This window comes from Uranotaenia lowii, chromosome 2, assembly GCF_029784155.1.
Source record: "Uranotaenia lowii strain MFRU-FL chromosome 2, ASM2978415v1, whole genome shotgun sequence".
Classification (NCBI taxonomy): domain Eukaryota; kingdom Metazoa; phylum Arthropoda; class Insecta; order Diptera; family Culicidae; genus Uranotaenia; species Uranotaenia lowii.
Window position 1 is genome coordinate 14,712,509 of NC_073692.1, and position 144,179 is coordinate 14,856,687.

A 144,179-nucleotide genomic window follows, 5' to 3' on the forward strand; every position below is an offset into this window, starting at 1 on the left:
TATATTCCGAAATTTCATCTTCAAATCACTATTACTCAAAGATTTAATAGACCTGAGCATACATTTCATATTCACTTCAGGCTCACTTAGAATTCACTTCGTCACTCACTTGAAATTCACTTGACCAGTCACTTAAGTGAATATCACTTGACGGTCACTTAAAATTCACATGAATTCACAAATGGCGCAAATTCACTCCAGAGGTCACTTACATTTTAAGTGAAAATTATTTTCGGTGTAGCTGTTCTTCTAAACTTTACTTCGCCAACGATAACAAACGAAATATGAACGTTCATGTGAAAACGTGCTATGGTATCTGGAAAGGTGAAAGAATGATATGAACGATTTCCTAGAATTTTTCATTAATCTTAAAACTGAACTCGGACCGTTGAACAAACCGTTCATCCTTCTGTCATACTCGCACGTCAAAATCAACGAAACGCCCGATCAGAGATGCCAGTTGGTTTTGTACAAAATAAGTGCACATTTATGAAAATAATTTAATATTTTTACTATTAGAAGTTAAGCTCATGATTTAGACCGATGACATAGTGCACGCGATGCGATGCGAATTAATGCGGCGAACCACATTTGATGGAAATGTATGTGAATCGTTTAAACCTGACATTCAATGCGACGAAGGAGATGCCAATTTGTTCCACCGCTTGAGTTCGCATTGATCACGTTCGCCAATTCGCTCTCACTATGTCATCGGCTTTACAAGATGCTTTCAAGAACGCTCATTATGTAAGATTATTATAAAAGTTTTTTTTACGAATTCATTGACTTAAGCGGGCCATAGACTACACAAATGGCGTAGGCAAATTCGATGATTCCACGACGATTGTTTGATCTATGTTCGCCCACACACGATACAAACAAATTTCACGCAAACACAGAACGATGGCTGGCGAAAACAGCAAAAACAACAACAAAAAAACACCTCCACCCGGCTGGGGCTGAGTAAATGGATTGGATTTTGTACAAGCAGCATCAAACTCCATGCCACAGAGGGGGGTATGTACAAAATATTTCGATCCCTACCGATTGTATTCAAACCATTTGCGCGGTCACTCAAGCAGTGCCATAAACGATGCAAATCGTGTTCACAACGACAAAATATCATCGAATTTCATCGCATTTGTAGAAATGCTGTGTAGTCTGTGGCCCGCTTTAATTACAATTTTAGTTCATTTGTCATTGAAAATAATGCATGTTATAAAAAAACAACCAACAATTACAAATTTGGAGTGTAGCATGAATGCAAAAGGCCGACTTTAAAACATAAAAGTTAGAATTTTTTTTAAAATTTCACATTTTAATTTCATATCGGTACAATTTTTAAAAATCGGTCTAGTCGGCACCACTGTAGACAACTGGAAAATAAACACACAAAAAAACAACAACAATTTTCGCTCCGCCGAAATCGCGGGATTCTATACTGGCTGCCCGCATAGTAAAATATGATAGACCGAATCTTCAGTATTATTCCTTTCTGATTATACTAATCTTATCGTTTCACCTTGCGTCTTGGCTCAATGTGCTTTTGCTAAAACGGATAAAATCATTCTTGAAAGATACGATCAATACTTCGTAAATCAAACTGATTATTTTTGCAACGCGATTTAATGATACAAAATTATATCTGAAAGATCAGACTAATCGTCTCAGAAACAGATTGAGCATTTTTGCAACACGCCTCTTATTTTCTGCTGTCATGTCAACACACGTTATTTTTACAAAAATTCCTTTTTTTTTGTTAAAAGTTATTTTTGGATCCAGAATCGGGAGAAAGTTACATAACAATCTCTCCAAAACTACGCGGAAGCTTCGAGGGATGACGACAACGCATGTGATGAAGGTAAGTGAAAACCTCATTGTATAGGGGGAATGTTAAATTTTTAATGTCATTATAGGGCACCAATAGCTTCGAAGAAAGAATTCGACTCGGGGTGGTGTTCCGGAAAGCTGCTAAGTCAAGAACCAGGGCAAGCACAGCAGGAAACAACATCCAGAAAGTGCAAGGCTTCAACATGAACAACCGGAATGTGCTTCATGCAACATCCGGATGGTCCAATTGGTGCATCCAGATCGAAGGCGAAGCATGTCGCTCATCCGGACGAACTCAGGAAGCTGCGAGTCCGCCAAACAACCGAGTGAAAAAGGTAAAAAATACATAATCTGCATTCGTGAAAAGAAAAACGGAAACGATAGAAGTGTTTTTCGGAACACCCGGAAGGTGTTTCCGGAACATTCCTATAAGGTCCGAAATACATGATGAATTACAAATGAAATTGTATGTATTTACTGTAAAAAGTTTCGAATAAAATGAATTTGATTAATAAAACATTTGTTTCTAGTTTCCGGGAATTTAATTTGAATAATATAAAATAATCAAAACCCCAGTACGGGTTGGAATCTTTCTATTGTTGGTTGAAGATAAGCTGTATCGTCTTTTTTGGATGATTGGATCATTAGATAAAGATAACATGTATGATCCAACTTGCTTGGAGTGAGTAGAAAAAAGCAAAAAAATTGAATGGTTACTCTACTTAACGACCCGTTCCCTGTATCGTAAAGTGCGTCCAAACGATTCCATTTCACGAAAAAATGATAAGCCTTATCTTACATTAATAATCCAAAACTATAGAAGTAATCTTTTGTGTGTCTCGGGAAGAAGATAATGGGAATAGTCATTGTATAATACTGATTCATGCGGGTGGTTCGTTCTGCGGAAGCTACCGGAAATAATTACAGTAAGTATATTAACGTAATAAATTCTTTATATATAAAAAAAGAGTAATGATCCATACATTAATTTCAGCTTCCTCGTCCGTTCATCACCCGGGTGACGATGGCTTCCCAGCATTCCGTAGCGCTGGAGCTACGAGAATCCATATGCTATGCCCATGGCCGGGTAGGATCTTTCTGCAAGAATCATCAAACTATGCGGTATCAACAGGTTTTGAATTTTCACCATTTGTAAGTAAACCAAGTGTAATAAAGATAAAGATTATGTGAAAAAAGTTGAATTGATATCAAACATCCGAAAATTTCCAAAACATTTCCATCTATGTGTGTGTAAGACCGGTATTGACGTACGGTTCTGGATAACGTTGGAGAAAACCTTATTTTGAATCGTTTGATAATTATTACTGTTACTGTTTTGATAAAAGATTACTCTTCAAAAAACTGTAATATTAACAGTTTGGTTGTCTGATTACGTTTTCCAATAGCGTTTTCTGGACGTTATTTAAACTGTTTGTAGTACAGTTCCTCCATATAAAGGTTTTAACAGTTTTAAACAGTAACATAACTTAACGCCATATTCAACAGACCGTCGTTTTGGAATTCAAGATAAGTGCAATGTTTTTTATGGTATCAGGTATCATTTTCTAAAAGTTTTTTTACGCTGTTTCTTATCGTTTTATAACGACTACAGGAACTGTTGTGTTACAATATTTTCGTATTCGGGTTTCCAGACTGCCTGATTTCGTTGGCGTTTTTGGGGTCTTGATGAATGCCCGAATAGAATTGTATGATGAAAAAACCATGAATTCCATATTCACAAACCATTAATTTCATGGTCTACACAATGCTTATTATCGTCCACGATACCGTGAATGCACATAGGAATTCATAGTTTCCGACCATACATTTCACTGTTTTGGCGAAAATAACCATGAAAAAGGGGTATTGTTATGCAGCGTGACCATGAAAAAAATGGCGATTTCCCATACATTCGGAAGCTCAAAAATATGAAATTCATGGTGATAACAGCTTCCACTTTTTCATAGTAAAACCATGGAAATCCGTTTATTTACATTGTTTTAACTAAGATGAAAATCAAGGTTTTTCTATGGTCTGTAAGCATTGTTTAACCGTGAAATTTCATGGTTTTCTTAAGTAAGATTATTTCTTTTTAATATTTTTTACACTTAAAAAATCAACTTGTTTTACTTTTATGGCACATTTTTTTTATTAATTTAAGGAAGTTTCGAAAAAGTTTTAAATAACTCGTCACTTTCCTCGTCACGGGAAGCACCCGCACTACAATAGCAGCAACTCGGCGAGCCCATCTGTCCATCAACCCATTTCCTAGGACACGGCTAGATTCCTGTCAGCACCAGATCCCGCAAATACCAAAACATCCGTTACGGGTTATTCCTTGGACCATCATTTTGTCCATTGTCATTTTGTGCGGCTCTCACTTGAAACAGGAGTAGGGGAATTATGCATATTCCGGTAGCTGCTGGAAAAAAGTGAGAATTCTTAATCAGTTTATTTGTCAGCAAATCAACCAATATGTACAATAAAAGTACTCACCATCATCCCAAAAGTTCGCCTTTCGCCTTCCAATCCGCATCTGGCCAGTTTAATAGCGAATTTTGTCAGGATTCACGGATTTTTAACGTGAAAACTGAAGCAAAATATTTATCCCGGAGAAAATGGCGCGCGCGTTGACACGAAAAATTTTCGCTACACGAAAAATTTCAAATGTGTAAAAAGAGCAAAAATTTACCAATTAGTTTTTTGGTTTGGATTTACATTTAACCATGAAGTACACTGTAACAATAATAATCACAAGAAAATTATTGTGATACCGTACTTCTGTCATTTTCGGCAACTATGAAATATTTTGAATTTACGATATACTTCACGGTGACTTTGAAAATTATGGTGATTTCATAATATAATGCGGTTGAAAGATATTTAGAAACTACGATGAAATTGATTGTTAAATTGAAAATCATTGTTCAGTTATCTTAATACCATGGTCTTTGCTATTCGGGTGGCCAGTTGACCTCCAGGAATGGACTCATTCTCGCTAGCAACTGCAGCAGCAGAAACTTCTGATTCTCCAGAAGAACTCTTTCCTAAACAGTTATGTAAATATTCCTTAAAAGACTTAATGTAATTTTTTATAAACTACCTGTCGCAACGACTCATCTGAACTGTTCGAAGTTTCATTTTGTTCCGTGGGATAGTATGTGACATCATGATCAGAGCCTGTCGAAAACTCTGAATCCTCTAAGCTTTCATCTGAGAGATTTTTCTTAGATATATTTCCCAAAAAAAATATTGTTAAGTGCGTTTTGTGTTTGCCTTTTATCCCTATTAGCATTAGCTAAATTTGCCATGAAAAAATATTTTAGAATTTTTTGTATACATAACAATGAGATTTTTTCATGCCGACGAAGTTACACCTGAATCTATTTTCATCACTTCTCTATCTGGGGACTTTGGATTATCCTAGTCAGAACTAGTAGAAAATCCTAGTCGGAGCTAGATGATGTTGTTTTCAACTGACAAAAATGTATACGTTCTAATGAAATCAGCCTAAAAGTATAATCCTTTGGTGTCAGAAGGGTGCAAGTGCTCTTGCACCCTTCTGACACCAAACGAAACAGGATTTTCATTGACACGTTTTTTTATAAATAGCTTTAAAATATTGAAATAATTTTTCTTTTGACCTGTGTCTTCTACAGAATGTTAATCTATACTTTAACTATCCAAAAAACAGTTTATCTCAGTTTTGATAAAAAATCACTTGCACCCCTCTGATCCTAAGTGCCTCAATTCTGTTATAATAACATTAAATAACATCAAATCTTGGCATTTAACTCTGCCTAATTGTTTGGATGAACCTCGAAGCGTAAAATTTTAATGTTTCTAATTTTTTTTTTAATTTTTTTGCCCTATATGTATAAAAAAATTTCAACGTGTAGCGCCTTTCTGAAGGGAGTTCCAATGTCAACATTGGATGCACCTTGTTCGAAACCCGATGTACCTTGCCCCTGAAAGTCACGAAAATCGACTCGCGCCGGCATCTTGTCATCGTTTCGATTTTTCTCGGGCCCGTGCTGGACGCATTTTTTTCTCGTCGTGCGGTCGTGTGTTAAAATTGTGCAAAACTCGTCGAAAAAAGCCCTTTTCCCCGGCGAGATTGTCCGCGATGGATGCCTGCTGCCGCCTTTGCCTGCGGAGTGATGAATTTCGCAGGTTTCCACTGTACGCCGTGGCGGAAGTTAGCCAGGAAGTGATTGCCAACATGATCACTAGCTGCTCGGATTCTCAGGTAAATAGACAGAGTATACTGCGACTATTGTCGACGGTCGATAAAGAATGGATGAAGTCACGAAGGGAAAGGTTCCGAAATTAGGACAGTCTCATTCGAATCAAATTGTCACTGATTTGATATTTGAATCACCTAGAACATTGAAAAGGATCGGTACTCGGCCGGATTCATCTAATTCTATAGCAGATTCTTTTCCACCTCTGAATTTATTTGTGGAGAATTCAAGGGATCGTCCACAGAAAGTACCACTTCATTTTTTTATATTGCTAACATTATTGGATGGATGAGCAAATGAATAACATGAATAAAGTCCTTTAAATGTTTAACCACTTGTGAAAAAATAAAATATAAATTTTACAGTTTTCGTAATTTTTGGACGATCCTGAAATACCAAAATGGAGACCAGATTTTTGTTTGTGGTTTATCACTTTTTTTTTTATCCTATAATCGCATCCACTAAAATAATGTCATGTCGTAAGCATTTGATGGTTAATAATAATGTCGCAACTAATGGAGACAGTTGCTAGTTGGTTTTCCAGTTTGAGTTATGTTTTTGAACGTGTGTCGATAAAAAGCCATAACTGGAAATTGTTTAGCTTCCTGAACATTAAAATATGAAAAGAATAAAATTTATAAACTTTCATTCAGGTCAAATTATAATGCAGTAATATTAAAAAAATATAAGTACTTTATGGCAGTAACTGAATCACTTTTTATTTATTGAATTTATTATTTATTTATTGAATTACGCTAGCCTTATAATTACATATAACTGTGCCCTGTTGCACAAGGACGAGGAAGTATAGTCACATCTTTACTGTTCAAATTTATTTTCATTCGTTTAGATTGTTCTTTATAGGGAAGCATACCTTAAAAAGAATAGTAGATATTCCCGGAAAAAAGTTGTTCAATAGTAATAGTTGTTTATCAGAACCAGTTAGAGCCAAAGATAAACATTGGACAATTACAAGTAAATTAGTTATTGATTATGATGTTTAATTATGCGAAACGACCAAAGAAAAAGCATAATTGTATGTAAAAAAAAATTTTGTTTATTCAATATAGTTCGTTACTCAATCTTGAAGAACTTCATAATACCATTACTCAGGCGAAATATAATTGGAGGATTATTTATGGATTTGAAAAGCACTTAATATGATACGATTCCGATAATTTATCATTTAAGTTACAGGCATACAGACCTTAGTATATAAACTTTGGTAGTGCTGGTAGATAGTTAAATGTATGATTTTTATAATAAAACTCTGAATGGGAACAAAATTGGTACGCTTCTTCAAATTTCCTGAGAAGGATTAAGAAATGTACCACTAAATGGAATGATCGGAATTAGGTTTTGAAGTATATTTTATCTATAAGTAGAGCAATTTAATATGGGTGCACGGATTCACCGCCATTTATCCAAAATCAATTTTTTTGCATGCTAAAGGTAAAGAATAAAGACTTTTATAGATTCAAATGAAAACTGTGTTATATACATGGGTTTTCACTATGGGTGCACGGATTCACCGAGTTTTAATGAAATATTGAACTTTTTGTAAATTTTTAAAAAGCATTTTTACAAATCTTAACTAAACCAAAGTCAAAACCATGTCTTTCATGTTGAGATATAATCATTTAAATAACGATTTTTATTTCAAGTTCCCTTTTTTTCATTCCTGGAAAAGAAATATTTCAAAAATATCTTGAAAAAACAAATTTATTTATTTATTACTAAAAAAAAGGTTTTTGCCATCGTATATTTATCTGATAGGATCTGATCAACATAAAGAATCAACATTGTCAAATGTACACGTTGAAAAGTTTTTCGATTGATCAATATTGCATTTTAAATACCTATTATATCTAACTCAAACATATTTTGTGTTCTAAAGCAAGTTGAAAACAGTTTATTTCTATATAATTTTCAACGGCGAATTTACAGCCATTCTGTGCACCCATGTTGAAATATCTCAGCGCCGTTGTGGTGTATCAGATAGGCTTGCGCGAGCCTGGTCTAGGTATGTACTGGGTTCGATTCCCGGTATCGGCAAGAAAACTCTTGGGTTCAAACCCCATAAGTTGCCGACAGATAAGATGTGTTACCTCTTATAATAAAAATGTTCAATCAGTTGTCAGCTGGCCAGGTAAATACACGGGTGCCGGAATACCTGTAAGTAAACTTGCACTGGAAATTTGTCGAATCTAATAATCTAAGAATGCATGTGAATACATACTCGGGCAGAAACTGCGGTGAATCCGTGCACCCATGGTGGATTACCAACATATAAAAAATATTCCGTGCACTCATGTTGAAATATCATTTAAATTATTCAGTTTAATAGCTATTGTCTTAAAATTTGAATAAATGAGCACACAATTCATAATTATTTTACTCATTCTGGTTTAGTATAAAACATATTTATCACCTAAAATTACTCGATTACTCGATTGGACATGGATTAAATCTAACATAACTTTTACAAATCTTGATGAAACTTCGCCATATTTTGACAGAAAGTTCGATTAAAGTTGGGCAACAAAACAGACCAAAAAAAATTGGGAGTCGAGTGCTTGAAGCGCCACACAGCGGCCAATCCGAGAACTTTTTCTACAAATTATCATGACTTTGCATCGAAAATCAATAATTTCAATACGAATGACACACTTCTGCCCACCATCCGTACCCTGGGTTCCCATGGGTCACGGCGGCGGTGTGCATGCTTGTGATAATGATGGTTTACTATCATTGTCCTGAGAGGGTCGTTGCACACATCTTGTCAAGCATGGATCATAATATGACTCAAATTAGAAGGCGTGCTGGACACCTTTATTTAAATTAAATTAGCGGTAGGCTCAATCACGCAGAAAAATAAATTGTAGAAGCAATAATACTTGGGCCAAAAATAATAAAAATTTCGGTTGGGAAAATGCACAAATATATTTTTGGTAACCCTGACAAAAAATATCGATTCCATTTAAAATTATCGTTTCATTCGAAATAAAATACACCCTTTTTCAAAGTGATCCATGGTTTTGACCAAAATAATAAAATTTTTTTGGGTAAAAAATAACTGAATGCTGATGGTTTCAATTTGACAAAACTTCTGTGGTTTCAAATAACGAATTATGAATTTCAAGCCAATTGGTACAGAATTTTAAAATGCAATCACAAACACTTGATTTTAAATTATTTTTTTTTTATTTATCAAATAGAATTAACAAACATAATTAAATCATGAATTTCATTATAAAGCAGTATTTCTAGCAGCTAGAACCTGGAACTGGACCACCACCATAACCTAGCACAAAAATAGTTCTGAATGGCCGCGAGTAGCCGGGATCATGACTTATACGGGCCTTCGATGTATACTTGATCAAGTTCCCGGTTTCCTCCGGATGGGTGGGACCCAGACGAGTAGTGCCTCTCGCTGTCGATACATTTGAAATATTTCCCTGGTGGAATATAGAAATAGGTTCAATAAAGAATAAAATATAAGATTGAAATTAACTTACCATCAAATTCGCTGGAATTCGGAAACAGATAGTATTAATTTTTCCCGCGTATTTACCTTTTTTTCTTTTTCTTTTTTCTTTTTCCAACATATCGTTTTATAATCACACGTTAATGAAAATAGACTGATTTTCGGATTGAAAACGAATCAATTTCGATTCTCACTAATAAAAAATGAGTGTGTAAAAATAACAATATTTTGTAGTTATTTTCAATCGATTTTTTCATGAAAATTAAAGAAAAATAGGCATTGAAAAGACAAAATAAAATAACAAAACGTTTTTTTGAACCAACCCCCCGTCTTTTTTCTGCGTGATGGTGTCCCAAATTTTCATGATCCATGCTGATAAGATGAATGGGAGTTGAAACACTTGCCCTCCCTTCCGTTGAACAATGGGAAAATTTTGTAGTGAAAATATCACATTTTATCGACATAAAGTGATACTTTTCAATAGGGCATAATCTGTTTGGTAAGGTAGTTAGCTAGTTTAGTTTCATAGAATTAGGATGTTTCAAGTATTGCTAGGTTAGGTATAGGTAATGGTATTCGTCTCCCCAATGCTCTAGAAAGTGTGCATTTGCGGTTTATGAATTTCGTTGGCTTATTCTTAAATCAAGCATTTTACAAGAACTAGGGGCTCATTGGACGGGAATGCTGTTTTGACAAATATGATATTTCAGTTTGTAATACACTTTCGACATTTGTTTTTATTTATTTATTTAGTTTTGGTAGATTTATACATTTTTCGGTTAGGATTGAAATTCATAAATCGAAGTTTAAAATAGAAAATATGATTTCGATAAGCAAGTATGAGTAGATAGTTCAGATCATTTATTTCGGGCATTTAAAAACAGGCACACGGTTTATTTGAATTGAACCCCTATCGTGTAGATTGAGTATTAAAGTTTGTTTGAGAAGTTGACCACAATTAGTGATAAGGTTTTAAAGAACAGCACTGTTATTTTCCTGTTCCGTTGATAAGTTGATGATATTAATAAATCTATTGCTATTTAACCTTATAGTTCATTGTTGATGAGTTTAAGAGACACCTTTTCTAGATTCTGTTTTTATGATATCCTAATTGAGTTATCGAATAACCATGTAGTCGCGTAGAATCAATCACTTGAATATATTTTTTACTTAACAAATCTATGATTATTTCTAAATCAAACTAGGAAGAATCCAAATTTATGGAAACGAGTAAGGTAGATGACAGGTAGGGAAAATTCAACTACGGTAAGATAGTGAACCCTTCTGACAATGATATCGAGGCGTTAGCATATGATATCATATTATTTGATACCATACTGCTATTGCTCGGTTGAATTGAAGGTTGGGTTAACTCGAAGTTCATATGGGGCCCACCAACCGTCCTAGTCCGTCGAGCACTATCTTAACGCTTCCCCTAAACTGGTGCTTCAGAACCCTCGGGCTCTGTTGCCGCTATCCTTTTCTAAACTATACTACTCTCATTTAAAATTTTCCTCTTCTGTCCCCCGTTCTGTTTTTCCTTTCCGGGTCAGCCAGGCGCTCATAAACCCATAAATAAAAAAAAAAAAAAAAAAAAAGAATGACACACTTCTGCCCACCATTAATCAACTAGGGCTCATTGTCTCGAATGTAGATTGCAAATGAAACCAAAAGCAAGCGAAAAATTTTCATCTAGTTTGAGTTATAGGGTTGTGAATTTTACCAGTCATTTTGACTGGTCACGGTCCGAGTGTCCATGGCGAAACTTATCTCGCTTATTAAAAGAGCTAGTGAATAAAAAAATACACAGTGTTGTGTAGAGATTCAAAATTCATGAAAAGTCATATTTTTTACGAATTTTTAAAGCGAAGTATTTAAAAGATATTCAACAAACAAAGTGTCCAACCAGTCATTTTGACTGGTGCGGTCTTTCTAGTGTTAACAGGGAACTCCACGATTCATTCCTCCCTTGTTCCCGTATCTTTTGCATTTTTTAATCATGTTTTATGTATCAGATACTATGTTGAAAAGAAAAATGCGGAACGCAAGTTTTTCATTTTCCAGTATGCATACAAGTTTTGGCCAGAAGAAGAAGAAGAAGAAAATGTAACCATGTTACGGACATCTATGATTAGTGTACCTATCAATTTTATTTTTCCTTTCCTTCAGGTTTCTACCGAAGATGGCCTACCCCAGCAGATATGTCCTGATTGCTTGATAACGCTCTGCCTTGCAAATTCATTCCGAAAAATGTGTCGTCGTTCGGAGGCCAAATTCAGAGAGTGTTACGATGGTCGTTCCCAATATCCATCGGCAGAACTAGGGCACAGCTCTCAGCAGCAATCGCACAGTGGCCACCAGCAGTCACACGCACAGCCATTTGCCCATCGATCATCGCAATCTCATTCCCAGGAAGATGCAAGTTTCGAAACCACCATTCCAACAATTAAGGAAGAAGTCGAATTCTTCGATTATGACTGCGATGTTTCGCAACAGCAACCGCAAGAGCAAGATCAGTGGGTCATACAGAACCCAAGAACCATCCGAGGAGACACGACTCCATCAATGTCACATGCTTCCTACTACGAGACCCACGGACTAGCCGATGCTGCCGGTGATTCTATGGGCAAAGGTTTACATGTAGAGTACTCCGAATCCGGGATTCCTCCGATGGTGGCAATCGGCGAAGCTATGGACCCATCCGAGGGACCGTCCAGCAAAAAATTTGCCAGTGATAGTGCGTCGCAGAGTTGGAAGAAAAAACCTCCCACCCCAGAACGGTTCAGCAAAAGGATTCGGCGATATGTAAGTACCCATGTCTTTAGTTTTTTTTTTGAAGGGATGAATCTGCCGAACTGAAAACTTTTGAAATACAGTGACAGCAATATCGGGATTCCTAAAAAAACGAACGAAACCATTTCAAAAACCATATAAGAACCGATTTATTCTATATGACGTGCAGACACGAATGCCATATATTTTTTTTTTTTAAATCATAGGTTTGTTTATTAAGGAATGCCATACGAAAGATGGTAAAATATCTTTAGTAAAAATAATAATAATAATAATAATCTATATTAAGTACCATAAGTTCTGAGCAAGGTCGCAGCTCGATCTGCTCATGTGTCTGCCAATACATGGAATAGAACTGTAAATTCCAACACAATTGTACCTACAATGAAAGGTTGCAGCTTGAACCAAGCATTGGTGATTTATTATCTATCTATGTATATTTTGAGAATGTGATCGGACTTAAAATATTTTGAGCATTTGTAGTAATTTACACGTGCTATAATGATCGAATCATAATACCTAGTTCTATTTCAAAGCATTTTGAGGGATTGATGACTGCACCAGATAACAAATGCCGCATTAAAATATGTTAATTTCTGAGCATCTGGCATCTGGACTATATAAATTTGATAAACGAAATCTTCTCATATTAAAATTAATAACGTTTTGGGCTATTTCAATAATGAGTTGCTTACAGTACCGTAGGAACATGAACGATAAATCTTCTGTCTACATATGAAAACCACCGTTCTAAAAAGAATATCTATCAAGTTTTAACATTAATTAATCCAACAATGTTTGCTGGTACCGAAAAGTTAAATTGATTTGAAATCAAAAAAAAAAAGTCAACCAAAACAGTCGTATATATTATTTCGCGATATTTCCAAAGGACCCTGTAAACGACTTCGAGAACCAATCGTGTGCTTATTTCTCTTTGTTTTCTTGCCAGAGTGAAGAGTTTGTTGATGGTGGTGGTGATGATGAAAGATCCGCTGCCGGAGGCGAACCCGCCAAACTTGAAGTCCTCAAAACTTCAAGGGGTAAGGATTTAATTGCGGTTGGTGGGTATGTGTTCTACCGGAACTCGCAGGTAATTATAGACAAAAAATTCACTCGTAATCAGATAATTTTCACACTCCGCAGCCTAACAACTAGTGTTGAAATTTCTTTTTATAATTTTAGAAAGGAAGTCGTTGCTACTGGGAATGTAAGAGTAAAATAAGGAGGTCCGATGGAACTTTGGCTCCAAAATGCCCAGCCAGAGTAACCACCGATTTCTTCGACAACAAGCATGAATTGGTTGCGTACAAATCTATCCACACACATGCTCCAGATCCCCTACGAGTGGAAGGTATCAAGCAGAGGCAAATGCTGAAGGACATTGCGGTGCTTGATAAGAGCAAACCATCGGAAATAATGCGACATGCCAACGAAGCTCTCATAAGTAAAGCAGCGATTCGGAAAATTATCAAACGTGCCCGTATGGAGGAAGCCCCAACTCCAGATCAACAACCGTTGGATAGTTTCGATGTTCCTTTCGAATTCATCAGAACCTTGGATGGTGTGCAATTTTTCCAAGGTCTCGTGAAGGTAGAAAACCAGTCGGCATTCATGTTTGCAAATGAATCTGGTTTGCGCCATTTAATTGGTGCGAATTTTTGGATGGCTGCATCTACCTTCTCTTCGAGAACCGGATTCCAGCGCCAACTGTTTACAATTCACGCTAGCTTAGCCCCCTACCATCAACAAACTTCTCCAGTGGTTTTCATCATACTATCCGCATCTTCAGAAGTGCTTTATCGAGCAGTGTTCGCAAAATTGAAAGAATTGGCTCATGGTTTAGACAGTAAGCTCAACCCCCAACTGGTATTGATAGACTTCGAGAAGCCACTATCGACGGCTTTGGAAGCGGAATTCCCCCATGCCCGCCAATCAGTTTGTCAATTCCATCTGGTACACACCCTTCATCGGGCTGTAGACAAACAAGGACTAACGATTGCATTCGAGAAAAATCATTGGTTGCTACAAAATTACAAACGCCTAAAGGCTCTCGCTTATCTGCCACCAGAACATATACCAGATGCGTTTTATGTTCTCAAATCGAATGCCCCGCTCGAGTTTCACCGCTTCTTGGACGAATTTGCCGAACAGTTCATAGTGGGAAAACCGATTTCTGCTGACGGGAGCGTGCCTCTTCGTAATCGACCAAGTTTTCCTCCCACCTTTTGGTCGTTACATCCAAACATCGTGCAAGGCATTCCTAATACCTATGGGCGATCCAAAGAGTGGCACTACAGAATGACTCGACTGCTGACAGCTTACCACGGTGATCCGCATGCTGTCTTTCGAGCCTTTCAACACGAACAACAGGAAGCGCAAACACGAGAGGAAGCGTTCCAAATGGGGGCAGGGCCATCCCGAACTACGGCTAACCCCGAGGAGGAGCAAAAGAACAACGCAATCCGGCACATATCAGCCAACTTCACTAGCTATTCGACGCTACAGTTTCTGGATGCTGTATCAGATAACCTGTAGAAATACTACGCTAATCGTATTTAACGCCAAAACTAAAATGTATTAAAAAAGCTGCAAGTGTATTCAATTGTTGATTAATGTTCGAAAGTCATTGCACAATTTAAATCTATAAATATTGAATATATTCGGTCTTGGTAAATTAAAGCAATGAAAAACGTAGGAATTAAAAAATTGATTCTGATATTAATGAATTAACTCTTACAGCATTCTACTTGACTAACAGAGGGCACAAAATAAATGTAATTCTATATTTCAATTATCTGAACTAGTTTAACATTCAGATACATCAGAACTATTGATTTTACTATCGAGCAAGATTTTGAGTCAGTTATGGGTTTGAATCGTTGCTTTATCTTCATCTATCGAGAACTCTCAAAATTACGTGGCAACGTAAAGCTCCTGATCAGCCAACTACTTTTGACCTTGATGTAAGTCACGTCGGCCTTGATAACGATAAAGCAAACAGAGATTTACAAACTTTTACCAAACCTTCCGATTGTTCAATTGATTTGGCCTTCAATGCATGTATCAATGTTTTGCGTGTAGCTTGTAGTTTGTTTTGAGCTCTACTACAGCATAACATTCGTTCATCGACTTCCAATTGCAGGATCGGCCAACAACATACAAACTGTGGTCCCGGGAAGACATGGATAGTGCCGTTAATGTCGTGATGACTAAAAGTTTGTCTATCGAAAAGGCGGCACGTTTGTTTTCGATACCGAAAAGTACTCTTGCTTATTGGATACGGCAACTGAAGCGGAGCGCCGAGAACAGCACTGGATAGAAATAGAAAACAACTGAGGCCGACGAAAATTAGAAATTTTAATTTTATGTAGCAAGAACCTACAATTTTTCGTTTTTAACATTAAAATTTGGTTTTACAATTTTGTTTAAATACTTAATATTGCCAAATTGAATACTTAATATTCAACGAAAAAAGAGGAGTTAAAGTGTCAAGATTATAAGTTATTTTTCCTTTTATAAAAACTAACATTGTTGTATTTTTGAAAACTTCTAATACTAAATATCATATTCTGGTTTGCATCGGCTTCCGAATAAAATCAAATAGATAATGTGACCAAAGGATTTTAGGGTGAAGCTAACGCGTTGCTTCTAGTTTCCGAAATTTCGACATAATATTTTCGGATTATAGCAGATCGAGTGATTTCGTGGAAGTTTCGTAACAATGACGCGTTGAAAATCTTAATGAATGCCGTCCAGTTGCTCGAAGTATCTTAATTGGCACATATTTATACTTTCAAAGAATATTATGGCACAACGAATTTTGAACGATTCGTAGGTGCAAAAATATTTGGAGTCGAATAACTCTAATTGATTGTGTTGATGGATAATAATCAAAAACATCCTCACCACAAGCTTGACTCGGGACATTTTTATGCAGCATTTTTTTTTTTTAATTTATTTGATCTTTAGAATTTTAACATCTGGATGTCGTTCATCCCTAAATGTATGCAGCAGAAATTCTTGACCACCAAGCGTCACACACACTCGTAGGTAGTTTTCTTCTTTTCTTATTTTTTTGTTGACACAATTCTTAATCACAAATCAAACTCCGATAGGAAATTTGACAGATGAAAAATTTCGCCGTGCACATATTTACGGCGCGTTCGTAAATTGATTTTTTTGGGTGATGCATCAGTCGATTGATTTGTTTGGTAGATGTCAAATCACTTTCCATATGCTTTTGCATACGTTTGTTTGGAATTTACGAACGCCAGCATCGATAAAAAAAATCACTTCGATAGAAAAAATCAATTTACGAACACGCCGTTAGTAGGGTGCCGATTTAGTCTGGCTACGAATTTTAGTTGGCTGATTAATCGGGTTACGCTTGCATATGAAATAGGTGCCATATTAAATCGGTTGATGACGTATGATTTGGTAGCACAATCGACTTGATCGGGAGAGATTGTTAAACTTAGTAGGTTTTCGTAGGACTTTAGACTTTTTTTTAGTTGGCAAACTTTAAGCCTATTGATTATTAAATGGTTCATAACAGAATTAGTTTTTGACATCTGTTATTTGATGGAGCTCATCGAAGGGAAAGCTTGGCCCACGATAGCACGGAAGGCCGCGTTGGTGCTCATCAGCGGTTCGTTGTAGTGGCGAGCGCGTTTCTATCGGTTCCGCCTTGACGACGTTCAACCTGAACAAGTGCCGGGACGTTTGCCGGGCATGCCTGAAGCCGTTAATCGAGGGTGTTTATGATTCCGATGGAGGCATCGCTAACAAATTCCACGCCCTCACCGTGGGCCAGTTTCAGGATGAAATAACTTTACCAGTGCCGGAGGTGAGTTGATGGACCAAATTTGTTCTGGAAATTAGTTTGATTGTGTTCTTCTTATTTCAATAGAAAAATATTCAGCTTCCGATATCCGTTTGTACCGGTCCACGGTTTTCACATCAGCGGTATAGTGTTTGGCGCTTTGGCAGTATGCTTTTTTGCAGTTTACCAAATTAAAGAGAGAGAGTGTGTGTGGAGTTTTTAATGAAGAGTTTATGGGGTACCGAAAGAAAGAGGTGCTACCGAGGCAGCGAATAAAATCGAGTTAGCCTAGACTTGTGAGTTGCTAGAGGAAACAAATGAAAATTTACTTGTTAGTTGGCCCTCTCTTTGAATAAACGCTTTTTCTAATTTGTCCAACACGTGGTTTTACATTAATAGACCAAATTCTGAAGACGAATCAACGGAGAAAATGAGTCGTCGCAACGGAAATCCGGTCAAAGTCGGAGATTTTCTTGAAGAGGAAGGAGATGCTCCTGCAGCTTCGATGGCAGAGGTTATGCGTCAGATGGCGAACCAGAACAGTCGTTTGATGGCCCTTCTGGAACAATTCACCGGAGGAGCAAACCAAGCAGCACAGCGTGGCGCACCGGAAAGCAGCACAGCTGGCAGTCAACCGGCAGTGTGAGGAATTCGAGCTACAAAGACTCACCGCTAACCAGTTCAAGAGCCTCGTATTCATCTGCAGTCTCAAGTCGGCAAAGGACGCCGATATCCGGACCCGTCTCCTATCCAAACTCGAGTCCGAAGCAGCTGAACTGAAATCAACATCGATGGTTTGGTGACCGAATGCCAGCGCCTGTCAAACCTCAAGCAAGACGTGGCGATGGTGGAGAAGAAACATCCATCTTCGATGGTCCAGGCGGTTCGGCAGTTCAAAAAGCAATCGAGCCATCAATCAAAACAACCCCCACCAGGATACGATAAAATTCCATCATCTCCGTGCTGGCAATGTGGCGCGATGCATTTCGTCAAGGATTGCCATTTTGCCAAGCACTCCTGCAAGCAATGCAGAAAAATTGGGCACCGTGAAGGTTATTGCAGTTGCTCGTCAAAATTTTCTGCATCACCGTCCGCAGGCGACAAGAGGGGCAAACCGAAGAACAGAACATTGAGAATGAAAACGATCCAGTTGAACTAAATCCGAAGTCGTAGGCGATACCTGACTGTTGATTTCAACGGTGTCCTAGTAAAGCTTCAGCTCGATTGCGGTTCTGACATCTCAGTTGTCTCTCAAGATGTCTGGAAGAAGATTGGTGGACCTACAATCAACGCTACCCAAATGCAAGCAACAACCGCATCTGGGGGACCTTTGGAACTGCTAGGATAGTTTACTTCATCTGTCACCATCAGCAACGTCACGCGAGAGGAGCAATGTTATGTCACTTCGGTCAACAATCTGAACGTCATTGGACTGGACTGGATGGACGCATTTGATCTCTGGTCGAAGCAGCTCGCTGTACAATGCAATCAGGTGAATCTTTCCAAATTTCTTAACAACGATCAGCACTTCCTCACTCGCTTCCCCGAAGTTTTTCACCCATCGATTTCTCCGACTGGGCAGCTCCGATCGTTGTTGTCAAGAAGCCTGGCGGCAAAGTACGCATCTGCGCCGATTACTCCACTGGTCCCAATGCGGCACTCGAAACAAACAACTACCCTCTTCCAACACCCGAAGACATCTTCACCAAACTGGCTGGTAAGCGTGTCTTTGGCATCATCGATCTTTCCGATGCATACCTGCAAGTGGAAGTGGACGACGAATCGAAGAAGGGTGTGGCTTGTTTCCATTTAATCGTTTGGCACCTGGGGTGAAATCCGCTCCCGGGGCGTTCCAGCAGCTGATGGCGAAAATGATAGCAGGCCTGAAGGGAGTTGATGCATTTCTTGACGACATTATCATCCACAGCGAAGACGACGAGAAACATTATGCATCACTAACAGCTCTTTTCACACGACTCCGAGACTATGGTTTCCACCTGCGCTTGGAAAAGTGCCGTTTCAACCTGAAGGAAATTAAATACCTCAGACACATAGTCGATCCAAATGGAATCCAATGGCCAAGCGGAACGGTTTGTGGACACTCTGAAACGATCTTTGAAGAAAATCATCGGGGGAGGAGTGACATCAACTGCAACAGCACTTCAAACGTTCCTGCACATCTATCGTTCCACACCGTTCGCAGTGCTAGGTGGGAAATCTCCCGACAATATGATGCTAGGACGTTCCATGCGCACAACTTTGGATCTTCTGCGCCCAACGTGTCCACCTGTCAGACAGCAACTGAAGCGCAACCGAAGGTTCGAAGTTGGGTCTCCTGTTTACGCCAAGGTGTATTCAACAAACGGTGAATGGAAGTGGATGCCAGTGGATGCCTGTATCATCAAGTTGGAGTACGTAAGGTTCTTCGATCCCATCTAGACCAGATGAAGATTCGCTCCAGCGATGGACCTTCAGCAGCAGAGGCTCCAATTCCATTGGATGGAAGAGTTTAATCTTCAGCAACCAACGATTCCTGTACCGTTCGATGGCAGAAATGGGTCTGCCACAGTCGTTCAACAACCAACCGACACCGTACCAGAAGATGAACAACTGTTCATTCTAAAATATTTAATAAATTGATTGCTATTCAATTAATATTTTATAATAATAACTAAATGAAGTCACCAGTAACTTAAAGTTGATAAGAAATAAAACACCTAAAATATGCCTCCACTTCCACTAGTGGCTAAGAATCGAATGACCCATTTATTCTTTCGAATAGATAGAGCGATCAACGCTCTCTCTAATATTGCATATAATCTTCGGATACAATTCAGTTCGCATAATTCGTTTTATATAAAAATAGGATACTACAGTTCTTCACCTTTTAAGAAAATTCGTACATGAATTGATGTTACAATATCTAATCGTGAATGTAAAACATGCTATTACTGTAAACTTCATTCGAGGGCATAAAATGCCTTTTGGTAGCACGACGCGCTTCCACATGTTAGTCCAAAAGTCTACGTTTTCGAGATCGAGTAAGAATCGGACTTCTCCCGCTAATCATTTGTTTATCCAACGACGCAGCATCGAGTCCCACTGATCCGTCTGGAAACCCAAGGAACTCCTCCTCGTTATCTACAGAGTCTCTCCTACGTTTGCTTGTGCTATTCCGAGACACGAACACTTTGGAACGACCCACAGGAAGATGCGCCATTTTGAGTTGATGTTTGTGGGCCGTGAGAACGTGACTTCCAATGGATATCTGAAAGACATTTTTCGAAAATCTTTTAAGAAATTTAGCATCAAGCCATTTAGGGATGTCATGCTGGTTATTATTTTTATAATAAAGTCTATCCCCTACCACTAGCTTGTCAAAATGATCTGGGGAATCCACCTTCTCATAATTGTTGTTATAAGATTTTTCAGAACTATACTTCAAATGTTGTTTGTAAGTTTTAGTTGGATTAATCAAATCCAAAAGCATTTTCGGTTTGAAAGAGAGAACTTTATCTGAAGGAAACAATCCTTCAGTTCCCGTACAACTATTTCTATAGTTGATTAAAAATAAATTCAAACGATCGTCAATATCTAAAACTTTTGTTTCATTGTCAAGTAAAAACTTTCTTAAAACATCCTTAATAACCCTAACCAAACGCTCTGCCTGACCATTACTACTCGGGTTATAAGGTGGACTTTTGAGGACTTTTATTCCTTGCCTTTCAAGAAATTGAATAAACTCCCGAGAGTTGAAAGGTGGCCCACCATCCGTAACTATAACATCAGGCAACCCAAAACGAGCAAACATACTGGTAAATTTTTTTATAACATTTTTAGCAGTCGTACTGGTACGCATAAGCTCAACCTCAAGCCATTTTGTATGACTATCAACCATAATAAGAAAAATGCTGCTATTAAAGTGGAAAAAGTCCGCGTGTACCCTGCTAAAAGGACGTGTGGTTGGCACCCAACCATTTTTTTCTTTAGGTTTTGGCACAATCTGCATTTTAGCACAAATTTCACAACGTTTTACGTATTCTTCAATGTCAGAGCTCATCCTGGACCAATAAACAGTTCTCCTAGCCAGTTGCTTCATTCTTACAATACCGCAATGATTTATGTGCAGCATTTTCATAACTTGCTTTTGAGAAGATTCGGGAATCAAAACTCTTTCGTTCAATAATAGAACACCATCCATAATCTCCAATTTATCTTTTTGAGCAAACAAATCTTTGAATCTTGAATCTACCTTTCCCGGCCATCCATTGATTACGTATTGACAAACTTTTCCCAGGAAATGGTCGATTTTCGTTTCCTTCGAAATGGTCGTAAAATCCAGAGGAAATTCATTTGAAAAGTTCAGGCTGTTGATTTTATCACCATCCAAATGGCTGGGAACAGTTTGCTGCAAAGGGAAACGGCTACAGAAATCCGCATTAGCCAGGTCTGTATTCAATAACGAAATCATAAATAGAGAGCTCCATTACATATCTCTGGAGTCTTGTCACACAAATGGTATTTTTTCCCTCTTTCCCAAATATGCCTAAAAGTGGTTTGTGATCTGTAAAAACTTTGAAAGTTTGTCCAAACAGGAACTTATGAAATTTTTTTATAGTACATACAAGGGCTAAAGCCTCTAAATGCAGTATGGGATATTTTTTTTGAGCGGCATTCAGAGAAAAGGATGTGAAACAAATTGGTTTTTCGATACCTTGCTCAATTTGTACCAGAACACCACCAAGTCCATATGATGAAGCATCTGTAACTACAACCAAAGGCTTCTTAGGGTCATAGTAAGTTAAAATATTTGCTTTAAGTAAATTGTTTTTGCTTTGTTTAAAGGCCGAATCACATTCAGAGGACCATTTGAAATGAACATTTTTTTTAAGAGTTCGTATAGAGGTCTGAGGTTAACCGACATCCTTGGAACGAACTTGTTGTAATAATTGATAAGCCCAAGAAAAGCCTTCAATTCTGTAACATTTTCAGGAATTTTTGCTTCTGCAATAGTTGAAAGCTTCTCAGGGGATGGTAAAAGACCTTCACTTGTGATCAAATGACCCAAATACTGTAAAGAAGAAACAAAAAATTTACATTTCTTAAAATTAACCCGTACATTTACTTTCTCGAGCCTTTCCAAAACTTGAATAAGTTTATTTCGGCATTCGTCAAAATTTGCACCTGCTATAAGCAGATCGTCTAGATAGCAACATACATGATCAAGACCTTTTAAAATTTGGTCCATCGTTTGTTGGAATAAAGCTGCCGAACTGGAAGCCCCCTGTGGCAACCGGTTGTAAGTATAAAGTCCTTTCAAAGTATTTATAACTACAAATTTCTTTGAACGATTAGTAAGTTCAAGTTGCGTGTAAGCTCCTGCCAAATCCAAACAACAAAAAACCTTACAACCAGCCAGAGACGCAAAGATGTCTTGAGCAAGTGGAAGAGGATAGGTATTAGGAATTAGTATTTTGTTCAAGGATACCTTGCAGTCTATTACCATTCTTATATCATTGTCCTTCTTGAGAACCGCTATTACCGGAGAAGCCCACTCGCTTGCCTTAACTGGTGATATTACGCCTTGGCTCTCCAATATGTCCAAATGGGTTATGAACTGGTCTCTTATTTTGAAAGGAACCTCATACGCCCGTTTGAAAATTGGATGGTCACTTTTGAATGTAAGATCCGCTTTATACCCTGTAATAGGTTCAGAAAAGTTCTGCGTAAAAACTTTAGCAAATCTAGTTTTTATATTACTTATAGTGTTTTCCAAATTGCTGTCCGCTTTCAAAGCCATGATCGTTTTGCAAGGGATAAAATTAGCTCTCCAATCAGGAAAGAATAGCTCCAACCAGTCTCGTCCAAGTAAGGGAGTCAAGTCGATGTCACTTTCCAAAATTATAAGCTTTAACTTGTATACTAAATTATTCAATCTAGCATCAACAAAAATTTCGCCAAATATCGATAGTTTAGCACCGTTGACTACTACAAGTTTCTTTAATGATTTAGTAACCGACAAGTATTTCAATTTTTTTAAATATACAGCCATGCTTATAACTGAAGCCGCCGAACCTGTATCCACTTCCATCAATAATTTTTTTCCTTCAACGATCACCTCAACCATACAAGGCGCATTATTATTTTTTCTCGAAATCATCATACAACCAATATCAGATTCGTCAGAAGACTGTTCCAACCTCATCCTGTTGAACTTGTCGAAAGGCACAGAATCCGTCGTTTTGTCTTCCTCAACGAATTTGACCGATTTTGTTTTATTTAAAAGATAACAATTTTTTCTAATATGCCCTCTACGCTTGCAATAGTTGCATTTGGCATTGTTATGGTTATTCCATTCCGGTTTATCGCGATTGAAATCATAATTATTCCGTTCCCTGTTATTGTCACGGTCCCGACTCCTGCTCCGAGTCCTTGAACGATACCCGGAATTATGCTCACGACCCTCAACACGACGATCAAAATCATCACGCCGGCCCAAACGATGCCTTATGGACAGAATATTTGCAGATGCTAAACCGCTATTCTCGCTTATTAATTTAGCTCGCTGATCAGCAAGCTCGCTATTAACAATCATACGTTCAACTGTTTCCAAGCTTATATCATCCTCCATCAATATTTTGTACTGCAGTTCTTTTTCACGCATACCAAAAACCAACCTGTCGCGAATAGCTTCGTCCTTAAATTCCTTGAAATTACAATTTTCAGCCAAGAGCTTTACTGCCAAAATAAAGTTTTCTCCCAACTCATCGACTCCTTGATCTCTTTTACTAAATTTGTACCTATTCATCAATGCAGGTTCTGTCTTATCGAAACGCGCTTTTAATTTCTTAATGATTTCATCATAAGCCAAAGTTTCTACTTCTTGTTTCGGAAAGAGCAGTTTAATTTCGTCAAAGACTTCATCGCCACTTAGCGAAATAAACCAGGATTGCTTAGTCTCAGCAGAAACTTTGTTAAGCTTACACAAAATTTCGAATCGCTCAACGTAATTTGAAAATGGTCTTCCGGGATGATAATGATCAAGTGACCCAATCATGCCTGGTACAGACATGGTTATAATGTCAGTTTCTATGAAACAAAATCAAAAGAAGGAAAATAAAATAATAAAGATTCTACTCACTGTTAACCAGCACAAACCTTTCCGCCCACAGCAGAACAAGCAGCAACAGCAAGAATCAGTAGCAGTCAGCCACCAACAGCAGCAATCAGCATCAACAACCAGCACCCAGCAGTAGCAACTAGCACTCAGCACCAGCAACTAGCATCCAGCAGTAGCAACCAGCAAGAGCAACCTGCATAAGAATCAATCAGCAACAGCAGTAACACAACTTTCCAGCGCCACAGCAAAACAACCTCCAGTACCGGGATCTGCTTCCAGAAATATTTCTGCCCAATCTGATGATATTTGTCCTAATTTAATATTGCAGCCAAACGTTTTAAAATGCAAATTGAACCAATTGCAAACTGCGCCAACAAAATTGACTGGTTGATGATCTTTTCGCCAAAACTTGGAACGAACGATGCTTGTCCTCACTACTCGCTAACGGATGGAAAAATGTGCTCACTTCGAACGACAGCGATGAGTAGCTCACCGATCAGTGTGCGTCTCTATAGTAATAATGGAACGTATTCAAACGAATAGAACCTTTAGAAATGCTTCCGTTTGAGCACTTACTTTTCCTCGTCGCCACTAAAATATTTAATAAATTGATTGCTATTCAATTAATATTTTATAATAATAACTAAATGAAGTCACCAGTAACTTAAAGTTGATAAGAAATAAAACACCTAAAATATGCCTCCACTTCCACTAGTGGCTAAGAATCGAATGACCCATTTATTCTTTCGAATAGATAGAGCGATCAACGCTCTCTCTAATATTGCATATAATTTTCGGATACAATTCAGTTCGCATAATTCGTTTTATATAAAAATAGGATACTACACATTCCTGACGATCTTCCTGAACACGACGAGGTCCCGCAAATAGACGACAGTTATCCTGATCTTGAAGGAACACTTCGGCCCGACTTCAAGGAACCTGGTCCATCTTCGTGTTCAACTCCATTACAACAACGTCCCCGGCGATCCGTGCGTCTTCCAAGGAAGCTAGATGACTACATCTGCTATTAGCTAAAAGAGGAGATGCTACCCGAGGCAGCGAATAAAATCGAGTTAGCCTAGACTTGTGAGTTGCTAGGGGAAACAAATGAAAATTTACTTGTTAGTTGGCCCTCTCTTTGCATTAGAGCAAGTTCACTGGTGTTGGGAAAAAGTGGTAGAAATTTTGACATTTTGAAAATTTTACCATGCAAAAATGTTTTCAAGATCTTGGGGCGTTGTATTTTTTACAACATTGTTTCTATTTCAGCCGTATGTGATAGAAATATTGCTATTTTTGCATCGCAGCATGCGTAAATACAACACGTGTTGTAAAAAAAACTAGAAGGCCACAGATCTTGAAAATGTTTTTACATGGCAAAATTTTCAAAATGTGCCGTAAGTGTCAAAATTTCTACCACTTTTTCCCATCACCAGTGAACTTGCTCTTAAAGCTTTTTCTAATTCGTCCAACACGTGCTTTTACATTAATAGACCAAAGTTGGAACATAACAAGAGGCAAATCAGTTTAAAGATGAATTTCGAGAATGATGGACCGGGTTTGAGGCTTGTGTGAAAAAATGTGATGTCTGGATAAAGGAAAATGGCTGAGTTTCTGAAAAGGTGTACGGCCTCTTTGAATGCGAATGGAAAGGAGTGAGAAAAGGTAAAAGTGACACAAACCTGGGGCAACACTCGGATAAAAAAATACGGTATAAATTTACTCATTTACTTTTAATTAAAATGTGCAAACCTGACACACTAAGCGCTTTAGCAAGCATGGAAATACTGATGCCGATATGAATTTTGTTTTCTCTCTCGTTTTGAACCAGTCATTTTGGATTTTAAACACAGTGCTGATGAATCAAATAATATATTTGACCGGTGAGGGAATTTTCATGAAATATCCACAAAAGAAGCGAGAAATTTTGCCTTTTGTAATTTGGACATTCTCGCAATCCGGATCATGATCTCAATGGCTCTCAAAAGAAAGGAGACGATCCCAAGCATTAGCAGATATAGAAAAGCGGTAATTTTTAGCGAAATTCAACGCGACAGTACTTCATATATCAATGCTTTGCTTCCTAATTGGAACGCAGTAATTAAAGCAACGCTTTGTCGCCCCAGATAACATCAATCTAAGCCACGCCCCGTGCAGACTCTGATGCCTGAATCGATAGCAAACCGAAACCAAAATGAGCTATCAATGCAAAACAGATAGCATATTTTAATGTTGTATTTGATTCGATGACTAAAAAACAATTTTCATCAAGGTATCAATATTATGAACAGAAAAAAAAGTAATAGCAAACCTTAGGTGGTGCTTTGATAGCAAATGATAGCACATTTTGGTTTCACTTCTTTCAAGACGGAAACGACAAGTCCGAACAACTAGTAATTTTTAATGATTAGACAAAGCGCTAGAGTTATTCCACCCATTTCGAACGTTTCTGCCATCCCGATTGTAACGCCAGCATTTTGTTTTTCTCTCTCTCCTCATTTGTTTTGTTTCAGGCCGATCGGGATGATCTAGAAGCGTTATCGTGTTGGGGTCACTTTCCGAAACGTATAGATCCCACGCCGTTGAGAAAACATCCAACGCGAGCTTGCAAAGTATGCACGAAACATAAGATCAGGAGCGAAAGCACGTGGGAATGTAAGAAGTGTCGCGTCGCGCTACACGTGGCTCATTGTTTCGAGCGATACCATACAGTTGAGGACTACTGATTTGCGTTGAATCAGCTAGGTTAATATGGCTGTTAACATCGTGATATAGGTAGTTTGAAATAAATTTTATCTCTTTAACTGGTCAAATGATTGTGATCACATCCTTGAAATTTCAAAATGAACTTTTTTGGGAATCTGAAATAATACTTATGTATGGTTTCAAAATATGTATGTATTGGGATACGGAAAAATGTATGAAATGATGAATGGGAAAGCGCGTGTAGTCTTGCTTCACAAACACGGACATCTATTTCGAATAGTTTTTAAACGATTTGGCATTAAGTTGTAAAAGATAGGTAATGTAACATGCCAAGTTATTGATTATGAATTGTTTATTGTTTCGAAGCAACACCGGCATCGTTCTGCTTTACTGTCAATTTTTTATACATAAAGATTTGCTCAAAAAATTTCAACATCCTTCTCATTCTTATCACATTCTCGTTTGAATTGCATATAGGTATCTTTAACCATGCAGTGATGCTTAAAAGACCTTTGTGTTACTCTTTCATCCATGCAGGAATCACTGGCTCAGGACGCTTCCAATGTGTCGCTGGACAATTCACTCCTCGAGGCAACTTCTTCCAGCTGGATAAGCACCAGTTTGCAGGTGGCCGATGAAGACCTTCCCAAAGGCGGCCGACAGCTGGTGGTGACTACCAATTCGGCCCAGCGTCGTTGTGAATATTGCCAAAAGAAGATGAAAAAGCCCTACAAACATCGGAATGGAAAGTGTGTGGACCCAAAAGTTAGGACCCCCGGTCGGCCCAGATGTCCATACTGCAACGCAATCTTCTCTCAAAAAAGTAGCATTCCTGTCCATCTGCGCAACAGCTGTCGTGTCTATCAGCAGCTGTGTGAGAACAGTCGGATGAACATTGCCGATAAAATTCATGACCCATCTCCTCCCGGTTCTACATCCGGAACGTCAACGCCAAGCCACAGTCAGATGCCTCCGTCGCTGAAGGTTGTGCCTCTGGCCAGCCTCATCGAACAAAAGCCCGTCATCAAGAAGAACAAAAGCCGCTCCCGGTTGTTTTCGAGATCCGTCAAGTGCCCCCAGTGTCGGCATCTTTTTGCCAATCAACAGAGTTTGAAAGTGCATCTAAGATATCGTTGTCCAGAAGCAAAAAGGCAAAAAATCGAACCAAGTCCCATCGGTCAATCCACACCGGTTCAAGTTGCCGCCAAAGTGGAACGCAAGCCCGTGGTGGACAGCAAAAATGCCATCGTGAAGACCCCGGTAGCGGCGAGTAGCGACCGGGAAAATGTGCCGACAGAAGTGCAACGAGTCAAGTGCATTTATTGTAATCAGAAGATCGAGAACGAAAATATGCGCTATCTGCATCACAACGGGCGCTGTGTGCTGGGCAGGACGGCGACAGAACATGCCTGTCCCCACTGTCCGCTCGCATTCTGCACCAAGGAAATTTTGCTCAGGCACCAGCAGGAACAGTGCGAACAATATCGAAAGGTAAGTTGTGGTGCCTACAATCCGATTCCTTTAAAATTCACATGGCATTCAACAAAGTAGGCTCACTACAAACATTGGAGTTACTCACATGGCATGTGTTTGGTTGAGCACGTGTTAATATGAAGAAAACAAAATCTTCCCTATGCTTATCCTCTTTCCGCTAACAACGCCATCTCTGTGTCGAGTTTAGAACTAATACAATTTAACGTTCTGCGAATTCAGCCTAAATGCCATGTGAATTTTGAAACAGCCTGAACTTCTCAGCAAGCAGCTTGTTTGGATAAAAGCGTAAATATGAGGATTTAATTTGATTTTTTTTTCAGATGTATGGACCCTTCGATAATGTTCCACCCGATGCTGATAAATCTGCCAAAAGTACGACAGTAGCGAAAATCAAACCCACACCTGCCAACGCCGTTCGAAGGACTTCTGTTGCTCAGAAGGTGCCGAAATTATGCCAACATTGTAGCAAAGAAATCCGACCCGGCGAAAACTTCCGACACAAGCAAAAACTCTGCCTATCAAAGGATACGGCAAAAGATTCGCCCAGGATTCAGCACGCGGTTCTCGCTCCTCGAAAAGCCAGCCTACCAAGCAGTCAACCGGTCCAGCACATGTGTGGCTACTGCCATAAAGAATTCATCAATCGGGACGAGTTGACCCAGCATCGGGGTGTGTGTAAGGTACGAAAAATGCACAAACAAGTCAAATGCCAATTTTGCGGAACGACAATTTCCAACAGAAACAATCTGAAAAAGCATCAGCAGGTTTATTGCAAGGTAATTTATATTAGACCAAATTTCCTTTTTTATTTTAATTATTCGATTACCCTTTCCCAGGGAATAAAAACAGACGGACAGTCCAAAAGCCCGGAAAAAGAAGCTAAAAAAGCTGTTTCAACCAAAGCTAGCTCTACTGATGCTAAGAAACCGGTACAGGAAAAATCTCCGGAAACGAAGCAATCCCAGACGGTGTTCAAGACATCGGGTGAGACGAACACAAAACAGTCCGGTGTAAAGCCAAAAATCAAAAAACCTATTGAACGTTTGACTTCCAAACCACTGAAGAGTACAAAGAAGGTGGTCAACAAAAAGTTGTCGCACCCCACCAGTAGCAGTGGAAAAGATAGCCAAAGCAAAGAGGTCGATCCGCTGCGAGGTATCGACGAAACGGTGAATGCATCTCCGGCCGAAACGCTGGGCAACAAAATTGCTATCAAAAAGAAACGCCGAACGAAAGCCAAGACACCGTGCGAGTACTGCGGCCGTATGTACAAAACGAAGCAGGAAGTGCAAAACCACTGGCGCAAGTGTCACGTCCGGCGACAGTTGATCAACAAGTACGAATGTTCGTGGTGTTCGGAAAAGTTCGCCCAGAAGAAATATCTGGCCTATCACAAGAGGGATCGCTGCAAAGGAAAGCCAAATGACGAGGTAAGTTTTGGTTGTTTTTTTCAACATTGTAAATAGTCTTGATGCAATGATGCACTTATCTTTTTACTTTTTAGATTACACTAGACAAGATCAAAGCTCAGCTGAGAGAGCTTACCGAGTCGTCAGCCGCAGAAAAAACGCTAGATGATTTGGAAAGCACCAACATTTACCGGGACCTGCCGGACCAGTCGGATACGGAAGCGGACGAAACTAGGAAAGAAGAAGGAGACACTCTGATGAATGCAACAAACGATGAGTCAGCCAAAGAGAACGACGATAGTCCAGAACCACAAGCCACGATGGATGATGATGATGATGATAAGTCGGAGGATGATAGAAAGGACACAGCGATAGACGAAGACAGTAGTAAAATGGATATCCCTAATGATAAAAGTTCATCGCAGCTTCCAGTTCATGATACAGCTAGAGTAAATGTAAACCAAGAAGATTCTAAATCAGAACAACAGACGATCGAGGGTCAACATTTAAAAGAAGATCAATCGGAATTCAGAGTCGGTATAAGGGCAGATACTTCAGAAGCAACTGAAACCGTACAACCAGACACGCATGACCAGTCGGCACAATTGGCTAAGATGGACGTTGCAACTGAGCCGGAATCAAAAGATATTGAAGAGGAGCAGAAAAAGACTGTCGGAGAAGACCATCCTAATGTGATAAATCAGAAAGTCCCTGAAGACTACGACATGGTGCCACAAAAGAAGGAACAAGTAGAAGTGAAACAAATCATCCCTGAAAACCTCACAATAGAGAAGGAATTGAATGTTCTTCATGAAAAAACAAACCAAGTCATGACTGATGCACTGTCAGCAACGAGTGTTGCTATGGAAATTGATACGGAAAAGCCCCAAGAAGGCAACAGTCAAGAACATCCCTCAGTTACCACGTAAACGTACAGCATTGATCCTAGCAAAGTAATGCATTCGAGAACAGGAATGAACTGTTCGTGTGAGCTTGCACCACATTGTGAATACTATCTAGCATATAGCATAATTTCTATAGGAAGATAGGTTTTAATAATTGTAAATGTAATTTACAAAGTCCTGACCAGTCGGGATCGAACGTACCAAGTATTCGTGACCCAACCCCGAACGAGGAGAATTATGTCCTTGATGATTTAGATTTAGCATATAAGTTGTTGTTGATTTCCGGGAACAAAAATCAGTCGCAAGGTAATAAGGGTTCCCTAATTTAATAGAAACACGGGGAAAAACCCTGTGAGTAAATTTAACACTTGGATTTCTTTCAGATGACAAACCCCTTGACAAGTGTGTGTTTATAATATAAGTTTTAATCTGAAATTTTTTCAATCTTTCCTTATTTACAAAAATAATATCGATAAACTTACAATTGATTGTGTTGATTGCATGTAAAAGTTCGATGACGATCGTCAATAAACTTTTCTCACAAACTTATTTTGAAAAACTATCAAAATTTTCAATGGGTAATCATCTGATACAATAATATCGAAATTTCTAACAGTTACAACCTTATCGACATAGAATGGGATTAACAATAGCTAAACAAAAGTCTATGAATTTATATCGTAGCAATAGCTGTTATCTGACTGAGGTAAAAAAAACTGCTAGGGGATTTAGGGAAACAAACACAAATGTAAAAAATAAGTCGTTCCACGAACAGTCGATATCTGACTCACCCCATTCACCGAGATTTGTTCAACGAACGCAATCAATCCGAATCGGAATCGGACTGTTCGTCTTCGCTGTCCTCGAGTTCCGGCATCGGGAAGCGAAGGATAGCAGCTACTCCGGTCAGTTGAGCTAGTTCTGTAAAGAGAAAAGAAAAAAAATACCCAGTGGATTTTTTTTTAAAACGATCTTTTTTAAACGGTTTTGTTTCAAACGATTTTTTTCTCGAAATAAAAACGATTTACGAACATGTTCATGACATTCTTGACAGACGTACCGGAACTAGTTTCGGAACGTAGCAGAAAACAAAATCCAAAACAAATCTTTGAGCTTCCCGATTTTTTTTCTAATTACTTCAGACTGGTCAACAACCTGTTTGCAAATGATGAATTTAGTACAAGTTTACCACGTTTCTCAAATTGAACGACGTTTTTTCCACGATTGTTTAAACTTTTTTAAACCATTTTTCTCTCAACGTACACAACAATGGAAATTGTGTTTTCCTCCAAAATTTGTTTTGTTCTAAAGAAGACTTTTTAATCCAATGATTGTACTCAACTTCAATTGAACGTTTAAAGGAAGCTGAATACATTATTCAATGCGATGGCATCGCGGATGAGTTTGGGAGATGGTTTTGCATTGGCACAAGTGTGGCACAGATAAAATTTCACCCAATTTTTTACAGATCTTTTCTAAGGAGGGAAAAATCTAGATTGTCGCTTCCATCTCAAGTTCATATTGGAAATAAGATGACAAATATATGCATATCTTTGCACATCTTTGCACTTCTTTGCGTAGCCCTTATGCGAAGATTATTTTGAGTGTACATCAAGGTTTGTTACACACGGTTTTTGCAATTAGTACGTTATCTGATAAAAAATAATCTTCTTTTCGTCTCACTTTTGACTTCACATGTCTCCCTACTCACTTTTCACGTCTTACTTGTCATTTTTCACGTCTTACGTCGCACCTCTTACGTTCTACTTCATGTCTCTCGTCTCTTTTTTCTTGTCTTACTGCTCATTTCTTACGTCCTACTTCTGACTTCTATCGTCTTCCTCCCTAACTTTAACTTTCTACGTCTCATTTCACACGCCCACGTCTCACATCTCATTTCTCGCATCTCAATTCGCGCGTCTCATTGCTAACTTCTCACGTCTTTCGCTCCACTTTTCATTTTTCACGTCTCCCTCTTCGATTTTCACGTCCTAATTCTAACGTCTGATGTCCCACGTTTCACATACCACTTCTTACTTCTCACGTCTTATTAGCAGGTTTGAAACCTCAGATCTTAAAGTGTTGAATAAAGGAAATTAGAGACAATTAGGTGTTTATAAATGTAAAATGCGATATGGGCTATCCTATTTTTCGAACATTGCTTTAACTACATAATCTTGTGAGAATGTACCTACTCTCTAAACAAATAGGTCTATGAAGAATTTTTATTTCTTCTTCTTCTTCTTCTTTTACCAACATAGCCAAAACGTGTAAGCATCCTGGAAAATGAAAAGACTTCAACCTTCATTTTTCTTTTCAACGTTATCTCTGTTACATAAAACATGCATTGCAGAGATAACTACGGCCAGGCCAACCATGTGGTAAAACCACCACAAAAGATTCTGGAGCAAGGGGAGGAATAAAGCGTGGAGTTCCCTACCAAACGCTTCATATGGATTACTTAAATACCACAGCATAATTTGAAAATAGCTACACTAATCTAATGACAATGTGTATTAGGAAAATAACGTTTAATATAATGAAAGAGGTTTGATCTCACCAAATAAGTCTCGGAAGTTTTCGACTAGAAAACTTTTCCTCTAGTCCGGAACAACTGACTTTAAAATTCCTTCCGAACTGTCCCAACCAGGATTCAGTATGCCGGAACAAAGTGCGAACCACTCCGGGAACAACCACCAGTCACTTAATCTATCATTTTCCACTGTTTAATTTTAAAATTTCTAGTTTTATTGTAATTGATTAAAAAAATTAAGGACGAAAACAAAAACACGTGCGATACCCAAAGTCATGGCTTACTCCTTCATGAAGAATTTTTATTTCTTATTTCTAAAACTACTCATAAATGCTACTTACGTTCACCGGAAACGTGCATACTGGAGAAGATTTTCACTTCACCGCCGGAATCGCGCACGGAATCCACCAGCTGTACGTACTCTTTCCGTGTGGCGACATCTTGGCAGCTGTGGGAGAGATGAGCAGAAAAAAGAAAAACGAAAACAACAATCAGATTCATGCACTCATCCGAAAAGGAAACATTAAATTCACCTGGATTTTCACGTAGGCCCTCGCTACGTGAATTTTTGCTTGGTTTACGTGAAGCACCTAGAAGCTAATATGAAATCACATAATCCCTACGTGAAATTCCTGTAGTTGTCATGCTTTCAAAACAAAGACACGTTCGATTTACGTGAAAATCCAGTGAACCGCCGATCACAAACGGGTTTGTTGAATTTTATGTTATGTTCACGTAGCTCTGAACGGCTCGATTACGTGAAATCATTGGGAAAGAAAAAAGGTAACCAATATGGCGCGCCTGAATCCAAGATCTATCGGCTGCCAAAAGAGAAGTTTTTTTTGTGACGGAGAAGCTGTAACTTCGTAAGTTTAGTAAAAATATCACTGTTTGACTGTTATTTACATAATTTGCCATTTCAACAGGATGCGGAATTGGAGCAGCTGGGACGATCAGCCAACCGCTATATGGAGCCAAATTGAATACAATTTTTCGAAGACGTTGTGAAGTGAATAGTGAAATATATAATAAGTGCAGTAAAATTGTAAATAGTTAAGTGTAACAAAATAAATATTGTGATGTGTTATTAATTCAGCTGAATAAAATCTTTTCTCTGAATTAATTATTTTTTATTGCATTGGTGTGAAATACAAAACAATACGTTCATATTTTAATAAAATCTACGTGAAAAGTATGCAGTGGATCGAATCCTTATTCACTTCCGATCTACATTATTTTCACGTACGCTTCACCTACAACTCATATGAAAATTACGTGAATATTGCTTGCTGTTCGACTTCTGTTTGCTACCTGAAATTCACGTAGGTTTCACGTGATTTTCATGGTGGCAAAAATCTATGTACATTTTCACGTAGCGTTCATGTGAAAAGTTTTTTCGGTGTGTGTACCTATGTACAAAGATTTGGCGTCTACCACAATTTGAGTCACATCTGAGGAGAAGAGAGTTTGGAAAAAAACGGTTCGAATTAAAACGACTTTCCCCATTTGCACCATTCGGCCAAAAGTCGCTCCCAATCCATCATTTTGGCAAATGTTTACGGTTCGGGTTGACCCAATAAGTAAGGCAAATATAAGAGCTTTCAGAAAAATCAAGCGTGGATACGTTCATACTTACTTTATGAAAAAGTTGTAATTATTCAAAAGAGTGTTTTTTTTAACTTGATTTTACATCAACAATAAACTGCTTAATTGACAAATTTATGAAATTTTTTTTTAGAAGAACCCTATAGAAACAGATCATTGTGAAAAACAGGGAATCACGTTTTACGCCGTTGTGGCGTGCACGAGAATCCTCCTCTATTAATAGCTCGTCTTGGGCATGTTTACGCCGATGCTGCGTGTTTTGGTGACCGACAAAACAAAATAGCATACGGAGGCCTACCTATTTACGACTATTGCTTCTGAACCACAAATCGTAGACACAGCGTTACAGTGTTGTTGATTATTTATGAATTTCGTTTTTATGAGTTGATTTTCGATGATACGAACTCTAATTCGGCCGTCAGTGAAAAAATTGTGAAATTTGCGTTCGTGTAAAACATTTCGGGTTCCACTTCTTATCCCTAGGGAACTTCCCATTGATTGGTCGAAACACAAATACAAGAAATCTGACATTCCACAGAAAGCATCGTAGCGTACTTAAACGATCATCGGTGTGAAAAATAAAATGACAAAATAAATACCAATTAGTTGATGAACAATACGATTTTTTTTACTTCATATTACAATCACTCACTGATCATCATACACATCACACTCCAAAACAAACTGCGGCGGCCTGTCATTTTCAGCAAATTGGACTTAACGATTCGTGTCGTTATCGATCACACGATCGACTAACTAAAGTTTGAGAACCGAACCTCCCACCCAATTTATGAAGCGTGGATAATTTTCTTTTCCATATAATGTTTTTTTTTGCAATAATTTGGCGTCTCGAGCGTAGCAATGTTTGTCCGTGCCATATCCATAACGAGGAAGCAATTGAAGGCGGCCAAAAATTGCTCGGAATAGTTTAGTCAACCTAGTAAAGAATAAGCCGATCATACCCGAGTGATGGTAATAAATGTTGGACAAAACAAAAAAAATCCCCACGCGCAATTTGGCACTTTTGCGCACCATTAATTTGGCAACACGACGTCGTTGGTGGAGCACAGATGCGCAACGATTCTGCTGATTGCGAGTGAGCAATCGATTTGTCGTTATCAGATCAAATTTTGAGGGGCGGGAACGCTTTTGTTAAGTCATTATTCATTTGATGAGCTCTTAGATACGCTTCTTGTCAACGGACTCCTCAAATTTACAAAAGGTTCTCCAATTAATCTTCATCAGACGACTCCTGTGAACCTTTTTTGCCGAAATTCTTGTCGGCCTCAGTTTGGCCTAGAACTGTGACCAACGCTGTGATCGAAAATAGACCAGAAAAGACGCTCAACTCGGGGAGTCATCACACAGATGCAAATGCAACATCAAACTCGAGAAGGAGCATAAAAATAGCATTCGGTTCAGCCAACAGAAGTCGAAAGCATATGCTAGCAGCGCCGATCGTAAAAGGGTTTGGAGTCGGTTCCGTTTTGTACGCTCGAACCATCGTACAGCATGGTTCACATTTGCCAATCTTCCATCGCGCCCTATTCAAGAAAATGGCAGAAAGAAAACGACTGTTTAAAAAACAATTAGGCCATTAGCATAACGCTAAGTCGCGTGCACAAACATACCTGCTACCGAGTTAACTCAACAATTGTTTCCACTTTAATTAACATGATCATATCAACAGCCCGATCTCTATCTCAAAAGCTTTATCGTTCTTGTATTTGAAAAAAAAAGTTGTATTTTGCAACATTTGGCGTTTCTAAATCCGAATAATAGGATAGGTCAGTATCTTCAAATTATTGCATAAAAATTTAGAAAAAAAAACTTTTATCATAAAGAATTTAAAAAAATAACATGAAAGCTGAAAAGCGGTTTTCTATTTACACATATCTTTTCCAATAAATGTCCTTTGAAGCAATTTTAATCTAGTACTTTATATTTTGATGTTTTATCTCGGTAGGCTATGCTCATGAGCGATATAGGCGAAAATTTATTCTTTCTCTTCTTAAGAAAAACCCGTAAGATCTGTCAAAACTTACTTACTTACTTAATGATCCCGCGCCGATCCTCCGGTGCATAGGGCCGTGGTAAAAGACCTCCATTTCATCTTTTCGCAGCGTGTGTCCATTGCGGATGATATTCCGCAGGTAGCGGTTTACAAATACTTGCAGTTTTCGCGTCGTCACCGCATATGTGCACCGAGTTTCGCACCCGTACAGCAATACGGATTTGACGTTTGAGTTAAAGATTCGCAAACGCAAATCGGGCCTTTCTGATCCGGGTTTCGATGTCTTTTCTGGTACCACCATCAGGCGTTATCTGGCTACCAAGATACTGGAAGCACTCCACTCTCTCAACCTGTTGCCCAGCAACCATGAAACTGGAGGGATTTCCTTTGTTGATCTCCATCGACTTGGTCTTTGCTCTGCATATCCGGTTGTGTTTGGGCGAGCAAAACAATATCGTCAGCCAAGTCAAGGTCGTTCAGCTGCTCCATTGTTGAAGGATTCCACGGCAATCCTCGGTTCGGTGCACAGTCGATCGATCCAGTCAGAATCTCATCCATTACGATTGGAAAAAGTAGCGGTGACAAAATACATCCCTGTCTCACTTCAGCAGTCACCGGGATTGGTTCGGACATGACACCGTCGTGCAAGACCTTGCACGGAAATGCCTCGTATTGTGCTTCGATGAGATGGACTAGTTTCTCTGGGACCCCTCGTCGCCTTAGAGCCGCCCAGATGTTTTCATAGTTAAGTTGGTCGAATGTTTTTTCGAAATCAACGAACACCAGCAGAAGAGAGTGCTTTGTTGATTTGTTCCAGTATGATTCGTAGCGTTGTGATGTGGTCCACACATGATCGTCCGGATCGGAATCCAGCTTGTTGTCGTCGGAGTGTAGCGTCGATTTTCTCCTGGATCCTGTTCAGGATCACTTTGCAGAGTACTTTGAGGGTTGTACAGATCAATGTTATGCCTCCATCCAGTCGGCCGAGAAAGTTGCAGTATCTCAAATGCCAGCAAAGACGGTGTAACATTTGTGCTAACAAGGCAGGATCGGCTTTCAGCATTTCAGCAGGGTTGCAATCGATTTCAGGTACTTTGTTGGATTTCACGTCTTTGATTTTTTTCTATTTCAGCCAGGCCATCGCTATTCGTGACTCGGAAGAGTTGTTCGAAGTGCTCAGTCCATCGTTTGAGCTGGTCTGTTCGATCGGTCAATAACTGACCAGCTCGGTCTTTTAGCGGCATTGTAGCATTGCACTGCCGCTCATAGCAAGTCCGTCCCATTTGCGTTTTTGTTGAGTTGAGAAAACAGCAATTGAATTTTGTTACTTGTGTTGAGAATTTTCGTATTTTTCCGTGGTTTTGATGGCGGCAATCAACAGCATTTGTTACTTACGTGACAAACAATTACTTTTGCATCATTGCTCGTTCAAAAATACCAAAATTTAGTTTGTTTGGGATGAAAATTATGCTCTGGGACGCATATGCGATTATTTCCATGGTAGGTATCTAGCAAAAATGATAGCAAGTCAGTCCCATTCCATAGCCAACTGCTAACGCTGATGAAAAAATAAGGCTAGAAGAGAGCTTGCCCCCGTCTAACGGAACCTATTTCTTGAACAACCTTCGGTAAGCATTCCAGATTGCCCAATTTTAACCAGGCTTCCGGATCTATAAGGAATAAATGGGAAATTCCCGGTCTGATCCGATTGCCCGGATATCGAGGAAACAAAATCCGTTTTTTCTGAATTTTTTTCACAATTTTTGCAAAATGCAAACCAAAAACCAAAAACAATTAAATTCATGAAATGTATCGTTTTTTGGACAAATTACTTCAAATAAAAAATAAAATAGCTTCGCATACATTTTTGGAATAGTAAAATAAGATTTAAATGCCCGCCGTTGATGTGTCTTGGTAAAAAAATCTGTTTTTATGTGTTTATTATTTACCTTTTCTCTTGCCTTTTATAGGAAAATACCTGGATTTTGACCAGATTTGGCCGGTTATGGCCCGGTTTTTGAGTTTTAAATTTATAAATCTATTGCCCAGGAGATTGCCATATTTTTGGGTGAAAATTATCAAGTTTTCCCGGTCGAATACATACAGAATAAGCTTAGAAAGTTTAATGATAGGTATGAAGAGAACTGTAAGTAAAGACCTTTTTTGCGTTATTATTTTATACAATGAAAATTTTATGTAGAATGTGCGGAAAAATAGCAAAAATATTTCACTTTTTTTTTATAACATGCGAGAAATTGCTGTTACAACCGGGTTGTTCTGTATCATATCCAATATAACTGCTGGCTGCACAACTCTTACAGTAGCAACGTTATATTTCAAAGCACACTACATGGTCGTCTATCACCATATAATTATTGACTTTGGGACCGACTTGTGATGATTTTTTCGATGGGACCGACTTGCGATCATTTTCACGATGGGACAAATTTACTTGAGGTTTTTTTCAATGTTCATCAGAACAAAGTACTCAAAAAAAATTTTTCTCCTAAAACTACCGATAATTTGAAGGTGATTCCACGGATAAACGCAAAAATGATGAAAATGCAAATGGGACGGACTTGCTATGAGCGGCAGTGCACCACTAAGGAGGCGAGAAATTTCATAAAGTAATCGGATATCTCCAAGCTCGTTTAACTGTCTTTTCCAGCTCCGCATATCGTAAGCGGGCAGCTGCGTTGGTTAACCTGATACATGCCTTCTCAATTATGACTTTAGCCTTTCTCGGATCATCGACCATACTCCAAGTTTCATCCAACATTCATTCACTTCTTTTCTACAAACTTTACCGAGAGTACCAAGGCTCGTCGTGATAAAGGCATTCTTGATTCCACACCACTGTTCTTTGACTGTTCCGTCTATCGGCAGCTCCGAGGCTCGGGATTCAAGCTGTTCAACGTATGCCCTTTTCACCTCTGGATTCTCCAACCGGCGGACGTCGTATCGACACCTGACTTTCTCCTTGCGCCGTTGGACACGCGCAACTCCTAGTCGTATCTCGCCAAGGACGAAGTGATGGTCAAAAGCAATGTCTGCACTACGTTTGTTGCGGACATCAAGAAGGCTCCTTCTCCATTTTCGGCTGCTGCAGATGTGGTCAATTTGATTATCTGTTCGGCCAACTAGGGATACCCAGTGACCTTATGTGCTGGTCGATGGGGGAAGAGCGATCCACCGACCACCATGTTGTTGTTGCCACAAAATTCTACAAACAGCTCTCCAGTTTCGCCCACCTGTCCTAGGCCATGGTGCCCCATGATCCGCTCAAGGTCCTGATTGTCGGAGCTAATCTTTGCGTTAAAGCCGCCCAAATGGATTTGAATGTCACTCGCATCCCAGCCGGCACCACGGGGAGGTTGAGATAGGAGCTGTGAATAAGAGGTGATATGAACACTATAGGGCCTCGTGTTGCACATTATCCACCATTTGCCAGCCTTTGTTACTAAAGATTTTTATTTAAAAAAATCGTTCATGTCATTACAAATGTTATGCTGCCCAGCAAACATTTATGAAGGTATAACGCAGGAACAACAGAATTATTCAAACAAATATACCAGATGAAAAGATTGTATTAAACTTACCAAAATAGCATATATCTACAAAAGTGGAGGCGATATATCTACAATCACAAAATTCCAACGATTCGATTTTCCCACAAAAAGCAAAATAAAAGAAAAAAAAAATATCCCTGACCGAGACTTGAACTCCAGTCCTCCGAGTTCGCTGCCCGATATCCTACCACGATGCCAACTCATCAGTAGATATTATACACGCTATAGCCTGTTACATTTGAATTTTGATCAATTTTGAGCAATGATATGAGAGAGCAATTTAGGCAACAAGTTTGATTCAATAACCCACCCGTTGCAAACTGAGGATCGATGAGGAAATGTGCAAGGTAAAAAACCTATTTTGGAGGAAACTACGTTAAGCGTGCAAATGAGCGGTAAACGTCACTGCAGTTTCCGCAAAATAGTCAAGCGTGGTGCTCGAAATCGGACGCTCCAGAACAGTGCTCGTCGTGCCAAAAGCCTGTTATAGGTGAAAACGTACCGGATAGTGCGGAGAACGGATATTCTCAGGCTCAGGCCACAAAGGCACGGACAACAAATCCGAGGCACGTGCCAAGATCCCAAACAAGACCGGACCAGCGCCAGCAACATCAGGTCTGAAGAAACGAAGCCACGAGGAAAGTCAACTCGAAAAGGGTCGCCAAAGCGGCCTTTTTGGTTCCGGCATATTTTGCTCCACATCTTGGCGCGTGTTCATGGTGCTGCGTGAACGCATTGGTGTCGGCTCCAACCTTTTTCTTTCCGGCACAAACGAGCCTCAAACTCTTCCGAAACTGCACGGCACAGGCAGCGCCATCTGTGTTTTCAAACACACACTAGACGTCAAAAGTTTGACTTCATTTCGTCCACGGTCCGGGTCGCAGCATTGTCCATCGACACACCGGATCAAATTGCCGCCCATCCTCTGTCGAATGAGCCATTCGTGGCTTGGATCACACGCTAGGGTCGAGATTTTTGGCCGCGGTCAAATGAAGGCATTGAGGAGAACGATTGTTGCGACGTTTGAACAGCATTGGACTGCCACCCACCGTCTGCATCCGTGGAAGGAGAAGTCGGGATTTTTGCTCCGCATCCACATGGACAGCAGGCGCTGCACACCCGATGTACCAGCTGTTCCACTGAAAAGCCAACAGAAGCGGCGATCGTGGCACAGATGGCCACTCCATCATCGCCGGCTTCGGAGCCAGCAGCAGAACAACAACAACATCCGGCACGACAATTCGGTGCATCGCAATCGGTGCCAGCAGCTGTTGGACGCGAGCCGTAAGTTAATAAGTTTTGATGCTACTACACTCCAACAAAATGACCGGAGTAATCGGGCGATGGGTGGGAGATAATAAAATGTTGCCAATATATAAAATTAACATAATCAAATCAATCATTTGTTTTGTGGCGATGACCATACAAACTTTCAGTTACAAGCCCTATAGGTGAGATTTTCTTTTTACGAACCGGTCGAAGGAAGAGACAGGAGAGAGTGTCAATTGAAGAACCGCCCATTTATCGTAAATCAGTTCACTCAAATCGTTAATGTCGAATTAGCATATTCTCAACTTTTTGAAGACATATTTACGAATTGACTAAACTGTTATCCGATTCAACTATTTTTGAGCAAAGCTTGTCGTAAATGAATGATGGAAATTCACTCAATACCAACTTGTTTACGACAGTTATCGAGAATGTGTTACTAATCGATTTGGATTATCATTTCTATTACGATTTCATGTTAGCTGGGTGATATGACATATTCTTCAAGAATCAAATTTTAACCTAATTTTTTCCATGTTCTTCTCAACACTCAACCACGCTTAACATCACATATACATAAAAAGGTTTTGATTAATTACCCAAAGGCCACAAAATTTACATTTTCCCGAGGTCCAATGAATTTAAAAAGTAACTTTCACTCATATGAGTGCCCTTAATCTAAATATGCAAACTTTCGGTTTTTGTTATTGAAATAACTTTTGAAAATAGGTAAAGAATATTTAAGAAGGTTCTTCACTTTTTTGACAAAACTTCAAAACAAAAATATAACATGTTAATTTTTTCCTCATGTAACGAATTTTTAAAGAAGTCTTATGAATGTTTTTGTTAAATCTGTGTTTTGGGAATATTTATTTCAAATTTGTGGCTACCGGAGCAAAATCTTGGATATGAAGTTCGTCAAACAGTTCAGGTTTAATTATCCAATAATCTGAAACACTAGCTACTGTAAGAAAGACCCATTAAGGCCAGGGGCTTTAGGTCCGAATCTGAATTTGAATGACTGATCGTTCTACATTAGTCAGATTTGATCCCTGAATCTTCGAGAACACTGACCTTTTGGGAAACACTGTTCTTCACGTGTTGAATGAATCGTCGTGTCTTTCTATATTTGCTCTCTAGCTGGAGAGTGATGTGCAGCAAACAAAAAGTGAGCATGAACGAGTCGTCTGGCCTTTGCTGAATTTGACTAGAAGTGCGGGCGTTCCTAAAAAGTATTAGAAATGCCATTCAATTTGTTAAAGGAAGTAAATTTTGAAAACAATAAATCATAAAAAGGAATCTTATTGCACACGATAAGACTGCCTCATATATAAAGGACAATTCTAATTGAATTCAATAATCCGTTTCTTGTTCTAGTTTTACTGGTAAAATACAACCGGATGAAGTGAGTGGAGAGCTAGTTTGCTGTTTTCTCTCTCACTACTCTATCCCAAAAAGCCGGTTTAGCTCAGATTGGTTGGCACGAGGCTTGAGGCGTTCGCGTATGGTTTGTTTCTGTACCGTGTTATACGCTAAGTTTGTCTGTGCGCTAAGCATTGAACGAGAGTTGACCGCAACCAATCTCAAACGCACCACACCACAACCACAAACAGTTTAAGCCAAGCCAAGTTGGTCGGGGTTTTCAGTTTGCCCGCGCGTTTCGTGCTGAATGGACCGAGTTTCGTTTTTTTTCGGTTCAGCTCGGAGACAAAGATACGCGACGCGAAGCCCAAAAGTAGAAGGTAGCAGCTGCATATTTAGAAAGTATACAGATTTTCCGACCACCAGAGAAACCCGAAAAAGAAAAGGTGAAATTTTGTTTTAACTGAAATTTAGAAATGAATGATTTTTGTTCTCAAACGTGGTTGATTTTTGTCGAGTTGACAAACATTCGTGCCAGTAGAGTTGATTGCTTTCGAGCGAGATCACATCAAGATAACAAAGAATAGTACAGATTGGGTCGGGCGTCGCGCTCCTCAAGGATCTGGAAACGACTCAACCTGAACGAGTTGATCTTTTATTCAAAATGCATACCTAGGCCCAGTCTCAGTCTCGGCCAGCAGTGAGCAGACGTTGTTTAGCGGTGACGCGTCGCGCGTTTTGTGGAATGTGTTATATAAAATGACACGATGAATGAAAATGAAACAAACGAAAAAAAAAACGGCACACAAAATTCCAGATCAACTCGTCGCGGTGCCAATTAAACAGAGATACAGAGCGCGCACGTTTGGGTCGCGCAGTTATAATGCTGCCGCACGACGCGTCGTCGTTTTGTTTTTCAATTCAATTTTGCAATTTCGTAGTTTGGAGACACCTTGGCTTTTGATTGCGCAAGTATGTACCTTGCGATGGGTTCAATTTGTTGGACACCAACGAAGCTAAGACAAACATCAATGATAATTGATGTAACCTTTCTTCGAAAAAATAACAAAAAAATCAATCAAGTTGTCAAAAATCACAAAAAAAAATTACAACGTTGTGCAAATTAGGTACCTTCTTCAAAAAATTTAAACTGTATAAACATAGTGGGGAAGATCCGCCTTAAAATGAATCATTTCTCTTGTCACTGACCCTCAAATGAATGTAAAGTTGTGTGAATTTGATTAAAACTGAAGTCATCAGAGAGATTGATCACGCGCACGTTTCGATCTTCGTCGTACTATGGCAGACACGAGTCGGGCACTACCGGAGGTATGGTAGATCCCATTTTGCAATCTTTCTCTTTTGATGGGCTAACAACAACAACAGCTGCTCGTCGTCGCCTAGCCTAGCCCCGCGAGACATCATCTAAATATTTACGCGAAGAAAGTTGTCTGGCTGGCTGCGACTGGTGGTGTATTGGGTACCTACTCCCTCTAATTGCTTCTGATTGCGACCCATCCATGTGAGGTGATGGAGAAAACGATACCGCCTGCATGCCAGTTGTGGTTGTGACATTTGCAAAACCGAGACCTAAATATTTGGATGTCATAATCCAGGATAGCTAGATTCCTTAGGTATACTACCTTGGCTCTTGCATATGGATTAGTAGGCCAACCAAAAATTGGTTATAGAAATTCCAGAGAAATCTAAGGAAAATTGTTAAAATATAAGTTTTCTAGAAAAATTACTGATTTCAAAATTCTGTAAAAAATATACAAAAGTACACCAAAGTATTCAAAATGTATTAATCGCTTATGCGGATGAAAAAAGTATTTCTTACGTAGATCTTTTATCGAGCTAAAAAATGCTTTTCTCCAAATTCCTAATGACGGAAACATTTCTTTTTTTAAGGATCTAAAATAAAGTAGCATTCATGACAAGTTTTAACAAGTCATTTTTTAGCATATTTTTACAACAATATTTGAAAAAATGCTTTCCGAAATTCGAATATTTTTTTGTAATGCTGCTAAATTTCCAAAAAAAACCTGTCTCGTAGTCAGAATATTGAAAACTTTTGAACATATATTTTACTAATTGCCACACAAGTTCTTTCAAAGAATGCGACTGATAACTTATCTAAACAATAAGACTCCTCAATTTTCCATTAATTGAAATTTTATTTTAAATCCCATACATTTAAATTATTACTATTTTTACCCTGCTTTTACGCGGCTCTGTCGATTGAGGTTAGGCGCAACCTTACACCTTTTCATATGCCTTTTTTGGTCGTAGTGAACCTACATAAAGGTTAATTTTTGGTCTAAGTAAACATTGCGTTTCTTATTGAAAGAGGGTCTCCCCAGTAGTAGATATTCTTGCTAAATTTTAAATGTAGATTTCTGATTGCAGTTTCCAGAGGCCGGCATTAAAACGGTATCGGATAGTTAGTCCGCTACATTTTTGTATGTACATTTATTTTTTAACATAATTTTAGGAAAAATCACGGCTAAAAAACCTCCATCACCTTGTGGTTAATAACATTTATCAGAATTCTTGCTTGATGAATTGCATCTAGTGGAGTTTGTATATCTGTTACTTCACCAGAAATCCCGTGGGAAAATAACTGTGAACAAAAAAGTAGCGGACTGATTTCTTGTGGTGGAGTTTGTTCATCCGTTACTACAAAAGTTTGGTGGAAAAATAAGTGAGAACGATAATTATTCAACAAAAACGGAGCAGACAAGTTAGCGATTAGCGTTTTAACACGTGTGGCTAAATGAGCGGCTAACTTGAGCAAGAAAGCGTCACACATTTTTTGATGTGACGGGGCCTCCCAGGAAATACACCCGTCACACGAAAATGGCGACGAAGGTGTTAATAATTCGGTAGACTTCGCCGCCACGAGTTTCTGGGTCTGCCTCTCCTTCGATGTCCCTCTGGATTCCATCTAAGCGCCTCTCTACAAATCTCGTTCTCATCTCTTCGCAGCGTGTTCCCAATCCATCTTCACTTACGTTCCCAAATCTCGATTTCTGGCGTCCTTTGATGACACCGGCAATGTAGTTCCTAATTTGAAATCCAGTTGCCAGGCCACCATGCGCGTATGATATTGCGCAGGCAGCGATTTTGCGTCATCACCGCATATGTTCACCAAGTTTCACACCCGTACAACAATACGGATTTGACGTTTGAGTTGAAGATTCGTAGAGAGATGACCGCCAGATGTTTCAGAGGCTCGCAAACGCAAATCGGGCTTTTCTGGTCTGGGTTTCGATTTCTTTCTGGGTACCACCATCAGGCGTTATCTGGCTACCAAGATACTGGAAGCACTCCACTTTCTCAACTTGTTTCCCAGCTACCACGAAATTGGAAGGATTCCCTGTGTTGATTTCTATCGATTTGGTCTTTCCGACATAGACTTTGAGACCTTGGAGCTTTCGGTGAGGTCGTCGAATTTGCTCTGCATGTCTTATTGTCTTTTGGCGGGGAAAACAATATCGTAAGCCAGGTCAAAGTCGTTCAGTTGCTCCATTGTCGAAGGATTCCACGGAAATCCTCGGTTTGGTCTACAGTCAATCGATCCAATCAAGATCTCATCCATTACGATGAGAAAAAGCAGCGGTGATAAAATACACCCCTGTCTCACTCCAGCAGTTACCGGGTTTGGATCGGGCAAGACACCGTCGTGCAAGACCTTGCACGAAAATACCTTCTTCTGTGCTTCGATGAGATGGACTAATTTCTCTGGGACTCCTCGTCGTCTAAGAGCAGCCCAGATGCTTTCGTGGTTCAGGCGGTCAAATGCTTTTTTTCTTAATTAACGAACACCAGCAGAAGAGAGTCCTGGAATTCGTTGATTTGTTCCAGTATTATTAGTAGCGTTGTCACGTCCTCACATGATCGTCCGGATCGGAATCCAGCTTGTTACCGTCGGAGTGTAGCGTCTATTTTCTCCTGGATTCTGTTCAGGATCACTTTGCAGAGTACTTTGAGGGTTGTACAGATCAACGTTATGCCTTGCCAGTTACCGCACTCGGTCCTTTCTTCGCGACCTTTACCAGGATACCCTGCATCCAGACAGCCGGGAAAGTTGCAATATCCCAGATTTCAGCGACGGCGTCAGTCGGCGGCGGCTCTTTCTCCCTTTTCGGCTAGGGAGTTTGTTGATTAACTGCCTTTTCCAGCTCCGCATATCGTAAGCGGGCAGTGGCTTTGGCTGACCCGGTACATGCCTGCTCAATTCCGACTTTCGCCTTTCTCCGATCATCGACCATCCTCCAAGTTTCATCCAACATCCACTCACTTATTCCACAAACTTTACCGAGAGTACCATGGATCGTCGTGATAAATGCATTCTTCTTAATTCCACACCACTGTTCTTCGACTGTTCCGTCTGTCGGCAGTTTCGAGGCTCGAGATTCGTTTGTTGCGGACTTCAAGAAGGGTCCTTCTCCATTTTCGGCTGATGCAGATGTGGTCGATTAGATTTTCTGTTTGGCCATCTCGGGATACCCTAGTGGCCTTATGTGCTGGTCGATGGGGAAAGAGCGATCCATCGATCACCATGTTGTTGTTGCCACAAAATTCTACAAACAGCTCTCCGTTTTCGCTCATCTGACCTAGACCATGGCGCCCCATGATGCGCTCAAGTCACCTAAGTTGATTTGAATGTCTTTCTTCGGAATTTTCTCAACCACGCTTTTCAGTTGACTGTAAAACTGCTCTTTCTCCTGCAAATCGGTAACGTCGTGTAAGGTTTCTAACCCGTGTTCTTAATCTGGTTACGATTATTCTTTCGTTAATCGGTTCCCATTTTATGAAGGCCACATGGGCCTGCGGGCTTAACAGAAAATCAACTCCTCGTTCCCGAGTTGCGTGTTCTCCTCGTACGCCAGATTAAAAGAGTACTTGCCCGGACTGTGGTCTCCAGTCTTAAGCCAACGGACTTCGCTCAGTCCTAGAATTTCAAGCTTGAGGCGGCTAGCTTCTCCAGCAAGTTGAGCCAGCTTGCCTTGTTGGGCAAGGGTTAAAACGTCCCAAATTTCAATTCGTGTCCGTATTTTCATGCTAAAAGTCGTCGCCAAAGTTCCAGGTCGGCCATTTCTTTCGGATTCCGTAACAATGTAATGAATCAGGAGCAGTAGGTTGTTAGCCTAAGGTCCTTATCCCAGAATGGGGCTGCCATCTTTGACTTAGCTGGCGGGATCCGCATTTCATGAATTCGCCGCTCGCTGCGGGACAAACACTGTTTGAGCCGCCCCTGACCTGGAAAACAGACGCTCGGCTGTTGTTAAATACCGCCCCTGGATCTGCATGCGACCAAAGCATCCATCGGGGTTGGGTACCCGATCTCCGCTTAGGTTCCTCGCACGGGGAGGTTGAGATATGAGTTGTGAATAAAATATGACCACTATGGGGCATCGTATTGCACATTATCCACCATTTGCCAGCGATTTATTAATTCTCATACATGTTGAAATTACAAATCTTCATTCAATAGTTTTTAATCCTTGTCCTTGGGTTATTCAGGAAGATCCCGTTCATATTTCCATTTAATTTATATGCTGCTGATTAATACGCCAACGTTCATCCAGTACAGTGTAAACATACTTTAATCAAATTTGATTATCAGATTTTCATCAGATAAGATTTAAGGACGCAAAGGTGCATTATGAAAAGTCGGCAGAAAATTCAAAGGGTATCTGGACCGGGAAAAAGTGGTTCAAGTAACTTTTACGCTTTGCTCATGAACAGAAACGATTTTAATTTGCTCCAGTCAGGACACAGCGGGGTACGGATTGTCGACAACGAGTAACAGACATTTGGTTCCGCGAGCTAAACTGTCGTACTTTAACAGTGAACTTCATCTCTCTTCATCTTTTCTGAAAGAATGTATGAAAGAATTAGATTATCAGGATTTGAAAACTACCTGCATTTTCTGCTCAGGATACTACTATTCCTTCAAATAACTTTTGTATTTCATAAGAGCAACTTCACTGGTGTTGGGAAAAAGTGGCAGAAATTTTGACACTTACGGCACATTTTGAAAAATTTTCCGTGCAAAAACATTTTCAAGATCTGTGGCCTTCTAGTTTTTTTACAACACGTGTTGTATTTTCGCATGATGTGATGCAAAAATAGCAATATTTTATCACATACGGCTGAAATAGAAACAGTGTTGTTAAAAAAATACAACGCCCCAAGATCTTGAAAACATTTTTGCATGGTCAAATTTCAAAATGTCAAAATTTCCACCACTTTTTCCCAACACCAGTGAACTTGCTCTAATCGATCTGTTATAGTTTTCAGCCAAATGTCACCGGATACCTACCGCCATACGGGTTACAAAAACATTTCCATTCTTTCCATTTTCAAATTGAAAAATTGGAAAATTATAAATAAGAACTATGAATGTTGCCTACCCAGAAAACATTTTTATAGCTATATTCTTATGATCAGTTTCGAAATAACTTTAAACGTTTCAAGCCATTTATTGTCATTTGCCAACATCTGCATTAAAAATCGCACCGGACAAAAAGGAACAATCACTTGGAAACTATTGTTTTTGGTTCGATCCTAACTTTCAACATAAACGGTCGTCGCGTCGTTAGACCGTTGATCGGTCAAGAGATAATCAATGGGAACCGACGATTCTCTGCCTCATTCAGTTTTAAGCGATCGAAGCGGCCTGCAATGTTGTTCTTGCGCATACCTCTACTTGGGACGGTGCGGTTTCAATGTGATTTTATTAAGTTTTAAACTTACTTTTTATTCGGAGGCACAAGTAGGTAGTAAGTAAAGCGTGCGGAGCAACTGAGCTGAGCTGAGAAATGTTTAAGTAATTTGCGGGTGTGGGTGAATGGACAACAGAAGAACAGAAAAAAACCCAGGCCCCAGAACAAACCCATAAAGCGTCATGCGAGAGAGGAGGAGGTAGAACGTAAATATGTAGTAGGTCCTAAACAGAGAATGTGCTCCGACTCGACCGGCTCGGCGGCGCGCGGTGAATGAAATAAGCAGAAAGATTTATATCGATGGGAAACCAGATTAACTAGTTTCCTGAAGTAGTTTTTTTTTCTCCTTTCAATTTGAATAAACTGCTGCTTCCAATGACGTTATGCAGACTTTGGAACAAAGTACATTTGGTTCAGTGTAACAGATGAAATCGGTGAAAATGATCAACATGGCAAAATTAAACCGAGTTTTGCACAAAAAGGAAAACAGAAGACAAAATTGACATTAAACGGTTTTTTTATTCTTGTCGTTTGGGGAATTTTTAAACATTTTTGTTATTATTGACATGTTCATCATTTTTATAATTTGTCATCGTAGGTTGCATTATTAATGCAATTTTAAAAATTTTGTCATTTGGTAATTTTTTTTAATTTTTTTGTTTTTTTTTAACTATTTTATCCATTTTCGTCCTTTTTGTCATTGTAACCATTTTTATCATTTGGTAAATTTTTGACATGTTTATCTCTTTGTTCGAAACAGTAGGCACAATTTTCCCGTTTGTTTGGATAACGTGCCGCTATTAGGCCTACCTCACTTTTGAAACTTTATAAAATGTACTTTATAAAGTTCGATTTAGATAGCAATTTCCTGTTGTTGGATTTGGGATTCACTCGAATCGATATCTAAATTCAGACCCTGAATTATGAATTCTCGTTCCGAATTCTTATGACAATCTTCAGTTGCTCGACAGCTATTTAAAGCATATATCAAGCACCGTCATTGAGATGTTCGATCTTATTGAGCTTAATCACACACTTCCATCCTTCCATTGCAGATTTAAAATCATTAAGAAGCATCTTCACTTCCCGAAACAATCTTCGTCGCAGCAGCGCAGCAGCAACAGAGTGCCGAATTTGGTGGTGTTTTCCACATCAGTAATGTAATGGGAGAATCGGTGTAATTTTCAGGCAGCCGTTGTACTGGGTAGGTGGTACATGAAGACGGAAACAACAAGAATTATGACCAGGTAAAACGGAGTCTAAAGGCGCGCGCGCAGCGAACCAAGTGCACAATAATCATCTGAAATCATCATCAGAATCTTAACTGTTAAACGTATTCTCTGGTGTCTTGTGGCTTGTATCTTGTGTGGCACACTCCGTACAGTGACCTTGGGGGATCGACGAAGCGCACCAGAGAGAGAGGAACGGTTAAAAATACCCGTTAAACCGGCGATGGACCGGAGTGGACTTTTCAGTCAATCATCTACGGGTTGTTGAACATAAGTTTCGGCAGCAGCTCATCGATCGATACCGGAGAAGGTGCGCGCACAGTAGTGATAAAGGCATGTCCGAGATTGCGGGTGGTCGACGACAGCCCGATTATTTCGTCGGAACTGACGGGATTCCCCGGTCAGCTGTGTTGATAGGTTTTCTCGCTGCTGATGGTAGTAGGAGTTCAAAAACCATGGATAATAATAATACTCGTCGATCAAGTGCGGCCGGAACGGATCCGCTCAAAAGGAACAAATGTTTGTACAACGATTCAGTGAAAAGTTTGAACAACAGTGTGACGACGACTGGCCGTGTAGGAAATCCGGCCTTCCGTAACGGTAGCTTAAATCTCGATGATAGTGATAACAGAAGTACGATAAGGTATCAAATCGGTGGCATCAAATCGCTTCCATCCAGTAGCATTAGCAGCAGCAATATCAATCATAATAGCCAATCGTCAGCCAGTGGATTATTCGGCAATGGCCCTAACAGTGGGAACCATATTAGGAGATTCAGTCCGAGTTATAGTAGCACCAGCAACAACTGTACAATTCTCAATCCTAGAACCGCCGGTGATCGACCAGTGAGTGCAGCGACGGGCATCATCAGGAGCAGGAATGTGCCGCCTGCACCGATTAGAAGTAATAATGTCACTAGTTATAGTAAGGACTCTTACACGGCTGCGGTCAAACGGCCGTTATTAGAAAACCGGTCCCAGCGAAAGACTTCGAACAGTATCAGTTCATCTGACGCAACTAGTATTAGCAGTTCAACAACAGTATCGGCTGCAGCTGATTGGAATCGACATCATGAATCGGCGGCCATCTACCGTGGTAGATACGACTACGGCAGCAATCATCATCGTTTGGCGGGACCATGTAGCAGGTGAGTGAGTTAGTGGGGTGCTATTATCCAATAAAAGACCGTATATAAAATTGTAAAGGTGATGGCGGTGTTGAACAAGCTATTGACAAGCCGGCGAGAAGCGTGGGAGTTTTAACGGTTTTAACCCGCTTGAGACCGATTGCACACCGTGTGTGCAATGGGATTTTTGTGCTTTTGTCAGAACAATCATTGACTGTGAGTTTACAATTGCTCCGAAAAATAATATTCTTATACCGATGGAATCCTTTTGATGAAAAAAAGTTGTCTAACTATGAGTTCGAATGTCGCGAAAAGGCTTCCGTCTCGAATGGCTTAACTCATAACTGCATGCGTTTGTGTCTCAATTTGAACGGCTTCAGGTCAGTTTATCGATATTTTTCTACTTTCTGGGGAAGGCAAGAAAGGTTATTCAAAAACAAGAAGAAAAAAAAACAAGTTGAGAATCTTTCAGACTCTGATTTTCGAGCTACAGTACAGAATAAAATTAGAAATTTCAACGTTTCCAACTTGAAGCTCAAGATTTCTGATTTCTAGTTTCATTTTTGTTAAACAGATTCTCGGATGAAGATTTTAGTTTTAAGACTATGTGAGCCTACTTGGTTGAATAATTCTATTGCTCGATTGCTTCGATTCAGTAGTTTTCAGATTTTAAATTAAGATGTCAGATTTAGAATTCAGATTTCAGTTTCAGATTTCAGACTTCGGATTCAGATTTTTTCAGATTTGGTAATTCAGATTTCAGATTTCAGATTCAGATTTCAGATTTCAGATCCAGATTTCAGATTCAGATTTCAAATTCAGATTTCAGATTTCAGATTCAGATTCAGATTTCAGATTTCAGTATCAGATTTCAGATTCAGATTTCAGATTTCAGATTCAGATTTCAGATTCAGATTTCAGATTCAGATTTCAGATTCAGATTTCAGATTCAGATTTCAGATTCAGATTTAGATTTCAGATTCAGATTTCAGATTTCAGATTCAGATTTCAGATTCAGATTTCAGATTCAGATTTCAGATTCAGATTTCAGATTCAGATTTCAGATTCAGATTTCAGATTCAGATTTCAGATTCAGATTGCAGATTCAGATTTCAGATTCAGATTTCAGATTCAGATTCAGATTCAGATTCAGATTTCAGATTCAGATTTCAGATTCAGATTTCAGATTCAGATTCAGATTCAGATTTCAGATTCAGATTTCAGATTCAGATTTCAGATTTCAGATTCATATTGCAGATTCAGATTTCAAATTCAGATTTCAGATTCAGATTTCAGATTCAGATTTCAGATTCAGATTTCCGATTCAGATTTAGATTTCAGATTCAGATTTCAGATTTCAGATTCAGATTTCAGATTCAGATTCCAGATTCAGATTCATATTGCAGATTCAGATTTCAAATTCAGATTTCAGATTCAGATTTCAGATTCAGATTTCAGATTCAGATTTCAGATTCAGATTTCAGATTCAGATTTCCGATTAAGATTTTAAAAATCAGATTCCAAATTCAGATTTAAGATTTCAAATTCAGATTTCAGATTCAGATTTCAAATTCAGATTTCCGATTCAGATTTTAGATTCAGATTTCAGATTCAGATTTTAGATTTCAGATTCAGATTTCAGATTCAGATTTCAGATTCAGATTTCAGATTCAGATTTCAGATTCAGATTTCAGATTCAGATTTCAGATTCAGATTTCAGATTCAGATTTCAGATTTCAAATTCAGATTTCAGATTTCAGATTTCAGATTTCAGATTTAAGATTTCAGATTCAGATTTCAGATTCAGATTTCAGATTTCAGATTCAGATTTCAGATTCAGATTCAGATTTCAGATTCAGATTTCAGATTTCAGATTCAGATTTCAGATTCAGATTTCAGATTCAGATTTCAGATTCAGATTTCAGATTCAGATTTCAGATTCAGATTACAGATTCAGATTTCAGATTCAGATTTCAGATTCAGATTTCAGATTCAGATTTCAGATTCAGATTTCAGATTCAGATTTCAGATTCAGATTTCAGATTCAAATTTCAGATTCAGATTTCAGATTCAGATTTCAGATTCAGATTTCAGATTCAGATATCAGATTCAGATTTCAGATTCAGATTTCAGATTCAGATTTCAGATTCAGATTTCAGATTCAGATTTCAGATTCAGATTTCAGATTCAGATTTCAGATTCAGATTTCAGATTCAGATTTCAGATTCAGATTTCAGATTCAGATTTCAGATTCAGATTTCAGATTCAGATTTCAGATTCAGATTTCAGATTCAGATTTCAGATTCAGATTTCAGATTCAGATTTCAGATTCAGATTTCAGATTCAGATTTCAGATTCAGATTTCAGATTCAGATTTCAGATTCAGACTTCAGATTAAGATTTCAGATTCAGATTTCAGATTCAGATTTCAGATTCAGATTTCAGATTCAGATTTCGGATTCAGATTTCAGATTTCAGATTCTGATTTAAGATTTAAGTTTCAGATTTCAGATTCAGATTTCAGATTTCAGATTCCGATTTCAGATTTCAGATTTCAGATTCAGATTTCAGATTCAGATTTCAGATTTCAGATTTCAGATTCAGATTTCAGATTCAGATTTCAGATTCAGATTTCAGATTCAGATTTCAGATTCAGATTTCAGATTCAGATTTCAGATTCAGATTTCAGATTCAGATTTCAGACTCAGATTCAGATTTCAGATTTCAAATTTCAGACAGATTCCAGATTCAGATTAAAGATTTCAGATTCGGATTTCAGATGAAGATTTCAGGTTTAGATTTCAGATTCAGATTTCAAATTTTAGATTTCAATTTTAAGATTTCAAAATTTGAAACTTAAGTATTAAAAATGTCTCTAGGTTTTTAAATTTATTACCCATAATTCATTTTTTTAGTATCAGAACTTAGAATAAGATTTTGGTATGACACACAAGATTCTCAATTTACGATTCAGATTCCTGTTTTCAGATTATAATTTCAAACACAGATTCCAGAATATTTTTTTCATATTTAGATTGCGGATTTAGATTCAGACTTCAGATCCTATCGTTTTAATGAAACAAATATAAAGTTTAAATGCATAGTTCAATCTTAATTTTCAAAGCAAACCAAACATTCCGCTCAATTAGAGGAGATAAGAAGAGTCATCCATCAGCAGTGCAGGGCGAGTTGCACGGCTTCGATAACCAGGAACAACCTGTTGTAAAATAATATTCACTCTGTTCTGATAAGAAACGAAACTCTTATCACCGCTATAAGTGGGCGTTTTCGATATATTTCATCATACAAAAAGTTAAAAAAAAAATTAAAAAATGTCTAGAATTTGTAAAGTCTGCTTTATTTAATATTGGAACAAATTCTTTTGCTCATTGTGGCGCTCCTAGTGGACGGATTTGGAAACTTTTTTCACCCACGTGTCGGGAAATTCATTACCTTTCACCATGTATTTATGTCATGACACCAAACGATAGCATTTTGTAAACAACCGCCATGGAAGCCGAACGGAAAGATCAAATTGTGCACAGTTTTCTTGAAAATCCATTGTTGTCGGCATCGAAGCTAGCTAAACAGCTTAAAATGCCCAGAAATACCGTGTGGCGTGTTATCAAGCAGTACAAGGAAACATTGACGACGGCTCGGAAGCCGCATTCGAAGCGTCGGAGTGGAACTGTCGACCGAAAACTGCGTGGGAAAGTCATCAAGGCCGTCAAGAGGAATCCCAATCTTTCAGACCGCGATTTGGCCAATAAGTTCCAGGCCGCTTACAGTACGGTGCGACGAATTCGTCTCCGGGAAGGAATAAGGTCATTCCGAGCCAGCAAACAGCCAAATCGGACGCTGGAGCAGAACAATGTGGCCAGAATCCGTGCTCGAAAGCTGTACGACCAAGTGCTGACCAAGTTCGAAGGATGTAAAGTCTGCTTCATTTAATATTGGAACACAAACAATTGCGTGTAGTTCAGTCATTTATTAACGAATTCAAAATTTGTTTTTCATACAAATGTAGTATTTTCTTTACTCTTTCATAAAAAAAAAATTAAAAAAATTATTCATTGCTGTTTCGAAGAAATTCTCGTACTCGTACTCGTAAGAAAACTGTGCACAATTTGATCTCTCCGTTCGGCTTCCATGGCAGTTGTTTACAAAATGCTATCGTTTGGTGTTATGACATAAATACATGGTGAAAGGTAATGAATTTCCCGACACGTGGGTGAAAAAAGTTTCCAAATCCGTCCACTAGGAGCGCCACAATGAGCAAAAGAATTTGTTCCAATATTAAATGAAGCAGACTTTAATAATTGAGGCGCTTAGGATCAGAGGGGTGCAAGTGCCGAAATGATGATTTTGAGAAAACGGGCGTCAAAGTTTTTTTTTCTAAATCAAAATTATCGACTCGCTTTTTCTACTCAATTTTCGATGGAGTGTGTCAAGAGGTCTAAAATGAATGATTCTGAAAGAAAAACCAAAGTTTTTGCGATATTTATGTTAAAACGGCGAACTACTTTTTTGATATTTTTCACTTGCACCCTTCTGATCCCAAGAATTACACTTGCACCCCTCTGACTCCAAACAATATGATCGCATCCTTTTGAAACCTGTATGTAACGAGTATTTTCAGTATGACACTAGCTGTTTTTTTTGTTCACACATTTGATTTTCTGCATTTTTGGGCTACAAATATCCATGCAACTCATAATGAATGAGGTTTGCAAGTTCCACGATCCTAATTCCCAAATTTTGTTGAAAACTTCCAATCTCTCTTCTTCCTTAATGGATACACAAGAATACCTCCATATGTGTTCATCCATTGGAATCTACTGTTTAGCTGGTCGCTTTTCCGATAGAATCAACTTACGTTTCCCCACGTTTCCCCTTGGTTTCGTAGCTTTTCCGCAAGTTGAGTTTCCAGACTATCTGATTTCGTTGGGATTTTCGGGGTCTTGATGAATGGCCAGTTGACTCTCCAGAAGTTGACTCATTCTCGTGAGCACTTCTGATTCTCCAAAAGAACCCTGGATGTTTAATTTTTCTTTTTTTTTTTTGGTCCAGTTCTACCAGGCCCCTTTCCAAAAATATTATGTAAATATTCCTTAAAAGACTTTGTTATTTTTTGTAAAATATCTTCCGACGACGACTCATCTGAACTTTCCGAAGTTCAGTTTGTTCCGTGGGATAGTATGTGACATCATGATCAGAGCCTGTCGAAAAATCTGAATTCTCTGAGCTTTCATCCGAGAGAGTTTTCTTAGATATATTTTTCCCAAATATTGTTGCTACGTGCGTTTCGTGTTTGCCTTTTATTCTTATAAGGGCATCTGTATTCCTGGTCTATTCTTGGGTCTAATTTATACAAGAATTGAACCAAAGAAATTAGATCCGATCCAATGAAAATACTGGCAACTGCACTCGTGTTCCATTAACTGTCAAACGGTTTAGAACTGCGTCAAAATGGATCCAAATCTCAGTTTTCACTTCAGTTTTGGATCAATCCTTATACCAGCTCTAAAAAAAGTTGGGTTGAAACTGGTATAATAGATCACCAGTGCGGTTGCTCGGATTGGAATTTGGGTCTAAACCGGCTGTTTGGACCACGGATACAGGTGCTCTTAGCATAAGTTAAATTTTCCATAAAAAAAAACAAACCTTTTAGAATTTTTCGTATACATGACAATGAGATTTTTCATGTTTATTAACCTGCCGACGAAGTTTTATCTGAATCTATTTTCATCACTTCTCTGTCTGGAGACTTTGAATTATCCTAGTCAGAAACTAGAAAATCCTAAAAAAGTCTCAGCTAGATGATGATTCCATGTTTGTTTTTTTACTACTTGTTTTCAGCCTAAAAGATTAATCCTTTGGTGTCAGAAGGGTGCAAGTGCACTTGCACCCTTCTGACACCAAGCGAAACGGGATTTTCATTAACACGTTATTTTTAAAACAGCTTAAAAATATAAAAAAAAAAATTGTCGACCTGTGTCTTCTACAGAATGTTAAGCTATACTTTAAATTATCAAAAAACAGTCTATCTCAGTTTTGATAAAAAATCACTTGCACCCCTCTGATCCCAAGTGCCTCAATTAATCATCACAATGTCGACGTCTCTCAGTTACCAAGTTATATTCCATTACTAAATGGGAATTATATATTTTTTAATGAAATTGCCATAAGCAATTGCTATTTTCTTTCATCCGAGGTTCGTCCAAAACTCCCACGCTTCATTGCAAACAAAGAAGACAAAAGATACATATCACTTGGCACAGATAACGGGTTTTCACAACCTTAACAAGTCAATTCCGAAGCGATACCTTCCTCAATCATTTCATCAAGCAAAGTAATTTGTTGTTTTTCTCTTTCGCCGAATGATTTTGTTTTTTTTTTGCAGATTTGCAACGGCCACGGGATGTCAAAAATCACCCTCACCCTCGAAAGACAACCGACTGAACTACCAGCGGGCCTACGACCGGAGCATCTTTGGCTACAATCGATTGGATCAGCTGGTGCTGCCACCGTTACAAATTTAATTACCCTAACAATACGCATTATCATGCACGTGTTCCATTTTCGAAATTCCATTCGTCAGACTTAAACTCGCGGAACCCAATATGAGAAGAAGAAGTAGTGATAAAAATATAAGTACCTACCCCTGTGTATGTATAAAGTATTTTTTCTCCTGCCACTTACCGAAAGAGATTATCCGAAATGAGTAACGTCTCGATGGCCTGGCCCTCGGCCGCCTTCGAGACGTGCTTCTTGCCGTAGAATGCCTTGGCCGGTTCGCACTGCAGCGTGGTGTAGAACTGTTCGAGCGCTTTGACCTCGCCGGCCGCCTTGGTGTCGGACATTTTGGCCACGACAGCTGGATCCTGTAGAACCTCTGCCGGAGCAGAAAAGAAAAGAACAGCAAAACAATGAGCATCTAGCTCGAAGCTATGGCAAATATAGGGAGGGTATGAAATTACCTTTCAGCGAATGCTTGAATCCCGAAGATGAATGGACCAACATGAATTTGCTCTTGTTCTCGAGAAGCACCTGAAGAAAGAAGAATAACATTTTGTTGTTTGTTGCATTTGGATTACTTTTTTGTCTTTATAATAGATACTTTTGCTGTCTTTGCAATCCATGTCATTTTGCAAGTTTTATAATTTTATATGTTAATTTCATCATTTTTGTCTATTTTCCCTTTTTTTGGTTTTTGGCGTTCTTTTCTTTTTTTGAAATTGTTGTCATTCTTGCTTGCTTGAGCTTGAGCTAGCTATCAACTACGGCCCTCCTGGCTAATGGCATGATAGTTGCATTCCGTGATTTACTCGAGATAATTAATATTGCATGTTCTTCTTCAATTTTCACATATTTAAACAGTAATAATTTTAAACTTTGACTTTGAAATCAATCGATCACTGTCTATTTCTTCTTTAATTTTTTTTTTTGGAATTCTTGTCTTTTTGCCGTTTCAGCCAATTTTGCATATTCTGTCTTATTTTTTTCATTTTCATTATTTTAGTTTTTTTTTGCTATTTTGATAATTTAATCATTTTTGCCAATTTTGTAATTGGGTCATTTTTGTCGTTATTATCATTTTTATTGAGTTTATCATTATTGTAATTTTTGTTATTTTTTTTTCATTTTTCTAATTATTAGAGGTAATTGTTGACGGATTTTGACAATTTCGCCATTTTTGTATTTTTTCCATTTCTGTATTTGGTGTCATTTTAGAAAATTGTGTCTATTTGGTCATTTTTTCATACTTGTCAGTTTATTCAATTTTTGGTAATTTTGGCAATTTTTTATAAATTTTGTAATTTTTATCATCATTAATCAGTTTAATCAAATTGTTCACTTAAGTCATTTTGTCAAATTTGTCATTTTTGTAGCTTTCGTTGTTTTCGTCTTTATAATAATTTGCATTCAAGATTGTTGGTCATATTTAACATTCGATCATGTTGATCATGTACATTTGGATAGATTTGTCTTTCAGTTTTATTATTCAAGTCATTTTTGTCACTTTCTAATTTTTAATAATCATGTTTGCCTTTTTTAAACAAAATGTTGCAATTGCAACGAATTACATACAGGTAAGTGTTATGCAGTAGTAAATCTTACCTTGTTGTCGGTTTTCACCGCTTGCTGGTACATATACTCGAAGAACTGGTCCTTCACAAACCCCGGCGAGGCCAGCAGGACGCACTTCACCACCTCGAAGTTGACGTGTCGCAAAAGGCCCTGAATGACCGAATCGTAAAACTTGGCCAGGCCCTTTTCGTGTTGCTGAACATTTCCCTTCCGTTTCCGGGGGATCGCTACGTCTATTTTACTACGCACCAGCGTCATGCTAGAAGTGATGAGACAAACATGCGCCAACCCATCCTGCATGATGACGGCGGCCACATCGGCACTCTGGGTCACATCACACGCCATCTCGACCCGATCCAGTGCTATGGAGTCCCACTCAGGTTTAGTCAGGGTAAATTTGCGGTTCAATTCCAAATCCAACGTGTGGTAGGCACCCATCTGTTTAGATTATCGATAGACTTAACATCTAATTAGGCTGACAAATAATAGATTCAAATCACCTTGACAAACTGATTTTCCTCGATGTTTCGTCCTTTGAGGCGCAGCACTTGGGCCTGCGTATCGAAATCGATCGACTCCACACTGATGGTTAGGGTGGTACGGACTCGACTACTGGATGATGATCCGGTTGCCGTTTCGTTTTGAACCTTCCGGATGGTGCTTCCACGCACTTGATCCCCTTCAGCGATCAAATTGTACGCATGCCACATATCTTCCGGTTCCTCGGGAATCAGCACGACGCTCCTAAATATTGTTAATAAGAATTAGCTTTATGTTGAAGGCAACAACGAATTTGTGTTCCGGTTCCCTGATATTTCAATCTATAATGATATTTACCCGTCGCCGGCCTTATCAAGATTTTTGTGAACGAGTTTCATTTTTTTCAATTAACTTCGATAACTTCCTATCAATCACAGTGAACCTCTAGTTTCATTTGAAAATTAGAAACCAATTGCCACAGTTTTTATGTTTATCATCTTGCACTTTTGTTAAAACTAATCAACAGTTAAAGCAATCGAAACATCAATTTTATTCGGAGCTCCACTCGCACGGCCGGATCTGAATTAAAATTTGTGTGCGAATAATCCACGTTTGTTGTTGTACTAAAACAGAGGGTTTGGTCCCAGAGGTCGAAAAAGGGGACCAAACCAACCTTTTTAGTACAACAACAAACGTGGATTTGGTCCCAGAAGTCGAAAAATTTATGGGATGAATAAACTCATAATCCCAAATAAAACAACAAAACAAACAAATCAGAGGTCGAAAAACACACTGAACACGGAAAACTATATACAAGTAAAATAAATAGACATGTCAGCAGCAACATGTGAAAAGGGTATAAAAGACAAAGTAAACAAAACCGGTTTTCAGTGGATTCAAATAGCCCAATACAAGCTCTAATTAACACAAAAACCGTTTTTAGCTTTTCAGTTTTTGTTGAGGCCAACTGTACATCCGTCGACCCTCCGATTCGAGCAACGGCTCAGCTAAAAACGGAACTGGCAACCATGCAAAACCAAGCAGAATTGGTGAGGGTGCACAACGAAGAGCTGTCATCGAACGGAAATAATAAAAGTGAGGAAGAGCCAAACGTGGTCGAATTATTAGAGTAAAACCGTGGAATTACAACCCGATATCTATTGCAATTGAAGAATTCAGTTAAAACACTAAAATGTAAGTCCTTTTCATATTAACTTTCTGAAAAAATAATTAAAAATAAAATTTGTTTGTAGCTTTTAAGCTGATCAAAATCAAGCTAAAAAGGGTGTTTATATTGCGTTCGAAACTCTGTCGCGAGGCTAATCCGCAACAATCTTAAAAGATTTTATTTACGAAGAATCGAATCTGATATTGGAAGGATGCCACCGAAAGCCGTAAGAACCTTCAGCTGTAGCCTCTGTAAGGATCCAGACAATAACCACATGGTGCAGTGCGACCGGTGCCAATCGTGGTACCATTATCAATGCGTGGGCGTTGGTGATTCTGTGGCGGACCGGAGCTGGCTCTGTCCAAGCTGTGACAAGCATAGTACAACTGTAGCACCTGAAACGTTGAGGAAAAATGAATCCAGATCCCAGAGGTCTAAAGCAAGTACATCGACATCCGTTAAGGCCGCAAAAGCGGCACTGGACTTGCAGCAGCTCCAAGAGCAGAAACAACTCGAGTTACAACGCATTCAGGAGGAAACGATTCAAGCTGAGAAGGAAGTTGCTCTGGCGAAGAATCGCCTGGAGAGCGAGAAGAAACAACGCGAAAAAGAAGCAGCTCTCGAGAAGAAGCGTCTCGAGGATGAGCGAAAACGCCAGGAAGCTGAACAGGAATTTGAGCGGTTGCAGCTTAAAAAGGAGGCAATCCGTCAGGAAGCCTTGAGGAAGCTAGAGGAAAAATTCCTAGCAGAGAAATATCGTATCCTCAATGCTCAGCTTGACGAGGACAGTAGCAGTAAAAGCGGGTGCAGTGATTTCAGCGGAAGGAGAACAAAGCAATGGGTAGATGACCTGCTGAAAAACCATGAAGTTATTTGTCATGATGAGAGACCCAGTGAAGCTGGCCCAAATCGAATCAGAGATCCACTGGAAGAACCGAAACAACCATTCAACTCGACCGAAATAGTGAACCCTAACGGAAATGCACGAAACCTAGGAAGACGTGAGCACGCTGACAGAACTCGTGAATTTCCCATCGAATCCCCAATTCGAAGTGATCACAATCAGCCCCCGGTTCCCCAAGTAGACGGTAGATTAGGAACCCAAGATCACGTTCAGAGAGAAAGCGAATTTCCGAATCAACAAAACAGCTCATCAGGTTGCAACACCCTAACCAGTGGTCAGCTCGCGGCGCGTTCAGTCTTTTCCAAAGAACTGCCAACGTTTACTGGTAACCCGGAAGAATGGCCGTTATTTTACAGTAGCTACCTGACTGGAACGAAAGAGTGCGGGCTTACTAACGCGGAAAATCTTATTCGTCTCCAGCGTTGCCTCAAAGGCGAAGCTTTAGAAGCCGTACGAAGCTGTCTACTGATTCCCGAAACGGTTCCTTGTGCTATAGAAACACTGGAAATGTGCTACGGAAGACCAGACGTACTGGTAAACACACTTCTAGTCAAGATCCGAAACACTCCCGCTCCCAAGGAAGGTCGGTTAGAGACCTTGATTGCTTATGGGTTAGCTATCAAAAACTTTTGCAATCACATTCTCGCAGCAAAACTAGAAGACCACTTCAACAACCCTACGTTGCTTCAGGAGTTGGTAGAAAAGCTTCCGATGGAAACAAAAATGAAATGGGCGGACTATATGGAACTCACAGGTGAAAGAAGCTTGGGTTGTTTTGGGAGATTTATGCACGAGGTTTTACGAAAGGCGATCACGGTAACCCCCTACAATTCTCATACAGCGAACAAGCCAGTGAGAGGAGAGGAGCCAAGACCTAAAGGTGGTGTGAAGTATAAAGGGTACCTCAATCATCACAGCGAAGCTCAAGCACCTGCAGAAGGCAAAGATGATCAGCCCCATATCAAGAAGGTTTGCATAGCTTGCGAAAAGCCAGGTCACAGATTGGAGAACTGCGGTAAGTTCGAAAACTTTTCTATTGATGAACGCCGAAAGATCGTCCGATTACATAACCTTTGTTGGAGTTGCCTTAAAAGTCATATCCCTTGGCCATGTCGCCGTCCTAAGGATTGTTCGTATGAAGGTTGTCGCTACCGTCACCACCCTTTACTCCACTCACCTCCTTCAGAAGGACGACCGAATCCCAGCCCCAATTATTTCCATCGAACTGATAGTACTGCTATCTATCGAATCGTCCCCGTCACTATACATAACGGATCACAATCCATCCCTACCTTCGCCCTCCTTGACGAAGCCTCCGAGGTCACGATGATCGAGCAAGGTCTTGCTGACAATCTTAATCTCAAAGGTACCCTTGAACCATTACACTTGCAATGGACCGCTAACGTTACTCGCTTCGAAGAAAATTCTCGTTCAATTGACCTACAGATTTCCGGGAAGGACAAGAGAAAACGATACTGTTTGAAAAACGCCAGAACAGTCGAGGTCTTAGAGCTTCCGATTCAGTCCATTTGCCACCAAGAACTTATTGAAGAGTATCCTCATCTACGAGGACTCCCGCTGACCGACTATGAATTCGCCCGACCACAACTGCTAATAGGTCTCGAAAATATTCACCTTGCCACGCCTTTGAAAATCTGTGAAGGAGCACATGGGCAACCGATAGCCACAAAGACACGCTTAGGGTGGTGTATCTACGGAGCAATTCCATGCCTAAAAACACGCAAATCCTATCAGCAGCTGTATCATGGAAGCGAACAGACCGAAGATGAGAAATTAAATGAAATTATTAAGCAACATATTATTATAGACAACTTAGGTATTCGTAGCACAGGAATAGCACTCGAGTCCAACGAAGATAAACGTGCTCGAGAAATATTAGAATCCACCACACGCCGAATTCCTGGAGGGTTTGAAACCGGAATTTTGTGGAAAAGCGACAATGTTGTCTTTCCGGATGGGTTTTCTATGGCGCTTAGTCGGTTAAACAGTTTAGAAAAGAAAATTTCTAAAAATCCGGAATTGGCCAATCGCGTGAAGGAACACATTAACGAATACCTTGAGAAGCGATACGCTCATAAAGCCACTTACGAGGAACTGAATTCTGCGGATCCGAAACGAGTCTGGTATTTACCATTAGGCGTCGTTATTAGCCCCAAAAAACCAGAAAAACTGCGACTTATTTGGGATGCATCGTCGAAAGTTCGGAACACCTCATTCAACTCATTGGTACTAAAGGGGCCGGATCTACTCACGTCACTTCCTGCAATCCTCTTTCGATTTCGATCTAGAAGGGTGGCAATATGTGGCGACTTGAAAGAAATGTTCCACCAGATAAAAATTCGAAGTGAAGATCGGTCTGCTCAGAGGTTCTTGTGGAGAGATGATCCATCCGCCAAACCGGAAGTCTACACCATGGACGTTGCAACTTTCGGTTCTGCCTGTTCACCCTGTTCAGCACAATACATTAAAAACCTCAACGCCAAGGACTATGAGGATAGATACCCTGATGCAGCAGAGGCCATAATCAATGGTCATTATGTCGACGACTATTTAGACAGCAGAGATACAGAAGAGCAAATAATCAGTCTGACTAACGATATTCGATTCGTACATCGCCAAGGTGGGTTTGAAATCCGAAATTTCAGGTCTAATTCTTCATACGTTCTTAAAGCCATCGGCGAGATCCCCCTGCCACCTAAAGAGTTGGGCGTATTTCCGAAAGAAATAGAATCCGTACTGGGCATTCAATGGTTGCCAATAAACGATGTCTTTACCTTTTCCCTGAATCTTCCGAACTTTGACTGCAAGCTGTTTGATGGTTCAATTCGCCCTACAAAACGCCAAATACTAAGAATAATAATGACCATATATGACCCACTCGGATTGCTGGCCGCATTCATAATTCAAGGAAAAATAATCATACAAAAACTGTGGAAAACTGGATGTAACTGGGACGACGAAGTAAATGATGAAATATTCTCTAACTGGAAACGATGGACCAATTTGTTCTCTGGATTGGGTAACATTCATATTCCAAGATCCTACTTCGGGGCGGCTGTCCCCGAGCTTTGCAAACCAATCCAACTCCATGTGCTTGTCGACGCCAGCGAAGAGGCATACGCTTGTGTCGCCTATTTTCGCTACACCGACGGAGGCGTAATTCGGTGTTCCCTAGTGGGTGGGAAATCTAAGGTCGCCCCTGTTAAAACGCTGTCCATCCCAAGGCTCGAACTACAGTCAGCAGTGTTGGGAACACGACTAGCAGATTTCATACAAAAAAACCATCAAATACCAATAACTGAACGGTTTTTCTGGACCGACTCAGCGACAGTGCTCCACTGGATTCATTCTGATACACGCAAGTATCATTCATACGTGGCGTGTAGGATTGGAGAAATTTTAACATCAACAAACATCATGGAATGGAAATGGGTACCTTCTCGCAGCAACGTAGCAGACGAAGCCACCAAATGGGGTCGGGGACCATGCTTTGAAGCCGAGAGCAGATGGTTGCGTGGACCAGATTTCCTCTGGGGCAGCGAAGATTCGTGGCCAGAACAAAAATGGAATCCAGCAAACGGGAATGAAGAATTGCGCTCAAGTCACTTTCATGCAAAGAAAACCGACGAGAAACTAATTGACGTTCACCGATTCCACAAGTGGGAGAGAATGCAACGAACAATCGCTTATGCATTTCGATTTGGCACCCCGCGAAGTCGCAGCGAAACATCAAACGAACCGAAGTCTCTAGAACTTCTCGACCAAAAGTATCTACGCCAAGCTGAAATGGTATTACTGCAGATTATCCAACGAGAATCGTTTCCAGAGGAAATGGTCGCATTACGGAGAGTCCAAAATAAAAAGCCTGCGGGGGTGGTGCCGATCACCAGTCCGCTATACAAATTATCAGCTTACATCGATGAAGAGGGATTGGTCAGAATGGACGGTCGTATCGGCGCCGCCCCCAACTTGCCGATCGAAGCTAAGTGTCCTATAATCCTAGCCAAAAACCATCCTATAACGTTCCTTCTTGTAGATTACTATCACCGCCGCTACTTGCATCGAAATGCCGAAACTGTTTTCAACGAGATCCGCCAGCTTTTCTACATAACGGGACTTCGGAAGCTGATACGCACTGTAGGTTCCCGTTGTCAATGGTGCAAGGTCTACGGCAGTTCCCCGATGCAACCGATGATGGCTCCTTTACCGAAGGCTCGGCTCGTAGCGTTCCAGCGACCTTTCACCTACGTTGGTCTGGATTATTTTGGACCAATCCTGGTTAGGGTTGGTCGATCGCATGTGAAGCGCTGGGTAGCGCTCTTCACATGCTTTACAACCAGGGCTATCCATCTCGAAGTCGCCCACAGCCTCTCCACTGTCTCCTGTAAATTCTGCATACGCCGCTTTATAGCTCGACGTGGTGCTCCAGCCGAAATATATACCGATAATGGCACAAACTTTAGAGGAGCCGCTAATGAGCTGCAACGTCAACTTAACAACATCAACCAAAGATGCGCGGAGACATTTACTAACACCAACACCAAATGGTACTTCAACCCACCAGCAGCACCTCACACAGGCGGAGTCTGGGAGCGCCTAGTGCGATCCGTAAAAACTGCACTAGAAGCCTTTCATGACATTCCTAGAGTCCCTGATGACGAGACGTTTGAAACAATCATCTTGGAAGCCGAGAGCATGATAAATAGCCGGCCGTTGACGTACATACCACTGAACGGTGCGACAGATGAGGCCTTAACACCAAACCATTTCCTTCTTGGTAGCTCAACCGGAGTCAAACAACCACCGAAGGATTCCACCAGTGCCCTTGAGTGTCTACGGAGCAGCTGGAATCTAGCACAACATATTTTAGACGGGTTCTGGAGAAGATGGTTAAGGGAGTACCTTCCAACCATCGCCAGACGCACCAAGTGGTTTAACAACACGAAACCCATCGAGGTTGGTGATCTTGTCTTCGTTGCTGACGGAAAACAACGAAACAGTTGGGTCCGAGGAAAGATTATCGAGGTCACTCTTGGAAAAGACAAGGTTGCCAGACAGGCGGTGGTTCAAACCAATTCAGGAAAAATGCGTCGAGCTGTGGGGAATCTGGCCGTGATCGACGTCGTGGACGAGTGTAAGGACGAGATTGGTGGAGGAACAACATCGTCTTACGGGGGGGAGATTGTTGAGGCCAACTGTACATCCGTCGACCCTCCGATTCGAGCAACGGCTCAGCTAAAAACGGAACTGGCAACCATGCAAAACCAAGCAGAATTGGTGAGGGTGCACAACGAAGAGCTGTCATCGAACGGAAATAATAAAAGTGAGGAAGAGCCAAACGTGGTCGAATTATTAGAGTAAAACCGTGGAATTACAACCCGATATCTATTGCAATTGAAGAATTCAGTTAAAACACTAAAATGTAAGTCCTTTTCATATTAACTTTCTGAAAAAATAATTAAAAATAAAATTTGTTTGTAGCTTTTAAGCTGATCAAAATCAAGCTAAAAAGGGTGTTTATATTGCGTTCGAAACTCTGTCGCGAGGCTAATCCGCAACAGTTTTCGTAAGGTTTATAATGCAGTTTGAGCAAAGGATTTAAAAAATTTAGAGCCATAAAATGACATTATCCTCACACAGATTGTTTTATACACCCTTTACTCCACAACAAAGCAAAAGGTCTAGATGCAAAACATTAAAAGAGGAAGAATGCGGAAAGCTATTCACTCACTCCTGTAGCGAGAACCATAAGCCTTTGTCAAAAAATAGGGGAAATTTTATCTCCATCTCACTCACACATATGAGACATACAGTACAAAGCAAAGGGTGTATAAAACATTTAGACGAATTTCATACTCCACCCAGGGTCTATAAACAATTGCGAGCTATTTTTCCATGATAACACCGTCGTATCAATAAAAACATATTTAGAATGATCCTACGCACCGTTTTGACCATACAGACTTGGATGATTCCTCGTGAATTTTAATTAGCGATTTAAAAAAATTGCAAAATTTTCAAACGCGTTTTTCTCGAAACGTCATAAATGAACATAGACCCTTTTCTCGTGTTGGTGCTGATGTGTTAGTTTTTCTTTGTTTTTATTTTTGAGTTAAATCTATAGAGGAACATTAAAATGAGTAAAACCGTTCCCAAGTGATTGTTTCTAAACCAATAATGACAAAGAATCTCAGGAGTGTGATTTACAAAACAATTTTTGTTTGATAAATCAGCAAGAAGGCCGAAAAACCATAAATAATTTTTGTGGTTCGTAATGGACAAAATAACCATCAAGTAAGTGAATTATTTTATTAAAATGAACATAAAATTAAGAACTTCATATTGGTAATGCCAAGTTGGATTTTGACGCATATTTATTTTTCAACAGTACCGACATCCCGTTTTGCCGGCTTTGCTCGTCATCGGAGCACGATTTGATTCCGCTGTTTTCGGGGGAAAATCAAGTTGAACTGATGCAGCAATACCTTGATATTCAGTTGAATTCTCCGAACGATTTCCCCTGCTACGTGTGTGTCATTTGTTCCGAGAAATTAGAGGAGCTGCCGCTTTGTTGCGGAGGAGTAGATGAGGACGGCAACGACTATCAGGACGAGGATCTGGCCAGGTACAAAGAGTTGTGTAAAACCGTTGATCAGATGGTCCGAGATCAGCAGCTGGCGAATCAACCAGCTGAACCTTTTTCAGATGCAGAATCCTTCACCTGCAGCCATTGTATGGTGACGCTCGAAACGTACGAAGAATTCCTGAAGCACGCCCTGGAACTACGTTGTTCCGGAGCATCGACTGGATCCAATCAGGTCAATGTGACGGTGAATCAGCCTGAGGATTCCGTTGATCTAACAAAAGCGGACGACGATTGCCTGATGGTTGGCGACGATTATGGGTGTCATCAATGCTCTGAGTCATTTTCCGAAAAAAAAGCTCTCTACATCCATCGGAGTTCGGTGCACGATGAGAAGCTGTGTAATATATGTGGGATGCAGTTCAAAAGCTACTCTAGCTTGAGCAATCACTATCGAGAACATCGCTTCAATGTTTAGAGCAAAGTTTTTTTTATAAGTTTCAATGCTTAACAACCATATTATAATGTTAATTAATAATTAATTAGTTTTAGACCAGTAGCAGACAAATACTTTTTATTAGTCTGTCTCGGCACAATACCGTAAATATGTTCTTATCACTTTGAAAACTGATGACAATTTTCAAATCTAAAAAGAAATTAAACTGTGAAAGGTCATCGAATTGGTACAATTGACATTCCTTTTATCTCATAACTTTTTTATTTTATTTTCACCCCGTACAGAGAAAATATTTGTTTATCTAGTCATCATCATCGTCGAATTTGATGTGCGTATTGATTTTTTTCATAAGCTTAGTCCTGCCGCGCACCCTTTTTTCCACCTTGACCTTTTTGTTGAGCTTATCGTCTCGGTCTCGGGATATTTTATCCCAATAGCCGGTTTCCCGTTCGCCGCTCAAAATCTGCGCCCCGTACTCGGCCGAGCAATACTCGCGAACCAGCAGGTTGGCCGAGGCCGGTTTATCGACCCGTACAAAAGCTTCCGAATCGCCTTCTTTCAGGTCCACGTACCTCACGTAATCGAACTGCTTCAGTTCGGCCTTGAATTCTTTTACATTAGCACAAGGCACGCGAAACTTTATGTGAACAATCAGGCCAGGTTCGAATGCGAAGAGCGGTTGCTTCACTACCGGTGGCTCGGGTTGTTCTTCCGCTAGCTTTGTGGCCTCGGCGGCAGCTTCTTCGTCCGTGAGAGCTCCATAGAAATTAACTCTCGGTGAAGATTTGATAGCCTTCGATCCGGGGATGCCTCCGGCCGTTGGATTTTGAGACCGACTTGCTGGCTGAGGTTTGGTAAATTTGGTTTCACCGGCAAAAAGCTTTTTCAACTTTTTAGCTTCCGCTCGCTGAAGGTTCAGATACTTGTTGCGCAATCGACGCCAATCTTTCCTGAAAGTGAATAAATGAAAATATTTTACAACTTATAGCTTTCAACAGTCTGTTGTGTTTAAAAAACATACTTTGGCATAATCTTTAGTTCGAAAAGTTTATCATCCTGTTGAATGGCTTTCTTGAACCCACTGATTCCTCGCCGACGTCTTTTCTTTTTGTCTTCATCTCCTTTGGCTTCTGCTTTATTATCTGCAGCCTGGCCACTGTCACTATCTTCAACGCCTTCCGGTTGCTCATTGTTTACATCCGTTCCCTCACCCTCCGATTCACGATCGCTATTTTCGCTGGTTTTCAATCGTTTCAAAGGAGGTTCTTCCGTGTTTGTGTCTTTTTTCTCTTCGCAGCTTAAATCTAGCTCACGTTTACCCAATTCTGTTTCCGGTTTGTCTGCAGATTTTTCGCTTTTCTCTGGCTCCGGTTTCGATTTATCCTCAGCTGAAGTCAGCCCGTCTTTTTCCTTACCGAAGCTCGATATACTGAGCAGTTTATCCGGATCTGTCCCTTCATAAGACATAACACCGCCGAAAGCCTGGAACGTCTTCAGTGCCTTCTGCACACTGTTCTCTTCTTCGAATTCAACAAAACCAAACTCTTTGATTTTCTTCGAAAAGCGATACCTGGGCAGTGAAACGTAAGCCACCTTTCCATAGGCGGAGAAAACATTCCGTACCCAGTCGTGGTCGGCCTTTGGCGGGAGGCATTCTACGTAGATTGTGCACTCCTCGCAATTGGCACGTTCAGAAATTTCCGTCAGTCGACGTACTTTAGTGCGATCATCGGAGACTTGCAGCTGGTCGGAATTTTTCAATGCCGTCGCAATTTCCTCAATGCTTTCGGTTAGATGTTTTATCCTGTTGAATTTCAAAAACTCCTCAAGAGGTACAACTGCAATTAAAAATATATTTAAAATAATATCCATCCCTCTTCTCTTGTGATTAAACCTACATGGATCTTCCCGAATCTTTTGTCCCAGGTAGCGGTCCTTACAAAGATTGGCATCCGAAAAATAAAACTCCATCTGGGACCGTATAGCATTGAACTTGTGCTTCTTTCGATGACGACCGCTGTTTCCACCACCAGCGGCGGATGTTTTTGACGCAGATTGTGGCTGTGTGGATAGTTCCGAGGGCGCGGAGACTTTAGTTGAATCGGCAATCACCGGCTGCTGTTGACTCGGAATATTGCTGCCGGTTGTAGCCATGATTTTCACTACCTTCCGAGGAAGCGCGCCGTTTGGAAATTTTAAACGATTTTAAAAAATTTCGAGCAGATTTGCGGAACACCGGTAATGTTTATGTTTTGAAATTGAGCTCGGAGCAGAGGTGCCAGGTGTACTGATAAATCAGGATTTGTCCTGATTTTCGAGAAACCGTCCTGTTTTTCTAATAAGATTGTCCTGTTTCGTCCTGATTTTTGAAAAGTTGACTAAATTTTACTGATTTTCAAAGAAAATATCTAAATTGTAATATTGAATTCATAGTAAAATTATCAGGATGTCGAACAATAATCTGTAATAAAATAGTTTAACCGATAATAATCTTTGGTTCAGATGATATTTAAATGGTGTTTTAACATATAAACTGCAGGCCAGACAATATTCTTCTCGCTTATGTTGCATAAATTTAGGCATCTGGTCTACAGTACCTTTATTTCGCCTTCATTTATGTAATTTCTAAGTCGTTTCTAAGTCACCGATCACAAGTGGTTAAATGTGGACAACAATATTCATCCGAGCGAAGATTGATCGATGGAACACCACAAGGTTCATGCCTGAGTGCCTTGTTATTCAGCCTTTACATCAACAGTATTGTCAAAGATCTTAAGTGTCAATATCACCTATATGCAGATGATCTGCAAATCTATACATCAGGTTCCATCAACAACTTGAATAACATGGTTACTTTGGTTAATGAAGATCTAGCCTACATTGAGCTCTGGAGCAGGCAGAATTCTCTTCATCCAAATCCGAAGAAGACTCAAGCTATCATTTTTTTCAAGACTGGTTCACTAACCACGAGCAATGATATAGTTTTCTGTGGAGAAATTATTCCGACCCAAAAACACATCAAAAACCTTGTCTTGGCGATGGACGAACAACTGAGTTGGAATAGACAGGTGAACGAAGTGGTCTCCAAGGTATACCTGACCCTCCGGACTTTCACAGGTTTCAAGGCAGTTCTTCATATAGCGACACGTATTAAGCTGGTGCAAGCAGTAGGGTAACGGACCAATTTTGGACCGCTTTGGGAAGTGGCTAGGCTATTTTCTGAAATAAAAAAGTACATGTTACAATTTTTAACTGCTTTATCCGTTCATTACAAAGATCAAGGCTTTTTCTATCGAAACATATCGTTGTTTGTTGCAATGTAACAAGATTTAAGCCCAAAAACTCGTTTCTTCGATAATTACTGTGGTCGGTATTTTGGACCACCAGGTTTCTATTTTGGACCACCCTTTGGACCTATTTTGGACCACCCTTAAACTAAATAAGATTTTTTTTCTAAATTTTGCTATATTGACGCTAGTGGTTGATGCGCAATTATACGAATAATTCAGTTAATCTTTTTCTTTCTTATTCTTGTAGTCAAGTTTTTTTTTTGTTCATGTTAATTCATTCCTGAACTATCTTTCTTAAATTTTCCCCAGCCCCTATTTAGGTACACTTGTTTGAATATTTCCTACTCCAACAATCTATATTTTTCTAGAACTTCTTATGCTTTAAAAAAGTAAATTATCGATAACAATAGAGTAAAAACAGAAAAACTCTCCCGTGATAGTGTGTTTTAAATGTTTTGAAAATTTCGACCGCACACTGCAATCTCAACGAATTTTTTTCTGTAGTGTTAAATACTGGCCAGTAAGCTAATCTTAAAGATCAATTCTTAGAAAGCAAATCTTCTTCCGACGATCCAATGAAAAGTTGAGAAAGTCTGACATCTTCAACTTCGCGACACCAATTGATGCATTTTGACTTCCAGAACCTTAGTGGATTTGATTTAGCTTCAGTTCTGTAGAATACATAGATTAAAAAAAGATAAAAATGTGCGAGAATTATGCAATCTTTTAAACCATCTAAAAGCCAGTTTTTTTTCGCTGAAAATTTCACAAAAGTTCAGTTTTATCTTCGAAACAACTTTTGTTATACGAAAAAAATTATCGTGATCGTAATTTCTTCAACAATAATATTTTCCAAAATTGCATAACCACAGGGGCTGAAAAACAAGATTTTTAGTACTTTTCGATTGAAATATTTACACATTTAAACCATTTTTTCCTAACGTTTGTGTCACGACGGTGCAGAGTGACGCACCTCCCCAATAACAACAACCTTCTCACTTACCATCGATACTTGCTGTCAACTGACAGCGAAAAGTAACACCAGGTTTTTATGGATCACCTTGGTCCGTTCGAAAAGCGCGAAAACGACAAAAACAAACAACATCACGTTTCGTGTAGGGAAAGTTAATCGAATAGCTAGTGAGAGTAGAAGTGAAGGTAAAATTAAAACTATTTAGCGCAAAAGTGGAACATTTAACATTCAATTACTTAATCTAGATTAGACTAACACGATTAGTACGGTCGATTGAAAACATTGCACGAACAAATTAAAAAGTGACTGTTAATTTAGCAGGTAACTTGAGTGCCAAAACGTACACTGAATCCTAACCTAATATGTACAATTTCTACAGTCATAAACAGTACGGATCGTTGCTACTTGCGAGGACAGGCACAGGTACAGTTGAAGGACACTAAACGTAAGTGGAAAACATTACTATAAACATAAAAACGAATGTTTAAGATACCCGAACACGAATGTACACACAAGTTAAAAATCACTTAGCCTAATTGGGGTTTCAGCGGGGTCCAGCGAGATCCAACATCCCAATCAAGGAACTTCTGACATTTCTCGGAGACTTGCTGCTGCATCGACGCTCCACCGATGGAATGTCCTAGTACTGCCCCAAAGTCTAGGAGTTGCATCGTGTGTCAAAAGGATTGCAGCGGTCTCGAGAAATGTCAGAAGTTCCTTGATTGGGATGTTGGATCTCGCTGGACGGTGGTTAAGGAGCAGAATTTGTGTAGGAAGTGCCTTCGAAAACACTATGGAGCCTGCCAGGTGAAGGAGCCATGCGGAAAGAATGGGTGCACGTATAAGCACAGCAGTTTGCTGCATGACGACAAGCGGTATAGTAAGCCGGCGAATCCTGCGGAAAGTTGCAACATGCATTCCAAGGCAATGCGGAGAGTCCTGTTCCGTTACGTTCCGGTGACTATCTACGGTAGGGGAAAGCAGGTCAACACCTATGCGTTTCTCGATGATGGATCGTCTGCTACCTTGATGGAGCACAGTCTGCTGAAGGAGTTGGGATTGAAAGGCACTTCCTATCCGCTGTGCCTCGACTGGACTGGTGGTCAAAGCCGCGAAGAAAACGAATCGGTCGTACTAGCAGTGAAGATTTCCGGAATCAGCGGAGTGCCTGATGTGTTCGAGATGCCAGAGGTCCACACGGTTCGGGATCTTTCTCTTCCGAAACAGTCGGTGTCGATACCAAAGATGGTGGAGAAGTACAGCTATCTCGCAGGTTTACCGCTGCAGTCATACGAGAGTGCCTCTCCGCGAATCCTTATCGGAATGAACAACTGCCGTCTAGGAAGCTCGTTGAGGAGCATTGAAGGAGGTGAGAACGAGCCAATGGTGTCCAAGACACGACTCGGCTGGATACTGTACGGTCCCTGTTCATCGGAGCCCGGTGCGAGGAATTCTGATTATAGTGGCCACCACAGTTTCCACATCCGCCCGTGCGTCAAGGAGGACGTAAAGGAACTGAATGCAGCACTTAAGGAGTATTTTTCGATCGAGTCGCTGGGGATTGCCGGAGCGTCAAGGTCGATGCTGTCGAAGGATGAAGAGCGCGCTTTGAAGATCCTGTCCACCGAAACGCGGCTGATAGAAAACCGCTACGAGACCGGATTATTGTGGCGTTATGACCAAATAAACTTGCCGAGTAGCAGAGGAATGGCCCTGAAGCGTCTGGACTGTCTACTAAAGCGGCTGAAACGAGACCCTGATCTAGCGGCCGCGATGTCAGCGAAAATGTCCGACTACGAGGAGAAGGGGTACATTCGACGACTTTCCGCTCAGGAAAAGGCGGAGAAACATTCGAACGACTGGTTCTTGCCGATATTTCCGGTTACGAATCCAAACAAGCCAGGAAAGATTCGCGTTGTATTCGACGCAGCAGCCAAGGTCAACGGAGTTTCCCTCAATTCGTATCTGCTTACGGGTCCCGATCAGCTAACGTCCCTGTTATCAGTCCTCTTCAAATTCCGGGAGTTCAGCGTTGCCGTCGTTGGAGACATTCGAGAAATGTTTTTCCAGGTCGCCATGAAGAAGCAAGACCAGCGAAGCCAGATGATTCTGTGGACCAGTGGAAATGAGAGCGGAGATCCCGAGGTGTATGTAGTGACGGTGATGACCTTTGGGGCGGCATGTTCTCCAAGCAGTGCACACTACGTGAAGAATCGAAACGCTGACCGATTCGAGGAGCAGTACCCTAGGGCGGTGCAGTGTATCAAGTACGAGCACTACGTTGATGACATGCTGACAAGCGTCGAAACCGAGGAGGAGGCGGTGAAGCTAGCTGATGAGGTAAGATGGATCCATGCGCAAGGAGGTTTCGAGATCCGAAACTGGCTTTCAAACTCCAGTTATGTCGTTAAAAGTCTGCGTGAGGAGCCAATCGTGGAGAAGAACCTAAGTGTCGGTCCGGAGATGTCAACAGAAAAGGTCCTCGGGATGTGGTGGGACACTACAACTGACACCTTCACATTCAAGTTGTCACCGAAACACGACGCGGAGCTGCTATCTGGTGCCAGGATACCTACGAAACGGGAAGTCCTTAGAACCCTGATGACAGTGTACGACCCTATGGGGCTCATCGGTAACTTCCTGATCTACCTCAAGATTCTGCTGCAGGAGATTTGGCGCTCCGGATCTGGCTGGGACGACGAGATCAACGCACGACTAACCGAAAAGTGGCTGACGTGGATCGAAACTTTGCCGAACGTCCGACAGGTCAGGATTCCTCGCTGCTACCGTACTACGACATCCGCTGAATCCAGTAACAGCATCGAACTCCACATCTTCTGTGATGCCAGCGAGAATGGAATGGCTGCCGTAGCATACTTCAGATTCGAGGAAGAAGGGAAGGTGGAGTGTGCTCTGATCGGATCGAAAACTCGTGTGGCGCCCTTGAAATTTCTCTCGATTCCTCGCCTCGAGCTGCAAGCCGCAGTAGTTGGAGCACGTCTCGCCGGGAGCATTGTGAGTTCGCATAGAATCCGGATCACACGACGCATTTTCTGGACCGATTCCCGCGACGTAGTGTGCTGGCTACGGTCTGATCATCGGCGCTATAGCCAATTTGTGGCCTTCAGGGTCAGCGAACTGCTCGATACGACGGAAGTGGGAGAGTGGAGATGGCTGCCGACCAAGCAGAACGTAGCGGACGAAGGAACGAAGTGGCAAAGGTTGCCGGACTTTCAGCCGGAAAGTCGTTGGTTTCGAGGACCAGACTTCCTACGAGAACCCGAAAATTCGTGGCCTGGCGATGCTGGAGGTCAAGGAACGACTATGGAAGAGATCCGTGCCAGCGTTCTACACACTACCAAAAAAATCTGTGAAATTACATCACATATGATGTAAATAAAAAGAAGCATCATATATGACGGAATTTTCAGTGCAAGTTGGATATTACACGCCTGTAAAATTTGCCGACGTGTAATTTAAAAGTGATGTAATGTTTACACTTCCAATTGGATTTTTTTGTTTACTTTTTAGTAATATGATTCAAAGAAGATCTCTCAATAAAAAAAAAACAATCTTTATGCACACACCAGATTACATTTATTTTAAACCACTTTTGCCACTTTTTTTGATCTGCCACTTTTGCCAACCATGGCTACGATCGTCACCATTTCCATCTGGCGGAGCCTTTCCCGGAACGTACTTTGCGAATCTGTTAGAATTAAAACAAATTGTTTGAAGCATATTTAGCTTTATCTAACCACTTATTCTAAAAACTTACCATTCCACAATGAACGCACAATCAAACAACACGGCAGCGCAAACACCCGACAGGTCAAAAAACTTACGACTTGCTTTCGTGTTTGTTTTTTTTTTTTTCATTTTCAGTGCTGTCAAGGATTCAATCATATCTAATTTACAATAGAAAATCGTGTTCCGTGTCATTCCGATTCAATTCTTCAATCTTCAGAGTTGTTAAGGATTCAGTTTTTGCAATTTTCTGTGACATGTAATTTTCTGTGTTCGCACTACGAAACAATCTTTAAAATTACATCACATATGATGTAAATAAAAAGAAGCATCATAAGTGACGGAAATTTACAGTATGAAATCGCGTTCTATGTCATGTAATATTAAGGGTTTTCAATTTCAGTGCTTTTAAGGATTCAGATTTTTTTTCTGTGTACACCACCAAGGAACCAAACCACTGATCATTTCATTCGAACGTTTTTCGAAATGGAAACAACTTTTGCGGTCCGTCGGATACCTACATCGTTACTTCATCAACTTTCAAAACACCGTCAATAAAACCACCCTAGTAAGAGGCGCTCTGACGCAGGAGGAGTTGAAGCTGGCTGAGAACACGATCTACCAATGTGTTCAGCAGCAGGCTTACCCGGACGAAGTTCGATTGATTCGCAGCCGAGTAAAAGAAGATTCGCTTTGGGAACGTACTCTACCGAAATCCAGTGCGCTGTACAAACTGAATCCAGTCATCGATAAGCACGGTGTTCTACGAATGCGAGGACGTATCGGTGCCTGTGCATGGGCAGATGAGGCTACGAAAGATCCCGTTATACTCCCGAGGCAACATCATGCTACCAACCTGTTGATTGCTGATTACCATGCTGCGTATCATCATCAGAACCACCAAACAGCGCTCAACGAAATCCGCCTCAAGTACAACATTCCTCGTCTCCGCTCCGAGTTTGACCGAGTCCGAAGAAACTGCCAACGGTGCAAAATCCGACAAGCGAACCCGAAACCTCCCGCGATAGGGAACCTTCCGCCCGCCCGGTTGGCAGCGTATCAGCGCCCATTCTCGTACACCGGAATCGATTACTTTGGCCCAATGTCTGTGTTAGTTGGCAGACGTACCGAAAAGCGATGGGGAGTCCTGCTCACCTGTATGACTACCAGAGGTGTGCACATCGAGATCGCGCATTCGCTGAACACAGACTCGTGCATCTTGGCGCTGCGTAATTTCATCGCGAGGAGAGGCTCGCCCTTGGAGATCCTGAGCGACCGGGGTACCAACTTCATCGGAGCCTCTAGGGAGTTATGCGAGGCATTGAAGCAGATCGACGAAGAACGTCTGAAGGTGGAGTTCGTCAGCCCGACCACCAAATGGACGTTCAACCCTCCAGCCGCTCCACATTTTGGTGGCTGCTGGGAGCGCCTGATACAGTCGGTGAAGAGAACTATGAACGACTTCGACCCCCCGCGTTTACCCTCGGACGAGATTCTTCGTTCCATGTTGATGGAGATCGAGATGATCCTGAACTCTCGACCGCTAACCGACATACCGATCGACAACGACAGTGAACCACCCCTCACACCCAATCACTTTTTGTTAGGGTCATCTAACGGCAGTAAGCCCCCGATCATTTTCGACGACAGACCGATTGTGCTGAAGCGTTCCTGGAAGATGGCACAACAGTACGCAGACACGTTCTGGAAGAGGTGGGTGAACGAGTATCTGCCCACGTTGACACGCAGGACCAAATGGTTTCAGCCCGTGAAACCCATCCAAGAAGGTGACCTAGTGATCATCATCGACGGAAATCTCCCTAGGAACTACTGGCCAAGAGGACGAGTGGTCAAAGCGATCGCAGCCCAAGACGGGCAGGTTCGTCGCGTGACAGTGCAGACATCGAAGGGGCTCTTGGAAAGACCGGCGACCAAGGTTGCTGTATTAGACGTCGGTGCAACAGGAGGTAAGCCACAGGACGACAGTGGCGTACCGAGGGGGAGTGTCACGACGGTGCAGAGTGACGCACCTCCCCAATAACAACAACCTTCTCACTTACCATCGATACTTGCTGTCAACTGACAGCGAAAAGTAACACCAGGTTTTTATGGATCACCTTGGTCCGTTCGAAAAGCGCGAAAACGACAAAAACAAACAACATCACGTTTCGTGTAGGGAAAGTTAATCGAATAGCTAGTGAGAGTAGAAGTGAAGGTAAAATTAAAACTATTTAGCGCAAAAGTGGAACATTTAACATTCAATTACTTAATCTAGATTAGACTAACACGATTAGTACGGTCGATTGAAAACATTGCACGAACAAATTAAAAAGTGACTGTTAATTTAGCAGGTAACTTGAGTGCCAAAACGTACACTGAATCCTAACCTAATATGTACAATTTCTACAGTCATAAACAGTACGGATCGTTGCTACTTGCGAGGACAGGCACAGGTACAGTTGAAGGACACTAAACGTAAGTGGAAAACATTACTATAAACATAAAAACGAATGTTTAAGATACCCGAACACGAATGTACACACAAGTTAAAAATCACTTAGCCTAATTGGGGTTTCATTTGTCTTCCTCAAAGGGATTTAATAACACATCTACCAGATAATAAAGATTGTTATCGAACCGGAATTTTACTTCTTCTGTCTGTCGTTCGCTTGCGCAACAGTTTGAATCATGTTTAATCTATCTCATAGCTATAATTGAATATATTATCTGTTGAAATTGTTCTAATATTAACTGAGGTATTTCAACTCTTACAAATATTAAACTTAATTAGGTCCACATTTATTTTCCGATTTGTTGTCGTTTTTTCACAACCCCTACTTTAGAAGGGGTTTATGTTTCGTCTCGTATACCTAACCAAGTTTTTATTTTCTCGAAAATCAACCCTGTATGGTTGTAACTTTTAGACAAAACTTGCAATAATGTTTCATGAAGCATCACAAATATTGAATTAATAAAAATTGGAGAATTTCCAGTTTTTTTCATGTTTTAAAGCTTCTTTAAGCTGTAGCTTTTGAAAACTGCCTATCTATCAAACAGTTGCCATTAATGTAGATTGTAAGATTAACGTTGTTTGAAGCATAGTGCTTGAAAAGTAAGTTAAAACAATGATTGGCTTGGTTTTATGCCGATTGAAGTGAACTTCGTCTAAAGGCGGGTTTGGACTTTAGCGAGTTGAATGAATAAAATAATGCCAAAATCTCAAAAAATTATTTATTATAAGCGGTTGAAATAGTGTGCGTTATTTTTTTTCATATAATGTACAACGTACAACGTTTTATTACGTTCATGAACATTTAACAGCCGGTTTAATACTCAGGTTATGTTGGGTGGTCCAAAATAAGTCCTTGAGGAATTAAGTAGGACCTATTTTCGACATGGGTCAAATTACTACGAAAACAAGTTTTTTTGGTCCTTCGAGCTTGCAAACTTGTTTTCAAGTGTTTAATCATAACTGTGAACATGATTGATGTTGTTAAATTCATCACAGATAGGCAGAAAACTTCTTGGAAGTTGACTTTAATAATGGCACGTCCTCCTGAAATGGACTTGATTTGGAACAACAGCGAAAAATCAAAACTTTATTTTCAATTTTCTATCCCTTATCAGCATATTTAAATGGAATCTTAGATATGATTGGAATCATTAGAAGTAGCTTCAACTATATTTGTTCAAAAGTTTCATGTTTAACATGATTTATGAGAGGAAAATTGGAAAAAAGCTGCAAGGTGGTCCAAAATATGTACCTGGTCCAAAATAAGTCCGTTACCCTAATCATTCCGATTTATTCATATTGCGACGTAGTGTACTATCCCGGTCTGTCACCTCAGCAAAAGAATCAACTACTTCGCAGCTATAAATCGGCAGTACGATTTGTATACGGTCTACGTCGCAGAGACAGTACTACAAATCTAAGGAACAGCATCCTGGGCCATGATCTACCAGAAAACTATCACCAACGCATCAGTTGTTTTATGCGTAACTTGTACTACGAGGGCGCCCCAGAATATCTGCAAAGTGAAATGCAAAGAACGCGGAGTGATAGATCCAAATCCTTCGTTGTACCTCAACAAACCACAACATCTAGGAAAAGTATCCTGATCTACGGCGTGTCTCACTGGAACCAACTCCCAATACAAACCAGATCAGCGGAATCCATGGCAATCTTCAAGCGGAAACTCAGACAGTGACTTTTGAACCTACAGAACCAGAGTTTTGTATTATTCAATCTCTCCTAAATTGTATTTCCTTGACCTTGTGCAATAGTTACATATAACTTTAAGGCTACCGTAATTTCAATGAATAAATTATTATTATTAATTATTATTTAAGTAGAATTTCTAGTGTCCTGAAAAATCCTGATTTTTCTTCATCATGATGTTCTGAATTTCGAAAAAACGACCTGGCATCCCTGCTCGAAAGAACACTTTTGGGTAAGATATTTCATTAACTGGGTTGAAAATACTCATGACATCGGATTGGACCACACTGAGCATAATCGAACGATATGTATTATAAAAATATGTATTCCGATTTTATTTTAAATTGGGGTTTTCAATAGAAACTATTTATGTAATGATGTTGTTATAAGGCGGCAAATGATAAAGCGATGCACTGGTACTGATAGCGGACTATATATTGTTTACTTTGGCCTTTGTCGTCACAAACGGAAACTTTACGTAACTTTCCGCCAAAGGTGAAAAACAGCTGAAGTTCTCCCGTGATACAGGACGATTGTTCGATCACCTGTGCGTTCATAGGAATTTCATGGAGAATTTCAGAAGAATTGAAGCGCCCCGAGATTCGAGAGGGATTTCGTTCGAACTACGTTTAAATCAAACAATTTCCCTGTGATTCGGAGAGTCACTATCCCGAGGGCAGAATTTGTAATCTTAGTGTGCAGAAATTATGTTTAAGATTTCAGTTTCAGATTTAGATTTAAGAAATCATATTACAGATTCTTTTTAAGATTTAGATTTGATTTTAGATTCAAATTCCAGACTCGAATTTCTGATTCAGATTTTAGATTTTAGGTTTAAGATTTCAGATTTGAGTTCAAGATTACAGATTAAGATTTCAAATTCAGATTGCAGATTCATATTTCAGATTCTGTATCTAGATTACAAATTTCAAATTCAGAATTTAGACTCAGAATTCCGATTCAGATATGAGATAAGTACTTCCTGATTTCAGTTTTCAAGTTCAGATGGAGAATTCAGGATTTGCATTAAAATTTTAGATTCAAGTAAGAGGAACATTTACTTACGGCCCAGCAACATGAAAATTTATTTTATTTTCAATGGAATTTCTTTTCGTTCTTTTTAATAATGAAAGCAAAACATTTACCATTTACAATTGTTTAATTTTTTTTATTTCTAGAGAACAACTAGGCTTAAATGCTACACTTAAAAATAGGTTTAAGAATTTTAATTGTTTTTGTGGTAGATTTTTGCTTTATATTTTTTCAAACGAAATTCTATTGAAAGCTTAACATACAGAGATCTTCAAATAATCGAATCGGCTTCGACTTTTTGTTAGGTACATAAGGTCGCGGTACACCTCAGGTGAAAATGAAAATGAAAAATCTTATTTTATTAAAAACTCAAAAAAGTGACACATATTGGCTTTGTAACATGGTGGAATCGTTGGGGAATAGTTAAAAGCTGAATTTTGAACCGGTCTCGGAGTTTAAAACTTCTTAAAAACGGTTTTATTTCGATTCCCTCAACATGAGGAAATTTTCACGGTGAAAATAAAGAGAATCGAAAATAAAACATTTTAAAGAGGTTTTGAACACCGATGCCAGTTCAATATTCATCTTTTAACTATTCCCCAACGATTCCACCATGTTACAAAGCGAAGCAATATGTGTCACTTTTTTGAGTTTTTGATAAAATAAGATTTTTCATTTTCATTTTCACCCAAGGTGTTCCGCGACCTATACAAGGATAGATCGGGGGGTTTCTTAAAATTAGTATTATAAAAACAAATGAAATTTGAAAATATGGATCGCAATTTCATGATTTAGGCATCGTTAATCTCTGCTACACAGGATGTCTATCGAATCGAGAAGAAATTTTCACCGTAGCCAGGTCAGGGTATTGTCATTTTAAATGGTTGCCGTTTGGATTTTGGGTTCAAAAAGTTTTCATTGTATGGTTACCAATAACATGGATCTTTAAAAAAGCATAATTAAAAAAGTTATTTGCTTGAGAGTTTTCTATCATTTAAGACAACATTATGTGCAACAAGAAACATTCATTTGTGTGAACTAGAACATAAGGAATTCGTTTTTCTATATAGTAAATTCAAAGGTTTGTTTGTAATGTAGAAACTAGTCAAATTGCATGCAAACTGCACTTTTATTATTTTGGTCATTTTGTTTTTTTTTCTAAGTTATTTTTGACATTTTCGTTTGAATCGAAGCAATCGAAAAATTCCCTTTAATTCAACCACGGTATAAGAAAAGTACAAATACCAATCTTTCAATGGAAATTTACTATCTTCTTCAGTGAGCGTTTTCGATTGCTGCTATCGAAATACCGGTATCAAAACTATTTTTAAACAGTGGTCGAATTAAAGGGATTCTTCCGATTGTTTTGATTCAGAAGAATTATTCAACCTAGTAGGCTCACAACAAATACTTAATAGAGACATTTTTGTTATTTTTTTTACATTCTTATTAGTTTTTTTTTCATTGTTGTCAGTTCTGCCATTTTTTTCATTATTAAATATTATTCTTGCCATTTTTTTTCTCTATAAATACCGGACATTACCAATTTAAAAGACTACCGTTTGGTTTAAACGTAAGTCCTGATAGCTTTCAAAAGATTAGGCTGAAATGCAAAGATTAAATTTTGAGGATGTCCGTCTCACTTTGTAATACTACTTACTACTACTATTAAATGTTGACCACTGTGATTATTGTGATGGACGTTATGAAATTAACGTTTGGTACTATATGGAATAGTTATCCAATCCGGATCCGGGTCATGTGCTTTCAATTAGTAGAGTTTTTCCAGTAAAAAAGCAAAGTATGCATATTGACACTGTAGTGCATAAATTATCTTAGCTGCATATGGCCAACCGATGTGACACAGCAACAATATTTCCCATCGCCAAGGTCTCGCAACGTGGGCAAGAACACCCAAGTTTCCAGGCTAAAAACCTTTCACCAATTACACTGTTATCCGCAGTTCTCGACACTTTGTCAAATGCATTAAATTTCCACATCCTACCAGGCACCTACGATTCCCTCTTTTTCGTTTTCTCTCTCTTTAGGCCAGGGTGGATTTGATTTAAATCAAAATGATTTAAATCATGATTTAAATCACGATTTAAATCACTTGATTTTGATCAGTGATTTAAATCAAAGTTCCTCAGTGAATAAAATACCTGAAATTTAGTGAGTATGGAATGTTTTTATTTAATTTTTCCTCGTTTTTAAGCATCGAAGCATCCCCTCGGGAATTTAAAACTGTTTTTTTCTCGCTCCTTGTGATATTCCGAAAGTTGTGATTGACGAAGATGACGAATGCTTGTCCACGTAGAAGGGGGTTGGAGTTTAGATAATGTCCTCGTGGACATACTTCATAAATATCACTCAAATTTAATTCAATGAATATATTTTGATATGAAGTTCGCATTGGCAAACAATGTCCGCTTAAGTCTGCTCAAAATAATGTATGTTCATTTCTTTCAAGCAAAATGAAATCAATTTACCTTTTTTTTTTTTTTCATAAAATCATCTGATCTTTATGTTTTTGCTTAAATTTCTACGCTCTACGTTTTTAAAAGTTATGAATCAGAATTTATTCTTTCTGTTTGATCTTTTTATTTCTCTGAACCAAGAGAAATAGAAGGCTGGTAGAGTGCTAAATTCTGACTCGTAGTTCGTCTATAAAAAGTGTTTAGTGAATTTCGACAATATTTTCATTCAGTAAAGGAATTGCTCATTTGTTAATTAAATAAACCATTTTAATAAAAAAAAAACTTTAAAAATTGTATTCAAACTTTTCAATTAGACGAGGACAGTGGAAAATATGCATAACAAAGGAGTAAGCTTACGAATTAAACAAAATTTTCTAGAACAACCGTCAATCGTTTCGAGTCGTTAGATACAAAGTCGAATCGATGTGGATTCAGTTTGAAAAGCATTGGTCTTTGATGAATGTTGAAAATCATGAATCATGAATATTACACTTTATCACTAAGCTTTACCACATGATTGAAAAACCTTCGGATGCTTAAATATTTCCGTCAAATCCAATTTTAAATAAAAAAATCTGATTTAAATCAAAAAAATCCGATTTAAATAAAAAAAAACTGATTTTTTTGATTTTTTTGAAAAAATCATTGATTTTTATCCACCCTGCTTTAGGCATGCTTTAGCAATAAATAAGTATTAATTAGACTAGGTTCGATAAAGACATTAAAATCGCAAGTGTTTCCAAGTATAAATATCTATAATGATGAATCGGAACGCGAAATTCCAAAGTCAGGCTGGAGTACCGCCACAAAAGACAAATAGGAATATTGAGCGCATGAATAAGTTCCAGTTCCAGGATAAGAAAATCACCGAATACAGAGACAGAGATGAACCATGGTGGGACCGAGAAGCTGAACCCAGCGATCGGTATGATGAGGCCTTGAGCAGGAGGTCCGCCCAGGCTCCCCGACCATTCAAACCCCGGCAAAGAGAACGCCGAAGAGAGGAGAAAGATCTACTCCCTTCAACGACGGAAACGAAGGCAAATGACGAGGATTTGTATACCGGCGACATGAGAGGCTCGACCGCAAAGAGAAAGACCCTAGCACAAAATTATGATTTTGCTGGGTTTTCACAAGTTCTCCGTTCTACATACAACACGATAAGAGGTAAAGAGCAACGCCTCGATCAATTATGTCCTTTCCCAATTTTCCAACACGCAATGGTTGAAGTTCTGAACGCGAATATGTTCAGTTTACAGAAGAATCAGCAGAGACATCCGGTTCTTTCTAACCTTCAAGATGCCCTTACGGCAATTCGGGCCGAAGAACAGGTCATTCCAAAAACCATCTTTGATTATATAGATAGTTTGGGATATAGTCAATCTCAAGGAGGGGATAAAATATGGCCAAATCTACCAACTGCCGCCATACCCCAAGGTCCAACTGAAAAGGTAGAAAGTGGCTCGTTTGGAGTACCAACGGCCGAGAACCATAATGCATATGAATGCTATTTCTCCCCATTAGTGACAAAGAAGTACGTCACTTCCTCATTGGAGTACAACAATGCTCCAAATGACCATAATCCGCACTGGAACCCCTTTCCAGACGAGTGGATCCCAGAAGGGGCCACCATTAATAGCAACCTATTAGGTTACTGGGAGCGGGAGAAGATACATCGTGATGGTGTGCAACGACTAGCAGCATGCATATTTGATAACGATGACACTATCGCCGGCAGATTATGTCACTGCCCGATGGCGCTAGAGTGAGTGACGTCTACGTTGAGTGAAATACGGGCATAAAAACTGTTAACTCCAAATTCGTAGCGAAGGAAAATGCCGCTGCGTTGATTTATAAGTATTACGACCCAGCAGTAGACGAACAGTCTCTAACATTGTCAGACGTCTCTTCCGGATTACAGAGCCCTTATGCATTTGAATCAACAGCAAGTAACAAAGCCAACTTCTAAGACGATTATGCGTGTATCGCAACCACGGTGTTGTTTATATTTGATCCCGTCATAGTAAGTACATGGCGATTGTGACCCGGTCACGAAAAACAGTTATTAGCGAATTGCAATATCAGAAAAATAAGTGTCGGGTCCAGGACGGTTCAAGCCTTTAAAACCCCTCAGATGACCACCCAATTCCGGTTTTCGGGTCCGAAAACTAATTAAGACGGCGACTAGATTACAATTTCTTCTATTTCGCACTTTTCGCGACACCGAATTACTGCACGGTTCGTTGAGTACTGTCCTAGTCGGTACAACACTTGCGAACTAGGTGTATCAGAGAAAATCCAAAGGTTCATATACTCTTAACTACACTTGATCGTTTTTTCTAGGGATGATCAATCCGACAATCGGCCACCCTGACCATCATCCGGCCCGGATGATGTTACTCCTTGCTCATCATTTTCTTGGGAATCGTCACTAACTTCATCGTCGTCGTTCATTAGGAACCGCTTCATGTACTCAGCACATGTTGAAGTTCTATTGGGGCCTTCATGAAAACCCACTCTCTCGACGTCGTATCTATCGTTTCGTTTTTTCTTTATCACGCGGTACGGACCCAGGAACTTCCTCGCAATTTTAAGATGGCTACCAAATTGTGTACGATTAATCGCAACCAAATCTCCAACGTCGTAATCTTCGGCTTCCTTTCGATTCTTGTCGTAATGTTTCTTCATCTGTTGCTGAGCTTTAGAAATGTGTAATTTTGCCGCTTCCCTTTCTACGCTTCTTGCATCATCAAAACATTGAACAAGTTCTTGTTCTACGATTTCTGCTAGCTTCACATCTTGACGAGAGCGCATAGTAGTTCCAAATAGCAACTGAAATGGGCTACGGTTAATGCTACGTTGGAATGCTTAGATTTGACTCCAAATTAAATACAATTGTCACAAGCTCAATTTGCCATTGTGGACTACTATACCCGTTGCCATTCCTAGACAGAGGAGTCGTGCTCTGCGACGTAGTTCCACCTCCCCGTGGTGCAGAGTGGAAACGTGTCTGCAAGTCCGGCGTATTGCAGATGTACGGCCAAGAGAACTACACCAAACCCACTAGAGGCCGTCGACGGGTCCCGCCAAACCCGCGCGGAAGAAGTGGTGCACCCGGGTACTTTGGTACCAGTACTTGGGTGTGAGCGTGATGGTCCAACACGCTTTCGGGGGGTCATGACCCTGATATGCGGATGCGACCGGAGGGAGAGCGATCGCCAACTTGTTTTGCGCTTCGGTGGGTATAGACCCGTCTCGCAAAATGAGTAGATGCGCTAAGTGGTGGCCAATGGTGGGCCGATCACTTAGGGACGTGTTTACACGTCAGTGTCCGAGAGGCACATTCTGCCGGAGGTGTCAGGGTTCGACACGCGTTTCGGGAAATGTTGCACCCGAACCGCGAGTGTGACCTGATGAGGGCGTTCTATAGCTCGATCCGCGCTTCGGGTGGTCAAGCGCCCGACTTGAAGATCGGGCAGTTGCGCTGAGTGGTGACTTAAGTCAACACTATTTGTGAGTTCGGAGGAGTCTGAGTCCTACACGTGGCCTAGGGGGCTTACCCCCCCTACCCGCGTGTTTGAACAGAGAAAGTGCCGTCGACAACTCGCTTTGTGTTTCTGGATCTTAGACTGGATTCACAAAGTTAGTAGTTGCGCTAAGTGGGGACCTCATTCACACGATGAGATGTCGGGTCCTAACTCGTCAGAGGAGGGGTCGCGCATCGAGTTGTGTTAGAATGAGGCTATGCTATCAGAGGGTTCGGAAACGAGTATTGCCTTGGAGCGCACTAGCGCGAAATGACCTCCCACTATTGAAGCAAAGTGTGTCAAACAGTTCGAGGTGGGAACAAAGGTCAGTGGCCCCAGGTGGACTTTATGGCGTAGGGGGTACAGTGTTCCTTAGCATTGTATCATGAGTCGTCCAATTGCACCCATGGACCCAGAGTAGCAAACTGGGGGGACGCGGTGGCTCGCCGTGCCTTGGAATGCAATCCGTAAAATGGATTTACCACCTGGGTTAACAACTAATAAAAAAAAAAGACAGAGGAGTCGTAAAGGTCCCAGTCCGGTCCAGATTCAGTACAGAAAGCTTTGAATTTTCATTTAGCTCATTTGACGACATCTTGTCTGGATTAAAGAGTTTTTGTGACTATCACGAAGTTGAAGTACCACCAGTGGCGCACAGCATATCTTGCTTAATCATCAATCATGACCAAAGAACAACTATATACAGGTGTTGCCTCACTGAAGGCAGCCCTGAATGACATTACTGAGGCTGAGGCTGCAGAGTTTGAGGTGCACTCCAGGACGTTGCAGAATATGAGTGCAAACACGTCGAACGCTGAAGACATTGTAATAAGATCCATGACAGTGGAGGAGGTTGTGGCTCTCATTGGTAGCCCTCAGCTTGACTACTTTAGGCTCTTAGGGGAGTTCGCAAAGTTAGTGCCAGATGTTCTGATCCACCAGAAGCCTGGCGACCAAAGCATGATGCATGACATCATGTGCCACATACTATATAAAATCGGTCCATCTTCCAGGTCTGTAAAGAAGGGGCAGGATAATGACAAGAACTGGAAGCTTAGGATAGTCACTAAAGTCACAAGACGTGACATCACTGACTTACATGCGAAACTGCAAAGACGGTACAATGAGGGCCTGAAAGGAAAGGACCAGGTCAAATTTGAATTGGGTTCTCTGGGAAGAGTGGGAGAAGAAATATTGGACCCAACACTCCACAGGTATCAGGAGGCAATTGACTATTGGATGACCAAGTCACACCATGGGTCTGACAGTGCATCATCACAATTCCCGCCTGAAGAAGAACACTGGATTGTAACTTCCACAATCATGGTCTGCACCTATAAGAACCATAGCCCTCCAGAAACCCACCCTATAGCCAGGAACAACACGATGTGTCTGACGATAAAGCAAGCATCACTGGCTGCACTGTCACACTTGAACTTGATCACCAGGTATGCAATCGAGACGAAGGGAGTTGTCGTACTAACTCCATTGGCAGGAGCCATCTTTTCACGTGACAGCGTGAGGGAGATGTTCCAGATTGACGATGTGACTCGTGAGTTTACAACGATGGAGCATTTCATCGCGTGCATTAATACAAGTGCACAGTCCGGGGGTCATCTAGTGCCCACTGGTAGAGGTGATATTGCAGCCGTGTGTGCGTTGGTGGCAACATCTACACTTAAGGACACAGCTGTCAGGAAATCTATAGTGACCAAGACAATCAAGCAGTACGTGACTGCTAGGCGAGAGCACAGCAAAGTCATCTTCGGAATATTGTGCGGGTTCGCGACTGGTGGGGTGCCACTAGGTTGGGACTTCGATACAATACTGAGTGAGATGGAGGCCAGTAAAGTCTCTGTACGGAAGATGAGAGAAGCTGCCAAGGAGACAGCTATTGTGAGTGGCCCATCATCGACGGGTTTTTATTAAGTGCATCGTCAAGTGGAATCTCACATTCTTCGATTACGACCTCAGAGGAACCGAGTGAGATTACTATGCTAATCACTGACAACATCAATGAGAATGTGTTGTTAATAAAACGCTGAAGGGGTGCAACATGGTGAAACCACTTCTCAGGATTCTCTATTACCATTTTTGTTAAAGCAGGCACAATGATTCCGTTGATTCTCTCAACCTGCCCGTTACCGCGAGGGACACCCGTAGTGGATAAGATGTGCTCTATTCCCTCGTCTTCACAGAAACTTTGAAATTGTGACGACGTAAACGCAGTTCCACGATCGGACACAATCCTAGCGGGATTCCCGAAAGTAATTTGTTGCAGCTCCAATTTACGCAAAACTTCATCCGTCGTTGTAGATTTCACTGGATAAAGCCAGACAAATTTCGTAAAAGCATCCACGACAACAAACAAGTAGCGATAGTTCTTTTTGGATGCTGTCATCGGTCCGAGGTGATCAACATGGTAAGTGGATAGAGGGAAATCTTCTTTGGGAATTGGATACAGCAATCCTTCCTTTTTCCCAGCTTTTCGTGTGGCCAATATACAAGGAATGCAACTCTTGACCACTTTATCAAGTCTTGAATCTAAGTTGTCGATCCAATATTCACGAGAGAGCAGATCTTTCATTTTTCTGGCACCAAAATGACCCTGCTCGTGCGCCTGCCGAAGTACACTGCTCTGCATGCTCCCAGGAATCACCAAAAGTTTCGCTCCTTCATGTTGTCTGTAGAGGACCCCATGATCCAAAAAATACTCCCCGTAAGGTTCCGTTTCTAACAACTTTATGATTGCGTTCAGCTTTTCATCCGTTTTCTGGTTGGCTTTCACTTGCTCGATTACACTTTTTTCGATGAAATACACTGCTGGAGTTCGGCTCAAGGCGTCCACGTGCCTCATCTGCATTCCTGGTCTATGCTCCAACTTGTAGTCAAACTCTCCCAATAGCAGTGCCCAACCAGCAATTCTTGGTGAAATATCTCGTTTTTCCATAGTCATCTTAAAAGCTGCACAATCAGTGACTATTTTGAATGGAATTCCAAGTAAATACACCCGGAGCTTTTTGAGTGCAGATACAATCGCTAAGACTTCCAATTCATAGCTTGAGTAGTTTTTTTCAGCTGGTGACGTCTTCCGACTATAATAGTAGACGGGATGCAACTTATCATCTTCCACACTTCTTTGAAGCAGAATAGCGCCATACCCCTGTTTGCTAGCATCCGTGTGCAACTCTGTAACGGCTTGTGGGTGGTACAGAGCTAATGCTGGCCGAGAACATAATGCAGTTTTAAGTTCTTGGACCGCGGCCAACTGTTCGGGCCCCATAACGAACATAGCATCCTTTTTGAGCAGATCAGTTAAGGGTTTAGCGATTATCGAGTAGCGTGCAATAAATTTCCGAAAGTAACCAGTCAATCCAAGAAAGCGCTGGATATCCTTGAAGTTTTGAAGGTTTGGGAAGCTTGTTACTGCATGGATCTTAGTTTCAGAAGGTTTAACGGATCCTTCTTCCACATCATAACCCAAGTATTGGATGTTCTTTTTCAAAAACTGGCATTTTTTCCACTTGATTTTTAGGCCGTTTTGTTCTGCCACTTTCAAAACTTTCTGCAATTTGGTAAAAGCTTCCTCCTCATTTTTGGCTGGTATTAAAAGGTCGTCTATATATACCACTACGGTTTTGTCCTCAATCAGTTCTCGAAATATATCGTGGATATAACGTTGGAACACCGTAGGTGATGTGCTTAATCCGAATGGAGTATACAGAAATTTAAACTGACCAGATGGTGTGACGAAAGATGTAAATTTCCTGCTTTTTTCTTCCATCGGAACATGAAAAAATCCGTTCTCAAGATCCAGTGCTCTCTGTTAGATGAATTATTTTACTCCGGATGCAGGCAATTATGGAAAATGGTCGGATTCCTCTCCAAGTCCTTATGGTGGCGGAGATGACGGGGCTCTATCAAAACGAGAGAATGGCTCCTGCTGAAGTCGCAGATCAGATCCTTCATGCCGCGTGCGTGGCAATCCTAAGGAACCCGGATACGATCGCGTGTTGCGACTTAACACAAGGGACACCGCTGAGACCAGATGCCCCCGGTAGTTCTGGTGCTGCAGACGACGCATTCATAGACCCAGCAAATCCCGACGCGGTGTTTAACGAGGTGATGGTAAGAATCAGAGGGGACCAGGATTCACGGCCCTATGTGACAACGGTGGCTGCGTATGCGTGCGCAGTCACATCAGTCGCCAAAAAGGGAATAGTTACAACGCAATGCCTAGACAAGATCATGGAGGGTATCCGCACTGATCTGGGTCGACAGATTACTCTTTCTGTCGATCTAATCAGGAGGTACCATGATAGGTTCCCGATCACTTTCACTGATGAGAACGTAGCAGAACGGTTCCGGACCATAGAGCAAATCATCCCAGAAGAGAATATGAGACTCCAAATCATCGTGAGACAGGTGGCTCTCTCCGGCTTAACCTGCATTACGATTATTAAGAGGGCTCTTGATTTGGTCCCTAACTTCCCTTGGGGGAGGGTAATGGCACTGTTTCCAGGCGAGGCACGTGTTGCCATGAATGCATTCCGTTTAGTGGATCGTAACCCTTATTATGGGTTTGTACACTCACTCGAGGGGATCGCCGCGAACAAATATCGAAATTTAGCTTGGGTCTCTAGGGAGGCCTTGGTTAAGTACCAGGGGGAGTCAGACCTAAAGGCATACATGGGACTCCCGAGAACATGCCAGTACCCGGAAAGGGTTCAGGCTATCTTCGAAGCTTACGATCTTGACCAAGCAGCGGCGGGGGATGCTAGAGCTGACGATCAACTAGTGCAGGAGCTTATCCAAGCTTCTGCGAATTTTGCATATTAGATATTGACCATTACTAAATTCCGTATATACCCTATATTATCAAATATATATGTATATAACCTAGGATTAGTTAGCTATATAAGTCATATATATCCAATATCTACTCGTAGTTGTTAAGACTTTTAGATCATCATATAACCTTAGTAGACTAAGTTAGAATAGAGAGAAAAGAACAGAAAATCCAGAAAAAGACTAGAGTACTTAGTAATAAGTTGAGGTGGGAGATTGTATAAAAACATATGGCCAGAAGGCACAAATGTTAGTAAGAGAGGATTTTGATTATATTCGAGATAAGCCGACTGTATCGAGAGCGTTTAAATCAAAGTTTGAGTTCCAAGACGTTATATTTCACATTGGTGATACCTTGTTTGAGTTTCCTCACGAGAGGTTAATATTGACTAAAGAGCAATTAAGTAAAGAAGGAATATTGGCGTGTAGGCTGGTATTCCCCGGTTATCTTATCCGCAGTATTAGATACTGCGCATATGCGGATTACGCTCGTATCTGCAAAGAAGCGAGCAAGATAGGTAAGAAAGGTAAGAAGAATCCGGCTGACGGGAATAGTCCCGGTCCTTCACCAGCGAAATCACTGAAAAAAGCTCCGGTAGATCGAACCGCATCAGAGGCCCAAGAACAGCAGTTAGTCTTGACTGCTCAACCGGATGCAGGCAATTATGGAAAATGGTCGGATCCTCTCCAAGTCCTTATGGTGGCGGAGATGACGGGGCTCTATCAAAACGAGAGAATGGCTCCTGCTGAAGTCGCAGATCAGATCCTTCATGCCGCGTGCGTGGCAATCCTAAGGAACCCGGATACGATCGCGTGTTGCGACTTAACACAAGGGACACCGCTGAGACCAGATGCCCCCGGTAGTTCTGGTGCTGCAGAGGACGCATTCATAGACCCAGCAAATCCCGACGCGGTGTTTAACGAGGTGATGGTAAGAATTAGAAGGGACCAGGATTCACGGCCCTATGTGACAACGGTGGCTGCGTATGCGTGCGCAGTCACATCAGTCGCCAAAAAGGGAATAGTTACAACGCAATGCCTAGACAAGATCATGGAGGGTATCCGCACTGATCTGGGTCGACAGATTACTCTTTCTGTCGATCTAATCAGGAGGTACCATGATAGGTTCCCGATCACTTTCACTGATGAGAACGTAGCAGAACGGTTCCGGACCATAGAGCAAATCATACCAGAAGAGAATATGAGACTCCGAATCATCGTGAGACAGGTGGCTCTCTCCGGCTTAACCTGCATTACGATAATTAAGAGGGCTCTTGATTTGGTCCCTAACTTCCCTTGGGGGAGGGTAATGGCACTGTTTCCAGGCGAGGCACGTGTTGCCATGAATGCATTCCGTTTAGTGGATCGTAACCCTTATTATGGGTTTGTACACTCACTCGAGGGGATCGCCGCGAACAAATATCAAAAACAAAAAAGTTAATGGCTGCTCGTATGACATTATTTTAGCTACAGAAACAAATTGGTCTGAAGATATAAAGAGCGAAGAAGTTTTTGGAAGCCGATTCAATGTTTTTCGAAGTGACCGCGATTTCGAATCAACTGACAAAGAATCTGGTGGTGGTGTACTTATCGCAGTTGATGGCTCTCTTTCCTCTGAACAGCTTCCTAGCAGTAAATGCGCCGAGTATGAAGACGTCTGGGTTAAAATTACGATTCATGAAGAAATACATATTTTTGTATCTGTGTATTTCCCTCCAGATATGGCTAAAAAAGACTCATATGAAAAGTTTTTCCGGACTGCTGAAACCATAATTGAATCATTGAAACCTGAGACTAAAATACATATTTATGATGATTTTAACCAGAATTCCATTGATTTTATTGAAGATGTTGAAAACTCATCGATATTGCAACCGGTTATAGGTGAGAACGTAACATTACATTTTATTTTTGATAAAATAAGTGAACTAGGATTTCATCAAATTAATCATGTTCGCAACCAGCAAAACCGCTTTTTAGACCTATTGTTCACCAACTGCAGATTTTTGTATTGAAGAAGCTGCAGATCCATTATGGAAAAACGAAAAATTTCATACTGCCATAGAGTATTCACTTTTTACTGATCTTTATAGAAAGCGCCCTAGTGGTGCCGATTTTGAACTCGTATACGATTTTAAAAACCTGAATTATTCTGATTTTGATATGCGTTTCAATGATATTAATTGGCAAAATCTTTTGAAAGATGAATCAGATATGAATGTAGCTGCTGGTTTATTTAGTAGTAATCTATATACAATTATTGACGAACTCGTGCCTAAGAGAAATAAAAGAATACTGACAAGCTATAAACATCCAGCATGGTACACACGTGATATAAAACAACTCAAAAATAAAAAGCAAAAAGCACATAAAGCCTATAAGAAAAATAAAAATTCGCACAATCTGAACGCATACAAAGAAATTTGCAGAGTACTTGATGTAGAAATATCACTAGCTTATAACAGTTACAACGCAAGAGTAGAGAGCAATATTAAATCCGATCCTAAAACCTTCTTTAGCTATGCAAATGAAAAAATGAAAACATCTAATTTTCCATCACGTATGCAGTTTGAAGACTTTGATGGATCTGACAGTGAAGAGATTTGTAACCAGTTTGCTCGTTTTTTTCAAAATATTTACAAAAAATCTAATGCTTCTCCAGACTTAAATTATTTTTCATATCTTCCTGAACGAGTAAATGACGTTAGTGTTGAAAATATTACTGTGCAAGAAATTTTAAGTTCCCTCAATAGTCTTGATGACAAAAAAGGTCCAGGTCCTGATCAAATACCTCCACTATTACTTAAAAAATTTGCTACTTCATTTGTTAATCCACTATTTTGGCTTTTCAATTTATCTCTTAAATCAGGAGTCTTCCCGATAGCCTGGAAAAAGTCATTTTTAATCCCAATATTTAAATCTGGTAAACGATCAGATATAAAAAATTATCGAGGCATTGCTATTATCTCATGTATCCCAAAGATGTTTGAAGCGATTGTGAATCAAAAGATGTTCAATCAAGTAAATAATCGCATCTCCAATAACCAACATGGCTTTTTCAAAGGTAGATCAACATCTACCAACCTATTAGAATTTGTGAATTTCTCGCTTGGAGCCATGGACAGATGTAATTTTGTTGAAACTTTATATACAGATTTTAGTAAGGCGTTTGATAGAGTTGACATTTCATTGCTACTTTTTAAACTAAAACGTATAGGATTATCAACTTCACTATTAAAATGGATCGAGTCATATTTGTCGGATCGAACGCAGGTAGTCCGTTTTAAAGGAAAAATCTCGACAGAAATACAGGTCACTTCTGGTGTTCCACAAGGATCTCACTTGGGCCCCTTGTTATTTATAATTTTTGTAGACGATGTCAATTTAGTATTAAATAGCGTCAAAGTACTCATTTATGCCGACGATATGAAACTGTACATGGAGATACGTAACAGAATGGATTTACAGCATTTTCAGGATGATATTGATATTTTTTACACTTGGTGTGCAAAAAGTCTGCTAGATCTCAATATTAAAAAGTGCAACATTATATCTTACTCTAGAAAACTGAACCATCATGATTTTAATTTTACTTTAGGGCAGCAGCAGATTGAAAGATGTAACAAAATTAGGGATCTAGGTGTAATACTGGACACCAAACTAACTTTTATTGAACATTTTAACACGATTATTAATAAAGCTTTCAGTATGTTAGGGTTTATCAAAAGATTCTGTTATCACTTTAAGGACCCTTATACAATAAAAACACTTTTCATATCGTATGTAAGATCTATACTCGAATATTGTAGTGTAGTTTGGTGCCCGTATCAGCCCACTCATGTTACAAGAATAGAATCGGTTCAAAAACAATTTCTACTGTTTGCACTAAGAAAGCTGGGCTGGAGTTCCACTTTAATTCTTCCATCATATGAAGCACGATGCATGTTAATCAATATTGAAACGCTTGAAAAACGAAGAGACGTTGCTATGATTTCCTTTGTTAACGATATTATCTCCCAACGTGTAAAATCAGAATACTTGTTAGAAAACTTGAACTTTTACACACCCTCACGCATACTAAGAACCAGAAACTTATTTCAAGCTGAGTCTCAACGAACCATGTACGCCAGCAACAAACCTGTAAACCAAATGATGAAAACTTATAATCAATATTGTGTACATATTGACATAACCATGTCCAGAGCTGCAATAAGAAAAGTGTTAAACAGAAGACATTTACAAAATAGTGGTTAAGACAATTTCTGTATGAGCAAATTGTAAACGTAGTCTACAACTGATTGACGAAATAAATAAATAAGCAGCAGCACGCAGAGGACTTAATAATGAAGAGCATATACGTAACAAAAGGCAAAATCCACTTTATTGGATATGATAACTGCACAATAAATGTCAATGGTGTTGAAATGTCAAACCAGAGAGGAGAATTCCCTGGTCACCACTTCGGATTAATAAATTACATGTGTGACAATGTCATAGGTGAGTTAGTTAGCGACATGGTCTGCAATAACTGCGAGATGTACTGCCCTGAGAATGCAAAAATAGATGGTTGCCCAACCGGTATCATGCCTGTACTAGTTGGTTTGCTAGTTGGTATGGTGCTAGCTGTTGTTGGTGTTTATTCAGTAAGACGAGCTCATAGTTCATATAAAGTCTTAAGGAATAAATACAAAAAAGTCAAGGATTCTGACACAATTGATGTTGTAGATGAGAGTATAGAGCCTGAGATTTGCCACACTAAGTGTCCCAAAGATGTTGCAGCCAATACTAAGGCCTTGTACATTGCACCTAGCCGTGGTAGCTGCCCGGATCCATCAGTTTACCTATTTTTGCTTGCACTAATGTTCGGATTGGCACTCAGCTGTGACACAACAATGTACATGTCCTCCGAAGGCATGATATGTGAACAATCAAGATGCTACACTTCTAAGACTTATTCATTTTCTTTCACATCAGGGTCCACTGTTTGCTTTAAGGATAACACTGGTGAAACATTGAAAATAAGATTAAGATCAATAGAAATGACGCATAGATCACAACTGCTCTATTATACCTCAGATTACAATTTGGATGTTAAATATTTCTCAAAATGCATGGGGACAGATATATGCTGGACTGGTGGCTGTCATATTAAGTCAATGCACAAAGACCTTGAAATTAAGCCAGGGAAGACACAATTGGTAGGGTACGGATGCCAGTCTAATGACCTCAAGTGTGAATTCTCTGGGTGCTTTTACCATACAAAGTGCACATACTATAGGTGGATTTTGAATCCCACTGGGGTTAAAGTGCCAGTGTACAAGGTGCTGAGTTCATTCTGGACCGTTGGAATGTCGTTGACTTATAAAAATATGACTGTTGACAGGGATATGAATGTGTATAATCCTAACGTCGATATTGAAGTGGACACAATTGGTAAAGTGCCAATGTCGATATCTTCAGTTAGTACACCAATTGACCATTTGGACAGGTATGTTGCATTGATATCCAACAACTTTTACAATGTTGATGCATCATCAATAAACATGCCTGAGTCTGACAAATTAGGAGACTTGCAAATATCTACAGATGGTAATAGCATTAGTTACAACACCCATGACGTATCGTGCTCAGTTGATTCGTGTGTCCCGAGGTGTCACCATCCACCCTCTAAGGTGAAGAGGATGCTTGAGCATATCACCAATTACATTCCTATTAATGCAAGTTCATTCAACAATGGAGACACTGTTAAACACACTACCAAAACAATTGGCATGGTAAGAGTGACCTTCGGAAGCTTTGACATACACAACTTGAAAGTGGCACCAGCATACTGCTCACATAGGGCACTAACCACCTTTTCATGTACAGCATGTGAAGTTATACCATATCGAAATTTAGCTTGGGTCTCTAGGGAGGCCTTGGTTAAGTACCAGGGGGAGTCAGACCTAAAGGCATACATGGGACTCCCGAGAACATGCCAGTACCCGGAAAGGGTTCAGGCTATCTTCGAAGCTTACGATCTTGACCAAGCAGCGGCGGGGGATGCTAGAGCTGACGATCAACTAGTGCAGGAGCTTATCCAAGCTTCTGCGAATTTTGCATATTAGATATTGACCATTACTAAATTCCGTATATACCCTATATTATCAAATATATATATAACCTAGGATTAGTTAGCTATATAAGTCATATATATCCAATATCTACTCGTAGTTGTTAAGACTTTTAGATCATCATATAACCTTAGTAGACTAAGTTAGAATAGAGAGAAAAGAACAGAAAATCCAGAAAAAGACTAGAGTACTTAGTAATAAGTTGAGGTGGGAGATTGTATAAAAACATATGGCCAGAAGGCACAAATGTTAGTAAGAGAGGATTTTGATTATATTCGAGATAAGCCGACTGTATCGAGAGCGTTTAAATCAAAGTTTGAGTTCCAAGACGTTATATTTCACATTGGTGATACCTTGTTTGAGTTTCCTCACGAGAGGTTAATATTGACTAAAGAGCAATTAAGTAAAGAAGGAATATTGGCGTGTAGGCTGGTATTCCCCGGTTATCTTATCCGCAGTATTAGATACTGCGCATATGCGGATTACGCTCGTATCTGCAAAGAAGCGAGCAAGATAGGTAAGAAAGGTAAGAAGAATCCGGCTGACGGGAATAGTCCCGGTCCTTCACCAGCGAAATCACTGAAGAAAGCTCCGGTAGATCGAACCGCATCAGAGGCCCAAGAACAGCAGTTAGTCTTGACTGCTCAACCGGATGCAGGCAATTATGGAAAATGGTCGGATCCTCTCCAAGTCCTTATGGTGGCGGAGATGACGGGGCTCTATCAAAACGAGAGAATGGCTCCTGCTGAAGTCGCAGATCAGATCCTTCATGCCGCGTGCGTGGCAATCCTAAGGAACCCGGATACGATCGCGTGTTGCGACTTAACACAAGGGACACCGCTGAGACCAGATGCCCCCGGTAGTTCTGGTGCTGCAGAGGACGCATTCATAGACCCAGCAAATCCCGACGCGGTGTTTAACGAGGTGATGGTAAGAATTAGAGGGGACCAGGATTCACGGCCCTATGTGACAACGGTGGCTGCGTATGCGTGCGCAGTCACATCAGTCGCCAAAAAGGGAATAGTTACAACGCAATGCCTAGACAAGATCATGGAGGGTATCCGCACTGATCTGGGTCGACAGATTACTCTTTCTGTCGATCTAATCAGGAGGTACCATGATAGGTTCCCGATCACTTTCACTGATGAGAACGTAGCAGAACGGTTCCGGACCATAGAGCAAATCATACCAGAAGAGAATATGAGACTCCGAATCATCGTGAGACAGGTGGCTCTCTCCGGCTTAACCTGCATTACGATAATTAAGAGGGCTCTTGATTTGGTCCCTAACTTCCCTTGGGGGAGGGTAATGGCACTGTTTCCAGGCGAGGCACGTGTTGCCATGAATGCATTCCGTTTAGTGGATCGTAACCCTTATTATGGGTTTGTACACTCACTCAAGGGGATCGCCGCGAACAAATATCGAAATTTAGCTTGGGTCTCTAGAGAGGCCTTGGTTAAGTACCAGGGGGAGTCAGACCTAAAGGCATACATGGGACTCCCGAGAACATGCCAGTACCCGGAAAGGGTTCAGGCTATCTTCGAAGCTTACGATCTTGACCAAGCAGCGGCGGGGGATGCTAGAGCTGACGATCAACTAGTGCAGGAGCTTATCCAAGCTTCTGCGAATTTTGCATATTAGATATTGACCATTACTAAATTCCGTATATACCCTATATTATCAAATATATATATAACCTAGGATTAGTTAGCTATATAAGTCATATATATCCAATATCTACTCGTAGTTGTTAAGACTTTTAGATCATCATATAACCTTAGTAGACTAAGTTAGAATAGAGAGAAAAGAACAGAAAATCCAGAAAAAGACTAGAGTACTTAGTAATAAGTTGAGGTGGGAGATTGTATAAAAACATATGGCCAGAAGGCACAAATGTTAGTAAGAGAGGATTTTGATTATATTCGAGATAAGCCGACTGTATCGAGAGCGTTTAAATCAAAGTTTGAGTTCCAAGACGTTATATTTCACATTGGTGATACCTTGTTTGAGTTTCCTCACGAGAGGTTAATATTGACTAAAGAGCAATTAAGTAAAGAAGGAATATTGGCGTGTAGGCTGGTATTCCCCGGTTATCTTATCCGCAGTATTAGATACTGCGCATATGCGGATTACGCTCGTATCTGCAAAGAAGCGAGCAAGATAGGTAAGAAAGGTAAGAAGAATCCGGCTGACGGGAATAGTCCCGGTCCTTCACCAGCGAAATCACTGAAGAAAGCTCCGGTAGATCGAACCGCATCAGAGGCCCAAGAACAGCAGTTAGTCTTGACTGCTCAACAGTGCAACATTATATCTTACTCTAGAAAACTGAACCATCATGATTTTAATTTTACTTTAGGGCAGCAGCAGATTGAAAGATGTAACAAAATTAGGGATCTAGGTGTAATACTGGACACCAAACTAACTTTTATTGAACATTTTAACACGATTATTAATAAAGCTTTCAGTATGTTAGGGTTTATCAAAAGATTCTGTTATCACTTTAAGGACCCTTATACAATAAAAACACTTTTCATATCGTATGTAAGATCTATACTCGAATATTGTAGTGTAGTTTGGTGCCCGTATCAGCCCACTCATGTTACAAGAATAGAATCGGTTCAAAAACAATTTCTACTGTTTGCACTAAGAAAGCTGGGCTGGAGTTCCACTTTAATTCTTCCATCATATGAAGCACGATGCATGTTAATCAATATTGAAACGCTTGAAAAACGAAGAGACGTTGCTATGATTTCCTTTGTTAACGATATTATCTCCCAACGTGTAAAATCAGAATACTTGTTAGAAAACTTGAACTTTTACACACCCTCACGCATACTAAGAACCAGAAACTTATTTCAAGCTGAGTCTCAACGAACCATGTACGCCAGCAACAAACCTGTAAACCAAATGATGAAAACTTATAATCAATATTGTGTACATATTGACATAACCATGTCCAGAGCTGCAATAAGAAAAGTGTTAAACAGAAGACATTTACAAAATAGTGGTTAAGACAATTTCTGTATGAGCAAATTGAAAACGTAGTCTACAACTGATTGACGAAATAAATAAATAAGCAGCAGCACGCAGAGGACTTAATAATGAAGAGCATATACGTAACAAAAGGCAAAATCCACTTTATTGGATATGATAACTGCACAATAAATGTCAATGGTGTTGAAATGTCAAACCAGAGAGGAGAATTCCCTGGTCACCACTTCGGATTAATAAATTACATGTGTGACAATGTCATAGGTGAGTTAGTTAGCGACATGGTCTGCAATAACTGCGAGATGTACTGCCCTGAGAATGCAAAAATAGATGGTTGCCCAACCGGTATCATGCCTGTACTAGTTGGTTTGCTAGTTGGTATGGTGCTAGCTGTTGTTGGTGTTTATTCAGTAAGACGAGCTCATAGTTCATATAAAGTCTTAAGGAATAAATACAAAAAAGTCAAGGATTCTGACACAATTGATGTTGTAGATGAGAGTATAGAGCCTGAGATTTGCCACACTAAGTGTCCCAAAGATGTTGCAGCCAATACTAAGGCCTTGTACATTGCACCTAGCCGTGGTAGCTGCCCGGATCCATCAGTTTACCTATTTTTGCTTGCACTAATGTTCGGATTGGCACTCAGCTGTGACACAACAATGTACATGTCCTCCGAAGGCATGATATGTGAACAATCAAGATGCTACACTTCTAAGACTTATTCATTTTCTTTCACATCAGGGTCCACTGTTTGCTTTAAGGATAACACTGGTGAAACATTGAAAATATGATTAAGATCAATAGAAATGACGCATAGATCACAACTGCTCTATTATACCTCAGATTACAATTTGGATGTTAAATATTTCTCAAAATGCATGGGGACAGATATATGCTGGACTGGTGGCTGTCATATTAAGTCAATGCACAAAGACCTTGAAATTAAGCCAGGGAAGACACAATTGGTAGGGTACGGATGCCAGTCTAATGACCTCAAGTGTGAATTCTCTGGGTGCTTTTACCATACAAAGTGCACATACTATAGGTGGATTTTGAATCCCACTGGGGTTAAAGTGCCAGTGTACAAGGTGCTGAGTTCATTCTGGACCGTTGGAATGTCGTTGACTTATAAAAATATGACTGTTGACAGGGATATGAATGTGTATAATCCTAACGTCGATATTGAAGTGGACACAATTGGTAAAGTGCCAATGTCGATATCTTCAGTTAGTACACCAATTGACCATTTGGACAGGTATGTTGCATTGATATCCAACAACTTTTACAATGTTGATGCATCATCAATAAACATGCCTGAGTCTGACAAATTAGGAGACTTGCAAATATCTACAGATGGTAATAGCATTAGTTACAACACCCATGACGTATCGTGCTCAGTTGATTCGTGTGTCCCGAGGTGTCACCATCCACCCTCTAAGGTGAAGAGGATGCTTGAGCATATCACCAATTACATTCCTATTAATGCAAGTTCATTCAACAATGGAGACACTGTTAAACACACTACCAAAACAATTGGCATGGTAAGAGTGACCTTCGGAAGCTTTGACATACACAACTTGAAAGTGGCACCAGCATACTGCTCACATAGGGCACTAACCACCTTTTCATGTACAGCATGTGAAGTTATACCATATCGAAATTTAGCTTGGGTCTCTAGGGAGGCCTTGGTTAAGTACCAGGGGGAGTCAGACCTAAAGGCATACATGGGACTCCCGAGAACATGCCAGTACCCGGAAAGGGTTCAGGCTATCTTCGAAGCTTACGATCTTGACCAAGCAGCGGCGGGGGATGCTAGAGCTGACGATCAACTAGTGCAGGAGCTTATCCAAGCTTCTGCGAATTTTGCATATAAGATATTGACCATTACTAAATTCCGTATATACCCTATATTATCAAATATATATATATATAACCTAGGATTAGTTAGCTATATAAGTCATATATATCCAATATCTACTCGTAGTTGTTGAGACTTTTAGATCATCATATAACCTTAGTAGACTAAGTTAGAATAGAGAGAAAAGAACAGAAAATCCAGAAAAAGACTAGAGTACTTAGTAATAAGTTGAGGTGGGAGATTGTATAAAAACATATGGCCAGAAGGCACAAATGTTAGTAAGAGAGGATTTTGATTATATTCGAGATAAGCCGACTGTATCGAGAGCGTTTAAATCAAAGTTTGAGTTCCAAGACGTTATATTTCACATTGGTGATACCTTGTTTGAGTTTCCTCACGAGAGGTTAATATTGACTAAAGAGCAATTAAGTAAAGAAGGAATATTGGCGTGTAGGCTGGTATTCCCCGGTTATCGAATCCGCAGTATTAGATACTGCGCATATGCGGATTACGCTCGTATCTGCAAAGAAGCGAGCAAGATAGGTAAGAAAGGTAAGAAGAATCCGGCTGACGGGAATAGTCCCGGTCCTTCACCAGCGAAATCACTGAAGAAAGCTCCGGTAGATCGAACCGCATCAGAGGCCCAAGAACAGCAGTTAGTCTTGACTGCTCAACCGGATGCAGGCAATTATGGAAAATGGTCGGATCCTCTCCAAGTCCTTATGGTGGCGGAGATGACGGGGCTCTATCAAAACGAGAGAATGGCTCCTGCTGAAGTCGCAGATCAGATCCTTCATGCCGCGTGCGTGGCAATCCTAAGGAACCCGGATACGATCGCGTGTTGCGACTTAACACAAGGGACACCGCTGAGACCAGATGCCCCCGGTAGTTCTGGTGCTGCAGAGGACGCATTCATAGACCCAGCAAATCCCGACGCGGTGTTTAACGAGGTGATGGTAAGAATTAGAGGGGACCAGGATTCACGGCCCTATGTGACAACGGTGGCTGCGTATGCGTGCGCAGTCACATCAGTCGCCAAAAAGGGAATAGTTACAACGCAATGCCTAGACAAGATCATGGAGGGTATCCGTGTGGTGGACCCGCAACATTGTATTTATCAATATTACAGTTCGTTTATGCATGCAAAGCATAAACAAACTGTATATCGAACAAAGTCCAATGTGAGGGCTCAGCGCAAGACGCTGACTCCGCACTTTCGGACTGTACTATGTTCGGTCGGTCACCGCACGCAGCACTGTAAAGAAAGTAGCAAATAGATTAGTCTTAAGTGACACACGAACGACAGCACACGTATTTTTATTCAATTAACAGATATCACAGGGCCAGAGAATGGGGAATAGTTCATGGCGATCCTGCCCGGTTTTTATTACTTGGTGACACGCGACGTTCGGAAAAGTAAAACTAGTTAAAAGTGCAAGTGTCAAAAAATATTCCCTTAAAAAGTACAAAAACTCAACTAGCACTTTACAATGGGATGGTTCAGCGCGGACGAAATCGTCGCGCCGGTGACGAACAGTGCGTGCGAGCAAAATCAAGTAGCCCAAACAGTGGCACTGTGTGCGATTGCGGCAGCCGCTATCGGATATATTTCAGTTAAGGTGATAATAAAACTGCACCGCCAACAAACGGAACGAGTAGCCACTCGTGCGATCCAAATGAACAACTTATCGGCAACACCTTAAAAAGTAAAAAAAAAAAAAAAAAAAAAAATGTTAACGGGGAAAAGAAGTGTGCTAATCTAGTGAGTCAGAAACAAAAGACAATCAATGAACAATGAGTACAACAACAAACTACGAACAGAACGAAATTCTGATTAAAATATGCAAGCAACAACTGGAAGCGATAAGGGAACAACTAATGCTACGGCTGAAGGAAGATCCGTTCACTCAACAGGAAGTAAATGCGTACATCAGGCTGGTGAATAACATTTTCGATATGGCCACAGGAGCATCTGTAGAGAACCACCACGCTAGGAAGCAGAGGAACGTCCTGACCAACCTGAAAGATGAACTGGAAATGATCCTCACATGGAACGTTGGGAAACCATTACCTACATCTATGAAACATATAAGCTAAGTATCTAAAATAAATAGTTATACAAAACAAGTTAGTAACCTAGAGTTCAAAAATTTTTAGGAACCGCTACAAACCAGGAAAAGAAACGGAATAATGAGTAATGTGAGTAAATTTAACAATTTCTAACAAATATTTAACTTTAAAAATAGTCTCAAGAAACTGATGTGCACTATTAAGGGAAAAGAAACTTCACCGAAACTAGAGCGAACAAGTATAAGTACTATTTCATGGAACTTCGGAAAAAAAATGTTTTAAGTGGTATACCATCCAAAATGGCTAAGCTAGACTTAAACATAGCTTTAAAGGTAGTAAAACCTTTCGATGGTTCCGCAGTTAACCTGCAGAGCTACATCGAAAGTATAGAACTTTTAAAAGACTATGCGGAAGGAGTACCTCCCGCAGAGCTGATAAAATTTCTGAAAATTACATTGACCGGAACTGCCCGTGGGGCATTCGACAGTGTTGCAACCGTCGATGCCGCCATTGAGGCATTGAAACAAAAATTCGGAGTCAAGCTCACTCCGAAGGCGGTGGAAAGTGAGATGCTTTCCAAACGCCAAAGCAACAAGACACTAACTGATTTCGGAGACGAAATCACAAAATTATCGTCCAAATTGGCCGCTGCTTACGTTTCGCAAGGAACGTTTGCCAGCGAGTCAGCCGCCAGCAACCTGGTAGAAACGGTTGCTGTGCGCGCATTTGTTGATGGGCTTAAAGATCCATCAGTAAAATTTTTATTAAGAGCACGAAACCCGACAACTTTAAACAAAGCGGTTTCAGATGCTCTGGAGTGTCAAGCAACACCCCATCAGGAAAACTGTGTTGACACTCTAATGGCACTCTGGTGCACAACCGGAAAACCGTCATATAGAGGCAATGGACAAAATCAATGGAGAGGCAGAGGCCACCCTAGAGGACATGGTTCCTACAGAGGGAATAATGGATACCGTGGAAGAGGTAACCATTATACCAACTACAACCGTGGTTACAACAATAACAACTATGGTAATAACCATAGCAACCAAAACCAAAGAGGGAATAATCGAAGAGGTCGAAACGGTCCACACATGGCAAACATTGCCGAAGGACAACAACAACAAATTCAACAACAACAACCACAACCCCAAAGACAAGAACGAGAAAGGGAAGAAGCCAATCTAATTGATCTTTTTCGCTAATTTTAATGCGAAAAAGGCTCTCAGAATAAAATTTTTATTATTTGGTAAGGAAGTAGAACTAATAATTGACAGTGGAGCATCTTGTTGTATTTTGGACAAAAGATGTCTCCCTGAAATTTTCAATATAAATAATTCACAAACATTGGAAATAAGTGGTGTAAACGGAGTTACCAGCACGCTGGGATACGTTGAAACTTTTGTAGGATACAATTCTGTAGAATATCCCATTAAGTTTAATATAATAGAGAGTTTACCGGATACAGTTAATGGTTTAATTGGTACAAATTTCCTTAAGGAGTTCGGAGCAAACATTGATTTCGCAAGAATGAAGATGGAACTCAAAAACCCAAATCACGAGTATTTTACAATACCGGCTAGAACGGAAATTGTTAGATACATCGAAACTAATTTTTTTGAAACGTGTGTTGTATTGAATGAGGAAATACAACCACAAGTATTTGTTGCAAATGCTATTGTACAACCGTCAAACGGAAAAATACCCATCCGAATGGTCAATGTTAAAAACAAACCAGTTCGAATTTCAAATCTGAAACCAACAATCAAGCCAGCCAGTGAGTATTTGATACTAGCGATGGATTATAAGAATGATAAGTCAGACAGAATCCAACAGCTTTTCAAAGAATTGGATTTGAGTCTTTTGCCAAAAACAGAGAAACAGCATATGGAACAAATTTGCACAAAATATGCTGATATATTTTGTCTTGAAAACGACAATCTGACTGTAACAGATATCTACAGTCCAGTGGTTAAAATAAATAAAGAAGCCCAGCCAATTTATAGTAAACCCTATAAATTGCCGCAAATGCAAAAGTCGGAAGTAGAAAAGCAAATTCAAAAGATGGTAAAGAACCAAATTATTGAAAAAGCCACTTCCGCATGGAATAGTCCAATATTGCTAGTGCCCAAAAAATCTTCAAATGACAAGAAAAAGTGGAGACTTGTTATAGATTACAGGAAGCTAAATACGGTAATTGAGGATGATAAATTCCCTTTGCCTAATATTGAAGACATAATCGATACACTTTCAGGTGCTCGTTATTTTTCGCATTTAGACTTGTCACAAGGATACTATCAATGCACCCTACGTCCAGAAGATAGACCAGTGACAGCTTTTTCGACACCATCCGGACAGTATCAAATGACGAGACTGCCGATGGGTCTCAAAATAAGCCCCTCATCATTTTCCCGTCTTATGACGATAGCGATGTCAGGGTTAGATATGACAAAATGTCTTGTCTATTTAGATGACATTATTGTCTTTGGTAAGTCAATTGAGGAACACAATAGGAACCTCATCGCAGTTTTTGAAAAACTTCGAAAAGTCAATCTAAAATTGAATCCTAAGAAATGTAATTTCTTTAAAACAGAGTTAATCTACTTAGGACACTTTATATCCGCTGAAGGAATAAAGCCCGATCCTGCTAAAATAGAAGCAGTGAAAAAATGGCCTATTCCGAAAAATGCGGACGAGGTGAAGCGTTTCGTAGCGTTTGCGAATTATTATCGCAAACATGTTAGAAATTTTGCAGCAATATGCGCACCACTAAATCTTCTAACAAGAAAGAATACACAATTCAATTGGAGCATTGAATGCAATGAAGCCTTCAATACTTTAAGAGAAAAATTTATAAATCCACCTGTACTTGATTTTCCTGATTTTGGTAAAAATAATACCTTTACGTTACATACGGATGCATCTGGGTATGCAATTGGTGCAGTTCTTTCCAATGGAAATGGCAGACCGGTTGCATATGCTAGTAAATCCTTAAACCAGGCTGAGACTAGATATCCAACTATAGAGAAGGAACTGTTGGCTTTGGTGTGGGCAATTAGACATTTCCGACCGTACCTTTACGGAAGAAAGTTTATTGTTCATACTGATCACAGGCCGTTAGTTTACCTGTTTTCTTTAACGGATCCTTCAAGTAGACTAACCAAATTCCGGTTGGCACTTGAGGAGTACGATTTTCAAATTAATTATATTCCCGGAAGAAATAATGTGATAGCGGACGCGTTATCACGCATTTCGATTTCCGATCTAAAAACTATGACAGAAACAACAATGACAATGATAACACGGTCAAAATCAAAACAAATCAAAGAAACCACTGACACGGAAGGAACTGATCAGCCTCAAGAGTCAAATGTGGAATATATGGAAATGGAAGTATGTCCAAATATAAAAGAAATTGAAATAACCCCACAAAAAATAAGAATACCGCAAACTCAAACGTTAACTCACCTACGGGGAGTAATGAAAAAGGTAGCGGATTATATAAAAAATTTAAAAATGAACGTATGCATACTATTAAAAAGAAAAAAGAGCGCTCAACATCTTATGGAAAATATCCATGAAATAAAAATGAAGGATATACCGGATATAATTATTATAGGGGAGCACATAAAAGTGATAAAAGAAGACATACAGAAAAAGATAATAATGAACGATTATCATGTACTACCAACGGCAGGCCATGCAGGCATCAATAGAACTCTGCACACTATCCAGCAAAGATTCTATTGGAAGAATATGAAAAAAGATATCAAAGTTTTCATTGATTCGTGCCAGTTATGCCAGAAAAACAGAATCATAAATAAACCCAAAACACCCATGATAATCACAACAACAGCTGAAACTGCGTTTGAAATAATTTACTTAGATCTTGTTGGTCCTTTACTGCCTAGTGCAGAAGGTAACCGATATATATTAACAACGCAATGCGACCTGACAAAGTTTATTACGGCAACAGCCATTAAAAACAAAGAGACAGAAACGGTAGCGAAAGCTTTTGTAGAAACCATTGTTTTAAACTATGGGATTCCAAAAAGAATCGTAACAGATAAAGGCAAAGAATTCATGTCGAATCTATTTTCGGATATATGCAAATTACTCGAAATAGAAAAACTGAATTCAACAGCATATCACCACGAAACAATCGGTGGACTAGAAAATTCTCATAAAAACTTGGGAAATTTCTTACGTATATATAGTGAGAAATCACCCTTGTATTGGGACAGTTGGTTAAAATACTACCAGTTTGCGTTCAATACTACAGTCCACACAACGACAAACAAAACACCATTTGAGCTAGTTTTCGGTAAAATCTGTAATTTGCCATCAAACCTATCTGACGCCGAGACAGTTGACCCAATATATGACATTGAGGATTATTCAAAAATTTTAAAAATTAAATTGAAATCCTCGCAACAAGCAATCAGGGACAGAATAATACAAGAAAAAATAAAACGAGTTGAAAAATTCAACAACTTGGCGAAACAAATGAATTTTAACAAAGGAGACTTAGTGTTATTAAAAAATGAAACTGGGTCCAAGATGGAAAATATATATGTAGGACCATACCAAGTAGTTGAAGATTTAAATTCAAATTTGAAAATAATAATCAAAAATAAGGAAGAAATAGTTCATAAATCTAGGATAAAGATATTTAGGGAATAAAACCAGAGCGTGTGGTGGATAGAATAAGGACTTAACGTTATAAACATCATAAACATAACATAACAACACTATTTTACATTTTATTAAATACGAATCATACGTATAATTTAAAAATTAAATCTATAAACTAATTTTTAAATTTATTAAGGAAGGGCGTGTGGTGGACCCGCAACATTGTATTTATCAATATTACAGTTCGTTTATGCATGCAAAGCATAAACAAACTGTATATCGAACAAAGTCCAATGTGAGGGCTCAGCGCAAGACGCTGACTCCGCACTTTCGGACTGTACTATGTTCGGTCGGTCACCGCACGCAGCACTGTAAAGAAAGTAGCAAATAGATTAGTCTTAAGTGACACACGAACGACAGCACACGTATTTTTATTCAATTAACAGATATCACAGGGCCAGAGAATGGGGAATAGTTCATCCGCACTGATCTGGGTCGACAGATTACTCTTTCTGTCGATCTAATCAGGAGGTACCATGATAGGTTCCCGATCACTTTCACTGATGAGAACGTAGCAGAACGGTTCCGGACCATAGAGCAAATCATCCCAGAAGAGAATATGAGACTCCGAATCATCGTGAGACAGGTGGCTCTCTCCGGCTTAACCTGCATTACGATTATTAAGAGGGCTCTTGATTTGGTCCCTAACTTCCCTTGGGGGAGGGTAATGGCACTGTTTCCAGGCGAGGCACGTGTTGCCATGAATGCATTCCGTTTAGTGGATCGTAACCCTTATTATGGGTTTGTACACTCACTCGAGGGGATCGCCGCGAACAAATATCGAAATTTAGCTTGGGTCTCTAGGGAGGCCTTGGTTAAGTACCAGGGGGAGTCAGACCTAAAGGCATACATGGGACTCCCGAGAACATGCCAGTACCCGGAAAGGGTTCAGGCTATCTTCGAAGCATACGATCTTGACCAAGCAGCGGCGGGGGATGCTAGAGCTGACGATCAACTAGTGCAGGAGCTTATCCAAGCTTCTGCGAATTTTGCATATTAGATATTGACCATTACTAAATTCCGTATATACCCTATATTATCAAATATATATATAACCTAGGATTAGTTAGCTATATAAGTCATATATATCCAATATCTACTCGTAGTTGTTAAGACTTTTAGATCATCATATAACCTTAGTAGACTAAGTTAGAATAGAGAGAAAAGAACAGAAAATCCAGAAAAAGACTAGAGTACTTAGTAATAAGTTGAGGTGGGAGATTGTATAAAAACATATGGCCAGAAGGCACAAATGTTAGTAAGAGAGGATTTTGATTATATTCGAGATAAGCCGACTGTATCGAGAGCGTTTAAATCAAAGTTTGAGTTCCAAGACGTTATATTTCACATTGGTGATACCTTGTTTGAGTTTCCTCACGAGAGGTTAATATTGACTAAAGAGCAATTAAGTAAAAAAGGAATATTGGCGTGTAGGCTGGTATTCCCCGGTTATCTTATCCGCAGTATTAGATACTGCGCATATGCGGATTACGCTCGTATCTGCAAAGAAGCGAGCAAGATAGGTAAGAAAGGTAAGAAGAATCCGGCTGACGGGAATAGTCCCGGTCCTTCAAGTTTGACACCCGCGAAATCACTGAAGAAAGCTCCGGTAGATCGAACCGCATCAGAGGCCCAAGAACAGCAGTTAGTCTTGACTGCTCAACCGGTTAGGTCGTTAACTGAGGAAACCCTGAGCGTAAGAAGCAAGGATTCAGCGCCTCCTATCCCCGCCTCTTTCCGTGAAGAGTATCTGACTGCTCCAAGTAGTCTTGCCTTAGAATCACAAACGGATACCCAAAGCGCCCATTTAGTGACCATGTCGAATCCAACATCACGGGCATCATCTAATACTCAGGCTCCTATTGAAGGAGGCCCATCATCGCAGGGCAATCAGGCACCTGCACAATTACCCAGACAACTCCCCGCATCCTTGGAATCCAACAGAGCTTTGTGTGTTCGCGAAGGGTATAACGCAGCTGCAGCTCGTGATGACCTGAGGGCAAATTCATCCGTATATTGGATGGATGACCTCCGTGAACACTTTCTATCAGGGCCCACAGTGTACAGACAATTGATCTTTAAGACGTCTACCCGAGTATCCAGGCTAAACGGAAACGATCGGAAGATGTGGTTGCCAATGCTTATCAACGTCGTTTGTCAATCCCGGTTGAGCCCCCAAATTTGTCGGGTCCAGGACGGTTCAAGCCTTTAAAACCCCTCAGATGACCACCCAATTCCGGTTTTCGGGTCCGAAAACTAATTAAGACGGCGACTAGATTACAATTTCTTCTATTTCGCACTTTTCGCGACACCGAATTACTGCACGGTTCGTTGAGTACTGTCCTAGTCGGCACAACACTTGCGAACTAGGTGTATCAGAGAAAATCCAAAGGTTCATATACTCTTAACTACACTTGATCGTTTTTTCTAGGGATGATCAATCCGACATAAGTGTTCGAAATATTCGTGAATTGAATACGAATAAGTGTTCGAAATATTCCTGAATTGAGTACGTGAGTGATGGGAACGACAAAATCGAAGACAAAAACCATAAGTGGTGATGTTAATGTAGTAGGTAGATGAACTTGAGATAAACAATGATAGGCACAGGGAACACGAGCTTAAATTATGGCTCTTATTAGCAATCAATATATTGCAAGTAACGTTTAAACTTGTCAACTGGCAACTGAAAAGAGCTCACAGAAAAGCTTTTGCAAAAGGATGCAAGTCCAAAAATGCTGAAAATAAAGTGTTCAATCTGACAGAGGTTCAATCTGAATCTGACCACTAAAAACGATGAACAGTAAAATCACAAACTTTGTTCAAATAAGTGATAAGCGTCTGTCTAATACTGTCTTAGAATATTGTAAAAATGCCAGTGGTTGACATTAAATTAGGTACCGCGTTGGTTAACACTTATGACGGATCACCAGAAAAATAAGATGCTTTTTTGGATGCGGTGTCATTGTTTTCTGACATTGTGGACTCAGAATTTGCAGCTGCAACGGCAGAACAGCAAACAGCGGCTCGGATTACCGTTGTTCGTTTCATTTAAACTAGACTGTCTGGAGTTTCGCGCCAGGCAGTAAGAGAGCAAAACAATCTTCATCCAATATTATAGACATAATAAAAACGCGATGTTCGTCGAAGAACAATTCTGACAGCAATGTGGCTAAACTGAAGGTGGTAAAGCAATACTCTTCCGTACAAAAATTCTGTAATTCAGTAGAGATTCTCGCTAGGGAATTACAAAATATGTATGTAGCCGAAAGAATTCCGCACGATAGGGCGGAGACTATGGCCACTAAACGATGAATGGAAACACTCATCAGTGACATAAAAAACTCTGACACCAAGCTAATTTTAAAAGCAGATAACTTCGCAAATATTAAAGAAGCAGTGCAAAACCTGATCCCAAAATGAGCCTCAAGTGAGGTTTGGAAAGAACGAATAAAATAGTTCCAAATTATAAGTCGCGTCATTCACTTCGATGAAAAACCACTTTTCAGACCACTTTTTTGAACTTTTTGTGACCATTTCATTAAAAAAAAAATTTAAAAAATATTTCTTGGCTTCATGATGTAGACATAAACTCCAGCTTTCATATGCATAAAGCAAATATTTTTTGGTCGTGTAATAGATGAACTACAGCACTTTTCCTGAGGCATGTTTTTTCGGATTTTTTTTTCTTTCATGCTGAATAACGAGAAAACTATAAGCTTTAGCTATATATAATGTTCTAAATATATTTTACTGACATTACAAGGTTTTTGTTGTTATAAGTTTTGTATGAAGTTCAAAATAATTCAAACGAATTAAATAGATTTTACTTTTGGAGTGTCAAAATGACACTCTAAGTCGGTAAAAGGAGTTTTTTTGTCCAGGCTTCCAGGGTTCGTCCATAAATAAAGTAAACATGCAATATTAAAGAACTTTTGAATTCATTTGGGGTCCCCAAAATAATTCAGTGGTGAGCTTAATTCTTCCTTTCCATACCAATATTGAATGATTTCTTAAAAGCTCACCAATTCGAGTATATCGCATTATTTCAAGGGACAGTTCTGGACAAAGAGTTGTTATGCCCATTAAACCATTTGGCTACAGTTGGATATTTTGTGCAATGGATGAACAATGCAGGGCATTACCTGGAGACTTTCCCATTGATAAATACCAAGATAGCATAAATGCTTATTGCAAAAGGCGAGACCAATGGATGTCCGATGTTAATGGCCTTGAAGCCAAAGGGGTTACTAAGCTATTGATTATCCCAAGGTTGATGATCAATCATGTTGAAGAAACAGATAACTATGGGGAAGGTAACCGTGATCTCGATTTTTATGATTTAGTTTCTCAGCAAATCGGGCAAACTAGTTCTCCTGTTGAGATTACATTTATGAATGAGGAGGAAGACGAAAGACTTCTTTATGCAGGTCAACCTCCCCCAAAAAATCCAGATGGAAAAACTCTGGATAGTATGACAGAAGACGAGTTTCAAAACTTTGTCACAGCAGTTAAGCCATAGGTGTTTCAATTTAAGGGTCCTGGAGATGACATCAAAAACTATAAAAATCAGATAGAGAGGTTAGAGCGAAAGCTAAAGATAGCAAATAAAGAGCTCCAAGATAAGACACAGGAATTTGACAAAATAGTCCTTGATCTCAATAAGCAAATCAACGATAAGACTAGCAGCTCTCTGCAAGGAGAAAACCTTGACACCAATGCAGTAAAGAGAGTGGAAAAAGAAAAGTCCCCCTATAAAAGAGAAGAGCTTCGATCAATCCTCAATTTGGCAAAGACAAAATCATCATCAATTTATTCATCATTTTGGGCAGCTGCACCAGATTTTGAACTCCTTATTAATCTGCTTGAGTCAAAATTCGACAAAAATGATATTATTGAAATGACAGGAGATCTGTCTAGGCTTAGCGAGGTATATGCTAAAGTTTATATTGAGCACATGATTAAGATCTCTCTAGAAACAGGAATAGGGAACTCCCGCGATATAAAGAAAATCTTTCAGATTCCAGAAGATCATTCGTTCCAAGATATGATCTTAGGGATTTTTAATGCTGGAACTGCTGACCATACTTTGCCTGACAAGATAAGAGAAATTCATTCTCAACTCTTCTGGGATCAGCTTCCAATTGGTTGTCAATCAAACCAAAACTCTGAAAGTTCTTTAATTTTCAAAGGACTGGGTCAGATCATCACAGACAATCAGTTGAAAATGAAATATCTTCAAGTTCATCAAGGAGAATATGACTTCCAGTTAAAATTGATGAGCAGAGACTCATCTGTTTGTGGATTCCCTTCAGACTCTACTGAGCATCCCAGGCTATTTATAACATTATTACCAGCCGGTTCACCCTAATTCCTTTTAAATCAAAAAGTGGGAGCTCAAGATCTGAATATGGCAAATTACATCAGCTCAAAGTTTATTTTTGCAATGCGCCAGTTAGCAACCTGGTCACCCATCTGGTTAACCAAACACCAATTTCCAGACGAAAGACCTGGTCGCCTGGTCGGTCAGGATTTTATCCTGAGCATGACAAAGGAGGGACGCGAATCCATACTGGCCGCAATGACACGGAAGTACCCCGAGATCGATGCAGAGACACTGAAGTTGCACGTCAGAACAGTGGCATCGGTCTTGGTCAACGGATCCTCGATAAAGTATACACGCGTACTTTTAGACGAAGCGCTAATGGCCCATGCCGGTACGATAGGTTACGTAGTTGCCTTAACGGGTACGAGGACGGCCTTGATAATAGGGGATATCATACACCAGATTCCCTATGTTGACCGCGACCACATGTGCGAGCTTCGCTATTACTCTCCAGGCCGATAAGGAAATGTTAACTCGGGAAGGTTGCGGCACTAGTGCGAAGTCGAAGGTCTTGACTGTGCATGAAGCGAGTGTGCCTATCGCGTTCCCTAAACTGACTTTGTCCGAATTGGGATACACCCGGGCTTCGGGGGTGTAGAGACTCTGTGCTCAGAGGGGATCTACATCTTCGACAACAGCCCCAGCGTAAAGAGCTTTCTGGGCACGAAACCGCGGCAGACATATTCGCACGCGTATTCTGTGACAGCGGACGCTTATGTACAAGGACCGATTCGTTCTCACAAGTCGGTACACAGAATTGATGCTGAATCAACAAATACTCGCGAATATAGACAATATCCCAATAATGAGTCAAAAGCGACCGGAAATAATATGGGTAAACGGCCCCCCGGGTTGCGGAAAAACGTACACGATAGTACAAACCGCAAAGATGTCAGCGAACCGTCTGGTCGGTCAGGATCTAATCCTGAGCATGACAAAGGAGGGATACGAATCCATACTGGCCGCAATGACACGGAAGTACCCCGAGATCGATGCAGAGACACTGAAATTGCACGTCAGAACAGTGGCATCGGTCTTGGTCAACGGATCCTCGATAAAGTATACACGCGTACTTTTAGACGAAGCGCTAATGGCCCATGCCGGTACGATAGGTTACGTAGTTGCCTTAACTGGTACGAGGACGGCCTTGATAATAGGGGATATACACCAGATTCCCGCAATGACCGCAATGTTAACGGAAGAGCTTCTGTGGAGCTATAGAGAGCTCCAGATGGAAATTGCATCCCACGAGGAGCGCAGACACACTCAGGAGCAGTAGCAGACGTGCAGGAACAGTAGCAGCCACAAGGATAGCAACCCACAATGAGGACAACGAATAGCAGAACCAAGGATGAACAATCAGGAGAGTACCGTGCGAAAGGATTGAGGAGATCCGTTATACTAAATAGTTATAACATTTTAGGTAAATCCACGGAGAATGTAAAAAAAAACCAGGAAAGGAGTTACAACAACAAATAATGATGGGTAAAAACTGACAAGGTGAGTCAATTAAAAATTATTTTGATGGTGAGGATTAACTATTTGGATAAAAAATTAAGTTTGAAAATTTATTTTGCTTGTTTCCGTAGTTAGTAGTGTATACGTCTTTGGTGATTCCGTACATGGAACCCATTGACAACTTGAATGAAATTTTGGGTTACCTATTGATAAACCTCAGAAACTTGAGAAAAAGCCCTAACAGGCAATATTTAGAAAATACGTTAATTAAAAAACGGAAATTTTGTGACGCTTCTTCCAGAGAGGCAGTTGAAATAGTGATACAGCTTGAAGGCAAGCGTATCCCACAAACAGTGGAATACTATAGACAGAGGTTGGAAGAGACCAGTTAGCACGCCTACCCTATTTGGAAAATATAAAGATTAGGAAACGAACGCGACTTATGCTGTGCGCATTTATTTTACTCACGCCAGCATAAAATTGCCACCCGGTCGGACGATAAACAAAACAGCGACCGAACGCGCATTTTGTTTTGTCTGTCTCAAATCTCTTAGCCCGTGGGAATCGTTATGCTTAATCATTCGCATAACATTCCGATGCTAAGCAATAAAAGGGCAGTCAGGAGAAAATACGCCGTTCAGTCCGTGGTATAATTCTCGTTCAGTCCGTGGTATAATTCTCGTTCAGTCCGTCGTATAATCGTTCTCGTTTAGTTCGTTCGTTTAGTCGGTAATAGTGTAAACCCCGTCGAAGAATAGAAGTGAAGAACATTCTAACTAAAGTTTAGTGATTGAATGAAATTCAATGAATTGTAAATCCTCTTGAAGAATAAAGGTGAAGAACATTCTAACTAAAGTTTAGTGATTGAATGAAATTCAATGAATTGTAAATCCTCTTGAAGAATAAAGGTGAAGAACATTCTAACGCAAGTTTAGTGATCGAATGTGAAGAACATTCTAACGTAAGTTTAGTGATTGAATGAATAGAAAAGTGAAGGACATTCTAACGCAAGTTTAGCAATCGAATGAAGGAATCACTTCATAAAACAAAAACAGTTGTAAACCCTCTTGAAGAATAGAACAAAACTCGATAGTGTAAAACCCCTCGTAAAATAAAAGTGATAAATAAAACTCCATAATCGAGTTATTTTCACGATAAAACATCCGAAAGCCAAAGTTGATGTCCATAGTAGACATCAGCATTTAAGAACATTCCTAACTGACCTATCAAGAAATTTGTAAATATTGTATTAATATTGGCTGTACATTTTTCTGCTTCGACCAACGCTTTGGTAAAAGTGGAACAATGCAAGTCTTGTTGAATTTCCTTAAGATAAACATGCTGAGTACCGATCGTACACCATGCATACCATGCTGTACGTACCGATCGTTTTATGACCCACTTGAGGGCGATCGCTCGAATGCGCGATCGCATGATTGGTTACAAAGACACTTTTTAGTGTTTACAAATAATTGGATCGCTCGAATGCGCGACCATAAGATTGGTTACAAAGTTTACAAATAATTGGTCTTCGACCGAACCGATCAATGTGGTGCTCCAGACTTCTATCTTGATAAACAAATTCCTTATACTAACACGTACTTATAAGTTTATAAAAACCTCTTGAACTGAAATAAAGAAGTCAATCCGCGACTTAGTTAAAACGAGTACACATCATGTTTTCATCGCGATTGCGTAGCCTTCTCCGAAAACCCCCCACATGGCGACCGTGACAGGACACGAACCTGCAATCTTCGGATCGCAGGATTCAAAGTCCTGAGTGCTAACTATCGTAATCTTCTTATGCGGGAAAATGTACGCGAAGTACATAAAAAGCCCACCTTGATGAAATCATACTGTACATAGCTGGTATGACTAGTCGGGGGTTGGGGGCTACAAGGCTTCGCAAAAACCAAAAAAAAACTTAATACGCCTAGCCCTCACAAGAAATACTAGATCCACCGAAGCAACGCGAATGCAAGCGCGGTAAATCTTGCGAAAACATGGACTCTTGGGAGATCTGGAAACAGGAAATGGTTTCCTTGCTACGTACAACCTGGTGTGGGATTTTTTTGAAACATCCTTTCTTCATCCTTACCCTCCATTCCCCTTCCCTTTATACCATCCTTTGATCCTCTCCTTCCGTAAGTAGTTGTGGTGGATGCCCCCACTAGCTACGTCCATGCGCACATTCTATCGCGACGATCGAAGGTTCAGCCCTTTATGCTAACGCAAGCAAAAGGGAACTGTACTTCGATCGTCCGATGTTTGTTTATGCTGACTACGCGTAAGCTACGTGTAGGTCGCCACACAAATGTAGGCTTAAGAAATGGAAAATAAAGGCAATCTTAGTTAGACTCTCGACTTGATCAGTTCGTTCACTCTAAATATCACTTCCCGGTTTCCCTTAATGTACACAGTACATCTTAAGCTAAGCTAAGTATCTGAAATTAAAAAAAAAAAAATAAATAAATAAAAAAAAAATGTTTTTAGGTAAAAGGACGAAAAAAAAAATATAATAATAATAATACATACCCACAGTTTAAAGAAAACCCAAGTACTAGCGAGTAAGTATACAATAATTTTAATTATGTTATGGAAAAATTTTTTAACATTCAGGATGCAATTATAAAATTGCACGAAAACCTGAAAAAATGTAGCAGCTATTCAAGTTCGACAAGAAACTCAAAACTTGATGAGCTAGCTAAATTAAAAGCAGAATTAAAAGAAATTTTATTAACCAACAAATTTGGAAGTGATGTTAAAGTAGATCTATTGAAAAGATACAAATATATAAAAAGATTAGTAAACGAAAGTATCATTAAGCTGAATGGAAACGAGTTAGAAAAGTCAGTTATTGAAAGTCTTTTCTCAGAGGGTGAAATAATCCAAGAAGGAAGCGATAAGACTAGTGAACATTCAGATATTGAAGAAGTTGAAAATATGCCACCAAAATTGGACATAGGAACAGCTCTAAAGCTGGTGGATAAATTTAATGGCGAAGCCGACAAATTGGCAGGGTTTTTCGAGACCCTAGATTTATTGAAGGATTGTAATGAAGGAGTGCCAGATGCCGAACTTCTTAAATTCATAAAAATCCGTTTGACTGGTCCAGCACATGGTGCAATAAACAGTGCTACGACCGTAGTGGAAGCAAAAGCATTGTTAAAAAAATAAATTTTCCGTGAAATTCAGCCCACAAGCCATAGAAGCTGAGATGGCTAATGTGAAGCAGAACAAAACAACTTAGCTTTTTAAATAATAGTATCTAAGCACTCGTTTATAAACACACACACGCTACAATCTTAATACTCCACAAAGTGACCGACTACAGTTTTTTTTAACTTATACGGTTTATATTCGCTGAATAAAGTAAAAAAAAAATAGTGAAGCCGCAAGGCGAGAAGTGCAGTTAACCGACGCTGGAGCGGTTAAGGTAACCCTGCATAGCTGCAGAAGTTACCACAACATCCGAAGTGGTACGTCAGCACTTAATGTGCTACTTGCCGCGAAGGAAAATAGGAAACAGTAAGACCAAACTGTGGTCGAAATAACAAACATCAAATTTGTCAGCACAAAATGTGCTATCAACGATGGCGCGGACTCAACGACCGAGCTCGCGCACCCAGCCAACCCAGCAGCAACAATGTTGCATTCATTTTCGTGAATAGCAGCCAGAAACCTGAGACGCAATTCGAGATGTGGCCGTTTACAATGGAATCGCCACCCGAAGTCGCCGTGGAGAATAACATCTCCACTCACAACATTGTGGGCTACTCTGTGGACGCCCTGTTCATCATCGCGGCGATCATCATCGTCATCGTCTGGCGTTGGCGCAGGAATGCGCGACGCCTGAAACAACTGGAGGGCGCAGCGACGAAGCTGCGTCAGCAAACTTTAAACAACTCTGTATGATACAGTAAAATAAATTGCAGTCTTTTTAAGTCTCTCTAACCGTTGTGTCGCGTTTCTGTTCCGATGACATTTCTGTGTTAAACCCTTGCGGGAGCGGGGTTTTACCTTAATTTCTAATCAGGCTCTTCTGCCTGGAACATTGGTGACCCCGACGTGATCGCACGTGCGATCACTTCAGGTTTAGGCAACGACGCCTATCAATTGTAAATTCTCCCGTCGGGGGGAGAACGGACTGAAAAAACATTCAAAGTGTTTCGGTGTGCCAAAATGGCAACGATAAATAAGGTGTAACCTAAGTGTAGGCAATCATAAGTGAAAACAAAAGTGCAAGTCTCCCACTGGTGGAAATGAATCAAAATTTGTGCAACGACGTGTTGTACTCTAAGTACTACGCTCAGTTAGTGGAAATCGAAGAGTCTGTAAGGGCTAGGCCGTGTCGATCGCGAGAAGAAGGCGCAGCCATTACAATCATCGTTTCACACCTGTTCAACTTAGCCGCCGGAGCTGCGGCTGTAAGAGGTTACGAAAAAAGATTTACTGACGAACTGGTGAGGTTAGCCGAATCAATCAGCGAGAGGCTAGAGTGGAACGTTTTGAATCCGCCGTCTATGTTTTAATTGAGCTCACACGCACCTGTGTGGCTAACCGTGTGATTAGTGCAAAGAAGAAAGTTGAAAATTCGCTCGCTGCGCGCGTAGTGTTTCCCGTCGGGGGGAGAATCCAATCAACGAAAGTGAAATCAGTGTGTGATTATGTGCCTTGGTGCCACTGCACCATCGTGAAAATAAATAAAACAAACGCGGCGAGACTTGTGTAGCTTCTCCCGTCGGGGGGAGAGCTAAACGAAAGAAAAAGCAGTAAATTGAAAAGTGACTCACATTCCTAGTGTAGAACAATGGCCGAGGAAGAACTAAGTAAAGTGTGGATGCGGCAGTTGACTGCCCTAGAAGGGTCCGTCAACGAGATCGCGGTGCTGGTTGACCAGCGCAGCGACGCTAACCCTCCGGAAGTGGAGGAAATTGCAGTGCAAAGGGACACCCTGCGTGTTCTTTTCGACCAAGCAACAGCTGTGTTGCTGAAAATTGAAGGGGCCTCAGGTCCCTCGGCAAGGAGAGGGCCGTTACTAACTAAGGTAATGGCCGTTCAAGTGAAACTCGGCCGCTGGGAAAGACAGCATGCGGAAGCTGCCAGAAATCACCAGCGCCCGAGTGAAAACTTGCTCGACCAGACACTGGCACCAAGCACGAGTCGGGCGGATCATTTACCCCGAATCGAGCTACCCCACTTCAACGGTTCGCCGACGGAGTGGTTGACATTCAAAGGGCGCTTTGAAAAGCGCATGGTAAAGATTGGAGAAGATGCCGACAAATTCGCATTTCTCTCCAAGTGCCTTGAGCATTGCGCGGCAGCAAGAAATTCAATCGAAGCGCTCGAAAGCTCTGGCACTAGCTTCGCCGATGCGTGGGCGAAATTAGAGACGCGCTTTTACAAAAAGCGAATTGCGTACGAAGGATACTTCGTAAAACTGATCAAATTTAAAAAAATAAATGTGCCATGCGCTAAGTCCATCATGAGCCTCATCGATGCCGTGGACACTACAGTTCACGCTGCAAAGCAGATACAAAAGGATAAAACAGCGACACTGGACTGTGTTGCGAATGGAATGCTAGTAAGTCTAGCAAAATCCCGTCTGGATTCGGAAACCGCATCCAGGCTGGAGGAGAGATTAGACATACATCGTGTCTACACTTGGACAGAATTCAAGGAAGAGTTGGAGAAGCGAGCCAACCAATTAGCGTGCCGAACCAATATCGACGAATCGAAATCGCGCAACACCAAGACGGTAGCAGCAGCTGCCATCACCCAACCCCAGCGTAGGGAAATCAAAACGCAACCGCAATCCTGTTTCGCGTGCAGTGAGAAAGGGCACGCGATCTGGCACTGCACCGAATTCAAAGCGCTGCCTGTACCGCAAAGATGGGATAGGACCAAAAGAGCCGGTCGGTGTTTCAATTGTTTGTCTTGGGGACACTCCGTCCAAAAGTGTTCATCCAAAAAGCGGTGTTCAGAATGCGGAGAAGCACACCACACATTGCTACATCCAGTGGATGCGGTTCCAGAGAAGAAGCCGGCGGCTGACCCAGCCGTTGTGGCCTCAACCAGCAGTAACAACTGACTACATGGCAGTTACGTATTCTTGGCAACAGCCGAGATCAACATTAAAGGTGCGTCCGACTGGTATCGAGTTAGGTGCCTATTAGACTCCGGTAGTCAGGTGGAGTCTATCACGGAAGCAGCCGCGCAGACTCTAGGACTACCGTACGCACGGAGCGACGTGCAACTTGTTGGCATTGGCGGAAGGGTCAATGCTTCCAAAAAGATTACAACCGTAATCTCCTCCAGATGCGGAAGCTTCGCTATGGAGGTAAGTTTAGTTTTGGTTCCGCACCTTTTAGACGACCAGCCCAGCATTCGGCTGGAAGCGAAGGATGTGAGTGTTCCGTCAAACATTGAGTTAGCGGACCCCACATTCTACAAGAGAAGAGGCATCGAGATTATACTCGGTGCCCGAGTACTATTCCAGATTCTGAGCCCCAGACAAATCCAATGTACAAATGGCCCGAATCTTCAGGAGTCAGCCTTAGGCTGGCTTGTTGGCGGACTAGTTTCGCTACGGTCAACCCGGAAAGCAGTAATGACTGTTGCCACCGTTAGTACAAATGAGATCCAAGAAGAAGAGGACCCCGATGGGAAATTGGATACTCTCTTCAAGAGGTTTTGGGCCTTGGAGGAGGTAACTTCTGCGGAAGCGAAGTCCACCTCTGACCAGGTAAACCTATGCGAGGAGCACTTCCTCCAGCACACCAAGATAGGGGCAGATGGCAAATATATTGTGCGCCTCCCTTTCAACGACAAGCCCATTCAACTGGGTGATTCCTACGAGCAAGCAAGAAGACGCTTGTTCTCGCTAGAAAGGAAACTCACGCGAACTCCAGAAGTATACGAGCAATACAGAGAGTTCCTGAAAGAGTATCTGACATTAAATCATATGGAAGTTGTAGAACCAAAGGATTATCAAAAAATCCGCTACTTCATACCCCACTCATGTGTCATCAAGCCAGATTCTTCATCGACCAAGCTTCGCGTGGTATTTGATGCAAGCGCTAAGGCATCAAATGGACATTCCTTGAATGACATGCTGCGTAGTGGACCAGCGATCCAAACGGAGCAATTCGATTTGCTCCTGGACTTTCGCTGCCATGACAAGGTGTTAATGGCCGACATCGCGAAGATGTATCGGCAAGTCCATGTCCACGAAACGGACTCGTGGTACCAGTGCATCGCCTGGAGGGATAATCCTTCGGAAGCGATTCAGGCTTATCGCCTCAAAACAGTGACTTATGGCGAGGCGGCATCCTCATTCCTAGCATGTCGCGCTCTACACCAAGTCGGAGAAGAAATCCGATCGCATCAGCCGAGCATTGCTGATATTATTCAGAAATGTTTCTACGTCGACAATTTGATGATGGGGGGAAATTCAGCAGAAGGTCTTCTGAGTCAACGAAAAGCCGTGGAGGCCGCTCTTCTGCAGCGAGGCTTTCCCTTACGGAAATGGGCATCCAACGATGCCAGCATCATAGAAGATGTACCTGCCGACGATCTCGAAAAGGAGATCAACATCGGAAATCACGATGTGATTAAAACCCTAGGCGTGGCCTGGTCTCCACGCGGAGATACCTTTCGATTCCTAGTGGAGGACCGCAATGCAAGCAAGCAAACTATTACCAAGAGGCAGCTGGCCTCGGAGGTGCTCAGATTATATGATCCGTTGGGCATAATGCAACCGGTCATCATTACAGCAAAAATATTGCTGCAGAGCTTGTGGAAAACCAAGCTCGGTTGGGAGGACCAGATCCCACCAGAAACTTTGCACGAATGGCAGCAACTGAAGAAAACGCTGCCGAAGTTGGCGGAACTAGAGTTCCCGCGTCAAGCTATCCCGAGTAACGTAGCACACTTGGAGCTGCACGGTTTCTCGGACGCTTCTATTCGCGCTTATGGAGGCGCAATTTATGCCTTTGCCATAGACACGCAAGGTAACAAGTCCATGAACCTGCTTTGTGCAAAGTCGCGTGTAGTCCCGATGAAGGACCTCACTCTTCCTCGAAAGGAATTAATTGGAGCCAAATTGTTGGCAGAGTTGATGAGCCGCGTGATCGGCATCATACCACAACACATTAACAAGGTTCACTACTGGTGCGACTCGCAAGTAGTGTTGTCTTGGATACACGCAAACGATCAACACGCCGAGGTGTATGTTCGAAATCGTGTGAAAATCATTCAACAATTAACAAACAAGATGAGCTGGAGGTACATCCCCACCGACCAGAACCCAGCGGATGTGATCTCCAGAGGAATCTCAGTGAGGAAACTGTTGACCACCAAGAAGCAGCTGTGGCTGCATGCCACCCCGTATGCACTAGAGGTACATCCAGAAATTCAAGTATGCGCAATTCAGCAAGCGCCGACCATCGACCACACTCTGCATGATCCTGACCCAGAAGATTATATCCAGAGTTACAAGTACTGCAATTCTTTCCGAAGGACCAGAAGGCATTTCGCCTTAATACAGCGCGCCATAAGCAATTTTAAGGCAAAAGCTACAAGTTCTATTAATTCTGAACAACTCCTACAAACCATGACCGGCCCTCTAACTGTTGAAGAGCTGGAAGCAGGACTACATCTAGTCATCAAAAATATGCAATCCGTCTGCCTAGGACAAGAGCTGAAGAGCATCGGTTTACACGGCATTCCTACAAAGCAGGGCCCCCTGCAGCACCTCAATCCTATGCTGGCAGGTGGCCTCATTCGAGTAACAGGCAGGTTAAACTTAGCAGACTTGCCTGAAGAACAGCGACATCCAATATTCATTCCGAGGGAGCATCCGTTTGCACGAATCATCCTTGTGCATCTACATCGCTCCAATAACCACGCCGGTCTGGAAATAGTCTTGGCCGAATTTCAACGAAGCTATTGGATGAAGGGATTGCGGAAAACAACCCAATCCGTCCTTCAAAAATGCGTACTCTGCGTACGGGCAAGGCCTCGCAGATTCGAGCAAATGATGGGCCAGCTTCCACGGCCCAGAGTGAATCCCTCTACAGCGTTCACTCATACTGGCGTAGACTTGTGCGGGCCGTTCCAAGTGCTGCCAAGTCAGCGGGCGAAAATGAGGCTTACCGTTTACGCCTGCCTGTTTGTGTGCTTTTCGACCAAAGCAGTGCATATCGAGGTGGTGGAGGATCAATCCACCGGGGCCTTCTTAGCCGCCTTGATACGGTTTGTATCAGTGCGTGGTACACCGGAGGTGATATACTCCGACAACGGCCGCAACTTCGTCGGAGCCAGCCGCGAACTTGCAGAACTGAGCAAAGTATATAACTCGGAGTTGTTCCAAAACGAACTCATAGGGATAGCAGCTGAGGAAGGAATACGCTTTTCCTTCATCCCTCCGAGAAGCCCTAATTTCGGAGGTCTGTGGGAGGCCAACATAAAAGTGGCCAAAAGACTCTTCACCGCAGCCGCTCGTGGATCCAGCTTTAATATATTGGAGATTCAGACGGTGTTCTACCAAGTATCAGCGATAATGAATTCACGTCCGCTGACCTCAATTTTCTCCGACGCCGGAGCTCCGGAACCTTTAACACCAGGGCACTTCCTAATAGGAAGAGCCATAACTACTATACCCATCCCGGCAAGCCACTTAGAACAGCAAAACTTAGTTATGCGCTGGAAGCGCATTCAACGCCAAACCGCACAATTCTGGCGTAGATGGCAAAATGAATATTTGCAGCATTTGCGCTGTATCTTCAAGTGGACAAAAAGGCAACCTAACCTGCAGCCAGGTCAAATAGTATTGATTGGAGACGATAACAACCCCGTGGCAAAGTGGCCCATGGGAATCGTAACTCACACCAAACCCGGAAAGGATGGAGTTGTGCGGGTAGCAACGGTACGCACAGCTTCAGGTACCTACACACGAAATGTTCGGGCTTTGGCACCACTGCCCATCGACATTACCGAAAGTCAAGTAGGCGAATCAGTCGAAACATCTCAATTTGATTCTTCAGAAATAGTGAATAAACCACACCATGAAGTACGCGAGCAAGGGCCAGTACCTGAAAACGAAGAAGACCCACCACCCCTGGCTATGAGTAGCAATGTTTGGAGCGACAGACTTCGCTCCAAAGGGGGGAGAAAATGGAGCGGTTAAGGTAACCCTGCATAGCTGCAGAAGTTACCACAACATCCGAAGTGGTACGTCAGCACTTAATGTGCTACTTGCCGCGAAGGAAAATAGGAAACAGTAAGACCAAACTGTGGTCGAAATAACAAACATCAAATTTGTCAGCACAAAATGTGCTATCAACGATGGCGCGGACTCAACGACCGAGCTCGCGCACCCAGCCAACCCAGCAGCAACAATGTTGCATTCATTTTCGTGAATAGCAGCCAGAAACCTGAGACGCAATTCGAGATGTGGCCGTTTACAATGGATTCGCCACCCGAAGTCGCCGTGGAGAATAACATCTCCACTCACAACATTGTGGGCTACTCTGTGGACGCCCTGTTCATCATCGCGGCGATCATCATCGTCATCGTCTGGCGTTGGCGCAGGAATGCGCGACGCCTGAAACAACTGGAGGGCGCAGCGACGAAGCTGCGTCAGCAAACTTTAAACAACTCTGTATGATACAGTAAAATAAATTGCAGTCTTTTTAAGTCTCTCTAACCGTTGTGTCGCGTTTCTGTTCCGATGACATTTCTGTGTTAAACCCTTGCGGGAGCGGGGTTTTACCTTAATTTCTAATCAGGCTCTTCTGCCTGGAACAGACGCAAACTAAACTGTATCAGCCGTAAAGTGAAATTGAAAACCCATTGCACCAAGTGTGGCACAACAGTATCAGTCGTAAGGTGGAATTGAAAACCCAATGCGCCAAATGTGGAAAAATGACGTAGCGAAAGATTTAGCAGTAAAACACATGGCTTCTGGCTTGAAAAATAGTCAAACGGCACTTATCCTTCGAGTGGGTTCATTCAAACAGCTGACGGATGCCGTTAACAAAGTGTTGGAAGTTGACCCAGTAAGTGAATCAAGCGTGTTGCTTATGCGAACGCAACAAAATAATCATACGAGGTCTCCACAGCAAAACGGACAGTGGAATAACAGAAACGGGAAAAATCGGTTCGACAATCGTAACCAAAATAATCGGTACAATAACCGACCTTTCTCAACATACCAAAAGAATTTCGATGACCGGAATAACTCAAATTACAACAGTAACCGCTATCATGGCGAAAATTCTAACCAGCGTCAGCGAAACGGTTACAACAACCAACAAAACTGGCGTAATAATAATGGTAATCAAAACTCCAATGCCAATCGTGGACCAAGAAATGTTTTCGCAGCGGAAAACGGGAGAGAGCCAGTGGCTGCCCCCCATGCCTGCTGTGCCGATCAAACAAACAACAACAGAGGGGAATCCCAACAACAGAATCAGGGTCAATCGCGACAAGTGCAACACCCAAACAATCAATAAATGTATATAACTGTAACATAAATTACTCTTATTTTGTAATTTTAAAGTTAGAAATGTGCGAAAAACCTGTAACATAATTTGTTGATACAGGAGCTGACATTTCAATTATTAAGGAAAATATTCTAAAACCATTAGTAAATATTTACTTAGATGAAAATTGTATAATAAATGGAGTTACCGATGGCAAATTAAAAACCATTGGTTGTACATATACAAATGTATTAATAAATGATTTTGAAATACCACACAAATTTCAAGCAGTTACAAAGGAATTTCCTATCTTTGCAGATGGAATCCTTGGCCGTGACTTTCTTGTAAACTATGAATGTAACATATGCCTTAGAACATGGTTATTAACTTTCGAATTAAACCATGAGAAATTCGAAATTCCTATTCAAGACAAATGCAAAGAAAATTTTATCATACTTCCACGTTGCCAAAAAGTTAAGCCAATTAAATTGGTAAATATAACAGAAGATAGTGTTATTCTATCCAACGAAATAAAACTTGGAGTGTTTTATTCAAATGCTTTGATTGATAAAAATTATCAATTTTTAAATATAATGAACATTAATGATAGACATGAAACAGTGTCGTTGAACGATTTTTTATCTAAATTCGATAAAGTACAAATCACTAAACAAGAGCAAAAGCAAAAACGCAACAAGGAAACAATAATCAAATTAAAACGCGAGGTAAATACAAACAACGTGCCTACAGAAGCAAAGGCCAAATTAATCGAATTATGCGAAAATTATAATGACATTTTTGCTTTAGAAAATGATACTTTGAGTGCAAGTAATTTTTACAAGCAAACAATTAACATGGAAAATAACAGTGTACATAAAAAATTATCGTACACATAAAACCGAAATTGACAACAAATTAAGAAGATGCTGGATGCAGAATTCATTCAACATTCAGTTTCTCCTTACAACTCACCAGTACTTCTAGTACCCAAAAAATCGAATTCCGATGAAAAAAAGTGGCGTTTAAAAAGATCATTGCGGATAAATTTCCTCTACCCCGCATTGATGAACTATTGGATAATTTAGGTAGGGCCAAATACTTTTCAACATTAGATCTGATGTCAGGTTTCCACCAAATTGAACTTGACGAAGATTCTAAGAAATTTACAGGATTTTCAAGTTCATCAGGTCATTATGAATTTAATCGTTTACCTTTTGGACTAAATATTTCACCTAATAGTTTTCAACGTATGATGACTATCGCTCTAAGTGGATTGCCACCAGAGTGTGCGTTCGAATCGCGGAAAGAGCGGCTCGCTGGCGGGTCGTTAAGTTACGCCAGTCTCTAACGGTAGCCTGTGGGGCACCGGGACACACCCAACAGTCTCCCAGTCCTTGCTGCGCTAAGCAGGTCACTGGAAAAGTGGACCGTATACTTACCTTGCTACTCGTGGGATTTACAATGAATAACAACATCAGACAAAACAATAGAACGCGGATGGAAGGGAGTGATGCGGAGAGGGACACCTGTCCTAATCCGTTTGGCAGGAGCGGGCTAAGGCGCTCGCCGGTTAGGCAACTCGCTGAGCCGGTGTGGACGCCTGTCGATAGTGGGGAGAGCGGAGACCCCTTCGCTCAGGTTCAGCAGGCAGTCGAGGAACTCCTAAGCTCCCCGGAGCTTCAGGACCCTGAGACCCCTGCTGAACTAGCCGTCGCGATGGCTGGGATGCAAGACCTTGTGGATTGTGTGAGAAAGAAGTCGAACATCCACAAGGAGGTGCGAGAGAAACTTGCAAACGTGATGGCTTTGTTTGTGAAGGCAAACAGGACAGTGGTGAGCTTGCTCACTGCTCCGGAGTGCCGGACGAGGGCACGTGAAGCGCCAACCGGGTGGCAGACGGTTGAGCGCAAAAGGTGTGGTGGACCCGCAACATTGTATTTATCAATATTACAGTTCGTTTATGCACGCAAAGCATAAACAAACTGTATATCGAACAAAGTCCAATGTGAGGGCTCAGCGCAAGACGCTGACTCCTCAATTTCGGACTGTACCATGTTCCGTCGGTCAACACACGCAGAACTGTAAAGAAAGTATGAAATAAAGTAGTCTTAAGCGAACCTCTAACCAGTGTAGTCAATTCTGATCACAGCTCCCGGGTAAAAAGTCTAATACCCTAACTTCGCGATCCTGCCAGTTTGTGAATAATTAGTGAACCGAAAACAGTTTACACATCGATCGAACCAAGTAAATAACAGTTAAAGAGTTCGCGCGTGAATAAAAGTTTAGAAATTATGGGTTGGTTTTCGGCGGACGAAATCGTGGCCCCAACCGTAAGCAACCAATGTGAAGGCCACCAAACGGCCCAAGCGGTAGCAATTTGCGCGCTAGCGTTAGTCGCTTTAAGCTATTTAGCAATCCAAGGGATTGTAAAATTGAATAGGCACCATATCGAGCGAGTAACAGCTCGAACGGTGCGAATGAACAATTTAAGTGCCGATGTGTAAGAAAAAATCGAAAAACATAAAACTTTATCAGTGGACTAATTAAACCAGCAAGAAATTGCTGTGTGAAGTTATTTGCATTCCGGAAGAAATTCGTGAGAGAAAAAAAAACAAAAATAAAATGACATTATCATTGCATTTACAGTACGCGCCGGCCACCAGTAGTCATCAGCATTCGATTGTAAATAATACCGCGGAGCAGCAACAACAAAGGGACCGAGTGTTTTTGATTAATCAAGCGAAGTAAATAAGAACTCAACATGATTGAAGCGGAGGCAAGGCAATTGTTGTACACGATGTGCTTCGGGCAACTGAGGAGAATGGAAAAAAAACACGGCGAGAATCGGCGAGATTTTTCACTGCGGAAGAAATCTATGCACAAACAAAAATTGCGAGGGCGTTGCAGTTCAAAATCATCTGAGGTATGGTGATATGGAAGCGCTAGTACAACAGTTACGGGACATTGAGGACATCCTAGAATGGAACTCAAAACCAGGTACAAAGAAGTTCCATAAAGGAGAAACGACACATGGAAAATAAAGGTAAAATAATTTAATGAATAACAAAAGCCAATTAAAGCAATGTGGAAAATTGTTAGAAGTCATTTTAACGAATCTAAGGAAGAACCCTATGAGATTAGATTCCCTAAAAACACTAGTACGGAAACTTAGATTTTCCGAAGAACAGGTGAAAATCACACAAACAATAGTAAAATTCGAAACGGCAGATCTAACTTTATATGCACAGCGTGTGCAACGGTTATTCAATAAAATAAAATCTATCATTAAAATTAAAATTCAGCTACATAAGAAGAAATGTAAAAAATTTAAATCGCTCGTAATCGGATTAATTTTTTTAAAAACAGTGGTAGGAAAACCCATAAGAATGCCTCCTAAACTAGATCTAGGATTGGCAATTAAGGTGATGAAACCATTTGATGTCACAGCCACCAATTTACAAAACTGGAAGGATAGCGTTGAACTATTACAGGACTACGCTGAAGGGGTCGCGGAAGCAACCATCCTTAAGTTCCTAAAAACGACGCTCGTGGGCGCAGCGATTGATAATGTAGCAACCATAGCTGAGGCTTTTAATACTCTCAGAGATAAATTTACAATCAGGGTTACCCCTAGAGCGGTAGAGAAAGAAATGATGTCTAGGAAGCAAAGCGCAACGTCTATCTCAGATTTCGGAACAGAAATAGAGAAGCTTTCAGCTAAGCTAGCTGCAGCGCATCCATGGGAACGTTCGCAAATGAAGCAGCAGCAGCAAACATTGTACAGCCGATTGCTGTGCAAGCCTTTACTGATGGGCTTAATTAAGACGCAGTCCACATAGAGGCACGATCCTTTGTCGTGTTGCAGAGGAAAGAACCTAAATCACCGATGGCAAACGACCTGGCAGTAATGGCATTAAAGGCGTAAGTAGTAAGTAGTACTGAGTAAATATACAATGCAATTGTTTTAATTATGTTATGGAAAAAAAATTTACCATTCAGGATGCAATTATCAAATTGCACGGAAACCTCAAAAAATTAAGCAGTTTTTCAAGTTCGGCAAAAATTTCAAAAATTGATGAGTTAACTAAATTAAAAGAAATGTGGTGGATGCCGGACTAGCCACCGCATGTCGCAACATTGTTGCAAAGAATTGCCACACGGTGCGATGTGAATGTTTATGCGAGCTAAGCATTCTTGATAAACATCCTACATCGACCCATGGGCAATGGACTGCATATGCTGACGCGGCGGGTCATGTTCAGTCTGTCGCCGCGCGATAGCTTTAAGTTAACGAATAAAGAAGATTACTGTACCAACCACCAACGAGTTAAGTTCTACGTTCTATCATGTCCCGCAAAAGTTCTGTTCATGGCTGACGAAACTAGTTCATGGCGATCTCTGCCAACGAAAAACCTGTGTTTTCGCGTGTGAGCTAAAACAGCTAAAAATCACAGCAACAGTAAATCATCTAAATCAATTAGTGAAGATTGGCTGGTTCTCCGCGGACGAAATCGTCGCGCCCACGGTGTCGAGAAGCACGAGTGAAACCACCCATATCGTACAAGCTGTAGCGATTTGCACCATAGCAGCGGTGTTAGTTGGTTATTTTATTGTGCGCATTGTCGACAAGGTTCAACGCCAGCACACGGAAAGAATAGCAGAGCGAGCTGCCCGGCGTGTCGTGGCACAAGTGTAGAAAAAAGTGACACAGATAAGCGAATGGAGAAAAGACAGTGATGGACAAAAATGAACAGTTACATCAAAAGTGATAAAAGACGCTAAGAAAATCGCACAAATAAAGGCTAGTGACAGAAGCCTTGAAAAACAATCATTAACGAGTGCATTGGAGCCCTAAAGCGTGAGCCAAAATATTGGTCTCGACTGGGCATTAAAAGAACAATCTTGAACGAGAATGTGGTTAAGGCTAAAAAATTAATAGCAGAAGAAATATTCAAGCTAGCAGCAGCGGCAGCAACGACAAATCAGCAGCAGATGTTAACGGAAGAGCTTCTGTGGAGCTATAGAGACGCAATCGACACTATGATTCACAGTGCGAGGGAAATTTCTGGCGAAGACACTGATTCAAACAAATGCATAGTCAACGGTGTCATATGATTGAGAACCCCTGATAATAAACAGAACCATAAAATAACGCAAAGGCCGTTCGCCTCAAAAATGCTTCATAACCAAAAAGCAAAACAAAGAATTCAATTGCAAACATATGTAACAGTGCAACGGCACGAGAGCTATCGCCGACTCCTTCTACTCGTCACCTACCGCATAGGCTCCGTTCTCGGGTGCATTCAAACTGAAGGGTTTCAAATTACACCATCGAGCCGGGGTAATACCATTCAAATTTCTCTCTTTTTCTCTTACTATTAATATAGATAAGCAAACATTGTACAAATCTATATAAGTAAGAATCTTTTAATAAATAAATCTCATTTCAAACTTACTTCTTGGCAAGCATCTTACTGCGAGTCAATAGGTCCGTTTTGGTAGATACCTCTCTGGTCCATCATAGTCCGGATACCTATTCGCCTCCGAAAAAGACCTTCTCCAAGTGAAGCAGTCGATAGCCTGCGGCATGGCTAACCGTAGACAGTTCATGGCTTGAAAAGTTAAAACCGCGATATTTAAAATCGAATAAACGCGTAAACAGTTAATGGCGCGATAAGTTAAAACCGCGATATTTTAAATCGAATAAATCATCATACAAAAAGTGTTAAGTGCTCTGAAAAACAGTTACTTTAATGACCAAAATATTGGAAAACCCTACCGAAAAGTGACCAATATAGTGAAATAGTGTCTTAAAAATTTCACTAAATCTTCAACAAACATGGGGTGGTTTTCTAATGAAGAGATAATAAACACCAACAATCAAATGCCGGCCGAAAATCGTCTTCAAACGCAAGCAGTTGCGCCATGTGTGTTGACCGCATTGGCGGTATCGTACGTTCTAGTAAAAGTGTTTATCAGACTACAAAAGGGGCACGTCATAGTCCACAACGTTAACGTACCAGTGTATGTGGACATTACAATAAAGAGCATTCCTAATTTATTAAAAATGCTAGATACTGAAAAGTGCGTGGAGATAACAAAGAAACATAAAACACACCACCTAGTGGAAGTAACGAACGAAGTAACAAAAATAGAAGTATTGCCACACTTCGTCCACACAAAAACTAAAAAACTAGAAAAATATGCTAGTCAACTTTTGAGTGAACAAAAAGGACATCTAATAGTATCCACAAGCCAGGGTTTAATGACGCATGGAAAAGCGTTGAAAATGAAAACAGGTGGCCAAGTGATAGCGTACATCTGCAGAAAACAGCGATTACCGATCGGTACGTCCATCATTAGCAGCAGAATCTACGTAGTATCCCCGGAATGGTGTAAAGGAGTGCGCCCACACCAAATTGAGAATCGAATTATGATGTTATGGCTGTGACCCAGCATCCAAACAGAAAAGCAGGAAGAAGTGAACGAGAACTTTTCCACCTAAACGTAAGTTTTTACGCTGAGATATTAAACTATTAAAAATAACGATGACTAGTCACTAAATGTCGGATGAAAGTTCAAGTCTTCTCGAACAATTGACGAATATCCTGTCAAATTTGAAAAAATCTAAATTTAACAAAATAAGAACAGAAACTTTATTTGAGAAATCGGATCTAGCATATAGTTTAACGAGGCAAATTGAAGAAAAATTAATTTTGCTGGAAGATTAGATTCCAGATTGTTACCAATTCGGTAACATTGTTTTGTTTTTATTTTAAATAATATTTATTGATGGGTGGAGTTAGGATTAATTTTTATAAGCAGCTAGCTCAAGGCAACGCAACGGCGAATTCAAATTCAAACCCGTGGTGGTCATCAGCGCAGAACATGGCGAAACCAAAAACGCACATGGTATGAAGCGTTGCGTATAAGTCGAACGCAACAAATACACCATCACGCGTTCTGGAAGAACGCAAGCAGAAGCGAACTTCGAGATACGAGGTTTCTTGGCGAGTCAAAGCGCATCACCAAGTCTCTTGGTTTCCGGCGGCGAGCTAGTGCAGACGTATTCAGACAGTGCTCCGCAAAGTGTTGGGACAATAACGAATTCCCACGGTCCGAACAAAGATCAGCGTTCAAGTTAGCCAGCTCGAGTTTTGTACCGATCATCGCCACAGCCAGAGACCAGCTTGGACCGAATCCCATCTCCCGTGTGTGCGTGACCGTCATACGCGTGGCTCGATCATTTTCCGTCCGCATCTCATCCAAGCCCGAGGTGTGGCAAACAAGCGCGCCAAGCCAGCAGCGCGAACCAGATCAACGACGACCAGCCTGGTGTGCGTGACCAGGCATTACGCTTGCGTTGGTCGGTCTGGTTTGCCCGTCCCAAACGAGTCGACAGAGAGACAGAACCGCATCATCCAGCCGGTAGTGCGTGGTACCGCATTATTGCCTCCCGTTGCCTCACACGTCGTGTCCGAGCGTGTAGACGATCCAGCCGAAGACCGAGGTACGCGCCTAGTCCAATGCGCGTGGTTGGCAAGCCATAGGAGAGAGACCGAACCGATCAACCGTTAGTGTGGTGCGTGGTACCGCGCCGCTCCTCCCGTTCCATCCAGGCGTCGCCCAGTGCGTGGCGACCAAGACGACCCGACCGAGTAAGACGATTGTCCCGTTACCATCCCGTGTGCTTTTCATCGAGAATTCGCCGAATACATCTAATTTGAAACCAAGGTATTTATCTTTTAGGAATCCACCCATCCGAAAACTCCCCCAGCCTAACAAACGCCCTGAGACCCAGGAACAAAAGAGGCCTTGAGCGTCCAAACCCGTTAGTCCCCGTGGCTTTAGACCAGGGACTGGGTGTTGCTGGGCAGCCCCTTCTGGGCTGAACCCGTTCCTGGGGAAAAAGTAAAGTTTCACCTGGCGCCCAACGTGGGGCCCGAACCCACGACCCTGAGATTAAGAGTCTCATGCTCTACCGACTGAGCTAGCCGGGCGAGCATGAGACTCTTAATCTCAGGGTCGTGGGTTCGGGCCCCACGTTGGGCGCCAGGTGAAACTTTACTCTGTACGATTATGAAACAACTGTGAAGAAGGACGACGGATTGGTATCTTTGAGGGGAGGTTACACATGCCCGTATAATAAAGATGGCTGTATGGATTCAGAAGGAGGGAATACGTACTGGGAATATACTCCTCAGGATGATTGCCTCCAGAATCAGTACAACGTACTTTACTCTGGAGAGGCTACGGAGACTATAGCCCTAGTCAACGGTCAAACTCAACGAATGTATTCAGTGAAGACGGGCGAAGTTATATTCAGCCTTATGACCACCGTTACGGCCCCTCTATGTTATCTGAGAGGATTCTCCACAGAACATCCTAGTCTCTTTATCTATGTATCTAAGGATGGCGAGAAGCCCTTTTCCAGGAAGATAAAGTCCGCTAAGAACATGGACATGTTCACATACGTGAACAGTAAGTTCGTGCATGTGGAACGTCACCTTCGGTCTAGCATCGAGAGCCTATACAGAGATGTAGTAAGACACAGATGTGACTTGGAACGAACTGTCTTGGAGACACGATTGGGGCTAGCTAGCTCAAATCCGATTGAATTTGCATACTTAGTAATGGGAGGACCCGGATACACTGCCCTCCAGATGGGAGAGGTAGTGTATATCATACAATGCCAGCCAGTTGACGTACAGCTACGCGAAACCCCTTCTTGTTATCAGGAAATCCCGACCTATTACCAGAATAGGTCGGTGTTTGTGACTCCCCGCTCTAGATTGATTCAACAGTACGGCACTCAGGTTGACTGCAATTCTCTGATGTACCCTACATACTTCTTAAACGAAGACTGGTACAAGGTGCATTCAGGGCCACATCTAGTAAAAGCTCCAGGAGCTCTGAATCCTAGAGTGAGAGATACATGGAAATATACCGACCCTGGGTCTCTCATACAAGCAGGACTTTACACAAAAGACGCCCTAGATAAGCTTAGGCACGAAGTTATGTTCCCCTCAGAGAGGTCCGCTGTCACAAACATATTGACCCGTATTACGACCCGCATGATGCGACATGATGGAGTTGTTGTTGTTGGTGCCTTCGTGTTCGTTTCGTCTTCTTCTAAGACGGATTCGAAAGGAAGTGGTGCCCAACTGTTATTTTAGTTTTCAATTATCATACCAGGGTGATTGATATAAATCATCAAAGCTAATACAAGCAAATTAGTTTTGATTATAACTTTGTCATCTTACAAGTTATTTATGAACACAAAGTTGTTAAATAAAACTGATCCAAACTATGTTGAAAAATCATCTATGATGTTTTAAAACAGTGCTGCGTTAAAATTCTTTGAAGTTTCGTCCCGAAAACTTCTTTGAAGTTACGTCCCGAAAATTCAATCGATTTTCCGAAGGCAGGATCACTTGATTAGTAGGATCACAGATTAAATTGTGTAAATTTCAAATTTAGAATTCAGTTTCATTTGCTTAGACATGTATAAGAATCACGTCATCTTTACCAAGTAATCTTGGGAGTCATGTCTTCTTCTGTGGTCTGCAACACTCATTTGGTTTTTTACAGAAAGTTTGTACAGCTCAGTTCAAAACTCAATAGAAATTCAGTGCTTGTTCGTCGTCATTCCAACCTTGAACTCAAAAACTCCACACTCTGTTTGATTCAAATCTTCTATCAATGTTTTATAACCACCCTTCACGAAAACATGTACCGTGAGTCAGCATGAAGCGCGATCACGCCACCCAGGCGATGGAAGCTATTTATGCTGAGAAGGATAAAATAAATAAAACAGCATAAGGCACGGCCGACTCGGTAACAAAGTCCGATCGAGCGCGACTTATGCTGATCTAAGCAAAAAGGGTCACGTACACACCGCCCGGTCGCTGGCATCGGTCAGTGGCATCGGTCTTGGTCAACGGATCCTCGATAAAGTATACACGCGTACTTTTAGACGAAGCGCTAATGGCCCATGCCGCAATTTGATCCAAAAAACGGCCCGGGCTTCGGGGGTGTGGGGACTCTGTGCTCAGAGGGGATCTACATCTTCGACAACAGCCCCAGTGTAAAGAGCTTTCTGGGCACGAAACCGCGGCAGACATATTCGCACGCGTATTCTGTGACAGCGGACGCTTATGTACCATGGAACGCAAAAAGTCTGTGCTTCGAAACCATGGACAGATTCGTTCTCACAAGTCGGTACACGGAATTGATGCTGAATCAACAAATACTCGCGAATGTAGACAATATCCCAATAATGAGTCAAAAGCGACCGGAAATAATATGGGTAAACGGCCCCCCGGGTTGCGGAAAAACGTATACGATAGTACAAACCGCAAAGATGTCGGCGAACCGCAACACAAATCCAATGAATACGAAAGAGTCAGCAAAAGGAGTTATTTATCAGACAGAACCAATTTTTGAGCAAAGAAACCCAATTAAGTGGTCAGGCACCTAAAAAACCAGCTACAGGGAAGATCCATCCTGATAACCCGCTGCCGGCAAAACGACAGGCACTAAAGGTTCCCACTCTTAGACTAAATATGGTTGCCGATACGTTGTTGACAGGATGTGAGGACTATGGAACCAACCCTCTCGATACAACTTCCAGGAAGCTGACTAAACCATTAGTCATGTACAAAGAAGATGCAGATTGGACCCCTAGTAGATCCTCAAGTGCAGTGTCTGAGGGTTAGGACGTCAGTGCTTCATCCAGTGGAGCAGCACCTTCTGTGGCAGTCAGCACTAGTTCTAGGGTACAAGAGTATGTGGCTGATTACATAGACGGAGAATATCACGATGCGTCATCAGAAGTAAATGACTTATCCTCTGAGTTCCAGCTGTTGAAGATCAAGGATGATGAGATTTCACAAAGCACCGAGCGGCATAGCCAAGAATTACCGGATTCGACTATTGAGACATTAGCTGCTACATTAAACTCTATCTTGGATGAATACTTTACTAAAGGAATAAATAAGATGGTTAGATCTGTCCATATTGTTGATAAGAAATTAATTGTCCATTTTGCGACCCATCCTCTTGATTTGAACAATAATTCTTCTACTACTACATTAGTTAATCAACCCATAGAAATACGGGAGATCGCCACAGGGACAGAATCCTTTAGTTCCTCATCTGAAAGTTTGAACACGGATGAAGAGGAAGCTGTGCTTGACAGATATGCACCCGTTTTCGCTACAGGAGAATTCGCAACTCCAACTGAGAAAGTTGAGAAACCAGTCAGTAAGCCAGTTGCCCCAAAAGTTAAAAAGTCCGAAATTGCAGCTCCTGTTGCACGTCCTCATACCCCAGCGAGAGTCTCAGACACTAATCCATGCAAGCCTGGTCCCTCAAAACCGACCTCATCAGCTCCCGTAGTCCCTAAAGCAGGAAAGGAAGTCACTTATATGCATCTCCCAGGTAAGAAAGGAAAACCTGCTAGAATGAAGATTGACATGAAAAGATTCCCCTTTGCAAAAAATGAAACAATTCCAATATATAAGAGAGTTATCGTAATACTTGCCGGAATGAAGTTATACAATGCTTACGTTGAACAATATGCTCTAGATAAAGCTACAATTCAAATTCATTTTATCTAAAAAAAACCTTAACACAAATACGAGAAAAAAAAACCGCCTGGTCGGTCAGGATCTAATCCTGAGCATGACAAAGGAGGGACGCGAATCCATACTGGCCGCAATGACACGGAAGTACCCCGAAATCGATGCAGAGACACTGAAGTTGCACGTCAGAACAGTGGCTTCGGTCTTGGTCAACGGATCCTCGATAAAGTATAGGGTAAGTGAGCCTTAACTTGGCATGCTCCTTATCTTGGCATGCCAAAATGCATTTTGGTGATTTTCATGTCAAACATACGCCTAAAAATGAAAAACAAAATCAAACATAAAAGAAAATCGTATATGGCAACATTCTGCATAGTATTTGTCCACAATTTTATCCAAATGACTGCGTAATATTTTTTTTTCGCATGACAAACTGCAAATAAAATTATGATCTTCGGAAAAAATCTAAAATGAACCTACCTTGCTAGTGCATCTGCCATCTTCGGATTGGTTTTCAAAACACACTTCATGATGGAAAAATCACTAAAAATTACCGTTGGCTACAGCAAAACATGGCAAAAATTATAAAATTATAACTTACTTCAAACAACGTACATTTTCTATCTAGAATTGAAGAAAATATAAACATTTTTTTCGCCTTATCTTGGCATGCAAATCCACAAATAGAAGTATGCATGTATGCGTGAAAACGACATCAACAGGCAGTCGGCAGCTGGCGGTCGTTCGTCGGCCGTTAGTGCACAGTGGTTTAGAAATTGAAAAGCCGGTCAAAAGTAAATTGAATGATTGAAATAACTTAAAAATATCATGAATGTATTTTGGACTATGATCGATTTATTTATCTCTCAAGCAGACTCAAGCGTATTTGTCATCTTAGTTGGAATTATAATGCTACAATTTAAGCTGCTCTCATATGGTAAAAAGTTCTCAATTCTTCTCAATAAAATTTACCTCTCAATAAATTAATTTACCGGTTCCGGATCCGCACTGATATCTTGGATCTCAATGTTGTTACAATATCCATACCCAAAAATTCAACATTTGGAAATAAGGTTTAACGTATTTTGATTTCATTTGATTTTTACTGTAGATGAACATTTGCTGCATATGTGTCGCTTTGAAAGGAATTGTTAAAAAGTTCAAATTATAACTTTCTAAATATTATGTTTATTTAAAAAAATAATAGCACTGCAATGTTGAAATACTATGTTGTAACGAGCTTGAATTTTTATTGTTTTCAATTTCATGTGAAATCAAAAATATTATTTGGCCAAGTTTGTTTTTTATCATACATCACTGTGCATCAGCAGGAGGTGATGACGTTTGTTCTCTGTAGGAATGGAATATGCGAAGGAAGCGCTGCCTAGTTCGGGTAATGATTTTGCATGAGTGCGAGTGGGATGCAGCACTTATTTTACCCAGCTTTTGAATTTGCTGTTCGTTTCCATTGCCTATAGCTCAAAAACGAACGAGTGAGATGCAATCTTTTTCTATCAGGCTGGCTGGAGCAAAAGTTTGTCTTGTTCTGCTATCCGAGTTTACGCATACGATTGCTAGAAAATTCCTAAGGGCGACATAAAACATTTATGATTCAAAGCTTTAAGCTTTAGTTTAAGCATTAGTTTGCCTCTTGCCTCGGTCATAATGGTTTTTAAAATGTCGGTCCTCCTTTTAAGGGAGTGGAATGAAAAAGAAATATGAACTTTTACTATCTTATGTTAACCTGTTAACTTCAATGGAAACAGATCTATCGTGATTGCATGTTAAGAATTGAGCGAACGATTTGTTTGCTTCATTAATTAACATATTCATATTAACCAGTGCAATAATTTGGAATCTATTTGTTTTAAATTATATTTCTTATAATAGAAATTTTAAACACACAAAAACTGAAATAAACTAGTCAAACTTTTTTACGTAAGATTATCATTCTACATGTAAATATCAATTCTAAAAGTTAATTGACATTTCGTACTTCCGACTTTTTGAAAACAATACAGAACATTGTTGTGTTTCCTTCCGGGATATTTTCGATGAGTCCGTGGGGGCTGTTCTTGTATTAGTGAGGCATGTTTCTTCTAGAGACGGCCAATTAAAGGAACTCATAAAGGGCCAAAATTCGGCGCGGGGGCTAAAATAAGGAGCATTTCAATCAATAGTTTGATCAGGTTTATCTCAAATTATCAACCGCTTTCAAGCAAGGACATATTTTTACTGCCTTTCAGGCTAGTAAGCAATCATATTTCTCGAAGAACTTTTGAAGGTGCACATTACAGGAAGACTACAATCACGGGAAATCTAGTCAACCATGCCTTAGGGGCCAAGATCGGGTACATTTACCCACGCGTACTTTTAGACGAAGCCCTAATGGCCCATGCCGCAATTTGATCCAAAAAACGGCCCGGGCTTCGGGGGTGTGGAGACTCTGTGCTCAGAGGGGATCTA

General features: G+C 40.6%; 9 protein-coding genes and 1 non-coding gene across 10 annotated transcripts; 7 read left to right on the forward strand and 3 right to left on the reverse strand.

Annotated features, from left to right (window-relative positions):
- The first annotated feature begins 5,837 nt into the window (after nt 1–5,837).
- On the forward strand, nt 5,838–31,198 carry LOC129750096 (uncharacterized). Its single transcript, XM_055745318.1, has 6 exons — nt 5,838–6,079; nt 11,731–12,366; nt 27,543–28,496; nt 28,820–29,275; nt 29,336–29,929; nt 30,004–31,198. The coding sequence occupies exons 1-6, from the start codon at nt 5,957–5,959 to the stop codon at nt 30,835–30,837; spliced, it is 3,597 nt and encodes a 1,198-aa protein (XP_055601293.1). The 5' UTR covers nt 5,838–5,956; the 3' UTR covers nt 30,838–31,198.
- A 20-nt stretch (nt 31,199–31,218) lies between these two features.
- LOC129750097 (protein pelota) lies at nt 31,219–61,434 on the reverse strand. Its single transcript, XM_055745319.1, has 7 exons — nt 61,183–61,434; nt 60,846–61,089; nt 60,376–60,783; nt 59,235–59,304; nt 58,957–59,149; nt 33,688–33,794; nt 31,219–31,734 (listed from the first exon to the last, which is right to left on the reverse strand). Exons 1-7 carry the CDS (start codon nt 61,221–61,223, stop codon nt 31,637–31,639), a joined length of 1,161 nt encoding a protein of 386 aa, XP_055601294.1. The 5' UTR covers nt 61,224–61,434; the 3' UTR covers nt 31,219–31,636.
- Nucleotides 43,438–58,934, forward strand: LOC129750098 (uncharacterized). The gene is made up of 3 exons (XM_055745321.1): nt 43,438–43,611; nt 50,955–52,275; nt 58,658–58,934. The coding sequence occupies exons 2-3, from the start codon at nt 51,464–51,466 to the stop codon at nt 58,794–58,796; spliced, it is 951 nt and encodes a 316-aa protein (XP_055601296.1). The 5' UTR covers nt 43,438–43,611; nt 50,955–51,463; the 3' UTR covers nt 58,797–58,934.
- Nucleotides 61,435–62,204: 770 nt separating the features above from the next.
- On the forward strand, nt 62,205–68,279 carry LOC129741087 (uncharacterized). The gene has a single exon (XM_055732787.1). The coding sequence runs from the start codon at nt 62,205–62,207 to the stop codon at nt 68,277–68,279; it is 6,075 nt and encodes a 2,024-aa protein (XP_055588762.1).
- An 819-nt stretch (nt 68,280–69,098) lies between these two features.
- On the forward strand, nt 69,099–70,097 carry LOC129748204 (uncharacterized). The gene is made up of 2 exons (XM_055742718.1): nt 69,099–69,212; nt 69,307–70,097. The coding sequence occupies exons 1-2, from the start codon at nt 69,193–69,195 to the stop codon at nt 69,977–69,979; spliced, it is 693 nt and encodes a 230-aa protein (XP_055598693.1). The 5' UTR covers nt 69,099–69,192; the 3' UTR covers nt 69,980–70,097.
- Nucleotides 70,098–70,200: 103 nt separating this feature from the next.
- Nucleotides 70,201–73,685, reverse strand: LOC129745648 (la-related protein 7). Its single transcript, XM_055738868.1, has 3 exons — nt 71,857–73,685; nt 70,980–71,796; nt 70,201–70,908 (listed from the first exon to the last, which is right to left on the reverse strand). The coding sequence occupies exons 1-3, from the start codon at nt 72,110–72,112 to the stop codon at nt 70,260–70,262; spliced, it is 1,722 nt and encodes a 573-aa protein (XP_055594843.1). The 5' UTR covers nt 72,113–73,685; the 3' UTR covers nt 70,201–70,259.
- A 1,166-nt stretch (nt 73,686–74,851) lies between these two features.
- Nucleotides 74,852–77,417, forward strand: LOC129741088 (uncharacterized). Its single transcript, XM_055732789.1, has 2 exons — nt 74,852–77,236; nt 77,298–77,417. The coding sequence occupies exons 1-2, from the start codon at nt 74,852–74,854 to the stop codon at nt 77,415–77,417; spliced, it is 2,505 nt and encodes an 834-aa protein (XP_055588764.1).
- A 906-nt stretch (nt 77,418–78,323) lies between these two features.
- Nucleotides 78,324–81,834, forward strand: LOC129741089 (uncharacterized). Its single transcript, XM_055732790.1, has 3 exons — nt 78,324–78,345; nt 78,538–80,319; nt 80,378–81,834. Exons 1-2 carry the CDS (start codon nt 78,324–78,326, stop codon nt 80,007–80,009), a joined length of 1,494 nt encoding a protein of 497 aa, XP_055588765.1. The 3' UTR covers nt 80,010–80,319; nt 80,378–81,834.
- Nucleotides 81,835–124,976: 43,142 nt separating this feature from the next.
- LOC129741090 (uncharacterized) lies at nt 124,977–128,831 on the forward strand. The gene has a single exon (XM_055732791.1). The coding sequence runs from the start codon at nt 124,977–124,979 to the stop codon at nt 128,829–128,831; it is 3,855 nt and encodes a 1,284-aa protein (XP_055588766.1).
- A 9,224-nt stretch (nt 128,832–138,055) lies between these two features.
- Nucleotides 138,056–138,128, reverse strand: Trnak-cuu (transfer RNA lysine (anticodon CUU)). Its single transcript has one exon. It is a non-coding gene; the product is annotated as a tRNA-Lys (tRNA).
- Between the last annotated feature and the right edge of the window lie 6,051 nt (nt 138,129–144,179).

Excerpts from the sequence above, each read along its gene's own strand:
- LOC129741090 (XM_055732791.1), top strand. The coding sequence starts at position 124,977 with ATGGAGGTAAGTTTAGTTTTGGTTCCGCACCTTTTAGACGACCAGCCC.
- LOC129750096 (XM_055745318.1), top strand. The coding sequence starts at position 5,957 with ATGGATGCCTGCTGCCGCCTTTGCCTGCGGAGTGATGAATTTCGCAGG. Across the intron at positions 6,080-11,730 it reads CTAGCTGCTCGGATTCTCAG|GTTTCTACCGAAGATGGCCT; the intron begins GTAAATAGACAG and ends CCTTTCCTTCAG. Across the intron at positions 29,276-29,335 it reads ATCAGCAGGTTTATTGCAAG|GGAATAAAAACAGACGGACA; the intron begins GTAATTTATATT and ends ACCCTTTCCCAG.
- LOC129750097 (XM_055745319.1), bottom strand. The coding sequence starts at position 61,223 with ATGAAACTCGTTCACAAAAATCTTGATAAGGCCGGCGACGG. Across the intron at positions 61,090-61,182 it reads CTTGATAAGGCCGGCGACGG|GAGCGTCGTGCTGATTCCCG; the intron begins GTAAATATCATT and ends AACAATATTTAG. Across the intron at positions 59,305-60,375 it reads CGGTGAAAACCGACAACAAG|GTGCTTCTCGAGAACAAGAG; the intron begins GTAAGATTTACT and ends TTCTTTCTTCAG.
- LOC129741087 (XM_055732787.1), top strand. The coding sequence starts at position 62,205 with ATGCCACCGAAAGCCGTAAGAACCTTCAGCTGTAGCCTCTGTAAGGAT.
- LOC129750098 (XM_055745321.1), top strand. The coding sequence starts at position 51,464 with ATGTCCGAGATTGCGGGTGGTCGACGACAGCCCGATTATTTCGTCGGA. Across the intron at positions 52,276-58,657 it reads TTGGCGGGACCATGTAGCAG|ATTTGCAACGGCCACGGGAT; the intron begins GTGAGTGAGTTA and ends TTTTTTTTGCAG.
- LOC129741089 (XM_055732790.1), top strand. The coding sequence starts at position 78,324 with ATGAAATCGCGTTCTATGTCAT. Across the intron at positions 78,346-78,537 it reads GAAATCGCGTTCTATGTCAT|TAAGAGGCGCTCTGACGCAG; the intron begins GTAATATTAAGG and ends AAACCACCCTAG.
- LOC129741088 (XM_055732789.1), top strand. The coding sequence starts at position 74,852 with ATGGAATGTCCTAGTACTGCCCCAAAGTCTAGGAGTTGCATCGTGTGT. Across the intron at positions 77,237-77,297 it reads CACGTCTCGCCGGGAGCATT|TGTGCTGGCTACGGTCTGAT; the intron begins GTGAGTTCGCAT and ends CCCGCGACGTAG.
- LOC129748204 (XM_055742718.1), top strand. The coding sequence starts at position 69,193 with ATGGACAAAATAACCATCAA. Across the intron at positions 69,213-69,306 it reads ATGGACAAAATAACCATCAA|TACCGACATCCCGTTTTGCC; the intron begins GTAAGTGAATTA and ends ATTTTTCAACAG.
- LOC129745648 (XM_055738868.1), bottom strand. The coding sequence starts at position 72,112 with ATGGCTACAACCGGCAGCAATATTCCGAGTCAACAGCAGCCGGTGATT. Across the intron at positions 71,797-71,856 it reads AAAGATTCGGGAAGATCCAT|TTGTACCTCTTGAGGAGTTT; the intron begins GTAGGTTTAATC and ends TTTTAATTGCAG. Across the intron at positions 70,909-70,979 it reads GAACTAAAGATTATGCCAAA|GAAAGATTGGCGTCGATTGC; the intron begins GTATGTTTTTTA and ends ATTCACTTTCAG.